Source organism: Myotis daubentonii, chromosome 5 (genome assembly GCF_963259705.1).
Source record: "Myotis daubentonii chromosome 5, mMyoDau2.1, whole genome shotgun sequence".
NCBI classification, from domain to species: domain Eukaryota; kingdom Metazoa; phylum Chordata; class Mammalia; order Chiroptera; family Vespertilionidae; genus Myotis; species Myotis daubentonii.
In genome coordinates, this window is record NC_081844.1 from 27,958,200 (window position 1) to 28,102,378 (window position 144,179).

The following is a 144,179-nucleotide window of genomic DNA, read 5'->3' on the forward strand; positions in this document are numbered from 1 at the left end:
TCCCGCTCTGAGATCTTAAACTTGCCCTGTAGCCCCTGTACTGCAGGGCCGATGAGACAGGGGGCACCCCTCCCTAAATTCTGTGGATGAAAAAAGTAATCTCGCAGGGTGCTCTGATCATAAATTCCAAACTGGGCGGTCATGGTGGGTAGTCTCGTCCCAGGCATATGATGTTTTTGTAAAATTAAATTTGCTTTAAGCAAGCGCTGTCCATTGTTTCTGTGCACCTAGATTATCACATTTGTAATAAGCTTCGCCCCCAGCGAGAGAGCACGTAATCTTGTTAACTATCAGGTAGTCCAATCCCCGCCTTGCTTTCTCTCATCTGCATGTAGGTTCCCTCCTTAATTTCAAATGCATAAAAGCTGCAAAACTGTTGTTCTCTGGAGCATTTCAGATCTTGCCTCCCAGCACAGATCATCAGTTTGGCTCAGATAAACTCTTAGAAAAATTCTCTACAGGTTTGGATGTTTCTTACGTTGACACCACCAGATGGAATTGCTGAGGCTAATTTTCCTTGTTCCATTTGTGGTATTTTCCCAGATTATCTACAATGAACATATGTTACTTTTGTAATTAGGGGTGGGGGCGGGGGTGGGGGAGTAAATGTTTTTTTAAAAAAGTTCTAATTTCTCAACGTGTGATCAAAGATAGCTCGAGCACAGGATCATGATGCTGAGTTATGGGCTGGGGGAGCCGGGGGTTGAAAGGGGAGGAAAAGAAAGACTGGGATTGCTGGGGGCTGGGCTCCATGGTGCGTGGTGAGGATCCTGGGGTGGGGGGTGCGGGCTGCGGGCTGCCAGCTCCAGGTGGGCTAATGGGAAGTCCCAGGCCTAGGCTGCCAGGGCTACAGACACTTTGCTGAACCCAGGTGAGAGGGGGAGGAGCCTCAGGACACAGGACACCACACCTTCCTGTCCATCCCACACTCTGGTAATTATAACTGGGGCTTCCCATGAAGGGGCTCAGTGACTGCCCGCTGCAGGGCCAGGGCAGCCCCAGCCCCCTGTCTGGGAGGCAGTAGGATCTGCAGCCAGGTTTGCTCCTTCTGGGGGAGGTGGGTGCTTCCCAGGAAGGAGAGTTCAGGGTCATGACGCCAGGAGCAAGCTGGGCAGCCCCCCTCTGCTCCCTTGTTTCCCCGTTTCCCACCCACAGGAAGGGGCTTGGATGTGGGGATCCTCTCCCTTCACTCTGCAGGCAGGGCAGCAGATGGTTCTTAGGAACCTCCTGTAGCTGCGAGAGCAGGGACACCTGGGTCCTGCTGAACTTCTGGGCCACCCCCCACCCAGGGCTCACCCCGGGGGAATAATCTTAGGGGTGGAGGGCGTCGCTCAGGGGGTCCCTTTCCCCGACATCTCAGTGTGTCGGCAGGCCTTGGGGAGACAGCAGTGACCAAGGTGGTCCTGCCACCTCCGAGTTCAGTCCGATAGGGGAAGAGGACAAGTGAAAAGACCAATGAAGAGGTCCTGGCAACGCATTGACAGGTGCGGTGGGGGGGCCCAGGAGGCATCGCCCCTGCGTGGTGGCGTGGGTTTCCAGGGGAGATGGAGGCCGTGGAACAGTGTGAGAGGCCACGCCCTGGCATCAGGAAGATCTGGGCTGCGGTCCCGCCCAGTGACTTGACCTCCGCGCAATCCTTTTGACCTTTTCTCCCCGTCGCAAGATGGCTGCCAGAGCGGGAAGCATTGTTTCCTGTGGTCTTGTCGAGGAAAAATACCAAAGGGTTTGATTTATTAATAAACATTTGGGATTTATGTGTTTTTTAAAAAATATATTTTATTTATTTTTTTACAGAGAGGAAAGGAGAGGGACAGAGAGCTGGAAACATCGATCAGCTGCCTCCTGCACCCCCCCACTGGGGATGTGCCCGCAACCAAGGTACATGCCCTTGACCGGAATCGAACCTGGGACCCTTCAGCCCTCAGGCCGAGGCTCTATCCACTGAGCCAAACTGGTTGCGGCTGGAATTTATGTTTTTTAAAGGTAATACTGGCACCTGGTAAAATTTCAAGTACAAAAGTATATACACAGCACATAAGGTCTGCTTACCCTTTCCCCAGCCCCTCCCCAGGAACAACCATCCTCGAAAGTTCCCATTTTCTAAAGATAATCTCTGCATCTTCAAATGTGCTAACATGTTTCAAAAGAGACAGGGACCCTTTGAGTTATGTCAAAGGGCAGAAACTAATGACTTAGGTATTTTTTTAAAAATTGATTTCAGAAAGGAAGGGAGAGGGAGAGAGATGGAAACATCAATGATGAGAAAGAATCATCGATCGGCTGCCACCTGCACACCCCCTACGGGGGATGGAGCCCGCAATCTGGGCATGTGCCCTTGACTGGAATACAACCTGGGACCCTTCACTCTGCAGGCCGACGCTCTGTCCACGGGGCCAAACCAGCTAGGGCTAATGATTTAGTTTTTAAATATTTTTTATTGATTTTTTTAGAGAGAGAGGAAGGGAGAGGGAGAAAGAGAAACATCCATGCGAGAGCAGGGCATCTATTGGCTGCCTCCTGCATGCCCCTACCAGGGATCGAGCCTGAAATCCAAGCAGGTGCCCTGACAGAGAATTGAACTAGCAACCTTTTGGTGCTCAGGACGATGCCCAACCAGTTGAATTTTTCTACAGGCCTTTATGTACAATTACTTGTGTATCTGTTTTATTGGAATTAGAGATATCTCCAGGCATCAAAGTGACTCCTGGTTATTTATCTTTCTTATACAAATAAAAATATAGGAGATTATATATATATACATACACATACACACACACACATACATACACTGTTCTCTACACTTTTTTAAAAAGCAAACAATATCCTATAGGTTGTTCCAACCAGCACAGAAAGACCCACCTCACTCTTTTTGACAATTTGAGATCCTAGAAGTAGTAGTATTGGGTCCAACAGAGGCTACAATCAATATTGCCAAACTGTCTTTAAAGAGTTTGCGTCAATTATGCCCGCCTGCACTGGTGGAGAGGGTCTGTCGCCTCACACCAAGGCCAGTGTGGGTATTTCCTGGCTTCATTTCTTAATCTAATATGTGAAAATCATAGTGTTTTACTTCTTATTTATGGATAAGTGTGAGCATACAGATGTATTTTTTAGCTTTATTGAAATATAATTGACACAAAATTTAATGTATATATTTAATGTATCCATCTTAATGAGTTTTGCATTTCTTTTGACAACAGTTTCAACTGCTCCAATTCCCGCTTTAGTGCATATTGTATTAAAAACATGTTTATTGCCATTGTAGGTTCTTGAGGGTGTGATTTAGCAAAACCTATTCAAAACTAAACTTTATTTTTTTAAAATATATTTTATTGATTTTTTACAGAGAGGAAGGGAGAGAGATAGAGAGTCAGACACATCGATCAGCTGCCTCCTGCACATCTCCTACTGGGGGTGTGCCTGCAACTCGGGTACATGCCCTTGACCGGAATCGAACCCAGGACCCTTCAGTCCGCAGGCCAACGCTCTATCCACTGAGCCAAACCGGTTTCGGCAAAACTAAACTTTATTTGACCTTTGAGTCATCAAAGTGACTCCTGGTTATTTATCTTATACAAATAAAAACACAGAAGGTGTATACACACACACACACACACACACACACTGTGAGGGAGGAAGAAATTTTCCTCTACAAGGTTCTTTCAGCTGGTTTAATAATGGGCATCAGATTAACAGGAGAAAATAACCAAATGTCTTTTGAGTTTGGTCCAGGTTCCTGCCCCACCCCCAACTATTGCCACTATTTCCACTTTCTATCATTTGCATATATAAGTACCTGCATACATGAGACCCCAAATGCATGAGATTCAGAGACAGGAAAAATGAGCATAGACAGTCCACGCTAGGGATGAGGTGAGGTGCCGTAGGGGCTTCAAGGTCTTTTCAGGGTGATGCAAGAGCAGATGCTTAACAAATAGAAGTTTGCCCTGTCCTACAAGCAGGCGGAGTTACCTCAATTTCTTATTATACACAAGCCCCCTAATTCAAGTCATAGGAAGTCAAGGGAGGAACACAAGTTTCTTGTGCGCTGGAGGCTTAAGTTGCCTTTAGCTCAAAACAATCTCCATACCTCAGAGGCACATCTTGAGGTGACTCTTTCTGAACCCCTACAATACATATACGTTCATATACTTGTACAAACATACGTACATATATAAAAAAGAAACCTTAACTCCAATAATTGTGGTAAATCTGGAAGCAACCTGAACACTCATATGAAAATGTTTCAATAAATTTTACTTTCCTTATGAATTGCTATTTTAAAAATGAGTGATATTTGATGGGATTGTCACCTCAGCCTCTGTGAGAACAATTTGTCACTATCAATCGAAAAGAAATTTCAACACGCCCTTTATTTTTTTTTATGAGAGCTCTTTATTTTTCTGTTAATCCTCACCCGAGGACATTTTAAATTGATTTTTAGAGTGAAAGGGAGGGAGAGAGACAGAGAGAGAAACATAGATGTGCACTGGTTACCTCCCAAACACGCGAGTGGAGCCCGCGATGGGGTCTGCAATCGAACACGGAATTGACTGGCTACGTGCCCACGGGCCCACGCTCTATCCACCGTGCAAACCGGCTAGGACTTCACCCGCCTCTTAACAAGTTACTCCACTTCAACAAATGTATCCTCGTGCATATGCATCAAAAAGCATTGCTAAGTATTAAAAAGTGGAAGCCTCGCGCTCCGCCAGGTCCTCTGCCCCCAACCCCGCTCCAGGGATCCTCAGCGCCGCAGCTCCGGCCTCCCAGCTGGACCTTGTTTCCCAGCCCCGCCTTCCAAGACTCGCGATCTGCTCCCTGACCTCAGCCAGCCTTTCGGTCCAGGCCCGGCCTAACCCCGGCTTCGGCCTCATCACCGCCCCAGCTCCGCTCCCGGGCCTCTCCTCACAGCTCCAGTCACGCCTTCCGGGCGTGGTCCCCACCCCGCCCCGCCCCCGACCATGGTCACCGCCCTAACCACGCCTTCCGGATTGGTCCCCGCCCCCGACCATGGTCACCGCCCTAACCACGCCTTCCGGATTGGTCCCCGCCCCCGACCATGGTCACCGCCCTAACCACGCCTTCCGGATTGGTCCCCGCCCCCGATCATGATCACCGCCCTAACCACGCCTTCCGGATTGGTCCCCGCCCCCGACCATCATCACCGCCCTAACCACGCCTTCCGGATTGGTCCCCGCCCCCGACCATCGTCACCGCCCTGACCACGCCTTCCGGATTGGTCCCCGCCCCCGACCATCGTCACCGCCCTGACCACGCCTTCCGGATTGTTCCCCGCCCCCGCCCATCGTCACCGCCCTAACCACGCCTTCCGGGTTGGTCCCCGCCCCCGCCTAGCGTCACCGCCCTAACCACGCCTTCCGGGTTGGTCCCCGTCCCCCGGCCGTCGTCACCGCCCTAACCACGCCTTCCGGATTGGTCCCCGCCCCCCGGCCGTCGTCACCGCCCTAACCACGCCTTCCGGATTGGTCCCCGCCCCCGACCGTCGTCACCGCCCTAACCACGTCCCCTTACGTCATCGCGGCCCAGCCTCGCAGTCCAGCTTACTTCTAGTTTGAAATTGAAGGCTCTTTGGCGGCCGGGGCAGATCTCCGGCAGGAACTCCCCGCGTTCGCTGAGAAGGAAAGCTAACACTCTCCACCGGCTACCGGAGCCGTGGCTACCTCCCAGCTGGCACCCCACTCCCCCGCCTCCGGGGGCGCCCCCGGGGCGAGTCCCGGAGTTCCCGTACCCAGAAGGGGAAATGCGAGTCGGCGGGGTCATGGCCACCCTTTCGGACCTGCCGGACTCGGTCATATTGGAGATCTTCTCTTACCTCCCGGTGCGGGACCGGATTCGCCTCTCCAGGTGCGGCCTCGCCCCGCGGTGGGGCCGGGGCGGGGCGGGGGCGGGGGCGAAGGGCCAGGCCGGGTCGGGCTGCTCTCACGGCGGTCTCCCCCGTCAGGGTCTGTCACCGTTGGAAGAGGCTGGTGGGCGACCGGTGGCTGTGGCGGCACGTCGACCTGACCGTCTGCAGGGTGAGTGCGTAGGCCGGGCGGGCCTGGGCCGGTTCAGCCGAGGCGCCGGGGGCGCACCCCACTCCTCTGCGCCCTCCGGCCTGTTCCCCCCTCTCCGAAATGTAAACAGCCGCGACAGCGCGCGGATGGGCTCAGTGTCCGAGTGTCAGTCGGCGTACGATCAATGCTGGCTGGCGATCAGATCACTTAGGATTATTATTACCGAGTCTTCACGGGGAAATCATTTTCCACAGTCAACAGAATTAACTTCCCGAGTAGTGCAAACAAACTATTTCCACTTTCTGTCATTTGCATTTTACTTTTCTTGTTTTTATTATGAACTATTTCAAATATATAGAAATGTGTAGAGGATAACATGGTTTCAGATAAATAGGTACTCACCACCTAGATTTAACCTGTTTTAGGCTTTGGCCCTATTTACTACCGATCATGTGAAACATATACATATATACACACACACACACACACACACACACAACTTTTATTGATATGTTTCCTGCACTTTTTGAAACCCCCCTCGGAGGTAACCACTATTCTAAAATGGAATCGTGGCCTTCCTGTGGCGTTTTTTATTCATTTCCGATGTGGGTGCCCATTAGCAACATACGGTATTGTTAATGTGTTCCTAAAGTTTAGATGATGCTGTTGCTACTCTTTAGATAATTAAATGGTATTTTACTTATATCCACCCTCAATGAGCTTTATTCACACACTATTTTTTAAAGATTGATTTGAGAGAGAGAGGGAGAGAGACATCTATATAATAAAAGCCCAGCGACCAGAACGGCAGAATGAGGGGTGGCTATGACACGCACTGCAGCAGCCAACCAGCCTGATCCGGCCCCGATCGGTTTGTTTTCTACTAAGTGTAACTTCCTGGGATAAATTTTTGACAGCTTTCGCTATTATCAGGCTATGGTGTTTTGTTTTGTTTTTTTAAAACCTAGGCAGCTTGAGCCTTTTTCAGTTTTATTATACATTGCTTACTTCTTTCCGTGGTGGTCATTAAAAAAGGGACAAAAATCCGGGGGGTTGCTTTGCTGTTTTACTTGCTCCAGAACCTAATGAGAATCCACTCTGTTGCTAAAGACAGATGTGTTATGATCTTCTCTTTCCTTCACTGCTTTTGTTCAATTCTGGGAGTCAAAGTGGTGGAGTTAAACTGTTTTGTTCCCCCCGGAGGGGTGTCTGGTGAGGTGAGGCTGGTGGTGGAAGGACAATTCTAGGGGAGCAGGAGAACCCCAGCTGGAGCTTGTCTGACTCCAGGCAGGCGGGGACCTTGAACGATCCCCTGTATCTCACCTCCTCACCCCTATCTTTGGCTCTTACAGATGCGGCCTAAAGTCATGTGGCACCTCCTTCGGCGGTACATGGCATCCAGACTCCATTCCCTGCGGCTGTGTGGCTACCTGTCCGCAGGCTCCCAGGCTCCCCAGTTGTCCCCAGCCCTGATGAGGGCCCTGGGCCAGAAGTGCCCCAACCTCCAGCGTCTCTGCCTGCACGGGGCTGACCTGAGCGTGGTGCCAGTCACCAGCCTGCCTTGCACCCTGAGGACGCTGGAGCTGCACAGCTGTGAGATTCCCATGGCCTGGCTCCTCAAGGGGCGGGACCCCCCTGCGCTGCCCCTGCTCGAGTGCCTGGTGCTGGACCGTGTCCCTGCCTTTCGGGACGAGCACCTGCGGGGCCTGACGTGCTTCCGCGCCCTGCGCTCCCTGGTGCTGGGCGGTGCCTACCGGGTGACTGAGGCCGGGCTGGATGCCAGCCTGCAGGAGCTGAGCTCCCTGCGGAGGCTGGAGGTGCTGGGCTGTGCCCTCTCGGCCGACAGCACCCTCCTGGCCATCAGCCGCCACCTCCGGGATGTGCGGAAGGTCCGGCTCACGGCCACGGGCCTCTCAGCCGCCGGCCTGTCTGTGCTGGAGGGAATGCCGGCGCTGGAGAGCCTGTGCCTGCAGGCCCCGCACGTCGCCCTGGAAACGCTCTCCCCGGCTGAAATACTCTCCTCCTGCCGCACCATGCCCAGGCTTAGGGTCCTTGAGCTGCAGGGGCTGGGGTGGGAGGGTCAGGAGGCGGAGAGGATCCTGTGTCAGGGCCTGCCCCGCTGTCTGGTCATCCTCAGGGCCGGCCCCAAAGAGTCTACGGACTGGTGGGTATGACCCGCCACCTGGCTGAGATCCGTCTCAGTTTTCATTCATGAGCAAGCACCTTGCAGAGGGCAGGGAATTAGGCTAGACGGCCCGCAGGCCAAAGGTAGAGAGAAGGGAGGCCTTGCACTGCCAGACAACTGGAATGGTCAGTGTGTGGCTTCTGACATCGGCCAGTCTGGTCCCCACATCTGGAAATGGGAAGACCATCGTTACCTCATGCTTACGCTGCAAAGCCTTACACTTTACTGAGCCCCAGAGGTCTTCCGTGAAGGGGCATTCTCAGGGCGGTCCTCAGAAACAGGGTGGGCGCACAGGAGTGTGGTTAGGAGCCAGGGGGCCCTGAGAAGCCAGGGCCCTTAGGAAGCCTGGAAGGACGGTCTGCATGTGCAGCCCAAACCACTGATTATACCTACATGCAGGGAGAAGACGCGGGAAGTGCAGGTGTGACTCGTCTTTTGTGATCAAAATGTTAATGAAGGTTCTAAACTGTGTTTTTGTATTTTCAAGTTTTTCGTAATCTATATTTTGCTATTAAAGAAAAACACTTGCCCTAGCTTGTTTGGCTCAGTGGCTAGAGCGTTGGCCTATGGACGAGGGTTCCCGGATCCGATCCAGGCCAAGAACCTTGGTTACAGGCTCCTCTGCCCCCCCACTCTTGGCCCCCCCCCCCCCCCCCCCCGCCAGGCCCAAGTCAGAGTGTGTGCAGGAGGCAACCAATCGATGTGCTTCTCTCACATTGATATTTCTCTCTGTCTTTCCCTCTCTCTTCCATTCTTTCTGAAAATCAATGGAAAAATATCCTTGGGTGAGGATTAAATGCCCCCCCCAAAGCAAAATAAAGAAAAATACTCATTTTCCCTCATCCCCCAAACAGTTTATTCAACACACATTTCTGCCTGTGCGATTGTGCAGGCGTTGTCCTAGGTGCTAGGTCACAGCTCTGAACCAAACGGATAAGACCTGAGGGGACAGGGTGGTAAACAGGTGAGCACATCACAGTTTCAGAAACCCAGACTATACACCAGGGTGATAGGATGGAGGCGTATGTTTCGTAGAGTGGGCCTCTGAGCCCAGACCTGAGAGGAGGAGGAACCAGCCCTGGGAAGCACTGAGGACGATGAAAAGGGCAAAGATGCTGAGCTGGGGGTGAACTTGGCATTTTCCAGGAGCTGGAGGAAGGTCCGAGTGGTTGGGGGAACAAGGGGCGAGCAATAGGATGTGAAGGGGTGAGGTTGGTGGGGCCTCACAGATGGCTTAGGTTTTAGGGGCTCCTTTTCCTGCCTTTTGAGTCTGAACCACTTGAAAGGTGCAGGTGGCAGACTGAGGGTGATCATGGGCACCAACCACAAGATGAGCGTTACTTCTGATCTGAGCTGGGTAGGAGGGCTTTATGGGCTCACCAGCTGCCCCCTCAGCGGCGTGCCTGCTCTGTGGTGGGCAGAGCCCGGAGAGAGAAAAGAGGGTTCACCTGGGTACCCTTGATTTTTTATGCCAAGCGCACCCATCAGAGAAGACCTGGATGTTTCTCCGTTGGTTTTCCCACTGGAGGGTGGAGTGGAAATTCCTTCCCCATCCGGCCGCATGAGGACTGGGGTGTGAGTTCTCCCCAGTGTGGCCACGGTTAGGGTTTACGGGCCCCACACTGACAAACCTGGCAGTTCCAGCTCAGCACCTGGGGGCCTGGGCTGATCCAGGCTGGGCACCGGGGACAAGAAGTGTCAGGCAGGGAAATGAGGTCTGTCTGGAGATCTGGGTCCATCGGGTGGAGAATGACGGAAGGGTCCTGGGCCGGGCCCTGCTGGTCCTGGGAGTGGCTGCAGGTGCCCCGCCTGGAGCAGCTCCCGGGGAAAAGCTTCCTTTCACGCTGCCTTTCCCGCGGAAATGGAGGGAGAAGATAGGAAGTTAGAGGCAGTGGTACACATGTAAACATTTTTTTTAATTTAAATTTTTTTTTTTTGCCCCAAACAGTGTTTATTTGCCTTTCCAACTTGATGAATCCATGTTTCTTTCATCAATTAAAATGAACTCACTTTCATTTTATTTTATTAAAAGACTGCCAAAGAGATAAAAATCTCATTATTTTTTGTTATTTAAAAAAATTTAAATAATTTATTTCTTTATTGATTAAGGTATTACATATGTGTTCTTATCCCCCCATTGCTCCTCCCCCTCCTCCCAACTCATGCCCTCACCCCTCCCTGGAGCCTGTGTCCATTGGTTAGGCTTATATGCATGCATACAAGTTCTTTGGTTGATCTCTCCCCCTATCCCCATCCTCCCCTATAAATTTAAATTCTTTATTGTTGAAAGTATTACATATGCCTCCTTTTCCCCCCATTGACCTCTCCCCGCCTGCTCCCACCCTCCAGCACAGGCCCTCACCCCACTACTGTCTGTGTTCATTGGTTATGCTTCTATGCATGCATACAAGTCCTATGGTTAATCTCTTACCCCGCCCCTCCCCTGCTTTCCCTCTGGGATTTGACGGTCTGTTCAATGCTTCTATGTCTCTGGATCTATTTTTGTTCATCAGCTTATGTTGTTCATCACACGTAAACGTTTAACAGACAGTGCTAGCAGGTGGTGGTGGGAAGTCCTGATTTGTAACATTTGTAGAGTGTGTAGACTTCTGTGATACAAATACTGTCATCGTGTCTGGTTTCAAGCTACCAACAGTTTAACAACCAATTCACAAAATTCCTGAAAGTTTAGAAGTTGGTTCTGGGCTGCCATGAGCACGGCCCGACTTTTAGAGGACTCACTCACTTCCCTGGGGTGGCGGGGTTATGGGACATCAGACAGAGCTCCTCCCCTCTTTGGATTCCGCCACTCCTAACCATTGCCTTCTCCCAAATAAGGATCTGCAGACTTAAGAATACCCTCCATTTAAAAATATGCCCAAGCCCGAGCCAGTTTGGCCCAGTGGATAGAGTGTTGGCCTGTGGAACAAAGGGTTCCGGGTTTGATTCTGATCAAGGGCACTTACCTTGGTTGCAGGCTCCTCCCTGGCTGAGGCCTTGGTCAGGGTGTATGCAGGAGGCAACCAATCGGTGTGTTTCTTTCACATTGATGGTTCTCTCTGACTTTTCCTCTGTCTTCCACTTTCGCTAAGAATCAATGGAAAAATATCCTCAGATGAGGATTAACCAAAAGAAATCCTATATAATAAAAGGCTAATATGCAAATAGTCCGAATGGCAGAACAACCAAACTGGTCGCTATGATGTGCGCTGACCACCAGGGGGCATGCATGGAACATGGCGGGTGTCGGGCATGGCGGGATGATGGAGCAAGAGAGCGGGGGTGCCAGACCAACGTGGGGCGCCGGTCGCTGTCATCGGGATGAGCCTCTGGTGGTTACTGAAAATTCTTTGCTCCCACGCACTGTGGATCCGCCCGGCTCTCGCACCTGCTGCCAGTGCCAGAGCTGCTGTTCACACCCACTGCCAGCACCAGCCCTGCTTGCACCCACAGCCAGCTCCAGAGCCGCCGCTTGCACCCAGGGTTTTAATATAAATAGATATAGATAACCTGATGATATTTTCAGCTACCTTTTCATTATTTTTTTAAAAATGGTAGGACAATTTACACATAACATTTCAAAGTCCAGTTCTGTGGAATTAAATACCTTCACACTGCTGTGCAGCCATCCCCACCACCTATCTCCAGAATTTTTCCATCTTCCCAAAGTGAAACTGTCTACCCATCAAACACTAGCTCTTCATTTCTCCTCCCTCAACCCCTGGCAACCACCACCAGTCTACTTTCTGTTTCATGGTTTTCACTCTAGGGACATCATAAGTGGATCATACAATATCAGTCCTTTGGTGACACTTGGTATAATGTCCTCAAGGTTCATCCATGTTGTAGCATGTCTCAGAATTCCCTTCCTTGGTAAGGCTAAACAGTATTCCACTGTATACACATATGTTTTGATTAGTCACTTGCTTTTCAGTGGACATTTGGGTTGTTTCTACCTTTTGACGGTTGTGAATAACACTGCTGTGAACATGGGTGCACCAATATGTGCTTGAATCTCTGCTTTCAATTTTTTTGGGTATACACTCAGATTTGGGGTTGCTGGATCACATGGGAAATCTATGTTTAAAAATTTTATATAATTTAAAAAGTAATCTTTGTGACCAAAGTAAAATGCACTAATACTTATGCATAGAATGATTTGGGGTTGATTATTCTGTTTAGAATAATTTCTCTAACAATGGTGCATCTTTATGTTTTTATAAATATTTGTGCATCTTTTTTTTAAAAAGTGTTTTTTTAAAAAATATGTATTTTTTATTGATTTCAGAGAGGAAGGGAGAGGGAGTGAGAGATAGAAACATCAATGATGAGAGAGAATCATTGATCGGCTGCCTCCACTGTCCCCCACTAGGGATCAAGCTTGCAACCCAAGCATGTGCCCTTGACCAGAATTGAACCCAAGACCCTTCAGTCTGTAGGCCATTGCTCTATCCACTGAGCCAAACCAGCTAGGACAATATTTGTGCATCTTAATCATAAGGTGGGACCCTTTTGCAAAAATATTTGCACCTTTGTTAGTTTTTGTAAGGCTTTTTCCCAGTCCTTCAAGTCTCTTTTGCACTCTGTGCCCTTCCTAATCCTGCTGATCTTTTCTTCAGTTGTAAACTGGCCCAACTCTACCTCGTCCCCATCACCAGTGGTTTTGCTTATGATTCAAGCTTTCTCCAGTGTCCCCTTCACCTGCATTACAAAACCTCCCCTTTTTTTCTAGACCTGCAGGATTGACTACATTCCCTATGCTGCACATTTCCATGATTTATTTATATTCTTTTAGCTTATGGTATGGTAATGGAGATTTATTCATTCAACATACATTCAGTGCCTGAGTGCCACAAATATATGCCAGGAAGGCAGAGTGTGAGCCAAATGAATGGTGAGCTACTATACCCAATGGGATTTATTTGTTTGCTTGTTTATTTATTTTGACTCAATGGGATTTATTTATTTATTTTTACCCAATGGGATTGAGTCAGGATTTGGACTGGAAGAAAAAGAGAAGGTGATGGCTGGAAGTGTGGAGGCAAGAGTAGGAGCCATGAGAGACTCAAACAGGAAAGAGAGCCTTCTGTCCAGGTTGGGGAACATCAGGGGGTTAAGAAATCGGTGAGGAAAGTGTGGTAGGCCAACTCATGCCCTCCTTCCCCAAAGAGATCCATGTTCTAAAGCCCAGAATCTGGGAATAGGTCACCTTTCATGGCAACAGGGACTTTACCGATGTAATTATGGATTTTGAGATGAGATTATTCTGGATTATCTGAGTGGGCACGATGAAATCACAATGGTCCTTGTATATAAGAGGGTCAAGGAAAAGCATATGATGATGGAAGCAGAGCTTGGAGGGATGGGAGGGGCACAGGCGGCCTCTAACAGCTGGACAAACAAAGAAGTGATTCTCCTCTGGAGGCTCCAGAAGGAATATGGCTTTGCCATCACCTTGCTATTAGCCCAGTAACACCCATGTGAAGCTTCTAACCTCCAGACTTTTACAAGAACAACGTCGTATTATTTAGGCCACTACATTGTGGTGATTTGTTACAGCAGCAACAGGAAACTAACCCAAACGGAAAACAACCTTAGTCACATCACACTTACAAAGCTGGAACTCTTACAACCATTTCACCAAGAGGAAAGGGAGGCTTAGAAACTTGGCGAAATTGCTCAGAATCTCATACAGAGTAAACTGCAAAGCAGAGTTTCAGTCAATCCTGCCTGATTCCAAACTGCTGGTCTTTCCCTGTACCAGGCTGCCTGCGGCTCATGGGAGACCATGAAGATGCCTGAGAGGGCTGGGACTTGCTTCCCAGGAGCAGTAGCTAATGGGACATGACTCCCTACAGCTCCACTGACAGAGCCTGAGCCACAGCGACTGCTCAGTGGATTCTGAGGGTCAGCAAACACCACCAATGACACGGTGACAATACAGCCCAAAGGTGGATTCTGATTTGGGAAAGAGATTTTGTCCAGAGGTAGGGCCACAGGGAAGTGATGGGGAATAAGTCGGGGGGGGGGGGGGGAATAAATGAAAGGGAAGAAAATGGGCTTGGGTACCATTGAAGATCAACTTTACTTTTACTACTTTGGCTTGCGGTGGCCAGGTCAGATGTCTCTTAGTTAAAGCAAATGAAGGAGCCAGCCAGACCTTTCCCCATTCATTTCAACTCATCATTTTCCTTCCAAATGTTAACATATGAATATCCTTAAAACACACACACACACACACATACACACACAAAATTCTGTAGAATTATTTAAAAGAAGATTTATTGGAAAAAACCAAGATGGTGGCATAGGTAAACACCGGAGATTTCTGCCTTGCACAACCACTTCAAAAATACAACTAAAAGACGGAACGGACATCATCCAGAACCACAGGAAGGCTGGCTGAGTGGAAATTCTACAACTAGAAGGAAAGAGAAAAGCATACCGAGACTCAGAGGAGGTGTGGTGTGGAAGTAAAATACAAAGGTGCAGAGGTGCATGCGGAGAGGGCTGGCAGCTGAAGTCACAATTGTCTTTTTCAATTGGGAGGGAGTCTCAGGCTCTGAGCTCCAGTTCCGGGCGAGTCTCTGGGGACCCAGACTCATACGGGAGAAACGGGACTGTCTGGCATTGGTCGGAACTTGAGGGCAGCTCTCTCTCAGAGGCACACACAGCGATTGCCAGGGCCTTTGAGGACAGGACTGAGAGCAGCCATACTGCTCGCTCTGCCCGCCCAGTTGATCCCCTGGGGCTCTGCCCCCCCCCCCCAGCCGGGCATGGAGGCTTTTGCATATGAAAGGCCTGGACCTTTGTAATCTGAAAATTACTTAACAAACTGCAGCTGCCCAAGGCCCCAGGGCAACTTGCATTGCTTTACAGCTGGCTTCTGCAGCATAGCCTCAGGCAGAGGCTAGATTAGCATCTCCTTAGATCCAAGAGCCAGTGTACTCAGTGGTCAGAGTGGGACCATCCAATTATAACTCCTCAAATCCATAAGGGACACACTCAGGGGAAAGACTCAGTGAGCACCAAAGCCCCACTGAAGCAAGTCTTGCCCCATAAGGGTGTCTTCAGCACAGAAGTTCTCCCACTGTAGACACAGCTGATTCTCACAGCCAATGGCCTGGAGGTCAAATCCTCCCAGTGTTACCTACAACAATCAAGGCTTAACTACAACAAGACTGTGCACAAAGCCCACAAGGGGGTGCACCAAGAGTGTCTACCTCAGGTAATTGGGGAGGCTGAGCCACCGGGCCCTATAGGACACTTAGCACAGAAAGCCACTCTATCGACACAGCAAAGCATAAAAAATGCTGAGACAAAGAAACAGGACACAAATGACAGAAATGGAGGAAAGCAAACTACTGGATATAGAGTTCAAAACCACACTTTTAAGGTTTTTCAAGAACTTTCTAGAAACCGCCGATAAATGTAGTGAGATCCTCAAGAAGTCTAGTGAGACCCTCGATGTTGTGATAAAGGACCAACTAGAAATTAAGCATACACTGACTGAAATAAAGAATATTATACAGACACCCAACAGCAGACCAGAGGAGCGCAAGAATCAAGTCAAAGATTTGAAATGCAAAGAAGCAAAAAACACCCAACCGGAAAAGCAAAATGAAAAAAGAATCCGAAAATACGAAGATAGTGTAAGGAGCCTCTGGGACAGCTTCAAGCGTACCAACATCCGATTTATAGGGGTGCCAGAAGAAGAGAGAGAGCAAGATATTGAAAACCTATTTGAAGAAATAATGACAGAAAACTTCCCCTACCTGGTGAAAGAAATAGACTTACAAGTCCAGGAAGCGCAGAGAATCCCAAACAAAAGGAACCCAAAGAGGACCACACCAAGACACATCATAATTAAAATGCCAAGAGCAAAAGACAAAGAGAGAATCTTAAAAGCAGCAAGAAAAAGAAAGTCAGTTACCTACAAGGGAATACCCATACGACTGTCAGCTGATTTCTCAACAGAAACTTTGCAGGCCAGAAGGGAGTGGCAAGAAATATTCAAAGTGATGAATGCCAAGAACTTACAACCAAGATTACTTTATCCAGCAAAGCTATCATTCAGAATTGAAGGTCAGATAAAGATCTTCACAGATAAGGAGAAGCTAAAGGAGTTCATCACCACCAAACCAGTATTATATGAAATGCTGAAAGGTATCCTTTAAGAAGAGGAAGAAGAAGAAAAAGGTAAAGATACAAATTATGAACAACAAATACACATCTATCAATAAGTGAATCTAAAAATCAAGTGAATAAATAATCTGATGAACAGAATGAACTGGTGATTATAATAGAATCATCGACATAGAAAGGGAATGGACTGACTATTCTTGGGGGGAAAGGGGTGTGGGAGATGCGGGAAGAGACTGGACAAAAATCATGCACCTCATCCCTGCACCTATGGATGAGGACGGTGGGTGGGGAGTGAGGGCGGAGGGTGGGGTGGGAACTGGGAGGAGGGGAGCTATGGGGGGAAAAAAGAGGAACAAATGTAATAATCTGAACAATAAAGATTTAATTAAAAAAAAAAGTAAAACTGTCTGAACACCGAACCTAAAAAAAAAAAAAGAATAAAAAAAAATAAAAGATTTATTTTCTCTGTGAAATTTTTGTGCCATGTTAAAAACTGATCTTTTAAACCAAAATAATACTTTAAGAAGGTGAATTGTATGCTATGTGAATTATATCTTGATTTTAAAACCAAATTTAGACTATATAGTGAAGGTTCCTAGAAAGATTAAAGTACATGTTAAAATTCATCCTTAAAATCAAGACTAAACTCACTTTTTAACTAAAGATGACATTACACACAGAGAGTCAAATAAAAATTAAAAAATTACTTTGGTAAACCCTTGAATTCCCATGGTATAGCAGTAGGCAGGATTAGTATATTCTTGACCATTTCTTAATAAATCCACTGCAATCAGCTTTCCTCCAGCTTTGGAGCCCACCACTATTTCCATTGCTAAGCAACAGAGGAAGTCATTAGCTTGCATTTCACATACACACAAAACCATAGTCCTTCCACATAGATCTACATACCATTAACATTTTTATGTATTTCTTTATAATAACTTTTCTATATTTTTAAACAGTTGAGGTTATCATCTAAAATTGTTATACTTTTTTTTTTAGTTTTCTGATATAGGTAATGCTGCTTCTGATAGTATAAATATAAATGTAATTCTTGACCCTTCTGAATGCACTTTTTTATTTTTAAAAATTTGAAATAATTTAAATTTTGAAACACTCAACAGAATTGTTGAAAGTACAAAGAATTTTATTTTCCTTACTCATTTGAGGGTAAGTTGTCAATTTTACACCACATCACCCCTAACTATTTTTTTGTGTTTCCCTACAAATAAGACTACTTTCCAACATAGCCCAAATCCAGAAATTAATAATGCCACCTAATAATATGTGGTCCCCATTTAAGTTCGGCCAATTGTTTCAATAATTCTTTTATAGCAAAATTCTTTTATAGTAAAAGCATCTGCACATCCCCTACTGGGGATCGAGCCTGCAACCCAGGCATTTGTCCTTAACCAGAATCAAACCAGGGACCTTCTTTCTGCAGGCCAGTGCTCTGTCTACTGAGCCAAACCAATTAGGGCTCAGATGTGTTTTATATGTTAGAATACGTTCCCATCACAAGTGATATACCAAGTCATGTTTGTCTTTCTGAAAATTTGTCACAGTCATTTCTACCATTCCTGCATTGATCACATCAGTTCACCTGTTATGACTTAGAAGATTGTAGTCGATAGTCAACACAAGGCAAAATAATAAATGTGCAGTTGGCTCATGTAAAACCCATGTAGACTCATTTTGTGAATTACAGGGAGAAAATTTATGGTAATAATGTAACTGAAGTCACCTGCAGCTGCCTGCCACCTTGAAAGCCAAACTCATGAGACAGATATTGATGAAAAAGGAAAGTGGTTTATTCAAGTGCCAGACACTTGAGAAGATGGGAGACTCTTGTTGCAAAGCCCATCTTAACATCTCAGTGCAGGCAGGGATTTTTATAAGGAGGGAGAAGGCAAACAGAACAAAGATATCAAGGTGAAGGGGTTGAAAAGTCATCTATGTGCAGGCCAGCACAGTTCATTCCGATAAGGATCTTGAAACTGGTCGAGTGATGGGCTGGTACGTGTCATCCTGGTCTTGGTCATCTTGGTTCTACATCATCCTGTTCTATGGTTGAAGGTCAACAAATCTCCTGGAACTGGGATGACTGAAGGTCATGGTCTGTATCTTCTGAAGTTAGCTCCTAGGATTCTCATACAAACATGCCGCTTATCTAAAAACTACATATTAGTCAGAGCCAGCATTTATAGAAACAATGTCAAAAGAATGGTGGGATGAGTTACAATTCCCCACTTACAATTTTTATTTCATTTCCATGGAAGTTAGAGTGTTATGTCCAAAATATTTCAGAAAACTAGAAAAATGTAGGCGCTAGTCTAGGTTATAGGCAAAAAATAACATTTTACTGACAATTAACTGTATTAGAGTCTAATATCTATAATTGTGTGTTATAGATTTTATTGAAACTTATTTTAAAAAATTATTCTTATTTTTAGTAAACAGTCAAATTATAACCAATTAATTTAGTGTATTAAGTCCAGTTTCAATTTAGCCTTATTATTTGTATAACCACAATAGGAAGAGCAATTAGTTATATAGGCCTTTAAATATCTGTTTTGCTAGAATTTCACAATAAATTTTCAGATTGAATTTTAAATAGCCTCTCAGGGCAAAAAGCCAAGCCACACAGTTGCCATCAGGCTTTGCCTGTAATACCTACAGGTTTGGGTAAAGTCCTCATGTTTTCAAGTTCACCAAAATCTCTTAAGGTTCTTTCCTTGTCATTTCCCAGGAAAGGTACCAGGACATTTTCCCAAAGGACTTTTTCTTGGCTTTAAAGTCAATCTTTATTTTTTAAAGTTTTTTGCCAACATTTAAAATTTAGGCATGACATTCGCAAACATAACATTTCAGTCAAAGTCTTGGTTAATAAAACTGCAATTGGTCTGTTATGAAGACATCAAATTCTTATTGGATTCATGCAAACAAACATATTGCCATGAAAATAAGAATAGTCACTTATTAAAAGAGTTTTTAAATTCTGGAGAGATCAAGTTTGGAGAAAAATATGCTTTAATATTGCTTATTAAGGTACAATTCACAAAACTGGTCTAAGAAAACAAAGACAAAAATAAAAAAATCAGCAACATTTTGAACAAAGTCATAAACAATAATTATTTTCAGTTTATTCAGTCCCATAATCAATTCTTATTTATCTTGATTATTTCACAGCCTTTCTAGGACTCCAGTTACTTCTTAGAGTTCTATAAGTCTTTATTTATTTTAAAGGTATGATCTGAAAATTTATTCTTAGAAATTCCTATTCAGAATAAGTCAGAAGATGTAACATTTTTGCAAATGCATGAGTTAAGTAATGACTGTGTATAAATGGCAAAAAAGATCTTTAAAATGACATGGCAATAGATTTGACTAAATGCAATTGACAAAGGAATTTGCTTTCTTGGTAACAACATTTTAAGATAACATTTAGAATTCGAAATGAAAGTATATCAGATTAAGAAAGCGATTAATTAGTTCCCCAGTGTCGGTTGTACCTGGGATTCCAATGGGGAAATTACAGTTGGTTTTGAAAAATTAAGTGGCGCTTCCTGGCCTTTTCATTCGTCATTAAAATTGCCACGTTTTACTACTTATGTACCTTCTTTTGTTCCTTATCCCCCTCCCCCATTCCCATTTACCTTCAGGAGTAGTCCTCCTCCATTGTCCTTTCTTCCTGTAATATGTATGTCCCCTTTAAAATTCTCTCTCATTTTTCAATTTCCTTTATTCTTTCTCTTTTCGCTTCTTACCTCCACAAATCCTTCCTCAACTTGCAAAGACCCTATGCAACTTGCATGAACTTTCTGTGACATCCATGAACCTTCTGTGTCTCTCTTAGTCACTTTCTTTTTTTTTTAACTCATTCAGAAATAACTAACTTAAGAACAATTTATTTTCTTCCAATTTAAAAAAAAATTGCGTTAACATACTTTTTATTATCAAAAGCATATGCTTTTTTTACAACTTAATTAGAATTCTAAATTCTTGTAAATTCTAATTTTTAGTGACAACTAAAAACAATACATTTCATACTTTTCAGAAACATGTTGTTTTTTTTTAAATTGACAAGCACACTCACATATTTAAAGAGGCATAACAGAGCTAACCTGACCTTGACAACTCCCGGGAAGCTGGGAAACGGCAGGGGGGTACCAGGCCCTGCAGCTGGCATTTAAAAGTACCATTTCCCCTTCACATTCAGGGGTGGGGCCGTCGCTCCAGCTGCATGCACAGCCTGTGTGGGGTTTGGGGAGCATTAATTTCCCCATTGTTCCCTGGACTGAGGCAGCCCCTGCCCTCAAGGAGGACGATTTAGAGTGTTTAGAAGACTTCTTTCCCCGTGAGTTTTACTGTCTGGGAGGGAAGTACGTACTTTCCCCCCTCTTTGAACCACTAATCTGGATCTTTCTGAGCAGAATTCTTGTGATGTAACAACATGAAAGCTTGCATGCAACAGACCATATCACATTTACCAGGCCTTTGGCAAAACAACTTCAATTGCAACATAGCATAGTAGTTTAAAGCAGCGGTCGCCAACCTTTCGGACCTCATGGACCACCAGTGGCCCGCGGACCATCAGTTGGCGACCGCTGGATTAAAGAACTATTTAGGGGCCATTGCTCTTCAAACTCCAAAACATAGACGGGCCAAGCTGTGTTACAATTAAAAATTCATATTTTTCTTGGCCATTGGCTCATAACCACAGATGGACCACTCGTGGCCAGAAAGAGACCCAGAGGTTTGCCACACAGTAATGATGTGGAGGCCCCCATGCTTAACAGTCAAGGTTCACACACAAAATTACAGCTAGACAAACAGGAAGGAGCAGGCACCTCTATAGCAGCATGGCTCCTATGCAAGTTTCTTCAAGTAATACTACTTCAAATCAAGAACACGATTAGTAAGACACCCCATAAGAGGCAGGCAAGAAGAAAAGCAAACAATACACCAAAATTCAAATACCAAACCCAAAAGGAGCTCCCACCAAACCCCACACCTGGGAGCTGGGGTTTCTCTTAGTCCCTGAGCCGTGTCTGCCACCAGGCAGTGCCCACTGATTCCCAGGGAATCCAAAAGGATTCAAAGAACCCCAAACGGCGGGCAGGGGCTCCTGGTTGTGCACACCAGACATTACCCAGCTCTGGAGTCCACTGACTCCCCGGACACCTGTTTCCTTTCACCAGCGAAGAGTTTAGGTGCCAGATGCCCTGAGAGGGAGAGGAAGACGCCCATGAGTTGAAGAGCTCTTGGCAGCTGCTAGGAAGTTCCTGCAACCCCTGCCATGGAGTCAGCCTGCCACAGCCCTCTGGGACCCAGGCTGGGCCCACTGGGACTTACCAAGGTCCTGGCCTGATCGCCATATCACCTACTTTACCAGTTTTAAGCATAACCCAAGTTCAGGAGCCTGGGGCCATGAAAGCCAAACTCACGAGACAGAAGTGGGTAAAAAAAGAACGTGGTATATTCAAGTGCAGAAAAATAAGAAGATGGGGAGGCTGTTGTCTCAACATCTCAGTGCAGGCTGGGCTGTTCATGAGGAAGGAGAGGGAAAGCAAACAAGATATCAAGGGGAGGGGACGGAAAAGTTCTCTGCATGAGTCCTGCACAGTCCATCCAGCACATCTTGAAACTGGTCAAGCGATGGCCTTGCGTGTGTCCTCCTGGGCTCGGTCCTCCTGGTCTCGGTCCTCCTGGTCTCGGTCCTCCTGGGCTCGGGCCTCCTGGTCTCGGTCATCCTGGTCTCGGGCCTCCTGGTCTCGGTCCTCCTGGGCTCGGGCCTCCTGGTCTCGGTCCTCCTGGGCTCGGGCCTCCTGGTCTCGGTCATCCTGGTCTCGGGCCTCCTGGTCTCGGTCCTCCTGGGCTCGGGCCTCCTGGTCTCGGTCATCCTGGTCTCGGGCCTCCTGGTCTCGGTCATCCTGGTCTCGGGCCTCCTGGTCTCGGTCCTCCTGGTCTCGGTCCTCCTGGGCTCGGGCCTCCTGGTCTCGGTCATCCTGGTCTCGGTCCTCCTGGACTCAGTCCTCCTGGTCTCGGGCCTCCTGGACTCGGTCCTCCTGGGCTCGGTTCTCCTGGTCTCGGTCATCCTGGTCTCGGTCCTCCTGGGTCTGCGGTTGAAGTTCAGCAAAACTCCTGGAACTGGGATGATTGAAGGTCGGATTCTGTATCTTCTGAAGATAGTTACTAGGATTTTTTTTTCATCCTCATCGTGGAAATTTTTCCCATTGATTTTTATAGAGAGCACAAAGGAAGGAATGAGGGGGAGAGAGAAAAAAAATCAAGATTAGAGGGACACATTTATTGCCTCCTGCACGCACCCCAACAGGGGCAGGGTTCAAATCTGCAACCCGGTTACGTGCCCTTGACTGGAAACGAATCCGTGACCCTTTGGTGGACGCTCTAACCACTGACCAGCACCAGCCAGGGCAGTTCCTAGGAATCTACACAAGCATGCTGTTAGTCTACAAGCTATGTATTAGTCGGAGTCAGCATTTATGGAAACCATGCCAAAAGGATGGTGATACATGTGGGAGATTCAGTAGTGGTGGAGATGAGACATGGAATTGGAATAAGAGGTTTAGACTCACCTCTTGGGCAAAGAGGAGGAACATTTAGAAAAATCACTGAATTGCGATCCTTGATGAAAAGGGAAACTTGCATGAAGAAAGGTCTCAGATCAGTGCCAGCCTGGATGCTCCAGGTGTGCCCAGCGGACACCTGAGGGCCTGTCGTCCTGGGCAGCTTCTGCTGTAAATGAGCAAGAACTCCCCACCCTTCCCTTAGAAAACGCTCTTAAAGCCAATGATGTGACAAATGACAAAAAGAGCTTACAAAGTCTTGGTTATGTCCTATACAGTCAGACACAGTTCTGGTTTTGAAAGGTAATTCCCACTATTACCCTGTTTAGGGGTCATATAATTGAGGGAACCTCATCTCAGGGATGTAGATAGAAATCAGAACCTGCCAATGAATTGCCCCTGGGCTGGGCCTACTTGTCCCCAACCCTCCACACGTCACATCTTTCCTCCCCACACGGAGAGCACGGGCGCCAGGGCCAGAGCTCTCAGGAGCAAGAGCGCCACTGGCCTGGAGAAGAGGCACAGGCGGGGCTGCCCACAAGGCAGGCGGCAGTTTCCTTATTGGGCTGTTGGCGGAGCAGGAGGAATGGACTTGCCATGAGGGAAGAGAACCAATTCATTTTCCTCTTACGGTAGCTAGGCAACCATTTCAGGTGCGTGAGAAATTAAGTATTTGAAGAAACTGTACTTTGGAATTAATGAAAATGAAATTTCGGAAAAGAGAGAGAGTACGTGTCATTTTCTGCTTGTTATAAAGCACAGGGATTACTTTTAAAGATGAATTTGATAATAACTGTGTGGAGGGTGCCTTCCGATGACACCTAAGAGGGAGATGCTGACAGTCCAGAGTAACCTCCTACTTCCTGCCTTTCTTTTTTTGCCAAACTCAACACACATGAAAGATATTTAAAACATTTCTACACATACAGAATTTCATAAAGTGAGAATCATGGTATCAAATAGGAAGAGATTTGTATTTACTTTAAAAGGTAAAAAACGGAAAACATTGATGCTCCAGGAGTTGTGAATGGCTAATGTCTGTGCACCTCCTCAGAACAGACGGCAACACACCAACTGTGCTAATAACACGGTCTGAGAGTCCTGTTTAGGAAACTTTTTGAACTCAAAATGCAGCTGAGGCCACACTCCCCACTCCAAAAGGTTCAAGAGCAGAACTGCTCCCACTCCCAACAGTCGGATTCTGTATAGAACGCAGCAAGTTTGCTTCCTGAATAGAAACACCTGGGGTCATAACAGAAGGTGGAACTCAACACTCAGTTACACCCGTATGAACTGATGTCCCAGAACTCCCGCGGGCACTGATGCAGACAGGGGTCCGAGTGACCACGGGCTGGAACTCTAGTGCCCACACCAGGATGGAGGCCACAGTGAGGGCTCACACCAGGCAAGTGGCCGGACTCAGACCGCTGGTTAAGAGCAGCATCCTGGGAGAGCTGGCCCCGCTGGGACAAGAGCACTAGACAGACCCCATCCAGGGTCTCAAAGAGTTTGTGCCTTAGCAGCTTTGTGCATATGAAGGGGTCTCCTCTGAGAAATTAAAACCCCACGCCAACGTGTGAGATCTGAACTGGTACTGGTCATATGGTGTGAAATTCTGAAGGCCAGGTATTAGTATAAGAATGGAAACTGAATGGGATGGAACTCCCAAGAGCTGTGACAGAAGCAAATGCACAATCTCTCTAGGTTACACTTTTATGAGTCAAGGCACATGGAATATCTGAAAAACCAATGCACCTTGCTAAAGCTGTGCGCACAATTAAACCTATAGACTGCACGAGAAAGTGATCCACCGTGCGGCAGAGTCAGGACACAGTAAATTGGAGATTAGCACCCCAAGAACTTGAGATGATAGAGAATAAAATAATCAAGGGACGATAAATAAGAAAACACAAGAAGATAAAGGTGAAATGAACCAGTTGCTTACTAAAGGAAAGAGGAGTTAGAATGTGATATAGACATATTCCCACAACTCACTAATTTATAATGGATTCAAATAGAAACCAAAAATTGCAGTTAAGTTTCAAGGTTTTTGATTGTTATCCTTTGGAATAAATTACCTATAGGGGTTATGGGAACTGAATCATCTGACTCTCATAAGAGTATATTTAAAAGCACCTGATGGATTTAGTTTAGAGCATAAATGCATATACTTTTGGTAGATTTTTGAACTGCGGTATGAATACATTTTCCATAGAAATGTTTTTCTAGTTTTTACCTTTCTTCTCATTCTCAAAATAATACCTCTTTATTATTTGAGACAAATTCTGAAATGTGAAAAAGAAGAAAAAATACGCATAGTCTCACTACCGTGAACAATGATTAACATTTCAGTACCTACCCTTCCATTTCTTGCTGCACAATGTGTTCTTCAGGAGGTAAAATTACAGTAAAATACAATGCAGTATACCCTTTATTTTATAAATTTATATTTTGGCATAATTATTTACCCATACTATTAAAACTTATAGATACAATTTAAGTGAATACATAATATTCCTCATGGATATACCATTTATTTCATTTTGCATGTTTAGATTGCTTCAATTTTTATTATTAAAGCTATGTAGGGAATATTGTTGCATAAATTTTTATAGGGCTGATTATGTCCTTAGGCTTTATCTAGGGATTTATTTTTTATTTTTTATTACACTTATTGGGGTGATATTGGTAAATAGGATCACGCAGACTTCAGAACATCTCTATGATACATGATCTGTATATTGCATGTGTGCCCACCACCCACAGTCAAATCATCTTATTTTAGTGCCATTTTAAAATGAGAAAATGATTTTATATTTACCCATCTAATTATTGTTCCTAGAGACCTTCCTTCTCTCGAGTAGTATCAGATTTCTCTGGGTCCCACCATTCTTCTGTGGGAGGGACTTCTTTTCACAATTTTGTGGTTCAGTTTTGCACGGGAGGAATATTCTCAGGTTTTATATAACAAAAAAGTCTGTATCATTAAAAGATTTCTATGTTGACAATATTTTTCCTTCAGCCCTTTATAGGTGTGGCGCCACAGTCTTCATTTTGGTTAATATTTTGAAAAACATTTTGTATCACCATTTCCTCCTCCTCCCCCTGCTTTGGGGATTCCAATTATATATATTGGGCTGCTCTAAGTTGGCCCATAGCTCACTGATACTGTTATTTTTCTTTGTCTTCTGTCTTATTGTGTGTAGTTTTCTCTTATGTATTTACGTTCACTAATCTTTTCTTTCTCTGGTATTTAGTCAACTGTTAATCCCATTCTGTGTTTTCATCTCAAGCTCTTTCATCTCTGGGAGTTTGATTCTGTCTTTTTATTCCTTCCCTGTCCCAGCTCAACATGCCCATACTTTCGTACATGGTTATGACAACTCTTTTAATGTCCCTGTCTGCTGTCTTGTTCAATTGACTGATTTCTCTTCTGATTATAGATAATATTCTCTTTGCTTCTTTATGTCAGATAGGTGTTCTTTCTTTTTTTTTGTTTTTTTTGTTTCCTTGTTTATTTGTTTCTTTTTTTATGGGTAAGCATGTTGTTTATGTTTAAAAATTTATCTTTATTGTTGAAAGTATCACAGATGTCCCCTTTTTTCTTTCATTGCGACGACCCCCTCTCCAACCACCAACCCCCCCTCCCCCTCGCCGCCCCCAACCCTGCTCCATGCCTGGGAGTTTTTTTTATTGGCTGACAGACATTGTGGATTTCACATTGTTGGCGCTGGATATTTGTGTGTGTGTGTGTGTGTGTTTAATATGTTTTTGAGTTTTGTTCTAGGTCTATTACTTTGAACTTATTTGCTGCAAAAAAATTTATAACATGCAATACTTGACTCTTTAATAGGGAGCACTGACCTCTTTTCCCTTAGATTGTCAAAATAAAATAAAATAAAAATAAAAGGCAACAGCCAACAGACCAAAAACTGTCTGGAGTGAGTGAATAAAAATTATATATGTTGTTTTTGTCAGATAGGCAGAAAATATATTTTTTAGTGTGTGCGCAGAATTTTTGTAATTAGTTTACGTATTCCATGAGATGAAAATGTTTGAAAATCGCTCCTGTATGTTTTAGTTATAATTCCAGTTTGATCCTCGGATCCCCATTTCAAAGAACTATTTTTAAAAGAGGACATTTCCATAAAAATACAAGGTATTCCCTTAAAGTCTTAGTGAAATTTAATCTTTGGCACTTGTAGAAGTATAAATGCTACAGATTTATAAAACATCCTTTGGAAGTTTAAATTCCTTTTAAACATATTTAGTTTGGTAAATTTTAAATATTTAGCTTTTAATGTTAATCATTTTGGACCCCTCTTAAAGATGCAAATATTGGCAGAAACAAAAATGTTCACTCTTAAAATTTTAATATTTTTAGCCAAGTGTGGCTGAAAGAAAAATTTAATATTTAAAACTAAGTATTTTTGTTTCTACCAAAGATAGCTGAATCAAAAATGTTTGATATGTTTAATATTTAAATATTAAACTATTTTGTTTCATACAATGACGGCTGAAACCAATATAATGTTTAATATTTAAATATTAAATTTCTTTGTTCCAGCCAATCGTCGCCATCTTCAACAGGGGGCTGAAACAGAACATTAAAAGCTTAATATTTACAACTTACAAAAGTAAATAAGTTTAAGAGAAATGTAATTAAACTTTTATTATTATTTTTAATTTTTATTGGTGAGAGTACTTCAGATGTCCCTTTTAGCCCCTAATTGTCCCCTTTCACCCGGTTCCTGCCCTGCCCCAGGCCTTCACCACCCTATTGTCTGAGTCCATAGGTAACGCATAAAGGCATGTAAGATCATTGGATAATCTCTTCCCACCCCCACTGCCCCCTTTCCTCTGAGTTTCTCCAGTCTGTTACATGTTTTCATGTCTCTGGTTCTATTTTATTCATCAATTTATTTTGTTCAGTAGATTCCTTGTTTATTTTGATTTATATGTTGGTAGTTTTGTATTTATTGTCATTTTATTGTTCATCGTTTTGATTTCTTCTCCCCATTCTCCCTCTCCCTCCCCCACCCCCTCCTCCTCTTCCTCCTCCTCCTTGGTGGTGATGAACTCCTTTAGCTTTTTCTTCTCTGTGAAGCTCTTTATCTGACCTTCAAATCTAAAGGAGAGCTTGGCTGGGTAGAGTAATCTCAGTTGTAGATCCTTGTTATTCATCACTTTGAATATTTCTTGCAACTCCTCTGGCAAAGTTTCTGTTGAGAAATCAGACAGTCATATGGGTGCTCCCTTGTAGGTAACTAACTGTTTTTCTCTTGCTGCTTTTAAGATTCTCTCTTTGTCTTTGACCCTTGGCATTTTAGTTATGATGCGTCTTGGTGTGGGGCTCTTGGGTTCTTCTTGTTTGGGACTCTCTGTGCTTCCTGGACTTGTAAGTCTATTTATTTTTCCAGGCAGGGGAAGTTTTCCGTCATTATTTCTTCAAATAGATTTTGAATAACTTGCTCTCTGTCTCCTCCTCCCGCCACCCCCTGATGTGAATGTTGGTACGGCTGAAGTTGTCCCAGGGGTTCCTTACACAATCTTCATATTTTTGGAATCTGTTTTCTTTTTGCTCTTCTAATGGGTGCCAGGCCATCCAGTTCCATGCCTTCAGCCCTCCTACCAGTCTCAATCTTCTTTACTCTCTAGATGTTTCCATTCCGCCAGATTTCAGGTGGTGCTGGCTGACAGTTGTCCTGTAACTTAGTTGTCATTTTGCTGTCGCTGTGGGAGGCGGCGATTACCCACATTTTCCTAACTGCCATCTTGGACCTCTCTGGCAAAGTTTTCTAATTAAATTTTAAATGGTTTTTTATAATTCTGTAGCATTTATACTTCCGCAGGGGTGCCTTGGATGCCAAAGCACACAATATCAAAGTTTAAAATTTCACTAAGATTTGAGGGAAACCTCTTGTTTATTCCTGGTTTTTATTTTATTTTTAATTTTAATTTTAATTAATTAATTAATTTGCTAATTCTCACACTAGGATATTTTTCTCATTAATTTCTAGAAAGAGAGAAAGGGAGGGATGAAGAGAGGGAGGGACAGGAGAAGGCAGGGAGGGGAGGAAGGACAGAGAGAGAGAAACATCTATATGAGAGAGACATTAACTGTTTCCTATTACATGGGCCTGGACTGGGAACAGGGATCAAACCTGCAGCCCAGTTACACACTCTTGGCTGGGAATAGAACCCAGGACCCTGAGGTGAATGGGCTGATGGTGTAACCACTGAGGCAAGCCGGCCAGGGACCTCCTTTATCTCTTTAACTGCTTGTTACCACTGCTTTTGAGAAGGAGAGGTGGCATTTCTGTAGCTTTTGTAGATGAGGGTCTCATGATGTTACAACCCCTGATTTTCTTTAGAGAGCATGGCTTTGGTGTGTTGCATGCCAATAACATTGTCAGCGTTAAGAGATCTTTCTATAGCAGGTCTGCCCAGGTCTTTTCCTTGACTGCCTCTGGAAATAGCCTAGGAAAGGAAACCAAATACAAAGAAGGCACAATGAAAAAATAAAAGGGTTCCAACCCTTAAAAAAAGCATCATTGATAGCCACACGTTCACACTCCTTTACATAGCGCATAGATCCTGCCCCTTTGGGTAGCTGAGGTCTACACTGCTAGGTTCTGTGGAGGCCTGTTTCTGCAAATTCACTAAGGAGAGTCCCTTAAGGGCTATAATTAGATTGGCAGAGCAAGGGAATTTAGAATTACTTAAATTTTGGGTTCTCAGTGATAGCAAAGAACAGTATCGTCTGGTGCCTGAACATTTGTTCCTTAAACAGACACTTGGGCACAATCAGTGTTTTGTGAGCTGTTCAAATTCTATCCAGTCTTCACTGGTTACTCTCTACTCCAAGCCAACTGTAAGGAAGTGGGCGTGTGCTGAACTTCACTGGAAGGTGGGGAGGTGTAATGACTGAAGCATCAGAGGGACTGAGTTCACTTGCCCGATAATTATGGCAGAAACACATTTTATTCTAAAGTGCCACGAAGGTACCACCGAAAGAGTCCATTTTAAATGTGTCCAATTCAGTTGTGAATAATTTTTTCAAGAAAACCCTACTGAGAGACCTAGAGGGCTCTTTCCTGCAGGGAGGGGTTTCAATGGAGACTCTTCTGGACATTCTGAGAGCAGCACTCTAGTAATGGAGGTGTTGCAATAGTGCCCTCTTGTGGACATCCTTAGAACAGCACCCTAGTAATGAATTCTGCCAGTCTGAAAAGAAAATCCAAAGGACAGACTTCAAGTGCTCTAGCCCTTGCAGGGAGGTGTTGTAATAGTGCCTCTAGTGGACAGTCTGAGAATCGCACCATAGTAACAGACTGGTTGCAATAGTGCCCTCTTGTGCACATTCTGAGTACAGCACCTTAATATGGGAGGTGTTGCAATAGTGCCCTCCTGTGGACATTCTCAGAACAACACCCTAGTAATGAATTCTGCCAGACTGAAAAGAAAACCCAAATAATAGACCTAGAGAGCTCTAGCCCTTGCAGGGAGGTGTTGCAATAGTGCTGTCTTTTGGACATTCTGACAACAGCACCCTAATAAGGGATTAGATGCTATAGTGCCCTCTTGTGGACATTCTGAGAACAGCACCATAGTAGAAGAGGAGTTGCAACAGTGGGAAAAAAAAGATATATGATGTGAAAGAGTTAAAAAGCTCTTATTTAATGTATTAACTTTATAAAGCGTTTCATTTTCCTAATCATTGTTTCACAGAATTTATCAACAGATATTGGCTTAGGCGACAGACAGAAAACCCCACTTAGTGATTCCACAGCCTTACCTCTGGGTTCTGTGCTCTACTTTGCAAAAAGGTTGAAATAGATCGTGCACGTTGCTTTTCTCGGCTATGGCTAGAAGGTCAAAGTAATATCTGGCATACATTCTGCCAGTGATCTGAATATTAAACCCAATTAAACGTAAAAAATATAGTTCTATCTCATTCCTAGGGGAGGAGGAGGAGACAAAACCGACACAGAACATTTTAGTCATCTGGGCTACCGACAAAAATGTCACTCTGCGCTACAAGAATGACTCTAAATTGTGTTTTGAAACAAGTAAAGGTTACCCAGCTGTACTAAGACTGTAACCATCAAACCGGGTGCAGCTCTGTGAGGTCCCTCCTGCATCCCAGCGCTTGGAGTTGGGAGGAGTGTGAAGAGGTGACCGCCCCCTTTTGCTCTCCTGCTGCTGACTTGGGGGCTCAGAGTCCCTTGAGTGCGGCTGTGGATTCGTGCTCCTGGCTCACTGACCAGGGCCCGCTGTAGTGTTCAGATGAAAGGAGTGATGTATGCTGCTCCTGGGCCCTAACCAACTTGCAGGCATTTTCACCAGGCCCATCACAGGAAGGGGCTTGTGGAAGTAGAGAGGTACCAACAAACGAAGCGGGCACGTCACCACCGCCGTGAAGGGATCCATGGGAAGCCACCACTACTATCTGAGGGGGCAACACTCTTGAGGCAACAAGGATTCCTCAAGTATAAATAAATTAATTAATTAAATCAGCCACATTTGATGGGAAAGGGGACCCATCCCCCATGCAGTGCATGGGACTAACAGCAGAGGACAAAAGGGAAGTTTCTGTTCACCTTAATCCTCCTGACAGGACAGGCTGCACTTTTTAAACTATGAAAAGCAGAAACAGGAAAGACAGATGACCTGGCTGGACTAAGCCCCCTTTAGGACTTGACCTCTGACGGGCACGGGGTCAGACTCCAACCGTGTTCTCCCACGTGGCGCTGCGTCCTGCCCTGCTCAGCGCCCTGCCCCTGCCCGAGCAGAGGGGAGCCTGCCCACAGGGGTGAGCTCAATAAAGTGGGAAAGGAAATTTGGGAGCAGCGCTCACATGTCATCGACGGTAATGATGTTGTTGATGAGCTGGCAGTAGTCCATGCCCCACACAGTCTGTTTGTCCCAATACTCATAGGCAAGAAGGGCGGATCCCAAAAGTATTCTTCTCCAGTTAGTGGGATTCATGTCAATATGTGCACAGTCCAAAAGCCTTTCCATGAAAATCTGCAAAAGTAGAGCACTGGTCTTTCACTTTAGCTCAGTGTAAATGCTTGATTAGAAGTGTTAGAAATGACAGATTTGATCCATTTTTGAAATTCTTTTTTTTTCTTTGTTAAAACTCATGGGAGGGTATTTTTTCATTGATTCTTAGAAAGAGTGGAAGGAAGGGAGGTGGGGAGAGAGAGATATTCACAGAGAGAAAAACATCTCTATGAGAGAGACAACGATTAGCTGCCCCCCCCCCCCCCACACACACTTGCTTGTTTTGGAAGGGGAATCGAACGTGCAACCAAGGTGGGGGCCCTTGATCAGGAATCGAACCCGTGACCCTTTGGTGTGTGGGCTACTGCACTATCCACTGAGCCACCTGGCAAGGGTGAAATTCCTTCTATCCTTACGTTCTAGACACTGCTTGGCCAGCCAAAGCCAGAGGCCATCCCATTCTCTCGTTCACCACTTTAGTCTGCCCCTGGCACTGTCACTCCACCGAAACTGCTATTGCTGAGGGCATCAGAGCCTCCGCAATACGAACAGAGCCTTCATCTCACTGCCCACTCCCCAGCCATCCCTAACAGCACAGGGGGCACGGCCATTTGCCTAGTTGCTGGGACCAAAAGCCTCCACTTGAGCCAGCCTGCTCCGATCTGCTAGCAGGTCTTGCCTCCCCTTCTCCGTGGGAACCTGACCGCTTGCCAGTGCATTGGGCACCTCTCACCTGTATGCCTCTTACTGACTCCTGACTGTACTGCCTCCACTCGGACTGCCAACTACACTCTCTTCTCCCCAGGAGCCAGAGTAGCCTCTTTCCTTAAGAGCACTTCACCCCCAACTCAATGTCTGCCGAAGGTTTCCCATCAGGCAAATAGCACGTAACTTCTCCCCATGGCCTGCAAGCCTCCAGGCCCTATGAGATAGCATACTGCCCGTCTCTGACCTCATCTTCTTTCCTCATTCCACACTCTGACCACACGGCCACACCTCACTGCTCCCTGAACACACTAACCCTGTGCCCGTCTCAGAAGCGGCCTCGGCCCCTGCCCACAAGGCCAGAGCTCATCTTCCTCAGCTCAGCCAGGTCACGGTTCCAATGTTTCCTCTTTAAAGAGGCTCTTCTGACCTTCCTGCCTAAAAGGGTAAACCCCTGTGATCACCTCATCACTTCATCCTGCTTTATCTTCTTGGTGCTCTCACCACCTGAAGCGTTCATCTCTTTAAAAACCCTCATTAAAAAACTACGTATGTCTTCCCCACTAGAATATCAGCTCTTGGGGTTGGGTGGCGAGTTGGGGGAAGAAACCGAAACCTCCCCTCATGTCTTTAATAGCAATGGTTTGGGATGGAAACTGCAATGGTAACACTTTCAATCCCAACGATTATTTAGCTCCACTGTGTGTGGCGTACTCCCTTTCATAGCTTCTCTTAATAAAGTTCTGAGGATCATGTCGGGAACCTGCTTTGATGTGCAAAGCCGGACCATCGCCTGTGCCCGGGACAGAGAAGCAGCCTCTGGAAGACCTGTCTTACCAAGGTCACAATCGCATGTTCAGCGGTGAGGTGTTCAGCACTGAAAAGGGCACGGACAAATCTGTAGACACTCTGCAGTTCAGGGTCATGCAGAAAGTGGTCCGTTGTAAGTATTTCGTGCTGAAAAGAGAAAAAAGGCAATATAAGTACCCACTGAAGGAAAATACATGAGAGCTCTCATGCTAGCAGCCTTCTACTTTGCCCACCTGTCCCGAAAATAATTTTGATTAGGTGACATGTCTTTTAGCCTTTTTAAAAAATGACATTTTTTTTTTTTTCATTTCAGAGAGGAAGGGAGAAGGAGAGTGAGATAGAAACGTCAATGATGAGAGAGAATCTTTGATCAGCTGCCTCCCGCACACTCCCTACTGGGGATGGGGCCCACAACCCAGGCATGTGCCCTTGACCAGAATTGAACCCGGGACCCTTCAGTCTGCAGGCCAGCGCTCTATCCACTGAGCCAAACCAGCTAGGGCTCTTTTAGTCTTTGAAGTATAAACAATGATCTTCAACAACACTGATTCTATACTCACCAGTGACTGAACACAGATACAGGTACAACCTGCATACAGTTACGTATGTTTCTCCCTCCGCCCACCCACAGAAGTCTACCGAAATGTAAACCATGTTTAGGCTCACAGGCATGTTTCCCCCTGTCACTCTTCTCTGCAACCAGCTCTGCAAACACATGTTCATGTTCCTGTGACCCCGAGACCCTGGCTGTGCCGTGCTCCCCAGGAGGCACCAGCTACATGTCGCTGCAGAGCTTCAGAGGAGGGAAGCAGGAAATCCTCTCATTTTAATTGGTTTAAAATTTAAGTAGTTGCCTCAGTTTTTTCAAAGAGTCTTAACATACCTTGTAGATCTATTTACAGACATTTATATTGTTTGGTGCTCCTGAAATGTTTCTTTAAGAACGATACACTTACTCATTTGGGGCACATTTACTCACTGTAGCTCCCTGACTATACAAAGCTGTGGCTCAGTTCTCACTGACGTGGCCCTCACACAAGCCTCCTTTTGTAAAATCATTAGAGACAGCATGCAGTGGGAAGAAGACTGAAAAGAAGATGATTTTGACTTCAAGCTGGAGGGAGTCGTTTTCTTCTAATAATTCATTTCAAAGCAGATCAGTATGAAATAAACACCACAGTACGAGAGACAAATAGAACCTCAATAAAACTGACACTTACTCTGAAGGGGTGCTTTCTCTCATTGAAAATATCGATCGATTTACGTCCAACTCTATAAAACAAGAATATGCATGTGAAAACCTTACTCAGGAAATGTTCGTATCTCAGCAACACATCATCAAGGACTGGAGACGGGGTTCAGGGGGAAGCTTAACTTTCTACAAAGCAGTTTGACAAACTGACTCGGTAAGAGGGTTTCCTGACTTCTCTTTACTCAGTACATCAAATCCTGTGCAATGTTTTCTGCAATGACCAGCGAGAGTTGCCTTCAAAACCACTGACCCTCCCTGACAGGCAATGCTGGTACACCAAATATGGTTCCATCCCTCCAGCTCACACTGGAATACACAAGAACACTTTATAAAGCAGTAGTGCTGGGCTACAATGTGTTTAGAGTTTTAATTCATGTGGATATGACATTCATGTTTATGTCCTGTTTTTCCACTTATTATTTTCCGGTATTACATTCTTATTGTGAATGTGTTCTTATATCTGTTAAAGGTGTAAATTAAAAAGGTGCCTTTCTATTTTAAAAGTGACCAGTCTTTTGACTGCAATGTTCTCCGCACTAAAACACTCTGCTCATTGGAACAAGTGAGCTCTGCAGGCCACTGAGGTTAGGCTCCCCTAGACCAGCGGTTCTCAACCTGTGGGTCGCGGCCCCTTTGGCAGTTGAACGACCCTTTCACAGGGGTCGCCTAAGACCATCCTGCAGACCAAATATTTACATTATGCTTCATAACAGTAGCAACATTACAGTTTTGCAGCAGCAACGAAAATAATTTTATGGTTGGGTCACAACATGAGGAACTGTACTTAAAGGGCCAGAAGGTTGAGAACCACTGCCCTATTTCTCAGGAGGCCCATGCGGTCAACCCAAATGCTAGAGGAATATTGAGGCACTGCCTGAGTCTACACTGACTTTTGAAATGTTGTATAAAATCAAAGATGAGCAAAACTGGTGTGTGAGCATGGATGGAGGCAGTGGTACCATACTGGGCCAGCAGCCAGTGTATTCCTCACTGCCACTTGCAGTTGGAAAACTAATTCTGCCTCAGTTCAGGGGTCCTTGATACAAAGGAAGAGTATTATGAAACGTGGATCCTGTTTTCACCTTCTCAACAGGGGGAGAGTGTGCAGTACGCACTTCTGCACACTGAGCTGTGGTTGTGTTAAGGAAAAGCGCTCATGGCTTAGCTGTGAGCAGAACAAGCCGCTCTTTCCTTAGAATGACATCTTTACTTGAGAATACAACTGCCATTCTCTCAAAACATAAACAGTGATCCTGTCCCATCAAGGAAAGTAAATGTACATTTATCAAGCTATCAAGCTAACAATCAGGATTTGGGGAAACATGGACTGTCTTTCTTGTTCTTCGTTTTTGTTTCAGAGAAATAGAATAAGAGGTGGCAGGGGTGAGAGAGAAAAAGAGACACATCGATGTATTGATCCACTTAATGTTACACATTCATTGATTATTTCTTGTATGTGCCCTGACCGTGGATCAAAATCATGATTTTGACATCTGAGGACAATGCTCAAACCCACTGAGCTATTCGACCTGGGAAAAAATGTGTGCCTTGCTTTGTCTGCTGGGCAGCTTTTCAATACTTAGAGATTTTTCTGGCAAGATTGGTGGTGATACTCACCAAAGGGACGTTTGGACACTGTAGTAAGAAAGTGGACCAATACTCTCCAAATGACTAACGTTATCATAAAATAATGTACAAGTGAAAGATTCCTTTGGTTTACAAGATAGATCCATTGGTATGAATGTAACAGAGCGCCTACTGTAGGTTCATGGGTATAATTAAATTCCCATCGCACCTAATTTACAAACACCAGCAGTTGTGGACTTTTGGTCCCATGTCAAAGGATAATCACAATGATCTGAGTCTCTGTAAATACAGCTTTTTCCAGCCAGATAGCTACATGAGGCTGGGTCTTCCTACACTTCTTCAAAGCAAAGGATTAAGATGACTGAAGTAATGACAAATGATTGCAGACAGAATATCCATGAGAATCAGGTGTCTTCTATTAAGCCAGACATTTAAAAAATTTGCAAAAATGTAAATTAATGACACATGTCCACTCAAATTTTGGTGCAGAAAATAATAATTTTTCATATTGTCTTGCCTATTATATCCTGTAGTGGGCAAGACCATCAGCCACAAAAAAGGATTATCCAGCTCAGAATTTCAGTAACGCAATAAAAACTGTTTAAAAATACAGTGGACTTATTTTTTAAAGCTCCATTTTAATTTCTAATACAGTAAATAGCAAATAACCCACATAAACAAATACTCTTTGGGATCCTCAATAACTCAAGTGTTATGGGTCTTAAGACAAAAACAATTCATTCACTTTAATCCTATATAATAAAAGGGTAACATGCAAATTGTTCCCTCGACCAGGAGTTCAACCAGAGTTTGACCAGGGGGCAGGGCTGGCCCACCAACCACCCGGGGTCTCTCCCGTGGCCGGCCCCGCCCAACTGGCCCTGATTGGGGCCGGCCGGCTGGACCCTACCTGTGCACGATCTGTGCACCGGGCCTCTCATAATATAATAAAAAGCACTCTACAGCTCTCTTCAAAAATGTCTACAGCTACTACCTAACACTCAATTTGACATGTTATACATTCACTAGCTAGAATAACAATACAGGTTTTAAAACTCACCTGTACTTTATCATGTGATATATGCACAAAGTCATGCTGTGGAAGAAAAAAGAATTGTAACAATTGATTTTATTATGTGAGGTTTGAGGACAATTGTGAATGGGTTGGTGGCGGGGGGCGGAGCGGGAAGGCCATCCCAGCTGCCCAGTGGTCTTGAAATCCTCATTCCCATCAGTATCATATGGGCACGTTGCCCTTGTTTTAGCTATTTTGCTATTTCACAGACTCGAGACTGTACACCTACTTTGGCCCCACCCTGTACATGTTAGTACACACTCCCCCATCATCTGCCCTTGTACCCATAGGACCTTGCATCCTGTACATGTTATATGTATTTGTGCACATACTTAAATTTAAGCCATACAGTAGTTGTGCTTTTAAAAAAGTTGTGAGGCCCTGCGTTTCAGTTGATTTATTTCACTATCTACCTATACACACATTTCCATTATTTTCCTACAATTAAATAAAATGCTCTGTACCTAAAAAAAGTTTAACATCACTTTTACATAATTATTAGGAAATTGAGTAGCAAGTGTAAGAGCCCAAAACATCAGTAGATTTAGTTATCCTGGCACAAGCAATGCTAACAACGCATCGCAATGCTTCACGGTGTAAAATTAATAACATTTATTTCCAAAGTAGATTAAATGTAATCATGCCTCACAGTTTTCCTCAGCTCATCAGAGGTTGTGACATTGAGAGACTGTTGGGGGTGGTGGTGAAGTGAATGTATTTAGAGACAAACATTTTTAGAAAATTGTGTAAGTGATTCCAGTAAAGACTGCACCCCATTGGGAACAATGTACCATGATGCACATTTTCAAAATCATTCTTAAAACTCAATTAGCTCTATGAATTTTCTCATAAACCCTTACTTCACCAATAGTGAATCTACTGAATGACCATTTTCTTCCTTCCTTCCTTCCTTCCTTCCTTCCTTCCTTCCTTCCTTCCTTCCTTCTTTCCTTCCTTCCTTTTATTCTTCTTTTTTTTTTTGGAAGAGGAGAACTGAGTTTAATAATTTTGTTTCCACTTGACTGTGATTGGAAACCTGGCTCCATAGAAGGGGCCAGGAGAAGGTGAGCTGCTATGGAAGAGAGAATCTGCCAGGTCACCAACGTAAAGGGGATATGGCGGAACCAAGCAGTCCACAGAGTGGACAGTGAGAAAGAACCAGTCATCAGCAGAAGCCGAACCTCTGAGAAGCATGTGCGAGAGCGGGTCCATGCCGACGGTTGCTCTGGGAACGGGGACATTCCTGCGCGGGGATGCCTAAGGCCTAGGTTACACAAAGGGCGTCTGAGACGGACATTCCTGATGGACATTTTACAAAATTTGGCTCTTAGAATAACTGAGAAATAGCCTGGAAAGATCGTCCCTGAAACCGTAATAAAGAAAGTGTCTTATCTAACTGGTAAAACTGACGGTTCAATGAGCTATTTTTGCTGTCATCCCACCATAAGAAAAAAGCAGAAATACATTCGTCGCAGCAATCTGTGAAAAGCAGGGGACCGCACCGTGAGAGCGTAGAAAGCGTCTGTAAATGGGAGAGTCCCAGAGAAAGCTCTCTCCGAAATGTCCACAAGGAGACAGGTGCCCGTTAGGAGAAAAAGTAAGAATATACACATCAGCAACCACATCCGAGAATGAAAAAGTTAGGACTGATATATTTAGGTCGAATGACTACTCTAAAGTAGGGCAGCTTATTTGTGTCATTTCTCAGATTCCTAGGGCAGGTCACGCGCATTCCGAAGGGATCAGCACCTGCAAATTCCTTGCCTGGATCCGGGGTTCCGCTCCCAGAGGAGAGAACAAGCCTGGCCTGTGAGGCCTTTACTTTCTAACAGAAAAACCAACCAGACCAGCCCCGCCAGGTCATCTGCTGCAGGTGCGCCTGGTTAACCTTCCCCTTGATTAGCACGGAAACGGACACATCCCTGCCCCAAGGGCTGAGTGTTTCCTCCTAAAAGGCATTCCCACCGTGCATCATATTTGCAAAGCAGTTTAATCACACTGCCTGCTATCAGCACTGTTTGTTTGCTTTTAATGAAAGGGATGCATATCTGAGTGTAAGAACTGGAAGATTCTCCCCAGAGTTTACAGCAGCGGTTCTCAACCTGTGGGTCGTGACCTCTTGGGGGTCGAACGACCCTTTTACAGGGGTCGCCTAAGACCATCAGAAAACACATATATAATTACATATTGTTGTTGTGATGAATCACTATGCTTTAATTATGTTCAATTTGTAACAATGAAAATACATCCTGCAGATCAGATATTTACATGACGATTCATAACAGTAGCAACATTACAGTTATGAAGTAGCAACGAAAATAATTTTATGGTTGTGGGTCACCACAACACGAGGAACTGTATTAAAGGGTCGCGGCATTAGGAAGGTTGAGAACCACTGGTTTAAAGGATTAATAAGATGCTGGTTCAAGTTCTTGAAGATGGAAATGGAAGGCAAATGGCGTCCTCAGAGGCTGGGAACTAGTTACAAACAGCAGAGCCTCCCCTGAGCTGGGCGGCGGCTGAGCACCACCCCAGCCCATGTGAAAGCGCCCTGCAGCGCTGGCCCTGAGACCTAACAGGGCTTTACTTTAGATCGCCGATCACCACCCGTTTTCCTCGTATTTTACTATCAAGAAGTTCGGCCACATAGCTTAAAAAAAAAAAAAAAAGAAGAAGAAGAAGTCCAAACTGTTTCCATTCTGAGGCCAAATTATGATGTGACGCTAATTTGCATAAAGTGTCTGCCTCTCCATGGGTCCTGCTGAAATCTAGGGTCCATCCCCAGGAAAAACCTCATACATCTGTCTAATTGCAGCAGAAGCGGGCGGGTGTGGCTCTGAATGACCATTTTCAAAAGGGAGGACAGCAAATGAAAATTTACTGTACTTCCTGAATTAGACTGATTTGGAGAAAGAAGCACAAAACCTACTTGTCTGAGCAAGGCTAACCTTTACAACTACGTTTGAATTATTCTGTAACATCAGAATCTTTTGAATTCAAAAGAAGCTACAGAATGCATCCAAAGTTGAGTGGTGTTATTCTTTACTCCAGGATTTAGTGTCTTGGCTGAATACAAACACTCAGTGATTACGCGATAGGTCCCAAAGCTCAGGAGTTGAGAGAGAGAGATGGGGCTCAGCTTTTGCTGAAACACAATTTGATCTCAACTACCGTTATAAGTGAGAGAAGGTTATATTATTATAATTGTGAACTTGCTGTTTTTTAATTAAAGTAGAAGTTACTAATAATTTAATTAGCAAAAAGATGGCACATTATGAAAATGACATTTTAAAGCTAATTATCTTTTTCAGGCTGAAAATACAATTAAAGGAGAATATACTAATACTCTCAGGGAGCATTTCCTAAACCGTGTCCTGGAGAATCAGCCCTCCTATTCCAGACACTGAGAATGTACCTTGGACAACCCCATGGGAGGCAGGAAGCTGGACAGAATATGCATTTTCTCTCTTAAATAAGCTTAGAGTTTTCATCTTAGGGTGTTTTTAAGGTTCATCTCCCATGGTGGGCTATGGGGCAACTAATAAATACTTTTCATCATCATAACACTGTTCATGGTTGCTTAAGTATAAACCTGTCTAAGTCTATGTTTCTAAAAATTACTTCTTTCACCTTTTTCTTTTGTTATGTATCTCCTATATATTAGAGAGGAATATGCAAATTGACTGTCACCACCACAAAGATGACTGCACCCACAATGGAAGCCGAGTTACCGTGAAGAGCCTTAACGAGCAATCAGCACGGACCTGTGGCTGCGACCCCCCTCCCGGAACTTTGCTGGGGACCTCAAGGCGTGCCCCCCTCCCCCCGCTCCAGCCTGGGCTGGGCAACCTCAGGCTGCACCCCCTGACCCGGTGCCAGGCAGGGGACCTGAGGCTGCACCCCCTCCCAGCGGGGCTTGAGAAGGGTGGGACTGGCAGGGTCTGGACCTAGCCCAATGGTGGGGAGGGGGGGTGGCCGGGTCTGGATCCCACACGTTTTTGAGGCGCATGTGGGTGGGTAGGGACTTGACTCTGGGTCCTGTGGTGCACCCTTGACTCTGATAGGAGGAAGATTTTCATATACATTTTACTAATTTTCTTTCATCTCTGACACTTCTATTATAGAGAAAGGGCAAATAGCAATATTAAAATATTTCCTCTAATTAATCTCCGTTTAATGTGCGCGAATTTTGTGCACCAGGCCACAAGATGCAGTGTCTTCAAGATATATTAATACATATGTATACATATATAATTAAATTTTATATATCTATTAAATTAAAACTTCAGTTGAACAAATTTTACCTACAAAGGAATTAGCTTGAAAAGTTGTTCCTTAAAGACTGATGTGATACATCCCACTTTGGGGGTAGGAAGGAAAAGTAAATTTTAATAAAGACATAGTGTAGAAAATGTATGATGGGAAAATCTGTCAAAATCCAATTAACTTGTAATGCAGACACACTCTGGTGCCAGTGGGGGAGGAACTATTCCTTCTTGCAAGAACGGCTTCCAAAGTGCTGTGCACTGTTTTAGGACCATGTCCCATAAAGAAATGCGTTTTAATAGAAACACCCAGTAAAAAGCACTTCCCCTTTCCATTATGGTCAAAAATGCCTTTAAAACAGAAAAACACACACGATATTTTGGGGGGATTTCATATATTTGCTAACTGGTTTTCCCTTCTTCCATCCACTCTACTAGTTACATGGAAATTGAAATTTCATATTTAGGTCCTTGAAATCAATAAATAATAGACACCAGTTTCTTAACCTGGTTACTGAGAAGGACCACAAAGTGGCTGAAACTATGGATCAGTAGGATGCTTTCCGCAGAAGGGGGTCTGTCACTCAGCCTGCGGCAACCTAGTGGTACTCACGACTGGATGGTGGTTTTAAAGTCCGGCTGCCTGATGGTATCGTCAGAGGGAAACACTGTGGGACACGACCCATATCCTTTAGTCGGGCGCCCTGGACATTCCTGACGTAGACGGAAGGAGAGGCAAATGTCACCGTGCGTCTGCTGACCCTGTAAACGTGTCTGTTTTTTCTCTTGGTTAAAATGTCAAACAATTAAGCATTAAGGGTTTTCTTGCAGTCCATGAACTGCTTGAGTGTGATATCATGTGCGGCTCTATGTAAACCCAATAGATAATCTAACTTCTACAGACGAGATTTGAGGAATGGCTTATAAAATATTCCCTTTCATAAGTACCTGTCATCAAACCTGCCCGGCCCCTATTAAAAATGCCCTTTATAATAGTGTAAAACGTTTAGAATTAGACTTCAGTGTTTTTCTTCCTTAAGAGAGCAAACGTAGCTAAGGTTTCCTATTTCTCTTGTTCATTTATTACACTTAAATGCAATGCATTAAATAATAAAAATTCACGACCATTTTATTACAGTAAATGAAAGACAATAATGAATATTAATTCAAAGAGACAAAACAAGCATGTTTGGTCAGAGGTGTGTGTGTGCCAGGGCTGCCCATTTGCTAACAAGCTGGGGGCCACAGGTCTGTCTGAGCCTCACTTTCCCCAAAACCAGATAAAACAGCTTTCAGAATTCAACTCTCACTTCATGTTTAAGGAAGACTATCATTACATTTCTCAAGCGAGAACCCCAGAGAATGGTTTCCATTCATTTCTAAATGTTGTTCATTCTGTTCTCTTGGTCTGACGCTCCCCCCCATCCTGCCTCTCAGGCTGCTCTCTCTGCTTACAAGGCCTCTTCTTCCTTGTCCAGCAGCTCCACTCCCCCCCACCCACCTCCAGGACACCCTCCCCAGCAGCACACCCCCCAGCTTCTCTCCTGCACACGCCCACATCTGAGTGACCACTTGTCACATGGCATCAACTGCCTCCAGGGTGTCCCTCTCACAGAAACCTACGCTTCTCTAGGGAAGGGAGGACTCTGACTTCTCCCCTGCCTCCAGCTGCTGAGCATAGAACCTGGGACAGATTAGCAGTTCGAGTGCTTGACAAGTTTTTTTTTTTAATATTTTTTATTTATTTCAGAGAGGAAGATAGAGGAATAGAGAGCTAGAAACATCAATGATGAGTGAGAATCTTTGATTGGCTGCCTCCTGCATGCCCCTCACTGGGGATTGAGCCTGCAACCCTCCCATGTGCCCTTGGCCGGAATCAAACCTGGGACCCCTCAGTCTGCAGGCCGATGCTGTGTCCACTGAGCCAAACCAGCTAGGGCAACAAGTTTTTTTAAATCATTTACATCTGGGAGATAAATCTTACTGCAGATACAATTTAGAATTTATCTGCAGTGGTACTGGAGAGGTGACAATAAAATGTTTGAGAACCTTTAGAGAAAACACTACCCTTAACACGCTTTAGCAGTACCCATTGATTTGATAAGTATCCATTGATTTGCAAAGAGCCCAACAATTCAGCAATAATCAAATACTGACATAGCCTGAACTATATTTTGACAATTCTCTTCCTTAAAATAAGGCCAATAACTAATCATTGTAAATAGTTGAGAATAACAGTAGCATTTTTGAATATCAGAAAATACTAATAACTTTAATATGCTTGGTTTTGTTGTTTTTAAAAACTAATGCAGATGAGCCATCCTTCCTCATTTCATAGAAAATAGCTTTCTTCATGCTGTCATACTTCGCCATCAGCATCCCCCACAAATGCACAAGAGATCGGGCAGGGGAATAATCTACTTGATGCCTTTTAAAACACAGAGCATTTTAACAATGCCAGCAGCCTATAATCAGAAAGATCCATAGATTGTATAAAACGCCATTTTGCTTGTTTTAAAGGTTTCACTGAAAAGCCACTTTTTCCTTATTAATCAGAAGTTCCAGACCATATATTTTTTTTTGAAAAGTATCACTATTTGAAGGAATAAATTCTCCTTCAATCTAGAATAATTAGGAAAATAGAGGAGGTTGAGAACACCTACAAATGAGGTCCATGCTATTGGTATCTGTCCATTATACTTGTTAGGAATCACAGCAGACAACTTTTATATCAAACTATTAATTTCTTACTTAACTCTTCAACTGTTTACTTACATCATTGTTCTTCCTCTTGTCTTGTTCTAAGAAAAAGCAAATTAAATGATCAATTCTGATACAAATGCCATAGAAAATAAAGGGGTTGGTTATTTGAGAAACTACCACACAGAAAATGAGCAAAATTTTATTTCATTTTAAATACTTTACAACAAAATTTATAATTTGGAATACCTGGAAAGATGAGCCCCCTAAAGCAAAATCTAAAAACTTAGTGTTACTTTTTGACCTAACGTATCAACTATATTAGGCACAAATGAAAGGCTCTCCATGTACAGAAGAAAAGGGCAAATCAATTCAGACCAGGTGAGAAACGAAGCTGATGAAAAAGTTTACCTGTAGCAGATCTGAATCTCTACCCAGTAGTGGTGCCTGATTGTACTTTTATACCCATCTTACTTGAACCACCAGGATCTAAGAGTTGACGCTCTGAGAACCAGTTTCTGGCCAGGCACCAGTCCCCAGGCTCCTGAGCCTCCCAGGAAATGTCCAGAACCATTTATTGGTAATCAACCATAATACCTCACTAAAAACTAATGGGTCTGTACTCAATTGGAAAGTAACCTGTTTAAATGTACATTTTAAAATGAGTGCTGCCTTAGTAGCCCTGGCTGCTGTTGCACAGTTTGTTGGGCATCGTCCCCTGTACCAAAGGTTGCCAGTTTCATTCCCAGTCAACAGCACATGCCTGTGTTTTGGCTCAGTCCCTGCTTGGGGCGGGGGGGATGTGCAGGATGCAGCAAATCCATGTTACTCTCTCACATCAATGTTTTCTCTCTCTCCCTCTCCCTCTCTCTCCCAAAATCAATAAACTATTTTTTTCTTTCTTTTTTTTAATCCTCACCGGAGGATATTTTCCCCATTGCTTTTTAGAGAGAGTGGGAGAGAGAGGGAAAGACAGAGAGACACATCAATGTGAGGGAAACACATCAATTGGTTGTCTCCTGCACAAGCCCTGACCAGGGCCCAGGCTGGGGGGAAGCCTGCAACCGAGGTATGTGCCCTTGACTGGAATTGGACCCAGGACCCTGAAGTGCAGGCCAATGCTCTATCCACTGAGCCAAACCAGTTAGGTTTTAATAAACTATTTTTAAAAGATATTTTAAAAAAGAAAATGAGCATGGTAACCTTCATTGCACATGTCTACAGCACCCAGCGTCATTTTGCTCTCACAAAGGCCAGGAGAAGACTGAAAGCTCTGAATAGGGTCTTGGCTGTGCTGTTTCCCACACTGCCTCCTATGGTGTGGGATGGGCACCACAGAAACAGTCCCTTCTGAGTGAAGAGAGGGCCAGGGCGTAGCTTTTCCTTTACTGTCTCCACTCTACTGTGAGGCACCCATGGCTCTGGAAGGAACTGAGAAACACAGCCATCCTAACCAAAAGCGATTAGCTTAAAACAAGAGAAACACACACACAGGGCACCCCATGCTTTATTGTGCGGCATCACTTCCAATACAATGGAACCCTCATTCCTTGTACTTCTGTCCTAATCAACTGAAACACCTGCTCACGTGTGCCTTTCCAGCCGGTAAACTCATTGAACAAAGCATTGAGGAAGGTCAGCAGGCAAGCAGGACGGTCAAAATCCGACCTGGCTGCTCAGGTAGTAAAGAGGGAAACACATCCGGCCGCAAGGGGGAAAGCAGCAGGGGTGGGGACCAGGAGTCCATCCCTAGGAAAGCTGGCTCCAGCTGGAAGGACTCCAGGCAGTGAGTCCCTCCCAGGGGACTGTGGGGGCAGCGGAGGGCAGAGGTACCCTAAAGAGCAGAAGAGAATTGCTGCTTCTTACCTTGGGGCGTCACCGGGGCGCTGATGTTCTTCAGGTGGTGGCGCTTGAGGGCTCCGCAAGTTGACTCAGACTTCGGGGCAGCAGGCACTGTTTGTACTGCCCCTGTGTCCCTCGCAGCCGCCTCAGGAGCCTCAGACTCACGCTTTGACTTAACGCGCCTGGAGCCCCGACCCAGCTTGGGGCTGGCGCTGGGCCTGGGACTGGCCTTCAGGCAGCAACTCTTGGAGTTGCCCATGGTTCACCTCCTCTCCTCCCTGGTGTTGCTGATTCGCTCACACCCCGCTCCCCGCCTCCCCCACCCACAACCCGCAGCAGTCCCTCCCCCCAAGGAAGGCTAGGCCTGCAGGCAGCCCCAAGGCTTCACCGCACAAGCAGGTAGGGCTCACCCACTGTTTGCTTGGCCTCTGGGCTGCCTGGCCCTAGGTGGGGCTCAGGGCCCAGCGCGCCCCCCCCCCCCCCCCCCCCCGAAACTGCACCTCTCTGGATGACTCGTTTGTGAGGACAGCAACCAACACGACTTGTTGAAAACGGATCGGGATCCGACAAGCGCTGAGAGCTACAACCACAGTGGGAAGAGAGCACAGCCAAAGCTCCTTCTCCTGCCACAGTTGCTTCTCAACTGAAGTCTGTTGTCCTGGCTGCTGCCAGCCAATCAGAACAGGTTCCGCCGTTACCTGGTTACAAGGGACCAATCACACCCAGAGTTCCAGCATGGTAAATGCTGGAATCCACAAAGAAGTCAGGGATTTACAATCCTTCCCCTAGACTTGGGTTTCCATTCATTGCATGCATCCTGGACCTCTCCACTCCTGAGGGAAGTGCAAGCAGGCCAGAGTCATTAGCTCCTGGGTTTCACCAGGTCTGACAGCCGATTCATTGATGCATTGCTCTCTGGACTTAGTTACACCTTCATCGTTGACCATTTTTGTAACTAAATTCTCCTTCTCTGTCTACATGTTAGCTTTTGCCTGCACCTTGCCCTGGTCCTCCTCTCAGTAAAGAGCTATGACTGTGTGTCTTAAATGGGACTCAAGGAAACATCACCCCTCTCCTTCCTCATAAGTAAAATAGGAACCAATTCATCCATCCCAGCTCAGCAACACAGGGCTTCACCAGTTTGCTTTCCTACCTCTGGTTTTCCCTCTCATGGCAGGAGTTTCCTGATTCCCCCCCCTCACACCCCCCCCCCCCGCCCCAATAACAATGGTTAAAACTCAACTGTCACATACACAATTGAGAACCACAAAGAGGGGTACCACAATCCTAATTTGATGAAGATGATGGTAATGATAGTTAACATTTGCCCAACCCCATTTCAAGAGAGGTATTCATTTTAATGTCCAAACACAATCCTCAGTTTACAGATGTTACCAAAGAAATTGAGACACAGCAATAAAGCCACACTTTCAAGTTCACACAATTATTCAAGGACAAGGCCAGGATTTAATCCCACATCCCGTGGATCCCCGCAGACACTTCCTCATGTTTATCAGAAAATAATGGCAGAAGTAAAACATGGTACGTAGTGACATTTTGTCAGGAAATTGTTAAGAACAATTTTTTTTGTCGTGAATTTTAAATATATTTTCCTTTATTCAACATTAATTCTCCTCCATGTGCCAGACACTGTATGTGTGAAACACTTGTGCCCTCACTGAGGCTGGAGGGAGGACTTGTTTTTCATGGACACAAAGAGAGAACCAATTCCACAGGAATTGTCCTGTGTAGTTGGATATTAGCTCCCTTCCCGGAGAACTTTCTTGAACTTAAAAGCTCACCCACCCTTGGCAGGGGTTGACTGGCATGAGTGAGCTCCCTGTGTCTCAAGGAAACCAAGTAGATTTGAGACTGTCATTGGTCAAGGAGACTGCAGAGGCTGATGGGGTGTTGGGGCTGAGTCCGTCTGGGCTGTCTCTGAGGAAGACCAATTTTCTGTGTCCTCATCCCCTGCCGGCTGTTTCACAAGGATTTTTGCCTCCATCTCACCTTGTTCCATGGGAGTTTCCTCTGTGGGCACAGGAAGGCTCAGCCCAGCCCTCGCTATGTCTTCTCTAAAGAAACTTGAGCAGAAGAACTAGCTACTTTGCCATCTGCCCCTGGGTTCCCGTGGATGCATGGGGAGTAGTGGTTAGGAGGAGCTCAGTCCAAGCCACAGCGAGGAGGGACCTGGGCAGGGACACTCAGCCTGTCCCTTCTCTACGTGACCTTCAGACCATAGACTGTATTATTCCTGGTGCATTTTCTGATTTTGACTTGGACTTGAAGGACTCCTGGGCTAAGTTCCCTGCATTTACAGTCCAGCTGGCCCCAGTTCAGTCATCTCTAGGCTGGGTCACAGTGGGTTTCCCTGGGCCTGGGGTAAAAAAAGAGCAGAAGACGGCCTGAACCAAGAGACATATGAAAACATGCTCAAAGTCACTAATTATCTGAGCGATGCAAATCAAAACAACAATGCGGTACCACCTCACACCTGTCAGAATGGCTACCATCAACAAATCAACAAACGACAAATGCTGGTGAGGATGCAGAGAAAAGGGAACCCTCGTGCACTGCTGGTGGGAATGCAGACTGGTGCAGCCACTGTGCAAAACAGTATGGAGTTTCCTCAAAAAACTAAAAATGGAACTCCCAATTGACCCAGTGATCCCACATCTAGGAATATATGTCAAGAAACCAGAAACATCAATCAGAAAGGATATATGCACCCCTATGTTCATAGCAGCACAATTTACAATAGCTAAGATTTGGAAACAGCCCAAGAACCATCAGCAGATGAGTGGATTAAAAACAGTGGTACATATACACAATGGAATACCACTCTGCAGTAAAAAAGAAGAAATTCTTATCATTTGCAACAGCATGGATGGAACTGGAGAGCATTATGTTAAGTGAAATAAGCCAGTCAGAGAAAGATAAATCTCACATGATCTCACTCATTTATGGAATATAATGAACAACATAAAGTGATGAACAAAAACAGATCCAGAGACAAAGAAGCATCGATCAGACTGTCGAACCTCAGAGGGAAGGTAGGGGAGGGGAGAGGTAAGTGGGAGAGGTCAACCAAAGGACTTGTATGCATGCATATAAGCCTAACCAATGGACACTGACAACAGGGGGTGAGGGCATGAGCAGGGGGGTCAGGAGGGTAATGGGGGGATAAGGACACATATGTAATACTTTAATCAATAAAGAAATTAAAAATAAAAAACACGGCCTGAAATATGACCTCCAGAATCCAGGGAGGCCCCTGTGGCCCCAGTCTGTAGCTGAGGTGAGGTGCTGGGGCCAAGGTGGAGGCCTCACTGTGGAAGAAAGGGCCCTGTAGGTTGTCTGAACCCGACCCCAGCCCCATTCTAGACCAAATAACTGAGCTAACTATTCACCCCAGGCCTTCATCACTCACTGAGTTTCCTGCTGGGTGAGAACCAAATCATCTTATTCCCAAGCATCCCTCCTAGTTGCCTGACTTCTGTTGCTCAAATCTGAGAGGCATTTCCATGTAATATAGGACACAAGGATGAGCCCAGACAGGGAGACCCCCACCTTGGCCTGACTCAGAAGCAACTTGTTGGGAGTGGGTTAAGAATGGTGGTCTGGACCCCTCCAGGGTCAGTTCCAGGTCTTGGAGGAGAGCCCAGGAGTAAACTAAGGGGGCAGGACTTTTAGTTTCTTAGCTATGTAGTGCTTTCCGGAGCAGGCATCAGAGACTGAGCTAAACTTGGCCTGGAATGTTCTGGAGCCAGACACTGAGTGAATGCCTCACAGCACAGGGCCAAGCTTAGGGAGCACAGAGAGGCACATAGAGGGACAGATGGAGACCCTGGCCAGGTCAGCGCTTGTGTCCTATAGCTGCTGGCCTTTCTCATGTCCCAGCTCTTGGTCTGCAGTGGGGCTCCACAGGGCCCCAGGGCCTGGGCAGGGGAACTGGGCCAGCTGTGCCTCTGCACCTCTGGGCACACAGAGCTCGCAGTGCAGACCTCCTCTCCAGAGACCTCGCTTCCACAAGCTGGCATGGGGTTGGGGCCTGGCCAAGCCAAGGGCCCTCTCATCTTGAAAGGCATTGACTGGAGAGTACACACTGGGGCTCTGTGCAGTGCCAGCACGGCCAAGGGTAAACCTGAGGAGGGGCAGTGAAGGATTTAGAAAAGACAGACAAAGAGAAAGAATACAGCTGGGGCTCCGTGGATCTTCCATGCCTGGATGAGGACACAGAAAGACGCTGCCTGTAAGTTTAGCCTTTATTTTATAATCAGAGACAAACAAGGTTGTGGTCAACATAGTTACAATGTTCCTGTGAGTTTTACTTGCTTTGTCAGCACTTGCTGCATCTCCCACAGCCCCTTAGCTACCTAGGAATGATCTAGGGAGCGTCATAAGGTCAAGCTTAATTATGCTAACAGGGCTCTGCCCTCTAAGCTGGGACTTGTTTGTGGCTCTGCCACAGGTCAATCTGAGGCTTAACCCTCTAGCCGCTCCCTACAGGGCTCAGTGTGTTTTTACACCTCAATTCCTTGGGCACCCTGGAGTTAGGGACTCCCTTATTTGCTGCCCACATGGTGGGCCTGCAGTGCTCTGCTTGTTCTTCCGAATATGGCCCTTTCCCAAAGGGGTTCCCCTGATTCCTGTGTCTCCTGCTGCACCTCCTGCCTGCTGGACAGGTTGGGAATTGGCAGTTCTGGGGCCCAATGGCCCTGCTGTCCTGCAGGGTTTTGTGTGTGCTGTGTGAAATTGAGCCATGATTGTTGTTGGCAGGTCAGGAGATGGGACTGACCCTCAGACTGACTGGTTGTGAGGACTGGCTGTGACTACAATGGATGGGCTGTTGTGGGAGGGACACTCAGCCTGTCCCTTCTCTACGTGACCTTCAGACCATACTCTGTATTATTCCTGGTGCATTTTCTGATTTTGACTTGGACTTGAAGGACTCCTGGGCTAAGTTCCCTGCATTTACAGTCCAGCTGGCCGCTGGTTCAGTCATCTCTAGGCTGGGTCACAGTGGGTTTCACCAAGGAGTGGGATTCACCTTAGTGGGGCTCTGGTGCCAGCCTAGTCCACCCTTGTATGTGTCACTGTGGCACTAAATGGCTGGTACTCTGGAGTGCTCTAAGCTGGCCACCAGGTGTGTTGGTATTTGGGCCTCTTGGGAAGGCCTCTGGTGAAAGCCAAGGTCAGCGGATTCCTGTACTGGGCCTGGGGCTACATGCTGGAAGCTAATAAGCAATCTACAGCTGGTAGCTGCCTGTGCTGGGCTCGGACTTGCCTGGGCGAGGTTCTGCTGCAAATTGATACCAGCTGCCACTTGTGCCCCAAGATTGGGACCACTTAGCAGGACATACAGTGCACTCTGAGGCCAGCAGTTGCTTGTTTGGGCTTTATGACCTTTCAGAGGTTTTAGGAAAGCCCACAGCACAGGCAGAGGCCAGCTGCGCGGGGGAAGAGCTGGTGGAGGAGGTTCTGGCCTGTGTGAGTTGCATGGAGCTGAGTCTCAAGGCATCACCAAGTGAGGCAAGTGATGTTACCAAGTTGATGGAGACTCAGACTTGGCACTGCCTGTGCCTGCAGGCAGGGTGGGGAGAGAGCTCAACAAAGAAACCATGGCCTCCACCAGCACTTCTGTCCCAGACAGAGCTGTCTGTCCAGCTCTCACTCTGAAGCCAGACAATTCAGTTCCTCCCTGTTTGTCTCAGATGCTCTTTGCAATCTACTGTCTCCTTGGTGCTGCTTAGGGCAGGGGTTGGGAGCCAGTTAGACTGTGCTCTGGCCCTTTAAGAGGACACCTGAGTCTCTAGCAGCCTCCACCTCATCCACACAGAATCTCCATTGATTTTCACAGCAGGAGGTTGTGGGGACTCCTCTTCCTGGCACTGGTGCTCCAGGATGGGAAACCTATTGTGGGGCTGGGACCCCTCACTCAACAGAAAAGACCTCCGAAGCAGATTCCCCAGCACCACATGTGGCTGTGGGACCAGCCTGGTTCATGTCCCTGCCCCTCCTACCAGTCTCCACATGGCTTCTTCTGCATTTCCTAAGTTACAGGACTTCTGTTCAGGAAGCCTTCAGGCTCTTTCAAGGGTGGTTGTTCCATAATATAGGTGTAATTTTGATGTTATGGGAGGAGGCAAGCACAATGTATACTCTGCCATCTTGAACACAAATCTCCTTACCTACTATTCTCTGACAGGTTTGTCAGTTTCTGAGAGTGATGTGTTACACAATAACTGAGTACCTATGGCATTTCTATATTCCCTAACATTAGGTACTTTTCATTGAACCTTTCTCCTCTTTGTTTCATCTAACTAATCATCTTGAATTTTGGTAGAATGTGTATTTAATACTTTTTTTTCAAATGAATACTAATTTTCATATACTTTGTTTTTATCCTTCTCATGACCACTGTTGTGATTTTCTGGGTTCACATTTCTCATTCCTGATGCACATTCTTTATTGGTTCTGTCAATAAAGGCCTAACGGAGGTCAACTTTGAGACTGTCTATATGTTAGAAAATGTCTTTATCTCTTTCTTTGATGGGTAGGTGTTTAGTTTCTTAGCAATTATTTTTCCTTCCTTACTATTTAATATTTCTTAGCCTCCATATATTTATGGGAACAATATGGGATTAAAGCCCCAAGGATGGTAGTATAACTGAGACAATGCATTTCTGAACTTGTCAATCATGTTGCTTAGCAGACATGAAGTTGTCAATAATGGTAGCTCTTATTATCATTATTATAATCTATGGAAGTACATTCTCAGAGGATGACTGCTATAAGACTGAGGAGCAGAAGTTCACCCCAAAACATACATACATACATACATACATACATACATACATAAATGGAATGGTTGGCATTAGTTGGACATTAATTTTTAGCCCTTTGGTATCTTCAGCTGCGGTCATCTGCAAAAGGTGCAGAGATCACACAATCTGTTTGTACAAATGCAGAACAGGACGACACAGCCGGCCCCATGCCTGCAATGCTTTGAGCTGCTTATTGGTGGGGGGGGCGGGGGCCTCCTGCTATATCTGTCTTGTTGAATTCTGTGCAGAGAAATATGAAAAAAGACTCATTCTCTCATATTTCCCCCCTGGGTTTTATTCACCTGTACATCCAAAGTAGACACCATCTTTCTATTACTAGAGTGTTACTCTAAATTCAGTCTTCCTAGAAACCTAGTCATTTCAGGTTCCAATTCCCAGGGCTGAATGCAGAGTCATGTCTAAGCCATTCTTTCCATCCTGGCTTACTTTCCATCTTGGAGAACCATGAGGAAAGGCGTTCCAGAGAGGCAGGTGGATCTGGAAGTCCTGGTGAGTCTGAACTTGAGAGAATGAAGTGGAGCAAAGGGCACCTGAGATGCCTGGGCGTCGGGGGTGGGGATGGAGGCACAGAGATAAGTGTGGTTGCTGACACAGGTCAGGGGAGGTGTGCTGCAAAGTTTCCTAAGAAGGGAAACCTCGCGCTGAAGAGCATGCCGGTTTATACTGCGGCAGTTTCTCCAGCAGTTTAGCCAACTCTGGAGTTCCTTAGGGATAAAGGAGTAGGAATCCACTAGACAAGTCGGAACTAGCAGTTGCCTTTAGGACTTAATGAAGGGGAAGAATTTTATCTTAGTTTCCTGTGAACCAGACAGGGGCCATGTTAAGAAGGGCCCAGAGAATGTGACAGATCAGTGTGGTTGATTTCTGGTCCAGCCAAGCTCCTTTGGGCCCTGGATGGGAACAGGGGCCTCAGGCAGATCTAGTCATTGCAGCTTCCTCAGGTCCAGGTGTGGCAGGGACCGGGCATCATTGCTGAATCTCAAAATCTCTCTCCTCCTTCCGCAGGCACACGGGGGCCTGTGAAGGTGAGTCCAGGGGTTCCCCAAGGTGTGGACGGAGTCGGAGGAGAAGGAAAGACACGGAGGCAGTGTTCAGGTGATCATCATAGCCAGGTTCCTCCTTTTATTGTCCTCTTACATCTGTATTTATACTACTTGATCTTAACCCTATCCATTCTATTCAAAAGGCTGGGGCGTTTCTTATCTCCATTCCAAGGTTACTCTATTGTTCTATGAAGCTACAAGGAAGAAGATTAGGTAGCTTAAGCGTGATTGTTCTTAGTTAAAGTGATTAACTACCCCTCTGGCACTTAGTTAAGGGGTTTACTGATAAAAATCCTCACCTGGGGAAACAACCTTTCTTGGAGAGGTGACCTTGGTTAAAACACATAGCACTTAAGAAGGGGAGCAAACATATGAAGAACAGTATGCCATATACGCCAGGTCCCTGGAAACATCCCTGCAGCGACTGCATCAAGCAGCCAGGGTGGATCGGCTTCCAGCAGGTGAGGATGGGGACTCAGAATGGACTGTCTGGCTGTCCAAATATGAGAGAATACTAGGGAAGAAGATGGCCACAGCCACAGAGAGCAGATGTGTTCCTCTGCTTTAAACTTTTTTTAAAAAATTGATTTCAGGGAGAGAGAGAGAGAGAGAGAGAGAGAGAGAGAGAGAGAGAGAGAGAGAGAAAGAGAGAGAAACATCAATGATGAGAGAGAATCATTGATCTGCTGCCTCATGCACAACCCCTACTGGGAACTGAGCCTGCAACTGAGGCATGTGCCCTGACAGGATTCAAACCATGACCTCCTGGTTCATAGGTCGAAGCTCAACCATTAAGCCACACCAGCCAGGCTTCCTCTCCTTTTTCAATTTAATTTTCTCCATCAGTCTTTTTTCCCTTTCCCTTTCTCCTCTTTTAACGTTGTTTTTCTCTCCCCCTGTTCACTCTCATTTGTTCTACCATTTCCCTCTAGTATCCATTTATAATCCTCCTCCTTCCCTTTCTCCTTCTCCCAGCACTGTAGCTTAATTGTTATAATTGATATACAATAAACTGCATACACTTAATATGAACGACTTGATAATTTTAAATTATAACTTATTGAATTGTCCCCACAATCAGGATAAGGAATGCCCATCACCCCCAAAGTGTCCTCAGGCTCCTGTGTAATTCCTCCTTACCTGCCATCTGCAGACACATTCTTATTCCCAGGCAACTGGTGACCTGATTTCTGTCCCTATAGAATAGCTAGTACTTTGTAAAGGTTGTTTATAAATGGGACCATACAGTCTGTTCTTTACCTAACTTCCTTCACTCAGCATAGTTTGAGATTTACATGTCATTGCATGTATTATTAATTCTTTCCTTTTTATTGCCGAGGAAGATCACATTGTGGGATGTGTCACGGTTTGCTTATCCTGCACCTGTTGGTGGACATCTTGGTTGTTCTCCATTTGGGGACTAGTACATACAAATCTCTAATGGGCATCTGTGTACAAGGCTCTTTGCCTAGATGTATGTTGTATTTCCCTTGGATAAATTGCTAGGAGTGGAATGGCTGTAAGTGTATGTAACTTACAGAAGCAACAGCACTAAGCTACTTTTTATAAGCACTACATGAGAGTTCCAGGTGCTGCACATACTCACCAACACTTGCTATAGCCAGTCTATATTATATTTTAGCCATTCTCACATGTAGTGGTATCTCTACCACCATGATATACTCAAGATTTTCAGTTACATTTTCCTAAGGACTGCTGTTGTTAAGAAAAGAAATAGGCAGGCCACACACAGACTGGGACAAATATTTGCATAATATGTGTCTATCAGAGGACTTGTATTTCTAATAAAGTCATACAGCAAGTAACACGAGGGTATGACCTGAGAAAGGTGCCCGTAGGGGATTGCACATACAGCATGTTACTTTATAAACAACACACAATGAAATCAAGCACAAGCAAAATGATGAAATCAAGAGATGCAGTAAACAAGAGATGTATGAGGCTGCTGCCGGTGTAACACGCCATACTGCTTTACAGCCAACATTTTTATAAGTAGAAAAGTTCACTCTAAAATAGTAATAAAGCCCTGGCTGGTTTGGCTCAGTGGATAGAGCATCAGCCTGTGGACTGAAGGGTCCCAGGTTTGATTCCAATCAAGGGCATGTACCTTGGTTGCAGGCACATCCCCAGTAGGGGGTGTGCAGGAGGCAGCTGATCCATGTTTCTCTCTCATTGATGTTTCTAACTCTCTATCCCTCTTTCTTCCTTGCTGTAAAAAAAAAATCAATAAAATATATTAAAAAATAAAAATAAAATAGTAATAAAAGTATGGTATAGTACATACCGGACCAGTAACATAGTCCTTTATTATCATTATCAAGTATTATGGCCTATACACAATTTATACTTTGATGCAATTGGAAACACAGTATGTGTGTTTGCCTCAAACACTTGAGTAATGTGCTTTGCCAGAACTTTATTAAGGATATGATGTCACTAGGTGGTAGGAATTTTTCAGCTCTATTATAATCTTATGGGACCACCATCATATATGTGGCCCATCCTTGACCAAAATGTTGCTATGCGATGCATGGCTGTATATAAAACACTCTTACAACCCAATAGCAAGAAGACAAGCATCATTTCCTCGCTTACCAGGCAACAGCAGATCAGGCACGTGGTGATTACCAAGAGTCCTGCCAAGCAGAAGAGGATGATGGCCCCAAAAGGGAAACCTGGGGGGACAAGTGCTGGGCTGAGCCACCTTCTCTCATTCCCCAGGGATCTTGCTTTCTCCCCCCTGTGCCTCAAAGTCTGTGACATGGGTTGGTCAACTGTCGTTATCATACAAGCTCCTGTGTGCAGGTTTCTCTGGGATGAGGCACAGCATCAAGACATTCCCTCCCCGCCTGGGGCTGCCTTGAGGCTTAAAGAATTCCCAATCAGGGTCTCAGGTCCACTTGGAGAATAGCCTGGAAGGGAACTGGGGTTGAATGGGGATGGTAAGTCCTGGGTTTCCAAGGCCCAAGAACCAGGAGCTCTGAAGTCTGAAAACAAGAGAAAGGAATGTCCCAGCTCAAGAAGAGAGAGCCAAGTACGTGCCCTCCCTCTTCCTTTGTATTCTATTCAGATTCTCAATGGATTGGAGGATGCCCACCCATATTTCTGGGGATGGGCCTTCTTCACTAATTTTATCAAATTAAAGCTAATGTTTTTCTGAGACACCCTCACAGACACATCTAGAAATAATGTTTTACCAGCCACCTGGTTATCCCTTGACACAGGCAAGTTGACATATAAAATTAACCATCACATGATCCATTTGAGGAATTCATAGCCATCTGTCAGTCATTAAAAGTAAACTACTGTTTTTTGTTTGAAGATTGCCTCAGTATAGAGATTTTTAAAGGTTCAAATGCCAGGAGAAACACCACTTGAAGGGTGTTCAGTGTCTTATCTCTTGATCTCATCATTTTCAACTTTTTTTAATGCTTCTCATCTCTCTACACTGTCTACACAAAACTGTTATGAGGTTTCTGAATAAGAAACAATTAGCCTCAAACTCTAAATTTCCTACCTTTTCTCACAACAATCGTTGTCCTACCTCAATCAGTGCTTTTATTTTAAAAGAGATGGGGTGGCGGATGTAAAACAGTTTTATTACAGTTGTTAAGTGCTGCAAATCCATTAACAATCCCACTCACAATTAAGTTTTCTGCCAAGTGCAGTTGTTCTCCCCACGAGTCTATCCCAGATCATCTCTACCAGCTTCACATGCCAGCCTCTCCTCGGTGGTATGACCCTGCAGAGGTCTAGTTTCATGTTCTCTTTGGACTGATGTGGTACCACTGTTTGTGTGCTGGGGTGTGGGGTGGAGTCGAAGTCTAATCCTCTCTGCTCTGGCCACCCTGTTGCTGCCACAAGTCCTTTCCTCTTTGTGTCATAGCCTTTGGCTCACGCCTGTCCCCTTAGCTTTCATCTCCTTGCTGTTCCCTGCTCTTCACACACAGAAGTGTGATCCTGGACAGAGCCTTCTCTTTGGGCTGGAGAAACAGGAAGTCACGTTGTTGCTGTTAATTACCCAGCTAGCCTTTTGACTTATCCAGGTAACTTTATAGAGGTACGGGGCAAAATCAAAACTCAAAGTTTTGACCTAAAATACTAACAAAATTAGGACATCTAATTTAGGAAGCAGCTCGATGTCCACATTTTTTAAACGTGGTCTCACACAACTCTGAGGATCCACTGACGTGCCAGGGCTCTAGAGTACGTCTGTGATCACATAAACCACAGCTCCAAATCCGCCAGTCGGAGCAGAGCATGCCCTTTCCAGTTGTTACAGACATAGGAAGCAGGAAATGACAGGGACTAACATGCAGCAAAGCTGTTTTAGACTGTGAGAAAAGCCCCATATCTTAGTAGTTATATTATAGCTATTTCAGATGCCTTTTATATGTTACTTTCCCATCACAACTGATATACCAAGTCATGTTTGTCTTTCTAAAGATTTGTCATAGTCCTGCATGGATCACACTGGTTTATCCGTTAAGTCTTAAAAGATAGTGGCCAGTAGTCAACACAAGTTTTTTGCTGACATTTAGAGTCTAGGCATGACTTTTGCAAACACAACATTCCAGTCAAAGTATTGGTTAATAAATCTACAATTGGTCTGTTATGAAGAAATAAGATTCTTATTGCATTCATGCAAACATATTGCCATGAAAATAACAATAGTCACTTATTAAGAGTTATTACATTCTAGAAGGAGATATACTAGGGAGAAAAATACAAATTTTAATATTGCTTATTAAGGTACAATTCACCAAATTGCTCTAAGAAAACAAAGAAAAAATTTTAAAAATTAGAAATATTTTGAAAAAAGCCATAAACAATAATTATTTTCAATTTATTCACTCCCATAATCAATTCTTATTTATCTTGATTATTTGACATATTTCTATGACTCCAGTTACTTCTTAGAGTTCTATAAATCTTTATTTATTTTAAAGGTATGATCTCAAAATTTATTCTTAGAAATTGATATTTAGAATAAGTCAAAAGATGTAACATTTTTGCAAATGCATGCGTGAAATAAAATTCTTTATAAATGGCAAAAAATATTTAAAATGACATGGTTATAGATATGATTATAATGCAATTGACAAAGGAATTTGCTTTTTTTGCAACAACATTTTAAGATAACATTTAGAATTAGAAATGAAAGTGTATCAGACTAAGAAAGCAACTAATTAGTTCCCAGTGTCAGTTTTACCTGGGTTTCCAATGGGGAAATTACAATTGGTTTTGAAAAATTAATGGGAGCTTCCTGGTCTTTTCATTTGTCATTAAAATTACTCCGTTCTACTATTTTATGTACCTTTTTTGTTGTTGTTTATTATTTTCCCCCATTTCCATTTCCCTTTATGAGTATTCCTCCTTCATAGTCCTTTATTCCTGTAAGATGTATTACCTGTTTAAATTCTTTTTCATTTTTAACTTCCTCTATTCTTTCTCTTTTTGCTTCTTACCTCTACACAATCCTTCCTCAACTTGAAAAGAACCTACGCAACTTGGGTGACACTTCTGTGTCTCTCTTAGTTATTTTGTGTTTGTTTTTTCTTAACTCATTCAGAAATAACTAACTTAAAAACATTTTATTTTCTTCCTATTAAGAAATATTGCCATAACTTATACTTTTTTATTATCAAAAGTTTTTTTACAACATAATTAGAATTCTAAATTCTTAGATATTTTTATTTTTAGTGACAACTAAAAACAAAACAGTTCATAATTTTCAGAAACATTTTTTTTCCATTGACAGATACACTCACATATTTAAAGAGGCATAAGAGATAACCTGAGCTTGACAACTCCTGGGAAGCTGGGAAACGGCAGGGGGGTACCAGGCCCTGCAGCCGGCATTTAAAAGTACCATTCCCCCTTCACATTCAGGGGGTGGGGCAGTCGCTCCAGCTGCATGCACAGCCTGTGTGGGGTTTGGGGAGCATTAATTTCCCCATTGTTCCCTGGACTGAGGCAGCCCCTGGCCTCAAGGAGGACGATTTAGAGTGTTCTTTCCTCGTGAGTTTTACTGTCTGGGAGTAAAGTTCAGGAGCCTGGGAGTTTTACTGTCTTTGACCCACTAATCTGGATCTTTCTGAGCAGAATTCTTGTGATGTAACAACATGAAAGCTTGCATGCAACAGACCATACCACATTTATGAGGTCTTTGGCAAAACAACTTCAATTGCAACATAGCATAGTAGTTTGAAGAACTATGGAGGGACCATTGATCTTCAAACCCCAAAATATACACGGGCCAAGCTGTGTTATAATAACAACATCATATTTTTCTTGGCCATTGGCTCATAACCACAGGTGGACCACTCATGGCCAGAATGCCACCCAGGGGGCTGCCACTCAGTACTGAGGCAGAGGCCCTCATGCTTAACAGTCAAGGTTTACACACAAAATTACAACTCAACAAACAGGAAGGAGCAGGCACCTCTATAGCAGTATGGCTCCTATGCAAATTTCTCCAAGTAATACAAGTTCAAATCAAGAACATAATTAGTAAGACACCCCACAAGAGGTAGGCAAGAAGAAAAGCAAGCAATACACCAAAATTCAAATACCAAAACCTAAAGGTGCTCCCATCAAAACCCACACCTGGGAGCTGGGGTTTTTCTTAGTCCCTGAGCCGTGTCTGCCACAGGCAGTGCCTATTGATTCCCAGGGAATACAAAAGGATTCAAAGAACCCCAAACGGCGGGCAGGGGCTCCTGGTTGTGCACACCAGACATTATTACCCAGCTCTGGAGTCCACTGAGTCCCCGGACACCTGTTTCCTTTCACCAGCAAAGCGTTTCAGGTGCCAGATGCACTGAGAGGGAGAGGAAGACGCCCATGAGTTGAAGAGCTCTTGGCAGCTGCTAAGAAGTTCCTGCAACCCCTGCCATGGAGTCAGCCTGCCACAGCCCTCTGGGACCCAGGCTGGGCCCACTGGGACTTACCAAGGTCCATGTATCCTGGCTGGCTCACCATATCATGTATTTACCGGTTTTAACCATAACCCAAGTTCAGGAGCCTGGGGCCATGAAAGCCAAACTCACGAGACAGATGTTGATAAAAAAGGAACATGGTTTATTCAAGTGCTGACAAATAAGAAGATGGGGAGGCTGTTGTCTCAACATCTCAGTGCAGGCTGGGCTGTTCATGAGGAAGGAGAGGGAAAGCAAACAAGATATCAAGGGGAGGGGACGGAAAAGTTCTCTGCATGAGTCCTGCACAGTCCATCCAACACATCTTGAAACTGATCAAGTGATGGCCTTGCGTGTGTCCTCCTGGTCTCGGTCCTCCTGGTCTCGGTCCTCCTGGTCTCGGTCCTCCTGGTCTTGGTCCTCCTGGTTTGGTCCTCCTGGTCTCGGTCCTCCTGGTCTCGGTCCTCCTGGGTCTGCGGTTGAAGGTCAGCAAAACTCCTGGAACTGGGATGATTGAAGGCCGGCATCTGTATCTTCTGAAGTTAGTTCCTACGATTTTTGTTTCATCCTCACCCACAGGTATGTTTTCCATTGATTTTTATGGAGAGCGCAAAGGAAGGAAGGAGGGGGAGAGAAAGAAAAATCAAGATTAGAGGGACACATATATTGCCTCCTGCACGCACCCCAACCGGGGCAGGGTTCAAATCTACAACCCTGTTACATGCCCTTGACTAGAAACGAATCCGTGACACTTTGGTTCTAGGGTGGACGCTTTAACCACTGACCAGCACCAGCCAGGGCAGTTCCTAGGAATCTTACACATGCATGCTGTTAGTCTACAAGCTACATATTAGAGTCAGCATTTATAGAAACAATGCCAAAAGGATGGTGATACATGTGGGAGATTCAGTAGTGGTGGAGATGAGACATGGAATTGGAATAAGAGGTTTAGACTCACCTATTGGGCAAAGAGGAAGAACATTTAGAAATAATCACTGAATTGCGATCCTTGATGAAAAGGGAAACTTGCATGAAGAAAGGTCTCAGATCAGTGCCAGCCTGGATGCTCCAGGTGTGCCCAGCGGACACCTGAGGGCCTGTCGTCCTGGGCAGCTTCTGCTGTAAATGAGCAAGAACTCCCCACCCTTCCCTTAGAAAACGCTCTTAAAGCCAATGATGTGACAAATGACAAAAAGAGCTTACAAAAGTCTTGGTTATGTCCTATACAGTCAGACACAGTTCTGTTTTTGAAAGGTAATTCCCACTATTACCCTGTTTAGGGGTCATATAATTGAGGGAACCTCATCTCAGGGATGTAGATAGAAATCAGAACCTGCCAATGAATTGCCCCTGGGCTGGGCCTACTTGTCCCCAACCCTCCACACGTCACATCTTTCCTCCCCACACGGAGAGCACGGGCGCCAGGGCCAGAGCTCTCAGGAGCAAGAGCGCCACTGGCCTGGAGAAGAGGCACAGGCGGGGCTGCCCACAAGGCAGGCGGCAGTTTCCTTAATGGGCTGTTGGCGGAGCAGGAGGAATGGACTTGCCATGAGGGAAGAGAACCAATTCATTTTCCTCTTACGGTAGCTAGGCAACCATTTCAGGTGCGTGAGAAATTATGTATTTGAAGAAACTGTACTTCAGAATTAATGAAAATGAAAAATTTGGAAAGACACAGAAAGTAAATGTCACTTTCTGCTTGTTATAAAGCACGGTGATTACTTTTAAAGATGAATTTGATAATAACTTGTGTGGAGGGTGCCTTCAGATGACAGTAAAGAGGGTGATTACAGTCCGGAGTAACTTCCTAATTTTTTTTTCCAACCTCAACACACCTGAAAAATGACATTTTAGAACACTTCCACCCTATAGAATTTCATAAAGTGAGAATCATGTTATCAAATAGGAAGAGATTTGTATTTACTTTAAAAGGTAAAAAACGGAAAACATTGATGCTCCAGGAGTTGTGAATGGCTAATGTCTGTGCACCTCCTCAGAACAGACGGCAACACACCAACTGTGCTAATAACACGGTCTGAGAGTCCTGTTTAGGAAACTTTTTGAACTCAAAATGCAGCTGAGGCCACGCTCCCCACTCCAAAAGTTCCAAGAGCAGAACTGCTCCCACTCCCAACAGTCGGATTCTGTATAGAACGCAGCAAGTTTGCTTCCTGAAAAGAAACACCTGGGGGTCACAACAGAAGGTGGAACTCAACACTCAGTTACACCCGTATGAACTGATGTCCCAGAACTCCCGCGGGCACTGATGCAGACAGGGGTCCGAATGACCACGGGCTGGAACTCTAGTGCCCACACCAGGATGGAGGCCACAGTGAGGGCTCACACCAGGCAAGTGGCCGGACTCACACCGCTGGTTAAGAGCAGCATCCTGGGAGAGCTGGCCCCGCTGGGACAAGAGCACTAGACAGACCCCATCCAGGGTCTCAAAGAGCTTGTGCCTTAGCAGCTTTGTGCATAAGAAGGGGTCTCCTCTGAGAAATTAAAACCCCACGCCAACGTGTGAGATCTGAACTGGTACTGGTCATATGGTGTGAAATTCTGAAGGCCAGGTATTAGTATAAGAATGGGAACTGAATGGGATGGAACTCCCAAGAGCTGTGACAGAAGCAAATGCACAATCTCTCTAGGTTACACTTTTATGAGTCAAGGCACATGGAATATCTGAAAAACAAAAAATAACAACAACAAACCCCAAACAACAACAACAACAATGCACCTTGCTAAAGATGTGCTCACAATTAAATCTATAGACTGTGTGAGGAAATGATCCACCACGAGGTACCGTCAGAACACAATAAACTGGAGATTGGCACCCCAAGAACTTGAGATGATAGAGAATAAAATAATCAAGAGACAATAAATAAGAAAACACAAGAAGGTAAAGATGAAAGGAATTGGTTGCTCAGTAAGAGCGTTAGAATGTGATATAAGTAGACATATTGGTACAATGCACTAATTTGTAACGGATTCAAATTGAAACAAAAAATTGCCATTAAGTTTCAAGTTTTTTGATTGTTATCCTTTGGAATAAACTACCTGTAGGGGTGATGGGAACTGAATTACGCAACTCTCATAAGAGTATATTAAAAACCACCTGATGGATTTTGTTTGCATACACTTTTTGTAGATTTTTGAGCTTCTGTATGAATACATTTTTTTCATAGAAATGTTTTTCTAGTTTTTAACTTTTTTCTAATTCTCAAAATAATACCTCTTTCTTATTTGAGATAAATTCTTAAATATAGAAAAGAAGAAAAAATATGCAGTCTCAGTACCCTGAATGATGATTAACATTTCAGTACTTACCCTTCCACTTCTTGCTGTACAGCGTGTTCTTCTGGCGGCGAATTTATAGAGAAATACAATGTAGTGTACCCTTCATGTTATAAATTTACATTTTGGCATAATTATTTCCCCATAACATTAAAACTTGTTCTAGATAAAATTTAAGTGATTACATAATATTTCTCATGGATATACCATTTAACTTCACATTGCATGTTTAGATTGCTTCAATTTTTATTGTTAAAGCTATCTAGGAGATATTTTTTGCATACGTTTTTATAGGGTTGATTATGCCCTTAGGCTTTATCTAGGGATTTATATTTTATATTTTATTAAATTTATTGGGGTGATATGGGTTACTAGGATCATGTAGATTTCACGTATACATCTCTATGATACATGATCTGTATATTTCATTGTGTGCCCACCACCCAATGTCAAATCATCTTTTGCCACCATGAAAAACCACAATGATGTACCACATTACACCTGCCAGAATGGCTACCATGAATAAATCAACAAACAAGTGTTGGTGAGGCTGTGGCTAAGAGGGAACCCTTGTGAACTGTTGGAGGAAATGCGGACTGATGCAGTCACTGTGGAAAACATTTGGAGTTTCCTAAAAAAATTAAAAATGGAACTACCTCTTGACCTAGTGATCCCACTTGTTGGAATATATCCTAAGATTCCTGAAACACCACTTTGAAAGAATACATGCCCCTCTGTTCATAGCAGCGATATTTGCAGTAGCCAAGATGTGGCAACAGCCCAGGTGCCCATCAGTAGATGAGTGGATAAAAGTGTTTTTGTACATTTACACAATGGGACACTCCATGCCATAAAAAGAAGGATTTCTTACCTTTTGTGACAGCATGGGTGGACCTGGAGATTAGTACGCTAGGGGAAATGAGCCAGTTAGAGGAAGACGAATACCATATGATCTCACTTACATGTGGAATCTAATGAACAAAATGAACTGATGAACACAATAGAAACAGAAGCATGGGTACATGGAACAGACTGACAGCTGGCAGAGGGATTGGGGAGGCGGGACTGGATGAAAGAAGATGAAGGTATTAACCAAAGAACATATGTGCATAACCCATTGACACTGACAACAGGGTGGAGATGGCCAGAAGGAATGGGGGTTGGGAGCTGGGTGGAGGTGGGCAAAGAGGGGAGAATGGGGACAGCTGTAAAAGTGTCAACAATAAAATTAAAGTAAAAAAGAGCTACCATTTAGTCCTTGTTAAGTGTACAATTCAGTAGCACTAAATATATTTATAATGCTGTGCAACCATCACTACTATCCATTTACAGAACTTTTCATCATGCTGGTGTTGGCCTGGAAGCGGATAAAGTGAACCTGTTTATTTTTCTTAATTTAGTGCCATTTTAAAATGAGAAAATGACTTTATATTTACCCATCTAGTTATTGTTCCTAGAGACCTTCACTCTCGAGTAGTATCAGATTTCTCTGGGTCCCACCATTCTTCTGGGGGAGGGACTTCTTTTTACAATTTTGTGGTGTAGCTTTGCAGGGGAGGAATATTCTCAGGTTTTATATAACAAAAAAAGTCTGTATCATTAAAAGATTTCTATGTTGACAATATTTTTCCTTCAGCCCTTTATAGGTGTAGCTCCACTGTCTTCTTTTTGGTTAATATTTTGAAAAACATTTTGTATCACCATTTCCTCCTCCTCCACCCTGCTATGGGGATTCCAATTATATATATACTAGTGGCCCTGCACACGAATCCGTGCATGAGTAGCTTGCTGCCACTTGCCTCAGCTGGCCGCCTTGCCCACTGCCGCTCGTAGCTTTCCACCTCACATAGCTTGCTGCCCCACCCTCCCGTAGCTCTCCGCCACTCGAAGCTTGCTGCCCTGTCCCTCCTGCTGATTGGTCGTGACGTGATGGTGTCCCCCCAAATTTGCATACTACCCTATTATAAGTATAGATTGGGCTGCTCTAAGTTGGCCCATAGTTCACTGATGCTTTGTTATTTTTCTTTGTCTTCTCTCTTATTTTGTGTAGTTTTCTGTTATGTATTTACGTTCACTAATCTTTTCTTTCATGGTATTTAGTTGATTGTTAATCCCATTCCGTGTTTTCATCTCAAGCTCTTTCATGTCTTTTTATTCCTTCCCTGCCCCACCTTAACATGCCCATACTTTCTTACATGGTTATAACAACTCTTTTAATGTCCCTGTCTGCTGTCATCTTATTTCTGGGTCATGTCATGTTCAATTGGTTGATTTTTCTTTTCAATATAGATACTATTTTCCATGCTTCTTTATTTGTCTGGTAGGTTTTCTTCCTTTTCTTTCTTTCTTTCTTTCTTTCTTTCTTTCTTTCTTTCTTTCTTTCTTTCTTTCTTTCTTTCTTTCTTCTTTCTTTCTTTCTTTCTTTCTTTCTTTCTTTCTTTCTTTCTTTCTTTCTTTCTTTCTTTCTTTCTTTCTTTCTTTCTTTCTTTCTTTCTTTCTTTCTTCCCTTCCCTTTTCTTTCTTTCTTTCTTTCTTTCTTTCTTTCTTTCTTTCTTTCTTTCTTTCTTTCTTTCTTTCTCCTCTTTTTATGTCTTTCTTTCAAAATAAGCATGATGTTTATTTTTCAAAATTTATCTTTATTGCTGAAAATATCACAGGTGTCCCTTTTTTTCTTCCATTGATCTCCTCTACCCTGCTCCTGCTCCCTGCCTGGTATTTTTTTTTTTAATTGGATGACAACCATTGTGAATCTCACATTATTGGTGCTGGATATTTGTGTGTGTGTGTGTTTAATATGTTCTTAAGTTTTGTTCTAGGTCAATTATTTTTAACCGGTGTGCTGCAAACAATTTTAAAACATGCAATACCTGACTATTTAGTTTTCCCCCTTATTTGTCAAATAAAAAATGGCACCAGCCAACAAATCAATAGCCATTTGGGGTGAATGAATAAAGATTATACCTATTATTTTTGTCAGATAGGCAGAAAATACATTTTTTCGTATGCCGCAGAATTTTTGTAAGTACTTTATGTGTTCCATGAGATGAAAATGGTTTTAAATCGCTGCTGTATATTTTAATTGTAATTCCAGTTTGGTCCTGGGAAGAGGTGAGTGTAACTTCCACCGACTGGGCCATCACTTTGGATCTCCACTTCAGAGAACTATTTTTAAAAGAGGAGGACATTTCTATAAAAATGCAAGGTACAAAGTCTTAGTACAATTTAAGCTTTGGCTCTTGTAGAAGTGTAAATGCTATTGATTTACAAAACATCATTTGAAAGTTTAAATTTCTTTTAAACTTATTTAATTTGATAAATTTTAAATATTAAGCTTTTAATTTTAATTGTTTATTTCAGACCCCTCTTGATGCAAATATTGGCTGAAACAAAATAGTTTACTATTAAAATATTAATACTTTTTGGTCAATTGTGGCTGAAACAAAACATTTAATACTTAAAACGTGGGTTTTTTTTTTTGTTTGTTTCAGCCATGGAGGGATGAATCATAAAGGTTCAATATGTTTAATATTTAAATATTAAGCTATTTTGTTTCATCCAATGATGGCTGAAACAAATATAGTGCTTAATATTTAAATATTAAACTTCTTTATTTAAGCCAGTCTTTGCTATCTTCAAGAGGGGGCTGAAATGGAAAATTAAAAGCTTATTATTTACAACTTACAAAACTAAGTAAGTTTAAGAGAAGTGTCATTGAATTTTATTTTTAAAAATCTTTTTTGTTGAGAGTATTACAGATGTCACCCTCCCGCATCCATGGTCCCTGTCCACCTGATTCCGCCCCCGCCCCAGGCCTTCACCACCCTATTGTCAGTGTCCATAGGTCAGCGGTTCTCAACCGGTGGGTCGCGACCCCTTTGGCAGTCGAACGACCCTTTCACAGGGGTCGCCTAAGACCATCCTGCATATCAGATATTTACATTACAATTCATAACAGTAGCAACATTACAGTTATGAAGTAGCAACGGAAATAATTTTATGGTTGGGCACAACATGAGGAACTGTATTTAAAGGGCCAGAAGGTTGAGAACCACTGCCCTAGGTAATGGATATAGGCATGTAAGATCTTTGGTTCATCTCTTCCCACCTCCACGTTCCCCATGCCTCTGAGATTCTTCAGTCTGTTCCATGTTTCCATTCTTCTGGTTCTATTTTATTCATTGGTTTATTTTGTTCATTGGACTCCTTTTTCTTTTATTTTTATTTTTAGATTTAATTGTGGATAGATATTAAATCTATATTTAAATTATATACAATTTTGATATAATTGTACGAGTCGGCAATTACCCATGTTTTCCTACACAGCCATCTTGGATCTTTCCGATAAAGTTTTCTAATTAAATTTTAAATAGTGTTTTATAAATCTGTAGCATTTATACTTCTGCAGGGGTGCCTTGGATGCCCAAGCACACAATAGCAAAGTTTAAAATTGCCCTAAGATTTGAGGTAAACCTCTTGTTTATTTATGTATTTTTTTCCCTTCTAATCCTCACCCGAGGATATTTTTTTCCAATGATTTATAGAGAGAGGGGAAGGGAGGGATAGTAAGAGAGAAGGAGGGCAGAGGGAGGGAGAGAGAGAGAGAAACATTTATGTGAGAGAGACATTAACTGTTGCCTCTTACATGGGCCCCAACTGGGGCCAGGGATCAAACCTGCAGCCCAGTTACACACTCTTGGCTGGGAATCGAACTCAGGACCCTGAGATGAGTGGGCTGATGCTCTAACTACTGAGGCAAGCTGGCCAGGGACCTCCTTAATCTCTCTCTCTCTCTCTTTTTTTTAAATTAAATCTTTATTGTTCAGATTATTACATTTGTTCCTCTTTCCCCCCCATAACTCCCCTCCACCCAGTTCCCATCCCACCCTCTGCCCTCACTCCCCACCCACTGTCCTCATCCATAGATGCACGATTTTTGTCCAGTCTCTACCCGCATCCCCCACACCTCTTTCCCCCCCCCAAGAATAATCAGTCCATTCCCTTTCTATGCCCCTGATTCTATTGTAATCACCAGTTCATTCTGTTCATCAGATTCTTTATTCACTTGATTTGTAGATTCACTTGTTGATAGATGTGTATTTGTTGTTCATAATTTGTATCTTTACCTTTTTCTTCTTCCTCCTCTTCTTAAAGGATACCTTTCAGCATTTCATATAATACTGGTTTGGTGGTGATGAACTCCTTTAGCTTTTTCTTATCTGTGAAGCTCTTTATCTGACCTTCAATTCTGAATGATAGCTTTGCTGGATAAAGTAATCTTGGTTGTAGGTTCTTGGTATTCATCACTTTGAATATTTCTTGCCACTCCCTCTGGCCTGCAAAGTTTCTGTTGAGAAATCAGCTGACAGTCGTATGGGTACTCCCTTGTAGGTAACTGAGTTTCTTTCTCTTGCTGATTTTAAGATTCTCTCTTTATCTTTTGCTCTTGGCATTTTAATTATGATGTGTCTTGGTGTGGTCCTCTTTGGGTTCCTTTTGTTTGGGGTTCTCTGTGCTTCCTGGACTTGTAAGTCTATTTCTTTCACCAGGTAGGGGAAGTTTTCTGTCATTATTTCTTTAAATAGGTTTTCAATATCTTGCTCTCTCTCTTCTTCTGGCACCCCTATAATTCGGATGTTGGTATGCTTGAAGCTGTCCCAGAGGCTCCTTACACTATCTTCGTATTTTTGGATTCTTTTTTCATTTTGCTTTTCCGTTTGGGTGTTTTTTGCTTCTTTGTATTTCAAATCTTTGACTTGATTCTTGCGATCCTCTGGTCTGCTGTTGGGAGTCTGTATAATATCTTCTATTTCAGTCAGTGTATGCTTAATTTCCAGTTGGTCCTTTATCATAACCTCTAGGGTCTGACTAGATTTCTTGAGGATCTCACTACATTTATCGGCAGTCTCACTAGTCTTTTCAAGGGTCTTACTAAATTTATCGACGGCTTCTAGAAAGTTCTTGAAAAACCTTAATAGTGTGGTTTTGAACTCTATATCCAGTAGTTTGCTTTCCTCCATTTCTGTCATTTGTGTCCTGTTTCTTTGTCTCTGCATTTTTTTATGCTTCCCTGTGTTGATAAAGTGGTTTTCTGTGCTAAGTGTCCTCTAGGGCCCAGTGGTTCAGCCTCCCCAATTACCTGAGGAGGACACTCTTGGTGCACCCCCTTGTGGTCTTTGTGCACAGTCTTGTTGTAGTTAAGCCTTGATTGTTGTAGGTATCACTGGGAAGAATTGACCTCCAGGCCAATTGGCTGTGAGAATCAGCTGTGCCTGCAGTGGGGGAACTTCTGTGCTAGAGACACCCCTCCGGGGCAAGACTTGCTTCAATGGGGCTTTGGTGCTCACTGAGTCTGCCCCTTGATTGTGTCCTTTAAGGGTCCGAGGAGGTGCAAACTGGATGGTCCCACTCTGACCACTGGGCACACTTGCTTCTGATTCTCTAGGGAGGTGCTAATCTAGCCTTTGCCTGAGGCTACCCAGCAAAAGCCTCTGTGCAGGGCTTGGGTGGGGCAGGTCTCCTGGGATCAACAGGGAGGGGCTAGCAGTTATGGCTGCTCTCAGTCCTGCCCTCAGAGGCTCCACTTCTCAATGTCCCGGTAATCGCTGCAAGCACCTCTGAGAGAAAGCTGCCCTCGAGTTCCGACCAATGCCAGACAGTTCCGCTTCTCCTGTATGAGTCTGGGTCCCCAAAGACTCGCCCAGAACTGGAGCTCAGAGCCTGAGACTCCCTCAGGATTGCAAAAGACAACCACGCCCTCAGCCACCAGCCCGCTCTGAGTGTGCCTCTGTACCTTAGTATTTTACTTCCGCACCGCTCCTCCTCTGAGTCTCGGTAAGCTTTTCTCTTTCCTTCTAGTTGTAGAATTTCCACTCAGCCAGCCTTCCTGTGGTTCTGGATGATGTCTGTTCCGTCTTTTAGTTGTATTTTTGAAGTTGTTGTGCGAGGCAGCAAACTCTGGTGTTTACCTATGCCGCCATCTTGGTTTCTCCCCTCCTTTATCTCTTTAACTGCTTGTTACCACTGCTTTTGAGAAGGAGAGGTGGCATTTCTGTAATTTTTGTAGATGAGGGTCTCATGATGTTACAACCCCTCATTTTCTTTAGAGAGCATGGCTTTGGTGCATTGCATGCCAATAACATTGTCAGTGCTAAGAGATCTTTCTATAGCAGCTCTGCCCAGGTCTTTTTTTTGAATGCCTCTGGAAATAGCCTAGGGAAGGAAACCAAATACAAAGAAAGCACAATTAAAAAATAAAAGAGTTACAACCTTTAAAAAAAAGCATCACTGAGAGCCACACGTTCACACTCCTTTACATAGCGCATAGTTCCTGCCCCTTTGGGTAGCTGAGGTCTATGCTGCCAGGTTCTGTGGATGCATCTTTCTGAAAATTCACTAAAGGAAGTCCCTTAAGGGCTATAATTTGATTGCAAAAGCACAGAAATTTAGAATTATTTAAATGTTGGGTTCTCAATGATGGCAAGGAACAATATCATCTGTTGCCTGAACATTTTCTTCCTTAAACATACTAAACAGGCACTTGGGCACAATCAGTGTTTTGTGAGCTGTTCAAATTCTATCCAGTCTTCACTGGTTACTGTCTACTCCAAGCCAACTGTAAGGAAGTGGGCACGTGCTGAACTTCACTGGAAGGTGGGGAGGTCTAATGACTGAAGCATCATAAGGACCGAGTTCACTTGCACGTTAATTATGGTAGAAACACATCTTACTCTAAAGTGCCACCAAGGTACCACAGACAGTGTCCGTGTTAAAAGTGTCCATTTCAATTGTGAATAATTTTGTTGTATTCTCACCAGAATTCATAAGCCACAAATATTGCTTTATCCCATGTACTTTACCATTTCCATTGAAACACCATGTACTCTCTACAGCCAGTATTTGAAAGACACACTATACATTCTAAACATAGGTCCCTCAGGTTAGTCACTAATATTCTGCCTAATAAGCTCATGGGACTGAACTGTGAAATGAATTTGCAAACTAATTTACGAGTGGGAAGTGGATTATGTTTGTCAACATGATTAGTTATACAATTATAAGAAATATGTGGTTAAAAGAAAGGGTAGGGTGCTATATGGAAAACCATTAACAGATTAAATGTGATTTAAAATATTCTGAATATTCTGAATTAGGGTCACAAAAGAGATGTAGAATTTTTTAATAATGAGGGATTCTGTATAAACCATAAAGCATCAACGATATGATGCAAAAGGGTTCAGAAGCTCTTCTTTAATGTGTTAATTTTAAAAAGCTTTCCATTGTCCTAATCATCGCCTCATAGAATTTATTAACAGATGTTGGCTCGGGAAACAGAGAGAAAACCCCACTTAGTGACTCCACAGCCTTACCTCTGTGCTCTGTGCTCTTTCTTTGCAAAGATTTTTAACTAGAGCAAGTGGGTTGTTTTCATGGGCTAAGTATCGAAGGTCAAAGTAATATTTGGCATAGAGACTGGCAGGAACAGTAGTATCATAGTCAATGTAACTTAAAAAATGCATTTCTATCTCATTCCTAGGGGAGGAGGAGGAGACAAAACCAACATAGAACATTTTAGTCATCTGGGCTACCTTCAAAAACATCACTCTGAGCTACGAGGATGACTCTAAATTATGTTTTGAAACAAGTAAACGTCACCCAGCTGTACTAAGACTCTAACCATCAAACCAGGTGCAGCTCTTAGAGGTCCCTCCTGCATCTCAGCACTTGGGATTGGGAGAAGTGTGAGGAGGTGACCGCCCCCTTTTGCTCTCCTGCTGCTGACTTGGGGGCTCAGAGTCCCTTGAGTGCGGCTGTGGATTCGTGCTCCTGGCTCACTGACCAGGGCCCGCTGTAGTGTTCAGATGAAAGGAGTGATGTATGCTGCTCCTTGGCCCTAACCAACTTGCAGGCATTTTCACCAGGCCCATCACAGGAAGGGGCTTGTGGAAGTAGAGAAGTGCCAACAAATGAAGTGAGCACCTCACCACCACAGCAAAGGGATCCATGGGAAGCCACCACTACTATCTGAGGGGGCAACACTCTTGAGGCAACCAGGATTCATTGAAAATAAATAAATAAATAAATAAATAGCCTATCTAATAATAGACAAACATGGTAATTGACCGTACCTTTGCTATGCCTCCCATGGGCTAATCAGCACGATATGCAAATTAATCGGCAACAAAGATGGTGGCTAATTTGCATACTGCAGGCAGATCCCGCTGCCCTGCCCCACCTGGGGCTGGTTGCAGCGTGATCCTGAGCCACCAGCCGCCCCAGTGGGAGAGATCCTGGCTTGCCATGTGGGGGACGGGGCGGGCGGGGCGGGCGGCAGCACAATCTGAGCAGCCACCCACCCCAGTGTGGGATCCAGGCCTGCCATCTGTGACCGGGGGAGACGAGGCAGACATCGTGGGATTGGGCGTGCCATCTGCCACCAGGGGAGCGGGCCTAAGCCAGCAGGTGGTTATCTCCCTAGTGGTCCCAGACTGTGAGAGGGCACAGTTTGGGCTGAGGACCCTCCCCCCCCACCAGTGCACAAATTTTTGTGCACTGGGCTTCTAGTTCTATAATAAAAGCATAATATGCAAATCAACCCATGCGATTGGTGGGGGAAGGAGGACCCACTATCGCTCCACAGAGGGAGGCCCAGGCCACCCACCGGCAGGTCGAGCAATCCAGGGGCTCCATGGTCACCCCAACGAGGGAGGCCCAGGCCAACGATCTGTGGGCTGCAGTGGGTGGGTGGGGCCTCCCTCTTCAGAGTGATCTCGGAGCTCCCAGACTGTGAGAGGGCGCAGGCTGGGCTGAGGAACCCCGCCTCCCGAGTGCACAAATTTTGTGCCCCAAGCCTCTAGTAAATAAATAAATAAATAAGCCACATTTTATGGGAAAAGAAATGCCTCCCCTACCCAGTGCATGTGACTAACAGCAGAGGACAAAAGGGAAGTTTCTGTTCACCGTAATCCTACCAACAGGACAGGCTGCACTTTTTAAACTATGAAAAGCAGAAACAGGAAAGATAGATGAGCTGGCTGGACTAAGCCCCCTTTAGAACTTGACCTCTGACGGGCACGGAGTCAGACTCCAACCGTGTTCTCCCACGTGGGGCTGCATCCTGCCCTGCTCAGCACCCCTGCCCCTGCCAGAGCAGAGGGGAGCCTGCCCACAGGGGTGAGCTCAATAAAGTGCAAAAGGAAATTTGGGAGCAGTGCTTTGCTATGTGACAAACTCCTGTCATTTGCTGAATAAATAAATATAAAATTAGAGTAAATGTTCTACTTGCACAGCTCTCCTGTGATAGAGTTAATTCTATAAAAAATGACAAACACCAGAACAATCATGAGAGAGGCTTAAATTCTAACAAACCTGTTTTCTTAGGTTAAAGCTTTGATATGTTACCCACTGGACAGGTCGATGAAAGTGGATGTTCTCCTGTATGGAGAGCGGTCAGAATAGGAGCCGATAGGAGGTTTTTTTTTTTGTTGAACTTTAAACCCAACAGAACCTGTTTCCAAATTATTTTCCTATTCTTATGGCTATAAGTCTATAGACACATAAATCAGATCATGTTTTGATAATCAGCTAATCAGAACTTATTTCCAACAGAAATAAATAAAATTTACTATCCCTTCTATATTTCCTCCAGTACTATCTTTTAATTGTGTACAAACAGAGCCCCTTCATAGGATTAACAGAGGTCTATTAATAGACCTTTAATCACGGAAGAAAGGCATGAGTATAGAACATACACCTTCTGTTTATTTGTATTTGTTTATTCATTTAAAAACATATTTTTATTGATTTCTGAGAGGAAGGAAGAGGGAGAGAGAATCATTGATCAGCTGCCTCCTGCACGCCCCCCACTGGGGATTGAGCCCACAACCCGGGCATGTGCCCTTGACAGGAATCGAACCTGGGACCCTTTAGTCTGCAGGCTGATGTTCTGTCTACTGAGCCAAACCGGCTAACAAGGGACCACTTTGAAGCCAATCAATGATTCTCTCTCATCCTTGATGTTTTTATGTCTCTCCCTTCCTCTCTGAAATCAATAAAAAAAAGAAAGAAAGCTCCGAAGACAGTTACTGTACTGTTATTCTGGTAGTTAGCTTGTAAAATGTTTCTAAAAAAACACCAAAAAACCCAGAGAAAAACAATTCAAATTACCATGCACACTTTACAAAAACACATCCAGACCAACTAATTAATGACGAGGAATATGAATTGGTATATGAAAGGTGGATAGAAAGAAGTATGTAAATTTATGCCTATTTCAGCTCTCTGCACAATGTAACCTTTAAAAATATTTCCTAACATGTAAACTTTATGGGGGAATGAGGTATGGGAAAATGGTTAGGAAGTTTACCAAAAGCTTACAAACTCACATGTCCTCGACTGTAATGATGTTATTGATGAGCTGGCAGTAGGGCACATCCCACAGAGCCTGTTTGTCCCACAGCTCATAGGCAACAGTAGCAGCTCCCAAAAGCATTCTTTTCCAATTAGTGGGACACACATCAATAGTTACATACTGCCTAACCCTTTCCAGGTAAATCTGCAAAAGTAGGTCGCGTAAGTGCCATGATAACAACTGTTGGAAATGACAGATTTCATCCTTTTTTGAAATCCCCTCCCCACCCTTTTTTTTTGTTACTCTTCACCTGAGGATATTTTTTCCATTGATTTTTATTTTATTTTTTCCCATTGATTTTTAGAGGGAGTGGAAGGAAGGGAGGGGGGTGGTGGCGGAGAGAGAGAGAGAGGCAGAGGGAGAAAAACATCGGTAAGAGAGAGACACAGTGATCGGTTGCCACCGCCCTTGCCTGTCTGGGACAGGGAATAGAGCCTGCCAGCCAGGTAAGTGCCCTTGACCAGGAATGGAACCTGGGACCTGTGAGTGAGCGGGCTGGTGCTCTCACTCCTGAGCCACATAGGCCAGTGTTAAAGACCTTTTATACTTAGGTTCTACAGACACTGCTTGGCCAGCCAAAGCCAGAGGCCAAGTCATAGTTGTAAACCAGATACTTATGTTGCCTACTTTGTCCATGTGAACTTTCAGCCCAATTTTTGGTCACAGGAATGAATAGACGTATTAGGAAAGGCATCCTGAAGCAATGCATGGGGCCATTATTATCTTTCCTCTTGTAAAGGGAGCACAGAGAGGCCCAGCACCGATTCGTTGTTCAACAAATACTTGAGTGCCTACAGGTGCAGTGCTTCCTGCCTGGCTTGTATTTATACGTGATCTCACATACACTGGAATATGCAAATCCCTGGTGATGCCGGAATTATGTCTATCTCTTCACCGTCACTAGCCCTTTTGGGGTACAAGCTGGAGATAAAAACTGGTGCCCCAGGTTGCCTCCCAGTGGCTGCTGTGGGGGCAGCAGGACAGGCAGTGCAAACAGATGAGCTTCAGGCTGTTCTGTGCACCTGCCCGTGTTCCTGTCTTAGTGTCTCTGTGAGGAACACGTGCAAACAAAGGACAGTCCTCCTCATGCCCCTCATGCTCACGTCGCCACGATCATGGTGGGAACCATGTCTCTGTCTCACATAATCTGAGGGGCACTCCAGGCTGCCGGTCTCAAGGGGGTGACAGAGCTGCCAGGCTCTGTGTCCCTGGGCTCCTCCAACCCTGCCAGGCAGGCGGGGAGGCTCAGGATGCCGTTGACACGCACTCAATGTCTCCTCTACAAAGAACTGGGCGGGGTAACAGCCCAGTCGGTTATAGAGCTAAGCTGTGATTTCTTGTTACTCAGAGCAGGCCTTTCAGAAGAGTGTACGAAACAGAAAGTTCAGTTTTAAAAAGTGCGTTTACTGCCTGAAGATTTTTGACAGCGGAGATTTGCCAAACTCAACTGTGTTTTCAAAAACAAATGCTTATGGAACATGACGTGTTCTGAGGGAAATGCTGCGCCCATTCCTCAAAACTCAACATTCTCAGCTGTCCTAAGAAGGAGCTACCTGCAAGGTTCAACTCTAGTTGATGGGCATCATTAGAGGCGCTTGTTCAACGCTGACCACCTCCCAACTTCCGTCCTCTTTACTGGCAGACGCAGAATGCGCCGTTACTCCTTCATTCATCCCACCTGCCCTCCCGCGTCAGTGGAATTGGGATTCTCTTCTCGCCGAAGCTGACCTTCTATCAGTGAAGTCGGTCCCAGCCCACTTCTGCAGAACACTGTTCCATACTCGCCTCTTCTTGAAGAATCCCCCGTGTCTGCCCAGATCCCCCCAATAGGAATGTGATTACCTAGGTCCCCTCCTGCCACGCCAAATCCCTAGAATGCTTCCTCTCATCTGGCTCAGGGTGATGCTGATGCTGCTTCTCACCTCCATTCTCTCCTTCACCCACTTTAGTCTGCCCCTGGCGCTGTCTCTCCACTGAAACGGCTATTGCTAAGGGCATTGGAGCCTTCACAATACAAACAGAGCTCTTCATCTCACTGCCCACTCCCCCGCCATCCCTAATAGCACGGGGGGCACGGCCATTTGCCTAGTTGCTGGGACCAAAAACCTCCACTTGAGCCAGCCTGCTCGGATCTGCTAGCAAGTCTTGCCTCCCCTTCTCTGTGGGAATCTGACCGCTTGCCAGTGCATTGGGCACCTCTCACCTGTATGACTCTTACTGACTCCTGACTTCACCCCCAACTCAATGTCTGCCGAAGGTTTCCCATCAGACAAATCTAATGTAACTTCTTCCCATGGCCTGCAAGCCTCCAGGCCCTATGAGATAGGATATTGCCCGTCTGTGACCTCATCTTCTTTCCTCATTCCACACTCTGACCACACGGCCACACCTCACTGCTCCCTGAACACACTAACCCTGTGCCCGTCTCAGAAGCGGCCTCGGGCCCCTGCCCACAAGGCCAGAGCTCATCTTCCTCAGCTCAGCCAGGTCACGGTTCCAATGTTTCCTCTTTAAAGAGGCTCTTCTGACCTTCCTGCCTAAAAGGGTAAACCCCTGTGACCACCTCATCACTTCATCCTGCTTTATCTTCTTGGTGCTCTCACCACCTGAAGCGTTCATCTCTTTAAAAACCCTCATTAAAAAACTACATATGTCTTCCTCACTAGAATATAAGCTCTTGTCTTCATGAATTTTGTTCTACCTGTTCTCTCTTCTGACCTCAGCGCAGACCTGGAAGGACTATGGGCACTGAAGGAACAGGCCCCGGAAGTGGCTAGGGTGATGGGAAGCCAGGAGAGAACAACCAAAGAGAAGCCAGACAAGGGAGGTTCAAGAGAGTGTGGGCCAACTGCCAAACGCTGCCAAGAGCTTGCTCAGCCCATCAGTATCCACGGAACCCCTGCTCTTTGCCGTTACTCTATCTCCTGCCACCTTTCATTCCCATGCTTTTTCTGCATGTGAACAGCTACTCTTACTTCCCTACCGCTAGCTCAGATTCTTGCTCTAATTCCATTTATTTAAACAATTAAGAGACACTGCCTCTCCGCTGGCTCCCAGGAGCAAAGCTTAATGTGTCCACAAAAAACTGCCCCTCGTCCAACCCCGATGCTGCTCTCCCTGCTGTGTTACTTAGCTCTCCCCACGGAAGCACCGCCCCTGCCTTTCCCCTGCAGGTGCTCAGTTCTCCAGAGGACGGCAGCTCCATGAGAAGGCCTGCGTCTCACCCAGTGCCCACTGAGGGTCTCTATTCAGAAGCACAGCTGCCTCTTCAAAGCTTTTCCTGGATGCTCAAGGGGGAGGCACTGACCTAAGTGTCTTTTCCCCGACCCTGCAGCTGACGCTCCCCTTCAGGCGTGCTGTGGGAGGAGTAACACATCCCCACCACCGCTCACTGGAATAGAACCTATTTCCAGTGACAAAATATAAACAGAGGGATTCTGTATGGATGACGCAAAAGTCCTTCCGCAGCTGTAGCTGAGCAGGCAACTAGCAAAGCCTTTTCCAGTGCTACTGGCTCTATTCTCTGGGGCGGCTTCGCAGGCAAGGCCCCGGAGGACAGCAGGAATGGAGTAACACCCATCATGGAAGGAACAGAGAACCTAGGGGTCTAGTTCCCATCAGGACACACATGAGAGCTGCTTGGGGAACACAGCTGGGGACTCAGCTTAGTCCTACACTGAGTCAGTTTGTCCTAAGGCTGGATGGTTTGTTACTGCCTCCATCCTCCCCGACGGCACACCTTGTGTGTGTGTGAGTGTGTGTGTGAGTGTGTGTGTGTGTGTGTGCACTGCATGCGCCTGTGTCTCCTGTGGGTCAGGAGGTGGGGTTGGGTGGGGAGTTGGGGGAAGAAACCGAAATCTCCCCTCATGTCTTTAAGAGCAATTGTTTGTGATGGAAACAGCAATGGTAACACTTTCAATCCCAACGATTATTTAGCTCCACTGTGTGTGACTTACACCCTTTCATAGCTTCTCTTAATAAAGTTCTGAGGATCATGTCGGGAACCTGCTTTGATGTGCAAAGCTGGACCATCGCCTGTGCCCGGGACAGGGAAGCAGCCTCTGGAAGAGCTGTCTTACCAAGGTCACAATCGCACATTCAGCGGTGAGGTGTTCAGCACTGAAAAGGGCACGGACAAATCTGTAGACAATCTTCAGGTCAGGGTCATTCAGAAAGTGGTCCTTTGTAATTACGTCATGCTGAAAAGAGAAAAAAGGCAATATACACTGAGTGGCCAGATTATTATGACCACCCCATCAGTACTTCGTTGGGCCACCTTTTGCCTTCAATACTGCGGCGATTCTTCTTGGCATTGACTTCACGAGATGTTGAAAGGTGATGCGAGGAATCTGACACCATGCCTGATGAATAGCACTATCCAGTTCTGTGAGATTTGATGGTTGTGGAACCAGCTGCCTGATGTCTCTTTTAACTTCATCCCACAAATGCTCAATCGGATTGAGATCTGGTGATTGTGGGGGCCACCTAAGAAAGGTAAAGTCTCCCTCATGCTCTTGAAACCACTCCTGCACAATACGAGCACCGTGGCATGGCGCATTGTCTTGTTGGAAGAAGCCAACTCCACTGGGATACACCATCAACATGATAGGATGAACCTGATCAGCAACGATACTTAGGTATGTTGTGCTATTCAGACGTTTATAATGAGCTGGCCCTCTAGCAACTTCAGCGGGAAATTATAGCTAATTTGCCTACAAACGTCAGGTGGTCATAATAATCTGGCCACTCAGTGTAAGTACCCAGGGAAGGAAAATATACATAAGAACTTTCATGCTAGCAGCCTTCTACTTTGCCCACTTGTCCCTAAAATAATTTCAGTTGGGTGACATATCTTTTAGTCTTTTTTAAAAATAATGACTCTTTTTTTTTTTTTATTTCAGAGAGGAAGGGAGAAGGAGAGTGAGATAGAAACATCAATGATGAGAGAGAATCTTTGATCAGCTGCCTCCTGCACACCCCTTACTGGGGATGGGGCCCACAACCCAGGCATGTGCCCTTGACCAGAATTGAACCCGGGACCCTTCAGTCCGCAGGCCAGTGCTCTATCCACTGAGCCAAACCAGCTAGGGCTCTTTTAGTCTTTGAAGTATAAACAATGATCTTAAACAACACTGATTCTATACTCACCAGTTACTGAACACAGATACAGGTACAACCTGCATACAGTTATGTATGTTTCTCCCTCCCCCCACCCACAGAAGTCTACCGAAATGTTAACCATGTTTAGGCTCACAGGCATGTTGACCCCCATGTCACTCTTCTCTGCAACCAGCTCTGCAAACACATGTTCATGTCCCTGTGACCCCGAGACCCTGGCTGTGCCGTGCTCCCCAGGAGGCACCAGCTACATGTCGCTGCAGAGCTTCAGAGGAGGGAAGCAGGAAATCCTCTCATTTTAATTGGTTTAAAATTTAAGTAGTTGCCTCAGTTTTTTCAAAGAGTCTTAACATACCTTGTAGGTCTATTTACAGACATTTATATTGTTTGGTGCTCCTGAAATGTTTCTTTAAGAACGATACACTTACTCATTTGGGGCACATTTACTCACTTTAGCTCCCTGACTATACAAAGCTGTGGCTCAGTTCTCACTGACGTGGCCCTCACACAAGCCTCCTTTTGTAAAATCATTAGAGACAGCATGCAGTGGGAAGAAGACTGAAAAGAAGATGATTTTCACTTCAAGCCGGAGGGAGTCATTTTTTTCTAATAATTCATTTCAAAGCAGATCAGTATGAAATAAACACCACAGTACGAGAGACAAATAGAACCTCAATAAAACTGACACTTACTCTGAAGGGGTGCTTTCTCTCATCGAAAATAGCGGTGGTTTTATTTCCAACTCTATAAAACAAGAAACCTTACTCAGGAAATGTTCGTATCTCAGCAACACATCATCTAGGAGTGAGGGGGGGTTCAGGGGGAAGCTTAACTTTCAACAAAGCAGTTTTACAAACTGTTGTCTTGGACTCCCTAAGAGGGTTTCCTGACTTCTTTTTACTCAGTACATCAAATCCTGTGCAACGTTTTCTGCAATGACCAGCGAGAGTTGCTTTCAAAAACACTGACCCTCCCTGACAGGCAATGCTGGTACACCAAATATGGTTCCATCCCTCCAGCTCACACTGGAATACACAGGAACACTTTATAAAGCAGTAGTGCTGGGCTACAATGTGTTTAGAATTTTAATTCATGTGGATATGACATTCATGTTTATTTTTTCCTGTTTTCCCACTTATTATTTTCCTGTATTATATTATTATTGTGCATTTTTTCTTGTATCTGTTAAAAGTTTGAATTAAAAAGGTGCCTTTCTATTTTAAAAGTGACCAGTCTTTTGATTGCAATGTTCTCCGCACTAAAACACTCTGCTCATTGGAACAAGTGAGCTCTGCAGGCCACCGGGGTTAGGTTTCCCCCTACACCATTTCTCAGGAGGCCCATGCGGTCAACATTAATGGTATAGGAATATTGAGGCATTGCCTGAGTCGACACTGACTTTTGAAATGCTGTATAAAATCAAAGGTGAGCAAAACTGGTGTGTGAGCATGGATGAAGGCAGTGGTACCACACTGTGCTAGCAGTCAGTGTATTCCTCACTGCCACTTGCAGTTGGAAAACTAATTCTGCCTCACTTCAGGACGTCCTTGATACAAAGGAAGAGTATTATGGAACGTGGATCCTGTTTTCCCATTCTCAACAGGGGGAGAGTGTGCATTAAGCACTTCTGCACACTGAAATGTGGTTGTGTTAAGGAAAAGCGCTTGTGCCTTAGCTGTGAGCAGAACAAGCCACTTTTTCCTTAGAATTGCATCTTTATTTGAAATTACAACTGCCATTCTGTCAAAAATAAACAGCGAGCCTGTCACTTCAAGGAAAATAAATTGTATTTCTTTTCAATGACACAATTCAAGCCATATAACCTAAAAAAATAAGAATTTGGTAAAATGTGTACTGACTGTCCTTTACATTCTTTCTCTCTTTCTTTTTGTTTGAAATAAAGAAAGAGGGTGAGGAGGGGAGAGAGAGAGAGGGAGAGAGAGATCAATTTATTGTTCCACTTATTTTTATACATTCTTTGGTTGTTTCTTCTATGTGCCCTGACCAGGGACTGAACCCATCATTTTGACATAATGGAACAAGGCTGTAACCAACTGAGCTATTCGAACAGGGCAAAACTGTGTCCTTGGCTTTGTGAGCTCGGCAGCTTTTCAACACTTAAAAATTTTTCTGGGAAGATTGATGATGATACTCATAAAAGGGCGTATTGGACACTGTACAAAGAAAGTGAACCAATACTCTCCAAATGACCAACGCATAATATTATCATAACATAGTGCACAAGTGAAAGATCCATTCAGTGTACAAGATAGATCAATTAGTATTAACAGAGTACTGATGATAAGTTCATGGATATTATTTAAATTTCCATTGTAAATAATTGAAAAAACCAGCACTTATGGACTTTTGGTCCAATATCAATAAATATCCACAACTATCTGAGGCTCTGTAAATACAGCTTTTTCTAGCCAGATAGCTACATGAGGCTGGGTTTTCATACTACTGCTTCAAAGCAAAGGATTAAAACGATTGAAGTAATTGCAAATGATTGAAGACAGAATATACATGAGAATTGGGTGTCTTCTATAAGCTAGACATTAAAGAGATTTGAAAAAATGTGTTAATGACACACTGTCCACTCAAATTTTGGTGTGGAAAATAATTCTTTTTTTACATTGTCTTGTGCATTATATCCTATCGTGGGCAAGACAATCTGCCACAACAAAGGATTATCTAGCTTAGAATTTCAGTAATGCTATAAAAAACTCTTAAACATACAATGGACTTATTTCTTAAATCTCAATTTTAATTTCTAATAGAATAAACAGCAATGTAACCTACATAAAAAAAAATACTCTTTGGGATCCTCAATAACTCAACTGTTATGGGTCTTAAGACATAAACAAATAATTCACTTCAATCCTATCTAATAAAGAGGGAATATGCTAATTGACCCTCACACTGTTGCAAAGATGGTGGTGCCCACAGCCAATAAGGAGGGAATGTGCTAATTGACTGCCCCTCCCTCAAAGATGGTGGTGCCCACAGCCACAAGGTGTTGGTGCCCAGTTCCCTCAGTCCTGTTGGGGCGGCAGCCGTGTGCCTGCCTCTGGAGTCCCTTAGTCCCCTCAGTCCTTAGCTGCCCAGGGCCACCAGAGGCTCAGGTAACCAGGGCCAGCCGAGGCTTGCGCTGCCAGCAGTGGCAGCAGCAGAAGGGACATTGCCTTCCCCTGATCGCCAGGTCTTCTCCCGCCCCTGAGGGCTCCCGGACTGTGAGAGGGGGCAGGCCGGGCTTAGGGATCCCCCTCCAGTGCATGAATTTTCATGCACCGGCCTCTAGTAATAGAATAAAAAGCACTCTGTAGCTTGCTCCAAAAATGTCTACAGTTACTACGTAACACTCAACTTGCTATGTTATACTAATACATTTATTAGCTAGAATAACAATACAGGTTTTTAAAGCTCACCTGTACTTGATGTTGTTATATATGGCCATAGACACGCTGTGGAAGAAAAAACAATTGTAACAATTGATTTTATTATGTTAGGTTTGAGGACAATTTTTAATGGGTTGGGGGGAGTGGGAAGACCATCCCAGCTGCCCAGTGGCCTTGAAATCCTCATTCCCATCAGTATCATATGGGCACTGTGCTCCTTGTTTTAGCTATTTTGCTTTCAGCACAAATAGGCGAACCAAAATGCTAGGTAACCTGCTGTTAGGAGACATGTGTCGATTGATGATTATAATACAGGGTGGGCCAAAGCAGGTGTACAGTTGTTTGTATGGAAAATGACATAGTAACTAATAAATAATAATACAAGAATCAACTTTCACATACTCGCAACTGTACGCCTACTTTGGCCCCACCCTGTATATGTTAGTACACACTCCCCCATCACTTGCCCTTGTACCCATAGGACCTTTCATCCTGTACATGTTATATGTATTTGTGCACATACTTAAATTTAAGCCATACAGTAGTCTTTGTACTTTTAAAAAAGTTGTTAGGCCCTGCATTTCAGTTGCCTTGGTTCACTATCCACCTATACACCCATTTTCCTGAAAGTAAATAAAATGCTCTGTACCAAAAAATTGTTTAATATCACTTTTACATAATTATTAGGAAATTGAGTGGCAAGTGTAAGAGCCCACATCAGTAGGTCTAGCTATCCTGACAAAGCAATGCTAACAATGCAGCATAATGCTTCACAGTGTAATATTAATAACATTTATTTCCTAATTAGATTACATGAAATTTTCATGGTCAGATGTAAGTCTTCAGATTCTGTGTAAGTGAATGGATTTTTAAGTTATTCACAGAAGTGGTGTAATAGGCAACAAAGGGGTCCTTGAAGTTAAGTAATAAGCTTCTTCCCTTTGCCCTCCATTTCTAAAAGGAGCTCAAATCAACTGAGAGAAGGTTAATCTGAATTTCATAACTAGGTCTGTGGAATATGAGTCGCTATAAAAAGGCCTGTAACACCACAAGCATCCAAGAGGGATACTTCTATTGGGCTTCAAACAGCTTCACCTTCAAATTGATTTTAAAGTCACAGAATTCGAAGTACAGAAGCTGAGAAGGACCACTGAACCTTATTTGACATTCAATTCAACAACCTATTTTACAGGTGAGAAAACCAAGGCTGAAACTGACTTGCTTAAGGTCCTGCCCACAGCGTGGAGCCCCTCTCTCTCCTCCGCTCTAACCAGGCAGTGGCTCCCGAGCCTGGCTGCTCCCTGGGATCCCCTGAGGAGCTGGAGAAACTGCCTGTCTCCACCTAGAGACGTGCAGCCTTCACTGGCATTGGGAAGGCATGGGGTTGTTTATAAAGCTCCCAGGTGCTGCAATGTGCCCCAGAGTTGGAAACACGTGACTTAGGGTAAGATCAGAACCTCCCTGGGTGCTTTTGTCCATGTGATCATGCCTCACAGTTTTCCTCAGCTCGTCAAAGGTTGTGAGATTGAGACTGTGTTGGGGCGGGGGGTGAAATGCATGTGTTTAGAGACATTGTTTGGAAATAAATTGCATAAATGATTCTAGTAAAGACTATACCCCATTGAGAACAATGTACCATGATGAACATTTTTCAAAATCATTCCTAACATTCAATTAGCTCTATGAATTTCCTCAACAAACCCTTATTTCACCAAAAGTGCATGTACTGATGATCATTTTGAAAACTTAAGGAGAGGAAATTAAAATTTACTGTACTTCCAAAATTAGACTAATTTGGAGAAAGAAGCATGAAACCTACTTGTCTGAGCAAGGCTAATCTTTAAAACTACTTTTGAATTATTCTGTAACATCAGAAATCTTTTTAATTCAAAAAAAGCTACGGACTGTATCCAAAGTTGAGAGGTGTTATTCTTTACTCCAGGACTTAGTGTCTTGGCTGAATAAAAACATTCAGTGATTACTCAATAGGTCCCAAAGCTCAGGAGTTTAGAGAGAGAGATGGGGCTCAGTTTTTGCTGAAACACAATTTGATCTCAACTATTGTTATAAATGTGAGAAGAGAGTTATCCTATCTAATAATAGACAAAGATACAAATTGACCGTACCTTCACTATGCCCACCATGGGCTAATCAGAGTGATATGCAAATTAACCACCAACAAAGATGGCAGCTAATTTGCATATACCGGCTGGGAGCGAAGACTGAAGACACTGTAGAAGGAAGCCAAGCAATGGAGCCGAGGTAGTGGAGACGGGCAGGAGAGAAGTGGCAGAGATGGGTGGGGTAGGAGGGGCAGAGACGGGTGGGGTAGAAACGGCAGAGAAGGACGGAGTAGGAACAGCGGAGACGGGAGCAAAGTCCTATTGTTGCAGGAATCTTCCTGCAATGGGCCTCTAGTATTATTATAATAAAAGGCATGCAAATCAACAGAATGGCAGAATGACCAGTCGCTATGACGTGCACTGACCACCAGGGGGCAGGTGCTCAATGCAGGAGCTGCCCCCTGGTGGTCAGTACACTCCCACAGCGGGAGTGCCACTGAGCCAGAAGCCCTGAGCTGGGCTGACGGCTGGCGAGTGCAGCGGTGGTGGCGGGAGCCTCTCCCGCCTCCACGGCAGCACTATGAATGTCTGACTGATGGCTTAGGCCTGCTCGGGAGCCAGCCTAAGCCGTCAGTTGAACATCCCCTGAGGGCTCCCGGACTGCAAGAGGGCGCAGGCCGGACTGAGGGACCCCCCAAGTGCACAAATTTTGTGCACCGGGCCTCTAGTATTATTATAATTGTGAACTTGCTGTTTTAACTAAAGTAGAAGATACTATTAATTTAATTAGCAAAAAGTTGGTACATTATAAAAATGACATTTTAAAGCTAATTGTGTTTTTCAGGCTGAAAAATACAATTAAAGGTGAATATATTAATACTGTCAGGAAGCATTTCCCAAACCATGTTCTGGAGAATCAGCGCTCATATTCTAGACACTGAGAATGTACCTTGGACAACCCCATGGGAGCCAGGAAGCCGGACAGAATATGTATTTTCTCTCTTAAATAAGCTTAGAGGTTTCATCTTAGGGTTTTTTAAAGTTCATCTCCCACGGTAGACTATGGGGCAACTAATAAACACTTTTCATCATCATACCACTGTTCATGGTTGCTTAAGTATAAACCTGCCTATGGCTACATTTCCAAAAATTACCTCTTTCATTTTTTCCTGTGGTGATTTTTATATATATGGAATGATATAGTGACTTGAAGATATATTTGTATATGTATATCTATACATATATAATTAAATTTTATATATCTATTAAATTAAAACTTCAGTTGAACAAATTTTACCCATATAGGAATTATCTTGAAAAGTTCTTTTTTTAAAAAACATATTTTATTGATATTTTTTTTACAGAGAGAAAGGGAGAGGAATAGAGAGTTAGAAACATCGATGAGAGAGAAACAAAAATCTGCTGCCTCCTGCACACCCCCCACTGGGGATGTGCCTGCAACCAAGGTACATGCCCTTGACCAGAATCAAACCTGGGACCCTTCAGTCCGCAGGCTGATGCTCTATCCACTGAGCCAAGACGGTTAGGGCTAAAAAGTTGTTCTTTAAGACTGATGTGATACATCCCACTTTGGGGGGTAGGAAAAGTCTATTTCCATACAGAAATAGTGTAGAAAAAATGTACGATGGGAAAAATCTGATAAAAATCCAATTAAATTTTAATGTAGATACACTCTGGAGCCAGTAGGGGACAAGCTGTTCCTTTTTCCAAGAGTAGCTTCCAAAGTGAGGTGCACTGTTCTGTGCCCATGTCTCATAAAGAAATACTTTTTAGAGAACCAAGATGGCGGCATAGGTTAACGCCGGAGTTTGCTGCTTTGAACAACTACTTCAAAAGTGAAACCAAAAAACGGAAGGGACATCACCCAGAACCACAGGAACGCTGGCTGAGTGTAAGTCCTACAACTAGGAGGAAAGAGAAACGCATACGGACACTCAGAGGAGGCGCAGTGCTGAAGTCAAATTCTGAGGTGCGGAGTGCGCGGAGCGGGCTGGCGGCGGAGGGCGCGGTTGTTGTTTTCAATCGGGAGGGAGTCGCAGACTCTGAGCTCCAGATACAGGCGAGTCTTTAGGGACCCAGACTCAAACGGGAGAAGCGGGACTGTCTGGCTTCGGTCAGAGCGAGTGCAGCTTTCTCTCCGAGCTTTGCAGCGGGTGCTGGGACTCATAGAGGTAGAGCCCCTGGGGACAGGACTGAGAGCCGCCATAACTGCTCTCTCCGGCCCACCCTGTTGATCCTGTGCGACCTGCCCCGCCCAAGCCCTGCACAGAGGCATTTGCTGGATAGCCTCAGGCAAAGGCTAGATTAGCACCTCCCTAGGGGACAGAAGTTCTCCTCACTGCTGACACGGCTGATTCTCATAGCCACTTGGCCTGGAGGTCAAACCCTCCCTGGGATTAGCTACAACAATCAAGATTTATCTATAAGACTGCGAACAAAGACCACTAGGGGGTGCACCAAGGAAGCATAACAAAATGCGGAGACAAAGAAACAGGACAAAATTGTCAATGGAAGAAATAGAGTTCAGAACCACACTTTTAAGGTCTCTCAAGAACTGTTTAGAAGCTGCCGATAAACTTAATGAGATCTACACGAAAACTAATAAGACCCTCGATCTTATATTGGGGAACCAACTAGAAATTAAGCATACACGGACTGAAATAACGAATATTATACAGACGCCCGACAGCAGACCAGAGGAGCGCAAGAATCAAGTCAATGATTTGAAATGCGAGGAAGCAAAAAACATCCAACTGGAAAAGCAAAATGAAAAAAGAATCCAAAAATGCGAGGATAGTGTAAGGAGCCTCTGGGACAGCTTCAAGCGTACCAACATCAGAATTATAGGGGTGCCAGAAGATGAGAGAGAGCAAGATATTGAAAACCTATTTGAAGAAATAATGACAGAAAACTTCCCCCTCCTGGTGAAAGAAATGGACTTACAGGTCCAAGAAGCGCGGAGAACCCCAAACAAAAGGAATCCAAAGAGGACCACACCAAGACACATCATCATTAAAATGCCAAGAGCAAAAGATAAAGAGAGAATCTTAAAAACAGCAAGAGAAAGAAACTCAGTTACCTACAAGGGAATACCCATACGACTGTCAGCTGATTTCTCAACAGAAACTTTGCAGGCCAGAAGGGAGTGGCAAGAAATATTCAAAGTGATGAATACCAAGAACCTACAACCAAGATTACTTTATCCAGCAAAGCTATCATTCAGAATTGAAGGTCAGATAAAGAGCTTCACAGATAAGGAAAAGCTAAAGGAGTTCATCACCACCAAACCAGTATTATATGAAATGCTGAAAGGTATCCTTTAAGAAGAGGAAGAGGAAGAAAAAGGTAAAGATACAAATTATGAACAACAAATATGCATCTATCAACAAGTGAATCTAAGAATCAAGAGAATAAATAATCTGATGAACAGAATGAACTGTTGATTAGAATAGAATCAGGGACATAGAAAGGGAATGGACTGACTATTCTTGGGGGGGAAAGGGGTGTGGGAGATGTGGGAAGAGACTGGACAAAAATCGTGCACCTATGAATGAGGACAGTGGGTGGGGAGTGAGGGCGGAGGGTGGGGCGGGAACTGGGAGGAGGGGAGTTATGGGGGGGGGGGAAGGAACAAATGTAATAATCTGAACAATAAAGATTTAATTTAAAAAAAAAAAAAAGAAATACTTTTTATTTTTATTGTTTTTCCATACAGATTTATATATATATAGACCTTCCAAATTAAGAGGAAAATGGTGCCTCTAGTTTCTCTTCCTACTGCAAGAAATACTCTCTAATAGGAACTCCCAATAAAAAGTAGCTCTCCTTTTCATTATGGTCAACAATGTCTTAAAAACAGAAATGCATCAGGAAATATCAATACTTTTGGGGGAATTTCTTATTTGCTAACTAGCTTTTCCTTCGTCCATTCACTCTAAGAGTAAAGTGGAAATTGAAAATTCATATTTAGGCCCTTGAAATCAATAGATAATTGACACCAGTTTCTTAACCTGGTCACTGAAAAGGACAATGAAGTGACTGTAATTATGTATAAATAGGATGCTTCTACCAAAGTGGTCTGTCACTCAGTCCCTGGCATCCTAGTTGTACTCACGCTTGGATGATGGTGCTGAAATTTGGCTGGCTCATAGTGTCATCATAGAGAAACACCGTGGGGCAAGACCCATAGCACTTAGTAAGGTGCCCTGGAAATTCCTACCGAAGAGGGAAAGAGAAGAAAATGTCACAGTATGTACGTTAAATCTATAAAAGTGTGTTTTTTCTCTCGGTTAAAATGTCAAACAATTAAGCATTAAGGTTTTTCTTACAGTCCATGAACTGCTTGAGTGTGATATCATGTGCGGCTCTATGGTAAACCCAGTAGATAGTCTAACTTCCACAGTGGAGATTGGAGGAATGAGTTAAAATGCAGCCTTTCATAAGTACCTATAATCAAACCTGGCAAACCCCTGTTATAAATCCCCTTTATAATAGTGTAAAACGTTTAGAATTAGACTTCAGGGCTATTGTTCTTTTTTCCTTAAGAGATGAAAAGCAGCTGAGATTTTTCTATTTCTACTGTTCATTTACTATAAATAAATGCAATGCATTAAATAATAATAAATCAAGACCATTTTATTACAGTAAATGAAAGCCAATAATGAATATTAATTCAGGAGACAGAGAGACAAACAAGCATGTTCGGTCAGAGGTGTGTGTGTGCGCCAGGGCTGCCCATTTGCTAACAAGCTGGGGGCCACAGGTCTCTCTGAGCCTCACTTTCCCAAAAACTAGATAAAACAACTTTCAGAATTCAACTCTCACTTCATGTTTAAGGAAGACTATCATTACATTTCTCAAGTGAGAACCCCAGAGAATGGTTTCCATTCATTTCTAAATGTTGTTAATTCTGTTCTCTTGATCATCTGACACTCACCCCCATCCTGCCTCTCAGGCTGCTCTCTCTGCTTACAAGGCCTCTTCTTCTTGTCCAGCAGCTCCACTCCCCCCCACCTACCTCCAGGACACCCTCCCCAGCAGCCACACCACCCAGCTTCTCTCCTGCACACGCCCACATCTGAGTGACCATTTGTCACATGGCATCAACTGCCTACAGGGTGTCCCTCTCATAGGAACCTACGCTTCTCTAGGGAAGGGAGGACTCTGACTTCTCTCCTGCCTCCAGCTGCTGCACACAGAACCTGGGACAGATAAGCAGCTCGAGTGCTTTACAAGTTTTTAAAATCATTTACATCTGGGCAGTAAATCCTACTGCAGATACAATTTAGAATTTATCTGCAGTGGTACTGGGAAGGAGACAATAAAAATTTTGAGAATCTTTAGAGAATAAACTATCCTTAACACACTTTAGAAGTATTTATTTATTTGAGAAGTATCCATTGATTTGTAAAGAGCCCAACAATTCAGCAATAATCAAATACTAAACTATGTTTTGACAATTATCTTCCTTAAATTTATGACTATAACTAATCACTGTAAATAATTTAAAGTAATAGTAGTGTTTTTAAATATAGAAAATACGAATAACTTTAATATGCTTGGTCTTGTTGTTTTTAAAAACTAATGAAGGTGAGCCATCCTTCCTCATTTCATAGAAAATGGCTTTCTTCATACTGTCATACTTCCCCATCACCATCCCCCACAAATGCACAAGAGATTGGGAATAATCTACTCAATGCCTTTCAAAATACAGAGCATTTTTACATTGCCAGTAGCCTATAATCAGAAAGATCAATATATTGTATAAAACACCATTTTGCTTGTTTCAATTATTTCACTGCAAAGCCACTTTTTCCTTATTAATCAGAAGTTCCAGAGAAACCAAAATGGCGGCATAGGTTAACGCCGGAGTTTGCTGCCTCGAACAACCACTTCAAAAATACAACTAAAAGACTGAATGGACATCATCCAGAACCACAGGAAGGCTGGCTGAGTGGAAGTTCTACAACTAGGAGGAAAGAGAATAGCATACTGAGACTCAGAGGAGGTGCAGTGCTGAAGTGAAATACTAAGGTGCGGAGTGCATGCGGAGCAGGCTGGCAGCTGAGGGCAAGGTTGTCTGTTTCAATCGGGAGGGAGTCTCAGACTCTGAGCTCCAGATCCGGGCGAGTCTCTAGAGACCCAGACTCAAATGGGAGAAGTGGGACTGTCTGGCTTCGGTCGGAACTCGAAGGCAGCTTTCTCTTCGAGGTTTGCAGTGGTTGCTGGGACTCTGAGAGGCAAAGCCCCTGGGGACGGGATGGAGAGCAGCCATAACTGCTCACTGCGCCAGCCCTGTAGATCCCCGGGGACCCGCCCCACCCAAGCCCTGCACAGAGGCATTTGTGGGATAGCCTTAGGCAAACGCTAGATTAGCACTGCCCTAGAGATCCAGCACAGAAGTTCTCCCACTGCAGACACAGCTGATTCCCATAGCCAGTTGGCCTGGAGGTCAAATCACCCCCAGTATTAGCAACAACAATCAAGGCTGAATCAGGAGAAACCAAGATGGCGGCGTAGGTTAACGCAGGAGATCGCTGCCTCGAACAACCACTTCAGAGATATAACTAAAGGACAGAACGGACATCATCCAAAACCACAGGAAGGCTGGCTGAGTGGAAATTCTACAACTAGGAGGAAAGAGAATATCATACCCAGACTCAGAGGAGGCGCAGTGCTGAAGTGAAATACTCAGGTGCGGAGTGTGCGTACGGAGCCGGCTGGTGGCGGAGGGCGCGGTTGTTGTTTTCAATCGGGAGGGAGTTTCAGACTCTGAGCTCCAGATCCGGGCGAGTCTCTGGGGAGCAAGACTCAAACGGGAGAAGCGGGACTGTCTGGCTTCGGTCGGAACTCGAAGGCAGCTTTCTCTCCGAGGTTTGCAGCCATTGCTGGGACTCTGAGAGGCAGAGCCCCTGGGGAAGGAACTGAGAGCAGCCATAACTGCTCACTCTGGCCCACCCTGTAGATCCCCTGGGACCCGCCCCGCCCAAGCCCTGCGCAGAACCATTTGCCGGATAGCCTCAGGCAAAGGCTAGATTAGCACCGCCTTAGAGATCCAGCACAGAAGCCCTCCCACTGCAGACCCAGCGGACTCTCATAGCCAGTTAGCCTGGAGGTCAACTCACCCCCGGTATTGCCGACATCAACCAAGGCTTAAAGTCAACAAGACTGCACACAAAGACCACTAGGGGGTGTACCAAGAAAGCATAAAAAATGCGGAGACAAAGAAACAGGACAAAACTGTCAATGGAGGATATTGAGTTCAGAACCACACTTTTAAGGTCTCTTAAGAACTGTCTAGAAGCTGCCGATAAACTTAGTAAGGCCCTCGAAAAGACTGGTGAGACCGCCGATAAATGTTGTGAGATCCTCAAGAAATCTAATGAGACCCTCGATGTTATATTGGGGAACCAACTAGAAATTAAGCATACACGGACTGAAATAACGAATATTATACAGACTCCCGACAGCAGACCAGAGGAGCGCAAGAATCAAGTCAATGATTTGAAATGCGAGGAAGCAAAAAACACCCAATGGGAAAAGCAAAATGAAAAAAGAATCCAAAAATGCGAGGATAGTGTAAGGAGCCTCTGGGACAGCTTCAAGCGTACCAACATCAGAATTATAGGGGTGCCAGAAGATGAGAGAGAGCAAGATATTGAAAACCTATTTGAAGAAATAATGACAGAAAACTTCCCCCACCTGGTGAAAGAAATGGACTTACAGGTCCAAGAAGCGCGGAGAACCCCAAACAAAAGGAATCCAAAGAGGACCACACCAAGACACATCATCATTAAAATGCCAAGAGCAAAAGACAAAGAGAGAATCTTAAAAGCAGCAAGAGAAAGAAACTCAGTTACCTACAAGGGAATACCCATACGACTGTCAGCTGATTTCTCAACAGAAACTTTGCAGGCCAGAAGGGAGTGGCAAGAAATATTCAAAGTGATGAATACCAAGAACCTACAACCACGATTACTTTATCCAGCAAAGCTATCATTCAGAATTGAAGGTCAGATAAAGAGCTTCACAGATAAGGAAAAGCTAAAGGAGTTCATCACCACCAAACCAGTATTATATGAAATGCTGAAAGGTATCCTTTAAGAAGAGGAAGAGGAAGAAAAAGGTAAAGATACAAATTATGAACAACAAATATGCATCTATCAACAAGTGAATCTAAGAATCAAGTGAATAAATAATCTGATGAACAGAATGAACTGGTGATTATAATAGAATCAGGAACATAGAAAGGGAATGGACTGACTATTCTTGGGGGGGAAAGGGGTGTGGTAGATTCGGGAAGAGACTGGACAAAAATCGTGCACCTATGGATGAGGACAGTGGGTGGGGAGTGAGGGCGGAGGGTGGGGTGGGAACTGAGAGGAGGGGAGTTATGGGGGGGGAAAAAGAGTAACAAATGTAATAATCTGAACAATAAAGATTAAAAAAAATAAAATAAAATAAAAAAACAATCAAGGCTTAACTACAACAAGACTGCGCACAAAGACCACAAGGGGGTGCACCAAGAAAGCATAAAAAATGCAGAGACAAAGAAAGATGACAGAAATGGAGGATATAGAGCTCAAAACCGCAATTTTAAGGTCTTTCAATAATTTTCTAGAAACTGCCAATAAACTTAATGAGATCTGCAAGAAATCTAATGAGACCCTCGATGTTGTGATAAAGAACCAACTAGAAATTAAGCATACACTGACTGAAATAAAGAATATTATACAGACACCCAACAGCAGACCAGAGGAGCACAAGAATCAAGTCAAAGATTTGAAATGCAAAGAAGCAAAAAACACTCAACCGGAAAAGCAAAGTGAAAAAAGAATCCAAAAATACGAAGATAGTGTAAGGAGCCTCTGGGACAGCTTCAAGCGTACCAACATCTGAATTATAGGGGTGCCAGAAGAAGAGAGAGAGAGCAAGATATTGAAAATCTATTTGAAGAAATAATGACAGAAAACTTCCCCTATTTGGTGAAAGAAATAGACTTACAAGTCCAGGAAGCCCATAGAACCCCAAACAAAAGGAATCCAAAGAGGACCACACCAAGACACATCATCATTAAAATGCCAAGAGCAAAAGACAAAGAGAGAATCTTAAAAGCAGCAAGAGAAAGAAAGGCAGTTACCTACAAGGGAATACCCATACGACTGTCAGCTGATTTCTCAACAGAAACTTTGCAGGCCAGAAAGGAGTGGCAAGAAATATTCAAAGTGATGAATGCCAAGAACCTACAACCAAGATTACTTTATCCAGCAAAGTTATCATTCAGAATTGAAGGTCAGATAAAGAGCTTCACAGATAAGAAAAAGCTAAAGGAGTTCATCACCACCAAACCAGTATTATATGAAATGCTGAAAGGTATCCTTTAAGAAGAGGAAGAAGAAGAAAAAGGTAAAGATACAAATTATGAACAACAAATACACATCTATCAACAAGTGAATCTAAGAATCAAGTGAATAAATAATCTGATGTACAGAATGAACTGGTGATTATAATAGAATCAGGGACATAGAAAGGGAATGGACTGACTATTCTTAGGGGAGAAAGGGGTGTGGGAGATGCAGGAAGAGAATGAACAAAAATTGTGCACCTATGGATGAGGACAGTGGGTGGGGAGTGAGGGCGGAGGGTGGAGCGGGAACTGGGAGGAGGGGAGTTATGAGGGGGAGGAAAGAGGAACAAATGTAATAATCTGAACAATAAAGATTTAATTTTAAAAAAAAGAAGTTCCAGATGGTATATTTTTGAAAAGCTTCAGCATTTGGAGGATAAAATTCTTCTTCAAGCTAGAATAATTAGTATTGAGAAAACCTACAAAAAGATGTTCATGCTAATGGTATTGGTCCATTACATTTTTTAGAAATCATGGCAGACAACTTTTATATCAAACTATTAATATCTTTCTTAACTTTTCAACTATTTACTTACATCATTGTTCTTCTCGTCTTGTTCTAAGAATAAAAAAAATTAACTGATCAATTCTGATACAAATGCCATAGAAAAATAACAGTAGCTGATTATCTGACAGACTACAACATACAAAATGCAACATTTTTGTTTATTGCATGTAATATTATATGTAAGATAATTTTTCTTGAATAATTGGTGTTTATTGCATGTAACATTATCATATTTGAAATCATTTTTCTTGAGATATTAATGTTTATTGCATATAGCATTTTTATATTTAAGATCGTTTTTCTTGAGAGAAAAACAACTGAGAAAAATAAATAAAAAATATTTTAAAAATATATGGAAAATAATCCAATAATTAATAAATAATAATATAACAAAATGCAACATTTTATTCCATTTTAAATACTTTACAAAAAAATTTACAATTTGAAATACCTGGAAAGATGAGCCCCCTAAAGTAAAATCTAAAAACTTAGTTTTCCTTTTTGACTTAACATATCACCTATATTTGGTACAAATGAAAGGCTCTCCATGTACAGAAGAAAAGGGCAAATCAATTCAAACCAGGTGAGAAATGAAGCTGATGAAAAAGTTTACCTGTAGCATATCTGAACCTCTACCCAGTAGTGGCGTCTGATTGTACATTTATACCCACCTCACTTGAACCACCAGGATCTAAGAGTTGACACTCTGAGAACCAGTTTCTAGCCAGGCACCAGTCCCCAGGCTCATGTGCCTCCCTGGAAATGTCCAGAACCATTTATTGGTAATCAACCAAAATACCTCACTAAAAACCAATGGGTCTGTACTCAATTGAAAAGTAACCTATTTAGCCCTGACCGGTTTGGCTCAGTGGATAGAGCGTCGGCCTGCGGACTCAAGGGTCCCGGGTTTGATTCCGATCAAGGGCATGTACCTTGGTTGTGGGCACATCCCCAGTGCAGGAGGCAGCTGATCAATGTTTCTAACTCTCTATCCTTCTCCCTTCCTCTCTGCAAAAAATCAATGAAATTTATTTTTTTTAAAGTTACCTATTTAAATTTATATTTTAAAATGAGTGTGCTGCCCTAGCTGTTTTAGCTCAGTGGATAGAGCATCGGCCTGTGTCCTGTGTTTCTCTCACATTGGTGTTTCTCTCTGTCTCCCTGTCTCTTCCACTCTCTCTCTAAAAAAAAACACACAAAAAAATCAATGAATTAATATCCTCGGGTGAGACTCAACAACAAAAAAAGTGTGCTAACTCTAGCTTGGTCCAAGCTGGTGTTGCTCTGTGTTTTGGGCATCATCCTGTGCACCAAAAGGTTGCCAGTTCGGTTTCCCGGTCAAGGGCACATGCCTGTGTTTTGGGCTTGATCCCTGGAAGGAGGAAGTGTGCAGGATGCAGCAGATCAATGTTACTCTCTCACATCAATGTTTCTCTCTTTCTCTCCCTCTCCCTTCATCTCTCTCCAAATATCAATAAATTATTCTTTAAAAAATATCTGAAAAATAAAATGATTATGCTAACCTAATTGCACATGTCTACAGCACCCAGCGTCATTTTGCTGTCACAAAGGCCAGGAGAAGACTGAAAGCTCTGAATAGGGTCTTGACTGTGCTGTTTCCCACACTGCCTCCTATGGTGTGGGATGGGCACCACAGAAACAGTCCCTTCTGAGTGAAGAGAGGGCCAGGGCGTAGCTTTTCCTTTACTGTCTCCACTCTACTGTGAGGCACCCATGGCTCTGGAAGGAACTGAGAAACACAGCCATCCTAACCAAAAGCGATTAGCTTAAAACAAGAGAAACACACACACAGGCACCCCATGCTTTATTGTGCGGCATCACTTCCAATACAATGGAACCCTCATTCCTTGTACTTCTGTCCTAATCAACTGAAACACCTGGTCACGTGTGCCTTTCCAGCCGGTAAACTCAATGAACAAAGCATTGAGGAAGGTCAGCAGGCAAGCACGAGGGTCAAAATCCGACCTGGCTGCTCAGGTAGTAAAGAGGGAAACACATCCGGCCGCAAGGGGGAAAGCAGCAGGGGTGGGGACCAGGAGTCCATCCCTAGGAAAGCTGGCTCCAGCTGGAAGGAGCCCCAGGCAGTGAGTCCCTCCCAGGGGACTGTGGGGGCAGCGGAGGACGGACATACGCTAAAAGAGAAGGCATTTGCTGCTTCTTACCTTGGGCTATCGCTGGGGCACTGATGTTCTTCCGGTGGTAGCCCTTGAGGGCTAAGGAATTCAACCTCTTAGACTTCGGGGTAGCAGGCACTGTTTCTACTGTCCCTGTGTCCTCGGCAGCCTCTTCATGAACCTTAGACTTACACTTTGACTTAACGTGCCTGGAGCCCCCATCCAGCTCAGAGCTGGGTGCGGGGGTGGGTCTGGGACCTGGAGCCCCACCTAGCTCTGAGTTGGGTAAGGGGGTGGGTCTGGGACCTGGGGGAACCCCATCCAGCTCGGAGCTGGGTAAGGGGGTAGGTCTGGGTCCTGGGGGAACCCCATCCAGCTCGGAGCTGGAAACGGGGGTGGGTCTGGGTCCGGGTATGGGGATAGGGCTGGGGCTGGAACTGAGGCTGTCGCTGTCGCTGTCACTGGGCTTCAGACAGCAAGTGCGCCAGTTGCCCATGGTTCACCTCCTCTCCTCCCTGGTGTTGCTGATTCGCTCACACCCCGCTCCCCGCCTCCCCCACCCACAACCCTCAGCAGTCCCTCCCCCCAAGGAAGGCTAGGCCTGCAGGCAGCCCCAAGGCTTCACTGCACAAGCAGGGAGGGCTCACCCACTGTTTGCTTGGCCTCTGGGCTGCCTGGCCCTAGGTGGGGCTCGGGGCCCAGCCACCCCCCGAAACTGCACCTCTCTGGATGACTCGTTTGTGAGGACAGCAACCAACACGACTTGTTGAAAACGGATCGGGATCCGACAAGCGCTGAGAGCTACAACCACAGTGGGAAGAGAGCACAGCCAAAGCTCCTTCTCTCCTGCCACAGTTGCTTCTCAACTGAAGTCTGTTGTCCTGGCTGCTGCCAGCCAATCAGAACAGGTTCCGCCGTTACCTGGTTACAAGGGACCAATCACACCCAGAGTTCCAGCATGGTAAATGCTGGAACCCACAAAGAAGTCAGGGATTTACAGTCCTTCCCCTTACTTGGGTTTTTATTCATTGCATGCATCCTGGACCTCTCCATTCCTGAGGGAAGTGCAAGCAGGCCAGAGTCATTAGGTCCTGGGTTTCACCAGGTCTGCCAGCCGATTCATTGATGCATTGCTCTCTGGACTTAGTTACACCTTCATCGTTGACCATTTTTGTAACTAAATTCTCCTGCTCTATCTACATGTTAGCTTTTGCCTGCACCTTGCCATGGTCCTCCTCTCAATAAAGAGCTATGACTGTGTGTCTTAAATGGGACTCAAGGAAACATCACCCCTCTCCTTCCTCATAAGTAAAATAGGAACCAATTCATCCATCCCAGCTCAGCAACACAGGGCTTCACCAGTTTGCTTTCCTACCTCTGGTTTTCCCTCTCATGGCAGGAGTTTCCAGATTTTCCTTTTCCCCAACAACAATGCTTAAAGCACAACTGTCACATACACAATTGAGAGCCACAAAGAAGGGTACCACAGTCCTAGTTTGGTGAAGATGATGGTAATGATAGCTAACATTTGACAAGCACTTACGATATGCCCAACCCCTTTTCCAGGGAGATAGGTATTCATTCAAATGTCCAAAAACAATCCTCAGTTTACAGATTTTATAGAAGAAATTGAGATACAGCAATAAAGCCACACTTTCAAGTAAACATGATTAGTCAAAGACAAGGCCAGGATTTAATCCCACATCCCGTGGATCCCCGCAGACACTTCCTCATGTTTATCAGAAATAATGACAGAAGTAAAACATGGGAGGTAGTGACATTATGTCAGGAAATTGTTAAGGAAGAACAATTTTTGTTGTTGTGGATTTTTAATATATTTTCCTTCATTCAATATTAAGTCTCTTCAATATGCCAGGCTCTGTATGTATGAAACACTCATGCCATCACTGAGGCTGGAGGGAGGACACGTTTTTCATGGACACAAAGAGAGAACCAATTCCACAGGAATTGTCCTGTGCAGTTGGATATTAGCTCCCTTCCAGGAGAACTTTCTTGACCTTAAAAGCTCACCCAACCTTGCAGGGGCTGACTGGCATGAGTGAGCTCCCTGTGACTCAAGGGAACCCAGCAGAGCTGAGACTGTCATTGGTCAAGGAGACTGCAGAGGCTGATGAGGGTGTTGGGGCTGAGTCCATCTGGGCTGTCTCTGAGGAAGACCAATTTTCTGTGTCCTCATCCCCTGCTGACTGTTTCACAAGGATTTTTGCCCCCATCTCACCTTGGTCCATTAGAGCTTCCTCTGTGGGCACAGAAAGGTTCAGCCCAGACCTCTCTATGTCTTCTCTAAAGAAACTCGAGCAGCAGAACTAGCTACTGCACCACCTGCCCCTAGGTTCCTATGGATGCATGGGGGGTAGTGGTTAGGAGGAACTCAGGCCAAGCCACAGAGAGGAGGGACCTGGGCAGGGACATTCAGCCTGTCCCTTCTCTCTCTGACCTTTAGACCACATTTGGTATTATTCCTGATGCATTTTCTGATTTTCTCTTGGACCTGAAGGACTCCTGGGCTGAGTTCCTTGCATTACAGCCCAGAGGGCCCCTGGTTCAGTCATCTCTAGGCTGGGTCACAGTGGGTTTTCCTAGGCCTGGGGTAAAAAGAGAGCAAAAGACGGCCTGAAATATGAACTCCAAAATCCAGGGAGGCTCCTGTAGCCCTAATCTGTAGCTGAGGTGAGGCGTTGGGCCAAGGTGGAGGCTCACTGTGGAAGAAAGGGCCTTGTAGGTGGTCTGTACCCGACCCCAGCCCCATTCTAGACCAAACAACTGAGCTAACTATTCACCCCAGGCCTTCAGCGCTCACTGAGTTTCCTGCTGCATGGGAACCGAATCACCTTGTTCCCAAGCATCCCTCCTGGTCACCTGACTTCTGTTGCTCAAATCTGAGAGGCATTTCCATGTAATATAGGACACAAGGATGAGCCCAGAGAAGGAGAACCCTGTGTTGGCCTGACTCAGAAGCAACTTGTTGGGAGAGGGTTAAGAATGGTGGTCTGGACCCCTCCAGGGTCAGTTCCAGGTCCTGGAGGAGAGCCCAGGAGTAAACTAAGGGGGCAGGACTTTTAGTTTCTTAGCTATGCAGCGCTTTCCAGAGCAGGCATCAGAGGCTGAGCTAAACTTGGCCTGGAACCTGCTGGAGCCAGAGACAGTGAATGCCTCACAGCACAGGGCCAAGCTTAGGGAGCACAGAGAGGCACATAGAGGGATAGATGGAGACCCTGGCCAGGTCAGCGCTTGTGTCCTATAGCTGCTGGCCTTTTTCACATTCCAGCTCTTGGTCTGCAGTGGGGCTTCCCGGGGCCCGAGGGCCTGGGCACGGGAACTGGGCCAGCTGGGCCTCTGCACCTCTGGGCACACAGTGCAGACCTCCTCTCCAGAGACCTCGCTTCCACAAGCTGGCATGGGGTTGGGGCCTGGCCAAGCAAAGGGCCCTCTCATCTTGAAATGCATAGACTGGAGAGTACACACTGGGGCTCAATGTGGTTTTACACCTCAATCCCATGGGAGCCCTGGAGTTAGGGACCCCTTACTTGTTGCCCACCACCATGCTTCCTACAGCACTTCAGGCCCAGGTGTGTTGGTATTTGGGTCTCTTGGGAAGGCCTCTGGTGAAAGCCAAGGTCAGCGGATTCCTGTACTGGGCCTGGGGCTACATGGTAGGAGCTTAAAAAGCAATCTACAGTTGGTAGCTGCCTGTGCTTGGCTCAGAGTTGCCTAGGCGAGGCTCTGCTGCAAATCGAGCGCAGCTGCCACTTGTGCCCCGAGCTTGAGACCAGTTATCAGGACATACAGTGCACTCTGAGGCCAGCAGCTGCTTGTTTGGGCTTTATGACCTTTCAGAGGTTTTAGGAAAGCCCACAGCACAGGCAGGGGCCAGCTGCGTGTGAGGAAGAGCTGGCGAAGGAGGTTCTGGCCTGTGTGAGTTGCATGGAGCCCAGTCTCATGGAATCACCGGGTGAGGCAAGTGGTGTGACCAGGTTGATGGAGACTCAGACTTGGCACTGCCTGTGCCTGCAGGCAGGGTGGGGAGAGAGCTCAACAAGGAAACCATGGCCTCCATCAGCACTCTGTCCCCAGCAGAGCCGTCCCTCCAGCTCTCACTCTGAAGTCAGACAATTCAGTTCCTCCCTGTTTGTCCCTGATGCTCTTTTCAATCTACTGTCCCCTTGGTGCTGTTTAGGGCTTGGGGTGGGAGCCAGTGAGACTGTGCTCTGGCCCTTTAAGAGGACACCTGAGTCTCTAGCAGCCTCCACCTCATCCACACAGAATCTCCATTGATTTTTGCTGCAGGAAGTTGTGGGGACTCCTCTTCCTGGCACTGGTGCTCCAGGAGGGGGAGCCTATTGTGGAGAATTGAACCACGACCTCCTGGTTCATAGGTCGATGCTCAACCACTGAGCCAGACAGGCCAGGCAACAACTTGGGAGATTTTAAAAAGAAACCTTCTCAACCTGATAAACAACATCTAAAAAACAAAAACAACCCCCCCCCCCACACACACACACAGCAGATATTACAGTGGTAGTCAGTGGTAAAAGTCAGAAAAATTTCTCTAAAACCAAGGACAAGATAATGATGTTTGCTCTCATCTCATATGCTAATTGCACTAGAGGTTCTAATGAGAGCATTAGGCAAGAAAAAGAAATAAAAGGCAGCTAGATTGGAAAAGAAGATGTAAAGCTATTAATTTTTGTAGATGACGTGATACTGTATATGGAAAATTCCGAGAAACAAATTCACTTAATAGTATGTGAATGATATCTCGATAGGTGTATAAAGTGTTAACTGCCACATGGGGTTACTGGCCACTCTACTGGACAACACGATTAGACAGCTGGATTTTAAGTCATCTGATGATAGTCCCTGTCTTGTGTGGATTGTGGATTCAGGAACTGGTTGCTTAAGACATGTTTTCTACTACCCATATCTCATGGACTCCAGAACCAGTCATCTCCATCTCTACTGAGGCTATTTTTCTTTAAAGCAATAGTTCTATATTCCTAGGGCTCTCTTTTGTAACGACACATTGATTGGTTGCCTCCCGAACTCACCCCCACTGGGGTGGGGATGGAACCTACAACCCAGGTACATGCCCTTGACCAGGAATCAAACCCATGACCCTTTGGTGGGCAGGCTGATGCTCTAACCACTGAGTCACACCAACCACGGGCAATAAGATATTTTGAGAGAGAGAAATACCACATTCACATAACTTATTATAGTATACTAGAGGCCTGGTGCACAAAATTCATGCACGGGTAGGGTCCCTAGGCCTGACGGGTGACCAGGGCTGATCTGTGGGGTGACCAGTGGGGTGATTGGGGCCCCCCACTGGCACCCGCCTTGGCCAGCCTGGTGCCGCCTGCTCGCCAGCCCCACCCCCTGCCACCACTGCTGGTCGCCTCCCTGTGTGGGGTGACCAGCTGGGCCACTGGGGGGCCCCCGCTGGCACCCGCCTTGGCTGGCCTGGGGCCTGAGGGCTCGGGACAGATGCTCCTGGCATCTGCCTATGAACCAGGAGGTTGGGGTTCAAGTACCCACAATAGGCTCCCCATCCTGGAGCACCAGTGCCAGAAAGAGGAGTCCCCATAACCTCCTGATGTGAAAATGAGCAGGAATTCTGTGTGGTCAGTGCACAACCATAAAGGTCCATAAGACACTGTGTGGTCAGTGTGCGTCATAGCAACCATTTGTTCTGCTGTTCGGTCGATTTGCATATTAGGCTTTTATTATATAGGATTGTTATAATTATTCTATTTTATTACAAGTTAACTAGAGGCCTGGTGCACAAATTTGTGCATGGGTCGGGTCCGGCTGGGTCACTCCTATGGGGGCCGGTTGGGGGCAGGGCTTGCTGTGGGCAGTTGGCCGTGATCTGGCCTGGCCAGGGTGGCTGGGGGGAGGGGCTGCCCCCCAATTGGGTTGGTTGGCCAGCCGCAGTGCATGTCATGGTGACTGGTCTGATGGTCACTTGGTTTTTATATATATATATATATAATAGTATATATATGGTTTGGTGCTATTCATAGTTTCAGGCATCTATTGCAGGTCTCGGAACATATCCCCTGTGGATTAGGGGGGAACCACTATATTCCATCGTATAGCTATAGCACAGTGTATTATCCAGTCACTGATGATGAATATTTGTTTTTAAATATACACCTTTTCTTTTTGGTTAAAAATAAACCTGATGTGGAAAATGATACATGCTTGCAAAGATGTTGAACATTACAAAGAGTGAACCTCTTTCTAATCCCAGGCCCCAGAGGGAGTCATTGTGGAAAGTTTGGTGTACAATCTAGAACTTTGTCTACTATTGAAACTTGGGAGAAAATCAGTGACATATCTTAATTTCCCTCCCAAGTTTAAGACCAGTCACAGGAATCACAGATGATTTAATCAGCTTTATGACTGATAAAAGCAGGAATGGAGCATGTGACTTCAATATGAGGTTCCAGAGGGCTTTCTGATGATTTTACTCCTGAATTTGCTAAACCTACTTGGGCATGGCACAGCTGGTCAGCCACAGGCTCCTCGGGGTGATGACCGCCTGGCCTCAGCTGATCAAAATACCCTCTCCCTGGGCTCCAACAGACTCCCAAAGGGAGAGTAAACGGGTGTGAACCAAAGAAGCTCCTTTCCTTTTTTCAAGCCCACTGTCAGATAAAGTATGTGGTTGTGTATGTGCAGAGCGCTCAGGACTGTCACTTCAGTTGAAATTCCCAATACTTGGATGCAGGAAGCCAGAGAAATGGCGTTTCCTCCCTAACTCAGGCTAAAGCAGATTGCAGCCCTGTTTTGTGTAGTTTTCAGCCTACTGATAGTGATGTTGTTGGCTACAACCACTTAGGATACTCCCGTGGCCCCCTACAACTTGTGGTGAGATCCCCCAGACATTTCCCTTGACCAAAAGCCAATAGTGTGCCTCCACCTGCCATTGTAGTTCCTATAATGATTGCAAGAAACACCCTAGCAACAACTGTCAGTGAACTTTGAAAAGGCAAGGTTTATTACTCACAGGTCCTGGAGAAGCGGTTCTCAACCTGTGGGTCGCGACCCCTTTGGCGATCGAATGACCCTTTCACAGGGGTCGCCTAAGACCATCCTGCATATCAGATATTTACATTATGATTCATAACAATAGCAACATTACAGTTATGAAGTAGCAATGAAAATAATTTTATGGTTGGGTCACAACAGAAGGAACTGTATTTAAAGGGCCAGAAGGTTGAGAACCACTGTCCTGGAGGGTACATAGCAGCGAGAAGCCATACAGTGAGGTCACAGGTAGAGAGAGAGGGAGGGAGAGTGTGGACCTAGAGCTCTACCTATATTGGGGTCAAGGGTGCAGCTAAGGGTTTCGAGGGTTGACTCTTTGTTGGTGAATTTAGCTAGTAAGTGATTCATGCAGTGGCAATATGTTTATTTAAGATGGGTGTCTTTGAAATGGATGCCTCAGCGATCAAAAGCTTAATGTCAGGCACCCACACTGCACCTGCTTAAACACAGACATTCCCTGAGCTTTGCTTACTCCTCTCTACAAAAGAATTTTTTCCTGCCTACCTTTTTAGATGCATGCAGAATCTTACAGTCTCCTCACTGCAGTAGACTTTTCTTCCTGTTGCAATAATCTTTTAAATGAAGTATCTCTTTATTAATGTCCAGAATCATTTTTGACAGTGGAAAACAATCAATCCTTGGAGTCATTCTTGACTCCTTGCCTCAAACTACACATCAAAGTCATCAGCAGATACCCATCTGCTCTGCCTTAATAACCCAAGTCCCATTCCTTCCATTTTCCCCTCCACCCTCATCCAGCCACCTCCATCTTTCCTCCTTGATTTGATCTTTACCTCCTTAGAGACCCACAAAAGACAAAGATATCCTTAAAACATATATATTATATATATATATATCCTATATAATAAAAGAGTAATATGCAGCCAGGTGCTGCCATATTTGTGATGGTGTGATGGTCAATTTGCATATTCAGTCTTTATTTTTTAAATATATATAGATATATTTTCAGCATTATCCTATATAATAAAAGGGTAATGTGCAATGATATATATTCAGATAATGCTGTTTCTGTAGTTCAAAACCCTTCATGGGCTCCCCATTTCACTCAGAGACAAACCCCAAATTCTTATAATTGTCCAGGTGGCCACTATAATTTGATTGTTACTTTTTTTTACTTCATTTACTTCTAGTCTCCATCCTACCCAACTCACTTCAACCCTTTCAGACACCGGGCTTCTGCTATTGGTTAAAGAGGCCAAACACTCAGGGCCTTTGCACTTGCTGTTCACTCTCTCCCCAGAAATCTGCAGACATTCCCTAAATTCCTTCAGCCTAGTTGCTGGGGATGAAGTGTGAGAAATTCTGTGTCCAGATGACGCTGGGCCTCAGTTCTTTCATCTGTCAAATTGTCACTCCTCTCCTACCACCGCTCCTTTCCGCCCAGGCCAAACACTAGGCAAATGTTATAACCCAAAGGTATAGTGGGACTGGAAGGTGCTTTATTTAATTTTTAAATTTTATTTTTGAAAAACGCTTTTAAAAAATAGGACCTTTCTAATAGGGAAGGAAAGTGGACTGGTTTCAAGAACAGCTGCTTGAGATAGCATGTAATACCCGTAATTGCCAGAAGAGGACAGCTCTTTACTAGATTTGCATGTAAGTTATGTTTTCATAACACAGGAATTGAGAAATTTCTAACATTTGTAGACCTTTCCACCCTTCAGAAGCGGGACAGCATCTGCTGTATCAGCTGGATGCTCTGATTTATATTTGTGATTTAAGTCAGAGCATGTCCCTCATCTCTCAGTACTCCCCAACAATGATAAAATGGGAAATGAAACGAAAAACTAAATATCTACACTAATAAAAGAGAAACATGGTAATTGGTGTACAACCGCTACCCTTTTCATTGGCTAATCAGCGAGATATGCAAATTAACTGTCAGCCAAGATGGCGGCCAGCAGCCAGGCAGCTTGAAACTAACATGAGGCTTGCTTGCCTCAGTGACAGAGGAAACCAATGTTCCCCACCTGCGGCTGCAGGCCTCTGAGCCGGCAGTTTAAAAAACTCTGTAACAAATACCGCCGGACTTCAGCCAGCAGATTCGCAACATTGTAAGCAAAGGCCAGAAACCTATTTTCAGCCGCGCAGAGGCCTAAGAGCTGGAGCCAAGCCTCAAGGTAAAGCTGGCCCAGAATAAAAAAGAAAAAAGAAAAAAAGGAGCGGTTGGGAACTTCAGTCACTCCCAGCCTGAAAACAGCCCTCAGCTCCTCACCCAGACTGGCCAGGCACCCCAGTGGGGACCCCCACCCTGATCCAGGACACCCTTCAGGGCAAACCAGCTGGCCCCACCCATGCACCAGGCCTCTACCCTATATAGTAAAAGGGTAATATGCCTCCCGGCACCGGGATCAGCGTGATGGGGGCAGCGCCCAAACCCCCTGATCGCCCTGCGGCTCTGTGTGTGACAGGGGGCAGAGCCCCAACCCCCTGAGCAGCCTTGCTCTGTGCCTGATAAGGGGGAGCTCCCCAAACCCCCCCCCCCACGGGCCCTGCTCTGTGTGTGATGGGGTAGAGCCATAACCTCCCCATCGGCCCTGCCCTGAGTGTGAGAGTGGCGGCGCCCCAACCCCCTGATCAGCCCTGCTCTGTGTGTGACAGGGGCAGCGCCCCAACCCCCTGATTGGCCCTGCTCTGTGTGTGACGGGGGCAGCGCCCCAACCCCCTGATGGGCCCTGCTCTGTGAGTGACAGGCGGCAGTGCCCCAACCCCCTGATTGGCCCTGCTCTGTGCATGACAGGGGGTGGCGCCGCAACCTCCCCATCAACCCTGCCTTGAGCGTGACAGGGGATGGTGCCCCAACCCCCCAATTGGCCCTACCCTGAGCGTGACTGAGGGTTGCATCACAACCTCCCAATCTGCCCTGCTCTGTGCATGATGGGGCAGCGCCCCAACTCCCCAATCGGCCCTGCTCTGAGCCTGACCAGGGGCTGCACCTAGGGATTGGGCCTGCCCTCTGCCACCTGGGAGGAGGCCTAAGCCAGCAGGTCGTTATCTCCCGAGGGGTCCCAGACTGCGAGAGGGCACAGGACGGGCTGAGGGACCCCCATTCCCCTCCCCCTGAGTGCACAAATTTTTGTGCACCGGGCCTCTAGTACATAAATATATATGTATATATAGCGTCTAGGAGTTAACCTAGCTGAAAGATACAATCTACTGAAGAAAATGAAAACTTTCTTCAAAGAGCCTAAAGAAGGAATGGGATGAATGGAGAGGCGACCCACTCTGTGGGCTGGCTGATACCTTCGTAAGCCTGGTGCTCTCCTGTACAGTCTCCGGATGTAGAGAAGAAGAGCAAGAACAGCCCTTCTGGGCATCCCGGGGACTGGGCAACTAGAAGCGAGATCCCGCCCAAGCCCCGCCCTCGCACCGGCCCCGCCCCCGGGTCCCGCCCTCTGATCGCTGAGCCGCTGTAGCCCCGCCCCCGGGTAAGGTAGTTTGCTTCTTCCTTTCCAACCTCTGGGGCACCGCCCTTTCTGCACTCAAAACCGGAAGTGGGCGTGTACCTCAGCCGGAAGACAGCTGAGGGCGGTGTCCCCTTCAGTGGGCCCCGCCCAGCTACAGTGTACACAGGAATATGCATCCATCTCAGAGTGTTCAGTGAAATAAACTAAATTAAAAAAAAACCCTGCATGAGTCCATAAAACGCAAAAAGAGACGAAATTACGCTGTGGTGTTAGGAATGAACACTCAGGTGGTAAAACATAAAGTAATTACCATAAAAGGCAGGATATTGCTCCTTTTCCGGCGGGGAGCGGGGTTTGTGATACAGAAGGGACACGGGATGGATAAGGCCGTGGATTTTATTTTATTTTATTTATTTATTTATTTATTTTTAAAACATATTTTATTAATTTTTTACAGAGAGGAAGGGAGAGGAATAGAGAGTTGGAAACATCGATGAGAGAGAGACATTGATCAGCTGCCTCCTGCACACCCTCTACTGGGGATGTGCCCGCAACCCAGGTACATGCCCTTGACCGGAATGGAACCTGGGAGCCTTGAGTCCGCAGGCCGACTCTCTATCCACTAAGCCAAACCGGTTAGGGCAGGCCGTGGATTTTAAAAGTATTCGTCGCACTACAAATCCGTTTCCTGTCCTCTGTGGGCGTTCTAGTTTTTGAAAAGGCTTTAAAGGGAAATGATTGAATCCTCACAGAATGAAGCTCGGAAATGGACTAGAAATAATCGGATGTGGCATTGCACGGCGTTTTCTTGTGTATTTCCCCCACCACCTGTCCTCTTCCCCGATTGAAATAAAAGTTCTGTGAAGGCAAGGTTCAAGGATTTGTTGAACGAATAAAAGGAAAAGCATTAAATCCTTTTACTTTTTATTTTCTCTAAAGAGGGATTGGAAGGGAGAGAGAGGAACACTGACGTGAGAAATGTCCACTGGTTGCCTCCGGTGTCCGGGGACCAAGCCCACACCCGGGCCTGTGCCCCGAGCCCTCGGCCCGGGCGCCAAGGCAGGTGGAGCGGAGCTCCCTCTATCGGGCGGTCCGGATCCCAGCCCGTCCTCTCGCCCGGTTCTGCCCTCAAGGTCCCTGGAGGAGCCTGCAGGCCTGGCCCTGCCCCGCACTCGCGGGGGCGGGGGGGGGGGGGGGCTCTGGGATGCGCCCGAGTTAAGGCCCCACCGGTCTCCCCGCTGCCCCCCCCCCCAACAGCCTCACCGGCCGCGGTTCCCCCTGTAACGGCCCCACTGGCCGTCGTTCCCCGAGTAACGACCCCACCGGGCGCCACCCAGCCCCCCTGTAACGGCGCCACCGGCCGCAGTCCCCCCTGTAATGGCCCCATCGCTTCGGAGGTGGGAGGCGAGCTGACCGCCGTCCGGCCTCCGGCCCTGTGACCTGGGACAGCGCGGGTTTGGGGGTGAGGAGACGCAGGTGAGATGGACCCCAAGGAGCTCCCTCTCTGCCTCCGTTTGAAGGAGACTTTCGCCCGTGACTTGCTTTTTACAGCGGCATTACAGTGAGATCGCATAACGTTTTCTCAGCTATTTATGCCTGACGAGTTCATTGGGGAGAATGCTTTCTCGGGGTTCTAGGGTGAGTGTAAACAAATAAGTGTAATAAAGAAAAGAAAATGAAGTAGAATAGGGGGAAATGAAAAGAACAGGTTTACCATTAAAGGAGGATTACCCAGCTCTGCACGCCTCGGGCCAGCCCGCCTCCTCTGGAGGCTATGGCCCCTGCAGAATGGTAACTTTCATATTTTGACTTGATTTTATTATTATTAAAAATACTTTAGTGACGAGAGAGAGCAACATCCATTTATGTATGCATCCCCGCCTGTGCCCTGACCAGGGATTTGAACCCGAAACTTTGGCTTATCTGTGCGATGCTCCGCCGCTGAGCTGGACCCCCGGACACGCCCCCCCCCAACCCCCACCCCGCCCCGCGGAATTTTCAATCCAGGGCTTGTCTGATGCCGGTATTATTATATTAAAGTGGATTTTGGTGGTATATGCTTGTGCCCAAAGCCTAACATAAGTCTAAAGCATCAGAGAAATGGTTTATATCAGAAATATAGGGCTTCCCACTGCAAGGGAGAAGCCCTAAGAATGTTGGCAGCGGAAAATGGACTTTAACCCTCAGAGAGAGGTTGTTTTTCTCAGGGAGGTTAAAAACTCAGGTGAGACATTGGAGGAAAAATAATTTGAGGAAATCCAGCAGCACAGGTTACTTGTTTCTTTCTTCTTCTTTTTTTTTTTTAATATATTTTATTGATTTTTTACAGAGAGGAAGGGAGAGGGATAGAGAGTTAGAAACATCAGTGAGAGAGAAACATCAATCAGCTGCCTCCTGCACACCCCCTACTGGGGACGTGCTCGCAACCAAGGTACATGCCCTTGACAGGAATCGAACCTAGGACCCTTCAGTCCGCAGGCGGACGCTCCATCCACTGAGCCAAACCGGTTAGGGCAGGTTACTTGTTTCTAAAAATATTTCTCACACGTTGCCCTTGTCTTTTTCTTTTATATCCTCACCCTAGGATATGTTGCTGTTGTTTTTGATTTTTTTTTTTTTTTTTTTTTTGAGAGGAGAGAGGGAGAGACAGAGAGACAAACATCGGCGTGGAGAGAAACCTTGGATCCAACCCACAGCCCAGGCAGGTGTGGTTCCGGGAGAACTGAACCAGCGACCTTCAGGTGCACTGGATGGCGCTCAACCCACTGAGCCGCACGGGCCAGGCAAGAGTGACACGTTCTTAGTATAACAAGGGAAGGTGAGAACAATAGGTGGGGTGGTTGGGCTCTGAGGAATAGACTTTTGAATCTGAGACCTGAAGGACAAAATATAGGAGCACTCCTGTCAGACAGGGAGGGATGGGGGGTGGGAGGGGCGGGGTGTGAAAGGGGAAACTGGCTATGGGTCCTGCCCGCCACGGTCCTTGGAACAATTCTTTGATTAGATCTGTGGGAGCGCACACCCAAGTCTCCATCCCAGTTGGCCATTTACTGGGGTGGGGGCCAAGTGCGGTGGGAAGAAGGAAGCATCGCAGGCAAAGTAACCGATGTCTATGGAAAGATGGGGTGGAGGAGGGCGATGAACGTGCACCACTGCGGTAATTGCACAGTCCAGAAAAGAAGGGGAGGAATTAGAGACTCGGTGGCCCCGTGACAGAAAATACATTCCTCATGCGAATCCTCCAGGGAGAGGTGTCAGCTGTCTGGAGTGTGTATGTTTAAAGGGTCAGGTCTAGGGGTGATTTTGCAGCCACCCCACGGCCCCTCCTGAGCCCCCAGCCAGACAGCCCCTCCACCCACCTCCGGAGGGTGTCCTGTGCAAATGGACGGGCAGGGCTGAGTTTCTCCTCCATCTCCAACCCGGGGAACCCCCACCCAACCTGGGGAATCCCCACCCAACCCAGGGAACCCCCACCCAACCTGGGGAACCCCCACCCAACCCAGGGAACCCCCACCCAACCCAGGGAACCCCCACCCAACCTGGGGAACCCCCACCCAACCCAGGGAACCCCCACCCAACCCGGGGAATCCCCACCCAACCCGGGGAACCCCCACCCAACCCGGGGAACCCCCACCCAACCCAGGGAACCCCCACCCAACCTGGGGAATCCCCACCCAACCCAGGGAACCCCCACCCAACCTGGGGAATCCCCACCCAACCCAGGGAACCCCCACCCAACCTGGGGAATCCCCACCCAACCCAGGGAACCCCCACCCAACCTGGGGAACCCCCACCCAACCCAGGGAACCCCCACCCAACACGATTTGGCCCGAAGGGCTCCAGTGTTCCTTCCACATCTCCTCAGCAGCAGGGCTTGACCTAATGATGCAAATTGGGTCCCTAATGGAGGGAAAGCAGAGAACCTTTGGGTGGAGAAGGTCAAGTGGCTCGGAGAACATGTCGTCAGGCCTCCTGGAAGATTCCCGGGGAGGACACCTGGGAATTGGGAGTAGGTCCTGGAGGTTGACGGGGAGGAGCTGCCAGCTGGGGGCCATTTCTGGCTGGGAAAGGCTGTGTGTGTGTGTGTGTGTGGGGGGGGGGTTGCATTGACAAAGGATAGTTTAGGGTGGTGTTCCAGGGGAAGACCCCAGAGCCCCATTCCCGGCTGGAAACCAGCTCCTTCCCCCAAGTCCCCTTTTCCCTGGAGGCTGAAGAGCCAGGGATTAGGGATGATTTTGGTGCCTGATAGTCTGGAAAGGGTCTCACAGGCAACAGCCATGCTAACTAATGATCTGTTAATGATCTTGGTTGCTCTGCCTTGTGATTCCACCCTTGCTGTTACATGAACCTGCCTTTGGCTGCAGGGGGGACACTGGGTGTTGAGGCTGGGATTTGGGCTTTTTGCCGCATCCTATAGGAGACATTCTAGAAGTTCTTAAGCAGGGAAGGGGCATAATCCGTTCTGTAGGCTTTTTTCCTCCCCAAGAGAATTCTGTGGACCTCATGGAGCATTAACTATTAGGCACAGAGATACAAGGAGGCCAAGGAACCAGTCTGGAAAACAATGGCATCTGCCAGGACGAGGTGACAATGAAACCAAGTGTCCTGATTTAATGTATGATTTTGATTTAATATGTAGCCCCAGAGCTCTATTCAGTTTCTTCACTGCATGGGCTGTAATAGCTCTTTCTCTTACTAGTCATTAACCCCCTAACACAGCTAGAAACAATGGCCATGCCTTAACTAAACCCCAAGGTATGCGTTTCTGTTAAGGTAAGACAACATCATGGCCTAAGTTGAGTTTTAGCTCCCGAGGCCTAAAGCAGAACAACTCCTGGCCATATCCCCATAAAACTGGACGGAGGGACTCTGAAGCTGACCTAAGACCTCAAATTAAGATTTACTAAAAAAATAAAAATAAATTTATTTCCTTACCTCACTCTTGACCAATCAGCAAGACACACATCCCCAACACCCTCACTTAAGAGGACTCATAATTTTGTTCTATAAAACCCCTTGTCTGTAAACCATGGAGGAGTTCAGGATTTTGAGCATTAGTTTCCCGTTCTCTTGGATGGCACCATTCATAATAAAATAGTCCATATATCCCTACCGCAATTTTTGGTGTCTGGCTCTGCTACCACCAGTGAACAAACTCTTTCTGTTCGGTAACAATAAAAGCCACAATAACTTGGGCACATCACATGTAACTTACAATAATATATGTGTCACATGACTTCTAAAGATAATGTATATGGACACATTTCATAGGACTATAGATGTTTGATTTTAAAAGCTCTTCTTTTGGTTGGAAAGGTGAAAAGTAAATGAAATATGAATCTGCACTCAGGTCTGGAGTATGTTGTCACCAGGGCTCCAAGTGGAAGGCACTTGGGGTGTGCACACACCCATGCATGTGTGTGTGTGTGTGTGTGTGTGTGTGTGTGTGTGTGTGAGAGATGGCAAAAGTCATCTTTTAAAAAAAGTTTTATTAACATTTGTTTTTTCTTAGAGGAAGAGAGAGAGAGAAACATTGATGTGAGAGAGAAACATCCGAACCTGAAACCTGGGCATGTGCCCTGACCAGGAATTGAACTTGTGACCTTTTGGTGCATGAGGGGATGCTCAACCAACTGAGCAACACCAGCCAGAGCATAAAAGTCATCTTGATCAGTGACATTAACCATGTGTAGAGGTGAGGCTTCAGCTATATGCATTATTTTTGTTTTGTTAAAAGACCAAATTGGGGCCGAAACCGGTTTGGCTCAGTGGATGGAGCGTCGGCCTGCGGACTGAAGGGTCCCGGGTTCGATTCCGGTCAAGGGCGTGTGCCTGGGTTGCGGGCACATCCCCAGTGGGGGATGTGCAGGAGGCGGCTGATCTCTCTCATCGATGTTTCTGACTCTCTGTCTCTCTCCCTTCCTCTCTGTAAAAAATCAATAAAATATATTTAAAAAAAAAAAAAAAAAAAGACCAAATTGGGGGGTGGAGGTAGGCAAAGGGATCAATGGTAGGAAAAGGGGACATATGTAATACTTTCAACAATATTTTAAAAAATAAAATTGAACAAGTAAATTTGAAGATCTAATTTGGCTTAATTAAGTGATTCATGAATCAGGCTGCATCCCATATAACAAGTAAGGGTTCTGGGAGGGTGGGGAAGGGAGCTATTAACAAAAGAAAATAAAAGATTATATTTGGGCCTGGACATCTTTTCTATAAGGGAAGCGAAGGGTATCTACACTAATAAAAGAGAAAAATGGTAATTGGCGTACGAGCTACCCTTTTCATTGGCTAATCAGGGCTATATGCAAATTAACTGCCAACTAAGATTGGCAGTTAACTGCCAACTAAGATTGGCAGTTAACTGCCAACAAGATGGTGGTTAATTTGCATATGTAGGCACAATGCAGGGAGGCGAAAGGGAAAGCAGGAAGAAGCCCCCTGCCACTGACAGTGATCAGAAACCCAGGGGGGAGCTAAGAGCTGGGGGGCAGGGCAAAGGCAGCCCCGGGGCCGCCTTTGCCCTGCCCCCCAGCCATGATCAGAGAATCAGGTGCCTTTTCCGCCCTGGCCAGTGATAGCAGGAAGTAGGGGTGGAGCCAGCGATGGGAGCTGGACACGGTCGAAGCTCAGTCCCGGGAGCTAGGGGTCCCTTGCCTGGGCCTAAAGCGAAGCCCACGATCGCGGGGCCGCTGCAGCTGTGGGTCCCCGCTGCCCGGGCCGGACGCCTCAGCCAGAGGCGTCCTGCAGGGGCAGGGGCAGAGCCCGTGCGATCGCAGCACCCCCCGCTGCCACGGCAGGTCCCTGCTGCCCAGGCTGGACGCCTAGCCCAGAGGCGTCAGGCCTGGGCAAGGGGCCGATCCTGTGATTGGAGGGTGATGGGGGTCAATGCCTGAGGGCTCCCAGTATGTGAGAGGGGGCAGGCTGGGCTGAGCGACACTCCCCCCACTCCCCACACCCAGTGCACGAATTTCGTGCACCGGGCCCCTAGTAGATATAAGAAATGTCCAAAAGTGTAGAGAATTTTTGAGAGTTTGAGCCAAACTGAGGACATATGCCAAGGTGCAATATCTCAAATGCCCAGGAGAATAAAATTTGCAGGTGTTGTTTTTCTTGATCAACTTTTAAAATTTTATTTTTAAATCATATATTATTTTTCAATTACAGTTGACATACATTATTATATTAGTTTCATACCCCAGTGATTAGACATTACATAACTTACTAAGTGATGGTCCTGATAAATCTCACACCCTCACACCCATCTGACACCATACATAGTTATGAGAATATTACTGACTACATTCCCTATGCTGTACTTTACATTCCCATGACTATTCTGTAATAACTAATTTGTACGTCTTAATCCCTTCACCTTTTCCACCTATCCCACCAACCCCCCTCCTATAAGGCAGTTATCAAAATGTTCTTTGTATCTGAGTCTGTTTCTGTTCTGCTTGTTCATTTGTGGGTGTGTGTTTTTTAGATTCAGTTGTTGATATGTATTTATTTCCATTTATTGTTCATATATTTTTTATGTAGGTGATCCTTTTAAAAAATGTTTTAATTGATTTCGGAGAGGAAGGGAGAAAGAGATAGAGAGATAGAAATATCAATAATGAGAGTTATCGACCGGCTACCTCCTGCACACTCCTTACTGGGGATTGAGCCCACAATCCAGGTATTTGCCCTGACTGGGAATAGAACCATCACCTCCTGGTTTATGGGTCAACACTCAACAACTGACCCACACTGGTTGGGCTTGTTCATATTTTAAAATATTATTTCTTCTTCTTCTTCTTCTTCTTCTTCTTCTTCTTCTTCTTCTTCTTCTTCTTCTTCTTCTCCTCCTCCTCCTCCTCCTCCTCCTCCTCCTCCTCCTCCTCCTCCTTCTTCTTCTTCTTCTTCTTCTTCTTCTTCTTCTTCTTCTCCTCCTCCTCCTCCTCCTCCTCCTCCTCCTCCTCCTCCTCCTCCTTCTCCTCCTCCTCCTCCTCCTCCTCCTCCTCCTCCTCCTCCTCCTCCTCCTCCTCCTCCTCCTCCTCCTCCTTCTTCTTCTCCTTCTTCTTCTTCTTCTTCTTCTTCTTCTTCTTCTTCTTCTTCTTCTTCTTCTTCTTCTTCTAGAAGACCTTTTAACATTTCATATAATACTGGTTTGGTGGTGATGAACTCTAGCTTTTCCTTGTCTTGGAAGTTCTTTATCTGTTCTTCAATGCTAAATTAGCTTTGCTGCGTAACGTAATCTTGTTTGTAGGTCCTGCTTTTCATCACTTTGAGAATTTCTTGCTAATTCCTTCTAGCCCACAAAGTTTGTGCTGAGAAATCAGCTGACAGTCTTATGGGAGCCCCCTTGTAAGTAACTACTTTTCTCTTGCTGCTTTTAAGAGTCTCTCTTTGTCTTTAGTCTTTTGCATTTTCATTGTGATGTGTCTTGTTGGCCTCTTTGGGTTCATCTTGTTTGGGACTCTGTGCTTCCTGGACTTGTATATCTATTTTCTTCACCAAAACTTAGGGAAGTTTTCTGTCATTATTTTTCAAATAGGTTTTCAAATCTTGCTCTCTCTTCTCCTTCCAGCACACCCATGATGAAAATGTTGGTACACTTGAAGTTGTCCCAGAGGCTCCTTACACTGTCTTCATATTTTTATATTCTTTTTGCTGTTCTGATTTGGTGTTTTTTGCTTCCTTATATTACAAATTGCAGATTTGATTCTCTGCTTCATCTACTCTACTGTTGATTCCCAGGCATGTGCCCTTGACTGGAATCGAACCTGGGACCCTTTGGTCTGCAGGCCAACACTCTATCTACTGATCCAAACTGTCCAGGGCCATGGTAAATCTTTTACTAAAAAGTTACTGGCATGGGGCATGACTACTCACCATGACCTGCCCAGTTAGGAATTTATGATCAGCTCACCCTGTGAGGTTACTTTCTGTGAAATCCCTTTTTGTTCACAGTACTTGACAGTTTAATACATTCATATACTTTTTGTTGTTGTTGTTGTATAACATTTAAATAATTAGGGAAACTATAGATTAAAAATATCACAGTTTCCCCTCACATCATGCTGCCAAATGTACATAAAACACAATGTCTTGCCTAGCTGGTATGGTTGAGCATCAACCCAAGAACTAGGAGGTCACAGTTTGATTTCTGGTTAAGACACATGCCTGGGTTGTGGGCTTGATCCCCAGTGGGGGGCATGCAGGAAGCAGCTGATGGATAATTCTAATCATTGATGTTTCTCTCTCTCCCTTCCTCTCTCTGAAGTCAATGTAAACATATTTTAAAAACAACAACAAAAACAGTGTTTCGTTTTTCTCCAGAGACCTTTGTGTTACCAATGGCTGTATGGCCTTGCAGCCATTTTTTTTGTGTGTGTGGCAAAATACACATAACATAAAAATTACCTTTTAACCTTTTCTGAGGGTACTTTTCAGTGGTATTAAGTACTTTAACATTGCTATGTAACCATTACCACTACCCATCTCCAGAACTTTTTAATTTTCCCAACTGAAACCATACCCATTAAACAAAAACTCCCCCAAACCCTAATTTCCTGTTCTTGTTAACCTCTATTCTACTTTATTTCTCTATGAATTTGATAGTTGTAGGTACCTCACATAAGTAGAATCACACAATATTTATCCTTTTGTGTGTAGCTTATTTCACTTAACATAATATTTTCAAAGTTCATCCATGCTGGAGAATTAGAATTTATGTCTATAAGAATGTTAGCTGCTTCTGTATCTTCAATCAGCAACTCACAGGATTGTAACCAAGAGAAACCCTTGTACCTGTGCAGATAGATGATGGATAGATTGATGGGCAGGTCATGGTGAATAGTCACACCCCAGACCTATAACATTTTAGTAAAAGGGTTATCTTTGCTTTATGCAAGCCCTATCCATTGTTTCTGTGCATGTAGATTAACATAGTTTTGAAATAAGACATAATCACCCTTAAGAAAGCACATAATGTTAACTATCTGTATAGCAATTCCTGCCTTGCTTCCCCCCCTCCATGTAATCTTCCTCACAGCCCTTCCTTTATTTTACATTTCCTAAAAGAAGCTGTAAAACTGTATTCTGTGGAGCATTTGAGATCTTGTTCCCTGGCATGTATTGTCAGTTTGGCTCAGATAAAGTCTTACAAAAGTCCCCTACAGGTTAGGAGGGTCTTTGCATCAACAGAGTTATATACATTCTGTTTATCCATTCATCTGTTGATAGGCACTGCTCAGAAAATGCCCAACAGATGTCATGCTGGAGAACTATAGGAGCCTCGCCTCAGTGGGTAAGGCCAGCCTTATGTCTTCATTGGTAGATTTTTGCTGCAAATATGTCTTAAGTACCTGACATGTTCCAGGAATGATTCTTGGTCTTGGGAAGAGAATGGTGAATAAAGATATGTGGCTCACACTTTGAGGAGGGACAGTGTAGAGCAGGGCCAGGTACACTTTTCCTTAAAGAGCCAGAGAAGAAATATTTTTGTTTGGTGGCCCATAGGGTCTCTGTTGCAACTACTTAACACTGCCAATGTAGTGCCAAAGCAGCCACAGATGGTACTTCCAGAAATAGACAGGGGTGAGTTCTAATAAAACTTTATTTATAAAAATCAGTGGCTCACCTTTGGGCTGTAGTCTCCAACCCCTAGTCTAATGCTTTCTCTTGAGAAGGAAGATTCCTCCATTATGATGACTTTATTCTCTTCGTGATAAGAAGCTTAGTTCTCCTGAAGAGTGTGTCTGTGTTTGGATCCGAGGGTCCCCTTTTTCTGGAGGGTGTGACATTAGCTAGTTTGAGTTTTGGGTCCTGGGTACCATCAAGCACTGCTCATGTGGTCACACATGCCCGTCTCCTGAAAATGTTGGCTCTGCGGGGAGTTCCCTGGTCACACCTTCACATTCCTCCTACGTGTGCAGGGTATAATTTCTCTAAGTCCAATGTGCTTACCCAGGCGGAGCAGGAGTTGCGGAGGAACAAGAATTCTCCAACACCCCAGTGCAGGCGAGCCCTGGGTGAAAGGAGCCCCTTCCGGGAATTTCTCACATGTTATTTTGTCTGAGAGAGAATCTCAGCCTCTGCTGAGAAGCTGGAAGCCTCAGCTTTCCTTGCTCTCCTCCTCTCTTTTCTCCCTGCTGTTCTTTTGCTCAGTGAAAGCTTTGTCCTGTTTCCAGGACATGTCCACTTTTGTAAATGAAGTGTTACTTGAATATAGCCTTGCCTACTTGTTTGTCCATTTCCCCCCATTCCCAAACCTCGCTTGCCTGATAGTACCCTCTACCAGACTATTACCTCCCATCTCATTTTTGACAAAATTATTTCTTAGCAAATCACCTGCCATTTTCCACCCCTTGTTCCTGTCATTGTCAAATTCTTCACATTGCTAAAATCCTTGAAGTCTCCCTTTAACTGCTTGTCTATTCTTCCCTGTCATATTGACTTCTCATGCTTAGGGTCAATATCTGAAAAAAAAATTAGCATGGACCCAGTTATTTCTTTTAAAAAATATTTTCATTGATTTCAGAGAGGAAGGGAGAGAGAGAGAGAGAGAGAGAGAGAGAGAGAGAGAGAGAGAGAGAGAGGCATCAATGATGAGAGAGAAACATTGATTGACTGCCTCCTGCATGCCCCCCATTGGGGATCAAGCCTATAGCCCAGGTATGTGCCCTGACTGGGAATCTAACTGTGACCTCCTGGTTCATAGGTTGATACTCAACCACTGAGCCATGCCAATAGGGCTAGATTATTTTAAAAATTACCTCTGTCTCATTTATTTCTTCAAGAACTTGTTTTTTTTCTATTAATTTCAGACTAGAAGTCTTAACTTAGATTTAAAACCAAAGAGACTACTGCAAAGCAGAATAGAGTTTGGGGAAACCCATGTACTAGCAGGAAAAGGGTAAGGCTGTCCATGGCTCATTGCTGGTTTTCTGCAGGGAAGTCTGGGATTGCCTTGAAGTAGAAGAACAGTAAAGCCACAAGGAGAGAAAGTTGGGGCCAGTTACCGTCACCCAAGAGAAGTAATTCCTTAAAAGTGTCTCTGAGTTATGAGTTTGGGGAACATTCTATACCAACTTCAATATTTTTTCGTAGGGAATTCTCACAAGTAAGCATATCCACAAATATGACTCAGATAGTGAATAGTAACATGTAATTCAGTTTTTGTTTAAATATCAGAAAAAAGTCTGTACATAATAAGCTGTATGCATGTCATGATTGTGATAGAACCTTGTGGCAGAGTATTCACCTTAATTTGAAAGAATTCAAAGAGGGTGGAAGCAGTAGGCATGCTCTGAAAATGGTACCAACTTCTAATTGGGATTTTTCTTTCTTGACATATCAGACTTTCTGTGGGGAAGAATCCTGTGAGTGGAATGGAAGTGAGAAAGCCTTTAGTTACCACTATCCCTTAACTAACAGGCATCAACTCAACCTGGAGAGAAACTCCATGAATGTACTCTATGTGGAAAAGGCATCAGAAGAAATGGACATTTTTTTCCCCCAAGAGAAATTACACAGGAGAGAAATGCAATGAATGTAAAGAATGTTGTTACCCTTCATCCCTTAAAATCTATGCTCAATATCATGCTGGTAAGAAACCATATAACTGTTTTCAGTATGGGAAAGCTTCATCCTTTAGGACACACTTGGGAACTCATACTGTAGGGAAACTGTAGGAGTATTAACCAGTGTGGGAAATTCTTCAGATCTAGCTCAAGCTGTCATACACCAGAGGGTACACACACTTGGGAGAAACTGTATGAATGCTGTGACTGCAGAAAGGCCTTCACCAGGAGCAGTGACCAGGCTGGGGAGACACTATCGGTGCAGTGACTGCAGTTCCATCTCATGGCACACATGAGAACCCATACTGGGGAGACGCTCTACCAATGCTGTGACTATGGAAAAACTTCAATAGGAACTCTAACCTGACTGCCCACAAAAGGGTTCATATAGGGGAGAAGATGTACCACAGATGACTGTGGGAAACTTCAGTAGTCACTCATGCCACAGGAACATGTGAAAACTCACAGTGAGGAGAAGCCCAAGAATGTAGTATGTGGGAAAGCCCTGTTGATCTCACATGCAAGTATCTTCAGCCTGGGGAAGACTTCTGCTGGGACTTCACCTTTGCACAAGGAAATTCAGAGTGGGAGAGAGAGAAATTTTATAAATGTTGCAAATGTGGGATTGCATTTTTTTTTAAGTTCTTAAAAAACTTTTTTGAGGCAGGAATCACCAAGTTTTCTCATGGAGCAGAATATCTATTGGTACAATACTCTTAGCATTTCCAAACAAAAGGTGTCTCCAGGACTGGCCTCACATTAGGAGTGCTGAGTAAAGATTTGTTCTGGTGCTTCTGCAGGAAAAGTTTGGTTCTGACCTCTGCTAGCCTCTCGTTAGTCTCAGGTAGTTTATTTCTAATGACTTTCTACATTTTGATACTTCTATGTAGAGTTGCTTATATTTTTCCAATTTACCGTCTTGAGTTGTCATGTTGGAGTTCAGATTCCAGCTCTTTAATTCTGAGTTCAAAATACTACTTATTAAAGCATTATGGTTCTCTTAATTGCTCTGGAGCTTCTTGAGATAATGCTGTGTCTTCTGTTTTAACATATTAGTCTGAATTCCATTTCAATTATATTTGATTTTAAATCTCCAGGGAAACTCAGCTTTTCATTTTCACATTCATTTAACTTCCTTTTTGTAATTTTTAAGAGTTCCTTAAGTCTGGTCATCTCTTTTCCTAATTCACCATTTTTCTTCATTTCTTGATGCAAGCTATATTGCAGAGATAAGTTAACTCAATATACTTCAACTGTTCCTTGTCAAGCTGAGACTCTGGATGGTCCCAGCAGAGGCAGCGAAGAGGGCAGAGCAGGAAGTCCAGGTGGCCCAGCAGCTGCCCACGCACGGTGGCTACCGCAGTGCCTTCCACCCCATTGTTTTGGATTGCTTATTTTTCAATCAAGTGCCTTACCTTAAGCTAGAAATCACATTAATTTTCAATTTGTGGTTTTTAATATAAGCATTTAAGGCCATAGATAGCCCTTTAAATACTCCTTTAGCAACATTACATGGTGATAAAAAATAATTTTTATTTATTTTTTTGGTACCTCCTTTCCATATTTATAAGTGCTCTAGACACACAGGCACAGAGTGAGAATGGCTTATATTACATTTTCCAGATTTTTATAAAATACTTTTTAAAAATAAATTTTAGAGAGAGAAGAAGGAAGAGGGAGAAGGGAGAGATATAGAAATCCATTGGACACCTCCTACACGCCCTCTATTGGGGATCCATCCCACAACTGGGGCATGTGCCCTGACCAGTAATCAAACCAGTGATCTCTTGATGGATGGGTTGACGTTCAACCATTGAGTCACCTGATGGGGCTCCAATGTGTTCTATGATATTTTTAATTTTTTGAGTACTTGATGCCTCAAGCTGCCCCCAGGGAGTTATTGAGTTTGCCCAGGTGGAGCTGATACATGGCGGCATTGTTGGCCACCGCATTTGTTGGGTCAATCCTTAAAATTTCTGTGAAGAATCTGTGAGCTTCTGCAAAGTTATTCTGACTGTGGTGAAGGAAAGCTCTGGTGTTTTTGTTTTTTTTTGTTTTTAAACCATTATCTTCCCCTACAGTCCATCTAGTTTCTGTGTTACTTTCCCATGTCTTGATAATACTTTTCAGCCGTGTTTAGGTCTCTAGTATGAAGGAAAATTCAGGGATTCACTGAAAAGCTTCTTGCGGTGGTCCTGAGTGACATAAATTTGGGGTTAGGATCATGCTGAAAGTATCCTCTGGAATCATTTCTTGTGTGAAGGATGTGTTCTTTCATCAAATATATCCACCAGCACATAGTCCCAGGGAGTGCACGCCTCACCCGGCTCGCACAGCTGACCTGAAACTGAGGTCTGTCCCCCAGTGGAATAGGTCCCTAAGTGGAATAAGTAGTTCCTCCCATCACAGAGGCTATCCGATGTGCCTCTGGTGCTTATTTCGGCCTGAAGTTCTTTCTGCTTCCACCTTCTAAGTAGCAATGAGTATTGCACCTGGACTTTCTCTAACACTTCCTTCTTCAGACCCAGGCAGTTTGCCATTGAGCACCTACCGGGCCCAGGTGGGACCTCTGCAGATTGACAGAGGTGTACTCTGACCTTCCTGCTTACTGAATGTACTTCCATGGCCAGGACTCATGGTCAATTTTGAGATGATGATCACCTAGAAATTATGCTTGTTCTTGGAGTGATTAACTCCTGGGATTATCTGGTGCAGGCATGTCTTCTCCATCAGGCTTTGTTTTGTAGGCAAAATGTATGTCTCTATCTGTAATTATGTCCTTGAGGACCTGGCAGTAGTTCACCTTCCATATAGCCCGATTGTCCCAAACCTTGTAGGCAAGAATAATGGCTCCCAAAGGAATCCTTTTCCAGATAGTGGGACAAACGTCAATCTTGGCATAACTCAAATGCCTTTCCAAGTAAATCAGTCTGTTGCACAGTTAGCTGTTAGCTGTGTGGCTCTGAAAACAATATGAAAATATTCTGTATATAAATTTGGGTTTAGGATTATGCTTAAACGATCCTCTGGAATCATTTCTTGTATGAATGGGTGTGTTCTTTCATCTAATATATCCGATGATCTACTTCCAGCTCTGTTCTTTTCTTTTCTTCTTTTTTGTTCCCGAGGGGTTGCACCATTCCTGGCCAGGTGGATGCACAGCATGGATGGACCAAGCTCTGATTCCATCTCCCCCCTCCTAAAATCTATTCAAATAGAGAATGGATCAGATGTTAAACTGATAAGAACAGATATCGATGCTTGATCTTAGGCAAAAGGCCAAAAAGCGATCCATTTCTGTTTTTTATGAGGGAATATATTTCTAAGGCCACACATTGGACTATGGTTCTAAAATTAGGCTGGCTGATTGTGCTGTCATGTAGGAATATTGTTGAGCATGAGCTAGCTATACTTTTTAGTAAGACGCACTGGACATACGCGATTTAAGTAGTTCCTCTTTTCTTGCTCATCCATTTCAGATTTGTTCAGAAAAATTGTGCTTGCCTTTGGGTGGTCAGAAGGGTTTGATTCTAAAGGTAACTCTTGCATCTCATGGTTGTTCAGATGCTGCACGTAGTGGCCCCAGAAGGCTCCCAAACCTAACTTGGCAGGCTCCAGGGCAGCTGGGGCTGGTAGAACTGCCACTGAGTCCTGGTCTCCACCTCATGGACCTCAGATTCATTGTCAGACTTCACTCACTCCGAGTGTGGGCCCAGATTGGGGCTGGCATTGGGCTTCAGACAACAAGTCAGTTTGTTCCCCGTGAGGTGCCTCTGCTCCTCTCTGCTGTCATGACCTTCACTCAGCAGTTTCCCCCTCTCCCAACAAAGCTTTATGCTGCACAGGGACCCTTGAACTGTAGGCCCTGGTCAGGGATTAAGGCCCAGCTGTACCCCTCTGCAACGCTGCTACTGTTTCCCTTGAGTTGACTAGTCTGTAGTTAATTATTTTTTCATTAATCCTCACCCGAGGATATTTTTCACCTGAGAGTATTTTTCCATTGACATTTAGGGAGAGTAGAAGGGATGGAGTGGTGGGTGTGGGGTGGGGAGAGAGAGAGAGAAACATCTATGTGAGAGACAAATCAATTTGTTGCCTTCTGCATGAGTCCCTAGAGGGCTGGGGATCAAACCTGCAAACCAGATATGTGCCCTTGACCAATCAGGAATTGAACTCACAACCCTTCGGTGGGTGGGCCAACACTCTAACCATTGAGCACCACTGGCCAGGGCTGTGCCCTTTATTTCTTTATATGCATTTAACAGTAAGCTTGCAGAGGTCCACAAAAAATCATTCTGGTATATCTGGAATTTAATTGATCAGTACTGGTAGAGTCAACATCTTTATGTTGCTAAATCTTTCAGGCCATTAACTCAGTATCTGCATTTATTTAGGCATTCTTTAATGTATCTCAGTATGAAAGTTTTATATATTTTTCTATGAAGGTTTGGCACATTTACTGTCAGATATCTTCCTAGGAATGCCATATTCATGTTTTTCCTAAAATTATTTTTTTCTAAATGCTACACAACTGAACAATGTGGATGTTAGTAGCACTGACACCCATCTTGCAAGTTCAAAATCTAGGTCAAGATTGCCTGATACATTTCTTATAACTGTGGACGCCTCAAAAACTTAACTCCGGTTGAACCTCGGCATCTGGAGGAGATTGGATCCAGGACTCCCACTAGATACCAAAGTCCATAGATGCATAAGTCTGTATATAAATTGGCAAAGATCAGTGCATACAGTTGGCCCATGGATTGAGAATGGTGTTTTGGTTGAATCTGCAGATGTGGAATGGGGATATAGAGAGCTGACTATATATTTATTGAAAAACTATTGAAATGTTCAAATGCAGAAGCAGAGGATACAATAGAAGGTTTCCAGAGGTTGGGCATTTGGAGAGTTATTGTTCAATGGGTATTAAGTTTAGTTATGTTAGATGAGTAATTTCTAGAGCTCTGCTGTACAACATAGTGCCTATAGTTTACAATATAGGATTGTCCATTTCAAAATTTAAGAGGGTAAATCTCATGTTAAGTGGTCTTCTCCCCCCAACACAAAAGAGACACGAGGAAACTTTGGGAGGTGTTGGATATGTCTATTACCTTGATTATGGTAATAGTTTCATGGATGTTTTCATATGTCCAAACCTATCAAATTGTATACCCTAAATATTTGCAGTTTTTTGTATATTATATTTCAATAAAGTTATCTTTAAAAATATTTGTGTGTAAGTGGACTCATGCAGTTCAACTCTATATTAAAATATAATTTACTTTGTATACATATATTCTTTTTTAAAAATATATTTTTAATTGATTTCAGAGAGGAAGGGAGAGGGAGAGATAGAAACATCAATGATGAGAGAGAACCATTGATCGGCTGCCTCCTACACTCCTCACACTAGGGATTGAGCCCACTGTCCGGGCATGTGTCCCACCTGGGAATTGAACTGTGTCCTCCTGGTTCATAGATGCTCAACCATTGAGCCACAAATTGGACAACCCAGAAAAAAAGCTTAAATTTTTAGAAACATACAGCCTACCAAGACTTAATCATGAAGAAATAGAAATTCTGAACAGATCAACAATATGCAGATTGAATGAGCAATCAAAAGCCTCCCAACAGCCTGGCTGGTATGGCTCAGTGGTTGAGAAATGACCCATGAACCAGGAGGTCATGGTATGATTCAAGTCAGGGCACATGCCCGGGTTGCAGGTTCGATCCCTATAGGGGGTGTGCAGGAAGCAGCCGATAAATGATTCTCATCATTGATGTTTCTATCTCTCCTCTTCCCTCCTCTCTGAAATCAATAAAAATATATTAAAAACAGAAACCCTCCCTGGTATTAGCTACAACAATCAAGGTTTAACTATAAGACTGCGAACAAAGACCACTAGGGGGTGCACCAAGGAAGCATAACAAAATGCAGAGACAAAGAAAGAGGACAAAATTGCCAATGGAAGATATAGAGTTCAGAACCACACTTTTAAGGTCTCTCAAGAACTGTATAGAAGCTGCCGATAAACTTAATGAGATCTACAAGAAAACTAATGAGACCCTCGATGTTATATTGGGGAACCAACTAGAAATTAAGCATACACTGACTGAAATAACGAATATTATACAGACTCCCGACAGCAGACCAGAGGAGCGCAAGAATCAAGTCAATGATTTGAAATGCGAGGAAGCAAAAAACACCCAACCGGAAAAGCAAAATGAAAAAAGAATCCAAAAATGCGAGGACAGTGTAAGGAGCCTCTGGGACAGCTTCAAGCGTACCAACATCAGAATTATAGGGGTGCCAGAAGATGAGAGAGAGAGCAAGATATTGAAAACCTATTTGAAGAAATAATGACAGAAAACTTCCCCCACCTGGTGAAAGAAATGGACTTACAGGTCCAAGAAGCGCGGAGAACCCCAAACAAAGGGAATCCAAAGAGGACCACACCAAGACACATCATAATTAAAATGCCAAGAGCAAAAGATAAAGAGAGAATCTTAAAAACAGCAAGAGAAAGAAACTCAGTTACCTACAAGGGAATACCCATACGACTGTCAGCTGATTTCTCAACAGAAACTTTGCAGGCCAGAAGGGAATGGCAAGAAATATTCAAAGTGATGAATACCAAGAACCTACAACCAAGATTACTTTATCCAGCAAAGCTATCATTCAGAATTGAAGGTCAGATAAAGAGCTTCACAGATAAGGAAAAGCTAAAGGAGTTCATCACCACCAAACGAGGATTATATGAAATGCTGAAAGGTATCCTTTAAGAAGAGGAGGAAGAAGAAAAAGGTAAAGATACAAATTATGAACAACAAATATGCATCTATCAACAAGTGAATCTAAGAATAAAGTGAATAAATAATCTGATGAACAGAATGAACTGGTGATTATAATAGAATCAGGGACATAGAAAGGGAATGGACTGACTATTCTTGGGGGGGAAAGGGGTGTGGGAGATGCGGGAAGAGACTGGACAAAAATCGTGCACCTATGGATGAGGACATTGGGTGGGGAGTGAGGGAGAAGAGTGGGGTGGGACCTCAGTGGAGGGGAGTTATGGGGGGGAAAAAGAGGAACAAATGTAATAATCTGAACAATAAAGATGTAATAAAAAATATATATATATATATTAAAAACAAAGCAAAAAGAAAAACAAAAAATCTCCCAACAAAGAAAAGCTCAAGACCAGATGGCTTCGCAGGTGAACTCTACCAAACATTTAAAGAAGAATTAACAGCAGACCTTCTCAAACTCTCAAGAATTAAAGAGGAAAGAACACAAATTCATATTATAAAGCTAGCATTATCTGATACCAAAGTCAAACAGCACGTAGTAGAGGTGAAAGTGCAATTGCCCCAGCAGGCAATGGTGTCTTCCAAGCCTTCTATGACATCTAGTGAATCCAGTCAGCAAACCAAGGGCAGCCCAGTAGCATCTTTCTCATTTGGGGCCAAACAATCCTGTTCACTCTCCCAGTTATTTTTAGTTTTCTGTTAATCCTCACTGGAGAATATTTTTTCATTGATTTTTAGAGAGAGGAAGAGAGGGAGGGAGGGAAAAGGGAGAGCGTGGTGGCGGGGGGCGGGGGGGATATTGATGTGAGAGAGATAAATGGATTGGTTTCCTCACACATGTGCCTGGACCAGGGCAGGGATGGAACCTGCAACCCAGATATGTGCCAGGGCTGTTCGTTATTTTAATTACTTTGGGTGAGGTATGGTGAAGCCAGTTTTAGATCAAGAGAGAAACCAGAGCTAGACCAGTGTGGCTCAGTTGGTTAAACATCCTCCATGAACTTCTGTTCAATTCCTGGTCAGGGCACATGCCCTGGTTGTGGGCTCCATCCCCAGTGGGGGGCGTGCTGGTGGCAGCCAATTGATGATTCTCATCATTGATGTTTCTATCTTTCTCTCCCTCTCCCTTCTCTCTGAAATCAAAAACATACTTTTAAAAAATCATAGGCAACAAAATAAGATAAACTAAACCTTATTGAAATTACACACTTTTGTGCATCACAACACAATAATAGAGTAAAAATACAACCCACAAAATGGGGGAAATATTTGCAAATCATATATCTGATAAGGTATTAATACCCAGAATCTTTATGGAACTCTCAGAACTCAACAACAAAACCCAATTAAAAAATGGGCAAAGGACTTGAATACAGTAGGCATGTCTTCAAAGAAGATATACAGATGGCCAATAACAGTGGTCGGCAAACCGTGGCTCTTTGGCCCCTTGAGTGTGGCTCTTCCACAAAATACCACGTGCGGGTGCGCACGTACAGTGCGATTGAAGCTTCGTGGCCCATGCGCAGAAGTCGATTTTCGGCCTGGGCGAGTCTATTTTGAAGAAGTGGTGTTAGAAGAAGTGGGGGGTGTTGGTCGGTTGGGCGACAGGAGATGTGGCGCAGGCAGGCCACGGGATACCAAGCGCAGGGGGAGGTACGTTGTTTTGAGGCACGTTCGCTGAGGTCGACCCCTTCCAACTCTCCCATCCACACTCGTCTGTCTGAAACAAGTACACAAGACGAGTGTAGATGGGAGAGCTGGAAGGGGTCGACCTCAGCGAAGGTACCTCAATCAGATTGAGGACGTTTTTAGCAAAGGCCAGCTTAGGAGTACCCTAATTAAGTTAATAACAATGTACCTACCTATATAGTTTAAGTTTAAAAAATTTGGCTCTCATTTGTAATACCTTAATCAATAAAGGAAAAAAACAATAAAACACACACACACACACACACACACACACACACACACACACACCCCACAGGGTCACCTTCCCTGCAATGGTATCTGCTCAAGCGATTGGACTGCCTGTTTCTAGACTTCTTGGTACATGAGAAAAACCACCTCCTTATCAGGCTGAGCACTTCCATTCGAGAGTCTTCGGTGTATAAATGGCATTTAAAACCATTAGATGATTTCACTTGAGGATTGCAAGCCCCAGGGAAATTCTAATTTTAGCAGATGGGGTCATGGGAGGAAGTCGCAAATGGATTGAGAAGTAGTGGCCTGTGAAATAGGAATAGAATTAAAGTTGGTGCCCATGACTGGGATTTGATCATGAATGTCATTGGGGACATTTTCAAAAGCTAACTGTGTGGAACAGAGTGTGCAAAGCTCTCACTAAACATCACAGTAAAGATAGCTACTCCTCTCTGACCTTAAAGTCTTTACCCCAATATTCTAGCTTTACATTGAGTAATGGATGTCTATTGCTGCTTTAATAAATTTCTGCAAAGTTAATGACATAAAAGAAGAATGCCAGAAGCCAATTCCAGCATGACAGCAGGGCTGAATCTGGAGTGGCTGAGGGCATTTCCCCAAACCTGACAAGGAAATGTCTGGCAGGATTGCTTGCTGCCAGACAGCTTAGGGCATCTTAATCTACATGTTATTGCCTCCTACTGGCCAAACACCTGAACAGCCGAAGGCAAATTCTTCCATTCTGGCAATGCTTCTATATAGGAAACCTGACCCTTTGAAGTGTATATCTCTGCCTCGCCTCAGGACAATTTGGGTTAATAAAAAGCATGGGGTCCTGAGACGAGATCTTAGTTTCTTTAGCTAGGCTCATCTGACCCCCAAATGCCTTTCAAAATTATGCTTCATCTCTGGACTCTTTATTAAATTACACACAACCCCTTCTCCAGATTGAACCCTTCTAAATGCCGGAACAAGAACCCTGGCAGAAGAAAACTTAGTATCTTATAATTTTGGACACCAGAAGTCTAAAAAAGGTCTCACTGAGCTAAAATCAAGATGTCAATAGGACTATGTTTAGGGGCAACTGCTTACTTGCTTTTTCCAGCTCCTTGATCCCTCTTGTCTCATTCATATTTTTATCGTCAAAGCCAGCAACATCAATCAAAGTCCTTCCCATACTGCCATGTCAACCTTCTTCTACTTTTAAGGACCCTTGAAACTGCATTGGGCCTCGCTACATAATCCAGGATACTCTCCCTGTTTTAAAGTTAGCTGTTGTACAACCTTAATTTCCCTTTGCCATGTAAACTGGTATTGTCTTAAGGGGTCCTGGGATTTGTCTTAATCAGGTATGATAAAGCAAACACACCTGGAAATGACTGCCATGAAGGAAGAAGTTTATCATACGGTTCCATAGAAACAGGAGGCACAGTGGGCCATGCAGTGGGGTCTCCGTAGGGAAGCAGTGGGGCTGGTCTGGAGGCTGTGTGAGCAAGGAAGGGCAGGTGGCCATAGAAGGAATAGGTGAGGCAGGGTAAGCAGGTTTAGGATTCTCTAGTTCAAGTCATTTCAACAGGCTCTTGGGCACGGGGGCTGTCCCTGAATGGTCCCTGACTCTGGGATGATTAATGCAGGTCGATACTTGGAGTTTGGGAGCCCTGAAAAGGAAGGGGGTTGGGTTATTGGCTCTGGATTGTTTGGTTTGCATGTTCAAGGGGTGTTCTTGGGTGAGTTTTCTGTAACTGTCTCTAAGAGTTGGTTAACCCTCCAATGTCAGCAAGTCACCAATTTATCAAAGCATCAGAATAGAGAAAATTAAAGATGTGGTTAATACACCTTTACAGGCCCCAGAATCAGGCCGTAGATACCCTTGGGAGACCATTGTTCTGTCGACCACACATCATTCAATATTATTTTTTACTAGTTTCATTTCCAACTTTTTTTGCTTTAGTTACTTTGATTGTGAACATTTTAACAGGATTTAAAAGTCCAATCTGGAACATCAGCTACAGGTTAAATGATTCTATTACAAAGGCAGTGCTTTTGTTTCTGCTACCCTATTTCTATGCTGCTGTTCTGTGAGTTTTCTCATCTTAAAGATTTATAATTAACAGCATACATACAGAAAATAGTGTGAAAGTCCATGTGTACCAATTATAACAGAATAACAAGCCCCTAGGTACCCACTTTCCAGACCAAGAAATGGAAGGCTGCCTTACCCCAGGCAGTGTGGGAGAGCCTCCCTTGCTAGAGGCTATATCTGACAGGAATGTGGATGTCCTGCGGGGAAGTGCTTGGTATAATCAAAAACAATGAAGGGAGAGCACACTCATGAGATAAAAATTGGCTGCCTCCTCCAGGGGACACAGCAGTGGAGACTGCATGATTGCCTCGCTGTGAACAAAACTTAGTAATGATGGTGGCACGCGTGCTCTCCCACTATTCTCCAGCTTTGCCTGCATCATATAGACTTCACATTGTCCTATTCCACCCAGATGAGTTTTATCCTGCCTCCCTCAGCCTCCAGTAGTGCCATCCATTGAAGGTGCCTTGGGAATTGTCCCTTGGTCTTTTGGTGGTGACTGCAGTCAGTGCAGCTCGGCCCTTTCTTCACTCAGACCAAACCTGCCTGTCTCACAGGCCATTCTTCCCACCTTTTCTCTTTCCTTGACTCCTCTGCTACTTCTCACATAAGTGGGTCCCTGGGAAGGGGGACTTTACAAAGGAAATTGCTGCTACTAAGCAGTGTGTCTTTCCACAGGACATAACAGCTGAAAGGCTTCCCTTTAGAAGAAGAGCCTTGAGGCAGGACAGAATTTTGTTCATTAGAGGTAAGGAGAGCAGGCTCAGCTTTTGTATTTGTGTTCAATCATGGAGGACATACTCTTCACGTTGAACTTGTGCACCACGTAACTTTGATCCACTGGCACATATCTCCTTTTACCATTACCCATGGATTGAGACCTGTCCCGTCCAGTCAGAACTACACCAATTGTATCCTCATTTGCATCTATACCAACCAATCAAAGCACGATTTGGACCAATCAGAACTGTACAATTTGTAAACTTTCCTGACATAAAATTGGGAACACGGGCAGGAACGTTCTCTATAAAAGACAGCCTCCTCTTTGTTTTGGAGCACAATTTCAGTTACTAAATCAGTGGAGCACAATTTCAGTTACTAAATCAGTGCCTCCTGGGCTACAACTCCTTTGGCTCAAATAAGTGCTTTTATTTTTATTACAGTCTGATATTAACTTGGTTTATAATATACAGAAATATGCCATTGGCACCTAAGAAAGTATTTGATCTTTCTACCTGTATATAAAAAAATAAAGACCAGGTAAAGGTAAAGCCAAATTTTCAGATGACAGTATTCTCAAATGAGAACTTTCTTATGCAGACAAAGTAGAGGCTGCGATCAGTTTCCCCTCTATGTTCAGAAGAACTCCCTCCAGGTCCATGAGAACTGGTGGCCTGGGGGGTGGAGCAGTGTGCCTCACACAGTGGACATTCTTTTCCTTCTGGAGAGAACTCACAAAGGTGACTAAAGGTTTCTGCAGAGGGAAGCACAGAGGATGAAAACACCTCACAGACACATCCTTACCGTACTTCCCAACCCAACTCAGCATGGGAGACTGAGAGACTGGCTGTCTACAAGTGGAGGGGACAGGGGGTAGGGGCAGGCCTCTGGAAGACTGAGACCAAACCTGTCCTTCAATGCCCTCCTGTACCCCAGGGCACCCCCTTTCTGCAGGCCTCACTCAGGATGGGCTCAACCACAGGGGAACCAACATGAATGCTCTCCAAGGGGCTGATTCTACTTCCAATCCTTGATTCCTAGACCCAGGATTTCTATAAACTGAAGCTACAGCACATGTGAGAGGGCAAGGGCTACGCCCTCCATCTTACCCCGGATCCTCCATATTTGGACAGCGGCCATTAGCCATGTGCTCGGCAAGGAGCTTCTTCCTGGAAGCCCAAGCCTCTGCTCTTTAAACTAACCAATGACAATCAAGGGAAGTGCGCGCCATAGACACAACCACATCCTGTGTAACAAGACCCCGACTTGCACCTGGCCAATCGGCAGGGCCCACAGTCCTCTCTCCTCCCCTTACTCCAACCCCCCTATAAAACCCCTCCTCCCACAGGGCTAGCTCTCTCTCAGCTGCTTGCTGCTGCGTCGGCGAGTGTGGTTGGGGAGCCGAGCTAGCTTGAATAAAGACTCTATCTGCTTTTGCATCAGACACGGCGCTCCCTGGTGGTCTTTTGGGGATCTTGAAATCTGGGCTTAACACATGATCATTGTCATTGATTGAGGGTGAATGCTTTATCCTGAATTATGTGGCCAGACTTCTTGTGTATTCTAATACCTGCACTAAATATGATCTTCCGCCTTGAAATTACATATTGATATGGTCCCATATTTGTCTATTAAAACTTTTTAACTCTCCCACACTTCATACTCCCTTTAGACTGTGTTTTACCTCTGTTCTTCCCTTTGCTGACAAATTGTATAGGTGATTTATGTTTGGAACCTATATTTCCCCAATACTCACTGTTCCACCCACTTCAGCTGAGTTATTTCTGCCCCTACTCCTGGATGTAGAGGTAATAAATGGGGCTCCCCCCCACAATATCATCAAAGGCTTCCATGTCACTAGCAAATGTTAAGGGAAGTTTTTCAGTCCCCATTTTGTTAGTCCTTTCCACAGAACCCAATGTGAAAGGGTTCTTTTGATTGTAATGTATAAAACAAGGTGAAAATTGCCGTTCTCTAAACTATTAACCACTTTTCAGAAAGGACCTCTTTCTCTGCACGACACTGTGAACACCAAGTGACTCTTAAAATCTCTGATTCTTCAAGGCAAGAACATTATAGAAAGTTGGTTCCTGAGGAAATTAAACATTCCTTAGGGGACACCTTGTCACTTTTAAGTTGAACCAAGAAAAGAAAATCCCTCCTGGAGAAAATACCATCTGTCCCCACTGTTGCCTCAGCAGACACAATACTGGCTGAAATTTTTCTATTATGCTATCTTTGTGCCCCAATGGAGCTATGTTGTTTGGAGAAAGTAAAGTCAATAGAATAATTTTTTTAATAAGGAGCTCTGAGAATTCAACCCTTGAGATGATAATAACATGTCCCTGTGGCCCATCTCCTATAATTACTTGACCCAGCCTATGTGAAAACCCAAATTGACTTCCCTGGGACAGACTTCAGAGAACAGAGAGCTTCAGTGATACCCTTAGAGAGGGTCCTCATGTCCAAGTGAGGGCTGCTGAGTCAGAAGAAAAAGAGGAGAGAGAGTGAGTATTGGGCTTTACTCAAGAATAATGAGACTAGGAAAGTCTACGAAGGTGAAGTCCCTGTGGCTTTAAGGTACTTTAGTTTCTACTGAAACTAGTCTTTTCCAGCTCTTATTCTGTTTCCTTCCCTCTCTTTTTTGGAATCTAGGGCTTCTCTCCAATAAGAGTTATTTCCCAGAGGATCTCCAACTCTTTCCCATTATTATAGGCTCTTCTTGGATATTCTGTGTCCAATTATTTATTTATTAACTATTCACGGAGATCTGCTGTGCACGAGGTATTGTTTGTGCTGTTCCTCATGTGACTGGATTTTTCTCTTATAGTCCCTAACTTGTTTTGCAGCAGAGTGGACTTACTCATAGCACTTAATAGTTTTTATTTTCATTGTTTAGTGCCCACAATATTTTCTCGAAATGATATAGTTGTTTCTGACCTTCAGTCCTCAGACTAATTTATTTTCCTTGTTTTACCTATCTCTTGGAATATTCAGGAGACTGTTGACATTGGAATGGTTGATGTTGGAGACTATTGATTCAGGAGTGGTTGATGCTGGAGGAGACTGCCTTGGTCTGAGTTAAATTCATGAATTTAACTCAAATATTTTAGTGTTTTTCTGTAGAATACATTGGTTGCTGCAGTTTAAGAACAATTATTCTTTACTGGGCTAAGAAATTGTCCTCAGTTTCCTCTCGTTGTGAGAGGCTCTGTCCTGGCTGCTAACACAGTAATGGCTGTTATGTTTTCTCAAATGCATTTTCTATTGCCATTATGGTTATGATTCCTCTTTACTGTGTCAAGTGGTTTATCTTTGGGGGAGGGTACTCTCTGGAGGTGCCATCAGGAATAGTAGTTATACGTTGTGAACTGTTGAGAAGAGTGACAGAATTGTGTTTGCAGTGAAGGGTGAAGTAGTAAGATCTGTTAAAATTGGTCAGCACTGCTCCCATGTCTTCTGAGATCCTCTCAGTATTGGCATCGCACACCAGCCTGACTGCCATGGTCAGCACCAGGTGGAACTTACTTTTCCCAATACATGGTGGCAGAAGTGACAGGGAATCATGACCCCAGGGACAGGATAGAATTATCCTACTGTGTTCCATTATAAGGGCTATTCCAAGGTCACTATTCTACAGCTCTACAGATAAGCTACAAGGAAGTGACTAAAGGAGATTATCCTACCCAGTAAAGGTTATGTCTTCCCAGCCCCGCTGCTTGCTTTCCCTGGGACTGCCCTGGGACTGCCCAGGGGTATAGGCTTCGGTGCTTTCCCTGGTGGGCAGACCCCTGGGAATGTGGGCCCAACAAGTCCCAAATTTATTGCCAACAGTCTTAGTCCAAGTTCTTCATAAGTAGTACATGGTATTTCTGTAACACTAGGGGGTTTTACTGATTCATTCCCTTCCTTAGTCCCGTTAACTCCTAACTCCAGGGAAATATCCCCACCTGGGGAAACAACCTTTCTCAGGGAGGTGGCCCTGGTTAGAACACATAGCCCTAAGAAGGGGAGCAAACATATTAGGAACAGTATGCCATATACACCAGGTCCCTTGAAACATATGCTGTGCAGATGTTTCTTCCCTGCAGCGACTGTGTCAAGCAACAAGGATGGACAGGTTTCCAGCAAAATATAGACCTGATGTAAAATCTCTGTCATCAGTGATGCAGCAGCAAAAGTCCCACTGATAATATCAAACGGAGTCCTAAAGTTTTCTGTCGGACTATCAGTGTACATGTATACATTAAAAAATAAATGTATTTTTCATCATCATATACTGTGTTTTTGTCACTCGAATGAATTTTATTATTTCTTCAAGGTTCTTAAGAGATATCAAGTAGGCGTAACATGTTCTCAAAAAATTAGAGTTGTCACGCAGAAGAATTTTGAGTCAGAGATTTTGCTGGTTTTGGCACGCACTCACAAAAAGGTTGCCCACCCCTGGGCTAAACGATTACATTTAAAATGAAAATGGCTACCGTTTGTCTGAATGAATCATAGTTATTAGAAAGATGTCCTCACAAAGGTGGAATCTAAAGGTGACCACTAGCTGATGTTCCAGTTGGTAGTTCTCTAAACATTTATTTGGCCTCTTTCTCCAGCAGACACACCAGCTACATGGAAGCAGAAAACTACACAGAAATATCAGAATTTCTGCTCCTGGGTCTCTCAGAGGATCCTGAACTACAGTCCTTCCTCTTTGGTGTGTTACTGTCCATGTACCTGGTCACTATACTTGGGAACCTTCTCATCATCCTGGCTATCAGCTCTGACTCCCACCTGCACACGCCCATGTACTTCTTCCTCTCCAACCTGTCCTCTATTGACATCTGTTTCACCTCCACCATTATCCCAAAGATGCTGCTGAATATCCAGACACAGAGCAAAGCCATCTCCTATATCGGATGCTTCATTCAGGTGTATTTTTTCATGATTTTTGCTGGGTTGGATGGTTTCCTTCTGACTGTGATGGCCTATGATCGGTATGTGGCCATCTGCCACCCCCTGCACTACCTGGTCATCATGAACCCCTGGCTCTGTGGCTTCCTGGTTCTGTTGTGTTGGTTCATCATTTTCTGGGTCTCCCTCACTCATATTCTACTGATGAGGCAGTTGTCCTTCTGTGTAGGTACTGAAATTCCACATTTCTTCTGTGAACTGACTCAGATTCTCAAGGTGGCCTGCTCTGACACCCTCATCAATGACATTTTCTTGTATGTGACTACTGCCTTACTGGGCGTGTTTCCTTTTACTGGAATTCTCTTTTCTTACTCTAAGATTGTCTCCTCTTTAATGAGAATGTCCTCTGCAGAGGGAAAATATAAAGCATTTTCCACCTGTGGGTCTCACCTCTCTGTGGTCTCCTTGTACTATGGGACAAGCCTGGGGGTCTACCTCAGTTCTGCTGTGACCCATTCTACCCATTACAACTCAGTTGCCTCAGTCATGTACACCATAGTCACCCCCATGCTGAACCCCTTTATCTACAGCCTGAGGAACAAGGATGTGAAGGGGGCCTTGGGTAGGCTCCTTAGGCAAGGAGCCCCTTGTCTGTGATGGGTCACTTGCCTCAGAACTAAGTAAACACTGAAGTCCCCAAAGGCCAATGTCATGGATTTAAATCTGATTCTTTTCCTTTCCTGAAACACATGCTTCATTTCTTCTATTCTCAAAGCTCCGATGACTTTCTTTTTCTTTTCTTTTTAAATTTAATTTTCAATTACAGTTTACATCAGTATTATTTTGTATTAGTTTCAGGTATACAGCATAGCAATTAGGCAATTATATACTTTACAAAGTATTTTCCCCCAATATTTCTAGTACGCACCTGGCACCACATATATTTATTGCAATGTTATTGACTATATTCCCTATGCTGTGCTTTATATTCCATGAGTACCTTGTAACTATTAATTTGTAGTCTTAATCCCTTCACCTTTTTCACCCAGTCCCCCAACTCCCCCTCTCCTGACAAGCACTAGTCTGTTCTCTGAGTCTGTTTCTATTTTGTTGATTTGTTTATTTTGTTTTTGTTTCCCTTCAGTAACTCCTTTTGTCTTTTTTTCCCCTCTATTTGCAGCCCATTGAGTTTTTATCTTTCTTATAGCCATTCCTGAGATTTCTAACATTAGATTTCAAGCACTTATATGAAGTGCTGACATGGTCCCTGCCCCCAAATTATCCTCTCAAATGTTGATATTCTTCACCTTAATTTGGTTGTGTGTTTATTTTTCTCTGGAAGAAATGGAACAAAAATCACACACTAATCATAAAAATTGCTTACCATATCAGGACTCTGCTTGTTGCTTTACATCTGTGATTTTCAACTGCAAAAATTTTTAAAACTTGCAGTACCTGACTATTTAGTCAGATGTACTGACCTCTTTTCCCTTAGGTTGTCAAATTTAAAAAATGACAACAGCCTGGCTGGCATGGCTCAGTGGTTGAGCTTTGACCTATGAACCAGGAGGTCACAGTTCAATTCCCAGTCAGGGCACATGCCCAGGTTGTGGGCTCAATCCCCGGTGGGGGTGTGTAGGAGGCAGCCAATCAATGATTATCTCGCATCATTAGTGTTTCTGTCTGTCTCTCCCTCTCTCTCTCTCTTTGAAATAAAAGGATATATTAAAAAAGATGACAACAGCCAAAACCAACAATAGCTGTCCTGTGTGAATGAATAGAAATTATACCTATTTTTTTTGACAGAACAGCAAGAAATACATTTTTAGTGTGCCACAGAATTTTAGTAATTTATGTGCCATAAGATGAAAAAGGTTGAAAATCACTGCTTTACATGTATAATTTTATGTGGTTATGACAACATTTCTTTGAGCTATTTTACCTCATTTACTCCATTTTTCAGAGAAAGAGGTTGAGATTGAGAGGGACTCTAACCTGACACTGAACCCACAGTCCTGAGCTAGCACAACTTTCCTGTAACAGTGCTGAGATTTTCAACTTCAAGAATAGGAATCTAGATTTGAAAGCCAGTTTGTTCAGGTGATTCCTTTTAATATATTGCATAGATAACTCTTAGATGTTGCTCCAGTCTTTGCCTTTTTTCTTCCTTCCTTTTTCCCCCCTTTCTTCCTTTCTTCTTCACTCTCTTTTACTGTATCTTTATTTCACATCATTGTAGTTTTAAGATACCCCAAGATCCTAGAACATGTAATAATGAATACACTAGAATAAGACTTGTGTCAGGTGGTTTATCTTTGGGGAGGGTACTCTCTGGAGGTGCCATCAGGAATAGTAGTTACACGTTGTGGACTGTTGAGAAGAGTGTTGACAGAATTGTGTTTGCAGTGAAGGGTGAAGTAGTAAGATCTGTTAAAATTGGTCAGCACTGCTCCCATGTTTTCTGAGATCCTCTCTGTATTGGCATCGCACACCAGCCTGACTGCCATGGTCAGCACCAGGTGGAACTTACTTTTCCCAAAACATGGTGGCAGAAGTGACAGGGAATCATGCCCCCAGGGACAGCTCTTGATGGAGAGACGTGGGGTATAACATTATCCTTCACACCTTAGCTGAGATAATTCTGAAGTTTGAATCTTGTGCCGCTTTCCAGAATTTCCTTTCAGGATGAAAACTCAGCTTACTCGCTGTGGGAAATGACACATGGTAAATTTTATTGGCTGTATTTTCTACCCTGTATCACATCTCCTCTGCCTAACTCATGTTCCATGTTCCTTGCTTCTTCCAATAAAGTTGCTTGTGCATGAATCCTTGGCTCAGCTGTGCACTGGCACAACGGCACATAGGGGCTCAAACACTGCGAGGATTTCCTTTCAGATGATCAGCTTTATTTTCTTAGACTGGGGAACCGCTGCTCTCACTACTGGTAGCTTCACTACTTAATAGAAACTAGATTTATTTAAGCTCCTATGTGTAAAAAAAAATTCTGATCAGCACAGGCATGTCTTCTTTCCACGTTGGGCAATCTGTGATGAGGAGTCAATGTTACTGGCAGCCGCTTCAGAACCACATTTTAATTCAACTTATCTAACCTATTTTTACTGATTATTTACTATCTTTCAGTCATTACTTTAGGCTCAACTGCCACAGGATCAAGAGAATCAGGGGTATGAGAAGGAGCAGGCTGTCATATTAAAACCAATGGTCTTCATAAACCTCATTGAGAAACTTACATTTGTGAAGATGGTGAATGATTTAGGTGAGTGCACATCTGGAGAAATAGTGCCCCAGGCAGAGGGCAAGGTTAATACCAAGACCCTGAGGTGGGAGGTTGTCTGAGGCAATGTGGCTGCAGCAGAGCCATTGGGGGTGCATAGCAGCTAAGAGGAGGACAGGCATCTGAGTGACTGAGGACTCATTGTAGGGGTTTATTTATTTTTTGTTAATCCTCGCCTGAGAATATCTTTTTCCTTGATTTTTAGAGAGTGGAAGGGAGAGAGGGAGGGAGTGAGGGAGAGAGAGGAAAAAGAGAGAAAATCATTGATGTGAGGGGGATACATCAATTGGTTGCCTCCTGCACACACCCTACTGGGGCCAGGATTGCACCTGCAACCCTGGTACCTGCGTTTGTCTCAGAATTGAACCCAAGACCCTTCGGTGTGCGGACCAACAGTGTGGTTTGGGCAGACACATGACATGATCTAACCTAGGATTTTAAAAATAATTATGGCTGCTGGGTTGAGCATGGATTGTAGGGTGTGAGGCAGCCTACTTGGAGCTGACTTATACTATCCTGGTGTGATGTAGGTAGCTAGGGCCAAGGTGGGGATAATAGTGTAAGGGTTGGGAAGCAGTCAGTTAGGCTACATTTTAAAGGTGGAAGCAGGAGGATGTGGATGTGAGAGAAAGAGAGAAACCAAGAATGTCTCTAGGGTTGGAGGCCTGAACAACTGAAGAAAGTAATTGCATCCATTGAGACAGAGAGGGCTATGAGTGGAGCAAATTTGGAAGGAAAGGAAACATTAGAAGTTCAGGTTTTGAAATGTTCAAATTGAGACATTCCAAATTGAGAAATATAAGGTTCCACTTACATTAGATAACTACAGCAGTCAAATTCATTAGACACAGACGTTAACATAGATTACCAGGAGATGGGAGGAAGGAGAATGGGGAGTTAGTATTTAATAGGTACAAATTTTTGTTTGGGGAAGATGAAAAATATCTGGAGATGGATGGTCATGATGGTTGCACAACAATGTAAATGTACTTAAAGCATGGAACTGTACACTTAAAAATAGTTAAAATGGTAAATTTTAGGTTATGTATATTGTACCACAGTGAAAAGTATGGAGATGTTTGTTTGAAATTTCAGTAGAGTCTGCAGTTTGTGGTCTTTACTGAAGGTAAAAATTGAAAGGTTATAGACATATTTAGCTTTGAGGCCTGGAAGATGGCTGAGATCCTCAAAGGAACAAGTGTGAATATGCAAGACCATGGACAGGACACGGGGGCACCCTGGGAGAGGAGGAACTTGCAAGAGAGACTGGGCAGGAGAGCCCAGTGACTCAGCAGGAAGGTTGCTCTGAAATCTAAGTGGAGAGAGTTTATCAGTGAAGATGCTAGCAAATCTTTTCAGGAAGAAAAGGTGTGAACTCTATGAGGCATGTGTCTTTCCCCACAGAGCCAGAGTCGTGCACTGCAAACATAGAGACCATTTGGTCAGAGGAACCTTAGGTTTTGTTGAACATGTTTTACTCCCAATGCCACGGAAGTCTGGCAGAGCTCCAGGTGTTATAATAAAGCTTCCATGAACGTTTTATAAGGCAACCTTTAGATTATTTCCCTAGTCTCTTCCAGTGACTACCACCTTTCCATAACTAGGAAGGAAACAGACACATAGGTGACAGCCCAGGTGATCTTTGCCAGAGACCAATTCCAACATGTCATAATTTTAAGAGTTTCATCAAAAGGTTGATGAGACTTGGGGACTCAACAGGATTGAGTCACACATGTAGTCACCTGTTGGGAATGGCTAAAGGCATTTCCCCAAACCTGAATAGGAAAGTAATTGTGGCTGCCAGACAGTTAAAGGGCATCTTAATCTACATGTTATTGCCTCCTATTGGCCAAGAACTTGAACAGCCGTAGGCTAATTCCCCCATTCTGACAATGCTTCTGTACCCTTTGAAACCTTACCCTTTGAAGTGTATTATCTCCGCCTTGCCTTAGGACAAATTGTGTTAATAAAAGCAAGAGTCCTAGACAAGGAGGCACGCTTCAGTTCCTTTAGCTGAAGGTCCTCTGACCCCCAATGCCTTTCAAAATTGTATCTCGTCTCCGGACTCTTTATTAGTCTCTGGATTCCTATGTCATCTACGCGCAGCCCCTTTTCCAGATTCCTGAACCCTTCTTGATGCTGGGACATGAACCCTGGCATAGATCTTGTCTTTGCTTCTTATCTACTCTCATATGGAATGATTTATGCAAACCCCAGAAGTTCTGGATTTATTACTTAAGTCTAGTTATCTAAAATTTAGCTATCAGTGGGGCTGCTTCATAGTGAGTGATATTTGGGTAAAAAATCAGTGTCCTTGAAAAACACGGGTTTGAAGTATGGGTGTCCATCCTATCTAATAAAAGAGAAACATGGTAATTGGCATACAACCGCTACCCTTCCCATTGGCTAATCAGCGAGATATGCAAATTAACTGCCAGCCAAGATGGCGGCCAGCAGCCAGGCAGCTTGAAACTAACATGAGGCTTGCTTGCTTCAGTGAGGGAGGACTCCAATGTTACTGCCTGCCGCTGCAGGCCTCTGACCTGCAACTCTGAGCAACTATGTAACAAATATAGAAGCTAAACAAAACCCCAGAAACCTGCCGGGCTTCAGCCAGCAGGATCACAACATTGTAAGCAAAGGCCAGAAACCTACTTTCAGCAGCGTAGGCCTAAGAGCTGGAGCCAAGCCTCAAAGCTAAAGCTGGCCCAGAATAAAAAACAAAAAAAAGAAAAAAAGGAGTGGTTGGGAGCTTCCGTCACCCGCCAGCCTGAAAACAGCCCTCAGCCCCTCAACCCAGGCTGGCCAGGCACCCCAGTGGGGACCCCCACCCTGATCCAGGACACCCTTCAGGGCAAACCAGCCAGCCCCACCCATGCACCAGGCTTCTATCCTATATAGTAAAAGGGTAATATACCTCCCGGCACCGGGATCAGTGTGACGGGGCAGCGCCCAAACACCCTGATCGCCCTGCAGCTCTGTGTGTGACAGGGTGTGGCGCCCCAACC

At 44.5% G+C, this 144,179-nt stretch overlaps 4 protein-coding genes and 1 pseudogene across 4 annotated transcripts; 2 read left to right on the forward strand and 3 right to left on the reverse strand.

Annotated features, from left to right (window-relative positions):
• Positions 1–5,528: 5,528 nt before the first annotated feature.
• FBXL12 (F-box and leucine rich repeat protein 12) lies at positions 5,529–9,006 on the forward strand. Its single transcript, XM_059696887.1, has 3 exons — positions 5,529–5,868; positions 5,966–6,038; positions 7,370–9,006. The coding sequence occupies exons 1-3, from the start codon at positions 5,765–5,767 to the stop codon at positions 8,189–8,191; spliced, it is 999 nt and encodes a 332-aa protein (XP_059552870.1). The 5' UTR covers positions 5,529–5,764; the 3' UTR covers positions 8,192–9,006.
• Positions 9,007–21,998: 12,992 nt separating this feature from the next.
• LOC132234532 (cyclin-Y-like protein 1) lies at positions 21,999–46,441 on the reverse strand. Its single transcript, XM_059695480.1, has 10 exons — positions 46,207–46,441; positions 44,416–44,441; positions 42,254–42,354; positions 37,361–37,396; positions 34,682–34,733; positions 33,489–33,608; positions 31,798–31,967; positions 30,736–30,897; positions 22,398–22,491; positions 21,999–22,355 (listed from the first exon to the last, which is right to left on the reverse strand). The coding sequence occupies exons 1-10, from the start codon at positions 46,439–46,441 to the stop codon at positions 21,999–22,001; spliced, it is 1,353 nt and encodes a 450-aa protein (XP_059551463.1).
• A 24,947-nt stretch (positions 46,442–71,388) lies between these two features.
• On the reverse strand, positions 71,389–98,860 carry LOC132234533 (cyclin-Y-like protein 1). The gene is made up of 9 exons (XM_059695481.1): positions 98,413–98,860; positions 96,258–96,280; positions 90,430–90,530; positions 84,262–84,297; positions 81,526–81,577; positions 79,795–79,914; positions 75,690–75,859; positions 72,675–72,837; positions 71,389–71,517 (listed from the first exon to the last, which is right to left on the reverse strand). The coding sequence occupies exons 1-9, from the start codon at positions 98,858–98,860 to the stop codon at positions 71,389–71,391; spliced, it is 1,242 nt and encodes a 413-aa protein (XP_059551464.1).
• A 25,707-nt stretch (positions 98,861–124,567) lies between these two features.
• LOC132236383 (U2 spliceosomal RNA) lies at positions 124,568–124,732 on the reverse strand (annotated as a pseudogene).
• A 12,862-nt stretch (positions 124,733–137,594) lies between these two features.
• On the forward strand, positions 137,595–138,533 carry LOC132234183 (olfactory receptor 7D4-like). Its single transcript, XM_059695223.1, has one exon. The coding sequence runs from the start codon at positions 137,595–137,597 to the stop codon at positions 138,531–138,533; it is 939 nt and encodes a 312-aa protein (XP_059551206.1).
• Positions 138,534–144,179: the final 5,646 nt, after the last annotated feature.

What these genes read in the sequence shown, in the direction of transcription:
- LOC132234532 (XM_059695480.1), bottom strand. Translation starts at nt 46,441, where the DNA reads ATGGGCAACTCCAAGAGTTGCTGCCTGAAGGCCAGTCCCAGGCCCAGC. An exon ending in TTTAAAACCACCATCCAGTC is followed by an intron (nt 37,397 to 42,253) that starts GTGAGTACCACT and finishes TTTCTTCCACAG; the next exon opens with CATGACTTTGTGCATATATC. An exon ending in AGGAGGACCGAGTCCAGGAG is followed by an intron (nt 22,356 to 22,397) that starts GCCCGAGACCAG and finishes GACCGAGACCAG; the next exon opens with GATGACCGAGACCAGGAGGC.
- LOC132234183 (XM_059695223.1), top strand. Translation starts at nt 137,595, where the DNA reads ATGGAAGCAGAAAACTACACAGAAATATCAGAATTTCTGCTCCTGGGT.
- LOC132234533 (XM_059695481.1), bottom strand. Translation starts at nt 98,860, where the DNA reads ATGGGCAACTGGCGCACTTGCTGTCTGAAGCCCAGTGACAGCGACAGC. An exon ending in AGAGAAAGCACCCCTTCAGA is followed by an intron (nt 79,915 to 81,525) that starts GTAAGTGTCAGT and finishes TTCTCTTTTCAG; the next exon opens with CATGACGTAATTACAAAGGA. An exon ending in AAAGAGCACAGAGCACAGAG is followed by an intron (nt 71,518 to 72,674) that starts GTAAGGCTGTGG and finishes TTCCTTCCCTAG; the next exon opens with GCTATTTCCAGAGGCATTCA.
- FBXL12 (XM_059696887.1), top strand. Translation starts at nt 5,765, where the DNA reads ATGCGAGTCGGCGGGGTCATGGCCACCCTTTCGGACCTGCCGGACTCG. An exon ending in GACCGGATTCGCCTCTCCAG is followed by an intron (nt 5,869 to 5,965) that starts GTGCGGCCTCGC and finishes CTCCCCCGTCAG; the next exon opens with GGTCTGTCACCGTTGGAAGA. An exon ending in TCGACCTGACCGTCTGCAGG is followed by an intron (nt 6,039 to 7,369) that starts GTGAGTGCGTAG and finishes TGGCTCTTACAG; the next exon opens with ATGCGGCCTAAAGTCATGTG.